The 144,179-nt window shown below is 37.5% G+C and overlaps 4 protein-coding genes and 1 long non-coding RNA gene across 6 annotated transcripts in view; 3 read left to right on the top strand and 2 right to left on the bottom strand.

Moving 5' to 3' along the window:
* Positions 1-3,942, bottom strand: part of LOC145778629 (RING finger protein 11-like) — a 9,328-nt gene extending 5,386 nt beyond the window's left edge. Inside the window, exon 1 of one of the 2 annotated variants that reach the window (XM_082590159.1) lies at positions 3,673-3,942. In XM_082590159.1, the coding sequence (XP_082446285.1) occupies positions 3,673-3,795 (123 nt within the window). In that variant the 5' untranslated portion in view covers positions 3,796-3,942. Of the gene's footprint in view, positions 1-2,788; positions 2,898-3,672 lie in introns of those variants that run through there. The other variant, XM_082590160.1, reaches the window with a different exon arrangement.
* A 6,270-nt stretch (positions 3,943-10,212) lies between these two features.
* Positions 10,213-14,018, top strand: LOC145778964 (uncharacterized). Its single transcript, XM_082590550.1, has 5 exons — positions 10,213-10,392; positions 11,595-11,777; positions 12,604-12,764; positions 13,237-13,361; positions 13,831-14,018. Exons 1-5 carry the CDS (start codon positions 10,213-10,215, stop codon positions 14,016-14,018), a joined length of 837 nt encoding a protein of 278 aa, XP_082446676.1.
* Positions 14,019-30,796: 16,778 nt separating this feature from the next.
* On the top strand, positions 30,797-33,699 carry LOC145778963 (zinc finger BED domain-containing protein 5-like). Its single transcript, XM_082590549.1, has 3 exons — positions 30,797-31,003; positions 31,764-32,657; positions 32,833-33,699. Exons 1-3 carry the CDS (start codon positions 30,797-30,799, stop codon positions 33,697-33,699), a joined length of 1,968 nt encoding a protein of 655 aa, XP_082446675.1.
* Positions 33,700-41,759: 8,060 nt separating this feature from the next.
* On the bottom strand, positions 41,760-77,383 carry LOC145777979 (cystathionine gamma-lyase-like). The gene is made up of 11 exons (XM_082589355.1): positions 77,281-77,383; positions 74,304-74,421; positions 71,840-71,921; positions 71,650-71,755; positions 70,739-70,838; positions 58,715-58,846; positions 51,503-51,638; positions 51,193-51,386; positions 50,141-50,274; positions 49,909-50,047; positions 41,760-41,833 (listed from the first exon to the last, which is right to left on the bottom strand). The coding sequence occupies exons 1-11, from the start codon at positions 77,340-77,342 to the stop codon at positions 41,819-41,821; spliced, it is 1,218 nt and encodes a 405-aa protein (XP_082445481.1). The 5' UTR covers positions 77,343-77,383; the 3' UTR covers positions 41,760-41,818.
* Positions 77,384-136,478: 59,095 nt separating this feature from the next.
* LOC145778792 (uncharacterized) lies at positions 136,479-141,862 on the top strand. Its single transcript, XR_014290466.1, has 3 exons — positions 136,479-136,510; positions 139,103-139,226; positions 139,713-141,862. It is a non-coding gene; the product is annotated as an uncharacterized LOC145778792 (long non-coding RNA).
* The last annotated feature ends 2,317 nt before the right edge of the window (positions 141,863-144,179 follow it).

The following is a 144,179-nucleotide window of genomic DNA, read 5'->3' as shown; positions in this document are numbered from 1 at the left end:
CACTTTTAAGAATCTGTGTTCTGCTTGGAATGATATTAATACAGATACACAAAATCTCGAACTCTTGGATAAGAAGAAACTTTCACGCACTTTATTCCGCCACATTGAAGAAGCTAAACAATTTTTGAAAAGTTGGTTGGAAAATGATACAGTGTTAAGGCATGATTATTTAGAAATGGCCCAACTTTGCTGCGTGTATCTTGGTGGTATTCTTCCACAAAAATATATGCCATTTAAGCTGCGGGCACCGTCTGCCTACCATCATGCAAGATGGATGTCTAAAGTTCTGTACGTTATGAAGTTAGCAATGCTTAAACTATATTTTGGCCATGACATAGACTCCGGAGTTTGACAACATTCTACAGCGTTTACTATGCCAAAGCGTGGCTAACATGCATGTTTGCTTCCAAAGCTCCCTCAAATGACTTGGGTTTCATCAAAGCACTAGAGGAAATCTGCAGTGCTAAAGGAATATTGCCCTATGAGTTTTTAAAGATTGTCCAACCTGCTCTAGATAAGATTTGAGATCACACTTGGTACTTGAGTGAACGGCTGGTAGGTCTTGCTCTTTTCGATACATCAGTGGATAACTCAACCAAAGAAGCAATGCGCTCAGCTTTGTTGAAATACAAAGGAAAACCTCTTCAAAAAAGTCAGGAGATGCCACAATGCTCTTCATTTTCGAATAAGCAATTGAAAGATTTTTTTGGGGCCGACAGATATAGACTTTTTGATCTTCTACATTTCAATGAAGAGTTGGTAAAACTGTCAGCGTTTAAATGGCCTGAATCACCAGACTATCAATATACCATATCTGTTGTCAAGAATCTGTCAGTGGTAAATGATTGTGCCGAAAGAGCACTTGGCATGGCAACATCTCTTCATGGTCATACAAAGCCAAAAAATGAAAAGCAGCTACAAGCAACATATAAAGTGATTGATGCAGTTATAGAAAATTCCAACGATCTGCAGCTACTGCATCTGAACCAGTAACCAAAAAAACTTTGGCTGATTTCTTGAATTACAGTATAGTGTTGTGCATTAGTATCACTTACTGTCTGTATAAGTGTATAATTACACACCACGTAGTTCCGATTACCTGCATCCAAAAGAAAATGTTACTTTAAACTGGGAAGAAAATATCACTAATTAAAAGTTGTACTTTAAGAATTCGATATACTGTAAAAGGCAAATGAATCGTTCATATGAACTCAATTTCCAATATATTACGTCATAATGACGTCATCAAACATTATCATGACCAAGTTCAATACACAATCGTTTAGCCATGCTAATTACCTTTCCATTGATACCTTGTATATGTCGGTGGCGTCAGTGTGTCACCAGTTATTAAAGAAAATATAAAATTATAGCGCCACCATGTGGCTGAATATTTTAAAACTTTAAACATGAATATCTCACTAAGTATTTGAGCCATGTTAATCAATTTTTTTTTACATGTTGTGTATCAAGTTGCTCCATATATTTGTCAAGTATAAGAACGATTGGCGATAATTTAGATGGTATGTATAATTAGCGTTTTAAGTCGTTTTTTGCGAAATTTAACAAAATTGGAGCACTTTGGGGCGTTTGCGGGACCCTAAAAACTTTTTTATTCAAAAAGATTTTTTTTCCATCGTTAACCATATAGAAAATGGCAACTTTTACCAATTTATTGAAGCGATTGAAAGATAAATTTGAAAAACGCTCAATTTTGGCCCACCCTATTGCACATTTTTTTAAGTAGGTGTGATATGTTGCTTTATACTAAATCATAATGTGCATATCGAGATTGAGGTACGTCTCAGACTGTCATCTCACTACACTAAAATCTTTTCTTACGTTTGAGCACACATTACTTTGCTTTTTTGCTCAACTGATGCATAGCCTACAACCAGACTTTTTGCAAAGAAAGTTTAACTGTGTAATATAATTATGTTACCGACGTACCATACCAAAACAATAAAAGTTCAGATGACACAAAATTGCAGTTTATTTTGCATTGAGAAGTTTGTACATAAATACAAGCTCGCCAGCTTTTGCAGTGCCCAATCGATTTCGAACTTCTGATTGAAGCAGACCAAAAGTGGAAAAAACTTGCTCAAAAACTATGTTTAGTGAACAACACTGTTTGTGAACTGCCATGTAAACTAAGTTGCCTTTCAAAACATGCATAGCCTATAAAATAACCCTAAGTATTTAAATATAACTTTTGTATTACAGAGAAGCAGTGAAACGTTTGTTGATGTGTTTATTTTTATTTTAGCAAATAAAAAATCATTCGATTTTTTTTATTGATTTTTTTGATTTTTATTGTTTGATTTAAATCATGATTTAAATCAATGATTTAATTAATTTGATTTAAATCAGCCAACCCTGTTAGTTGTATATTTTAAAACACATCTTCTTTTGTATGAGCAGCTGTTATATTTAGACTACGTTGCATCGGGGTCAGATGTCTGGGCATATCCCGAGCAACTACTTGATAGTGTAGTCGCCCTAATTTGACAGACCAACTGCGTTTGGTGAAGTAAGGATGAAACACATGAAGAAAGAACTGAAGAATTTTTGAGACATTTACTAACATGAATTTAGTTTCTAATACAGCCCCTCTAATGTCTTCGTCTAGAGCAGTGGTTCTCAACCTTTTTTTTTTCGTAGCCCGTTTTTGTTGCACAAAGATTCTTATGGCCCACTAACTATGGCCAACTAATTGTTTATGCAAGAAAAAAACTGCAAAATGGATTTTAAAACAAAAAACAGCAGAAAATGTTCCAAAACAGATTACCGTATACCGTGCATCAATGAGATGCGTGCTCCTGAACGTTATTGACCAAGTTGTAGTTACAGTGGTTCTCAACATTAATGCCGTATTCTTTCTTTGGAAGACACAACTATTGCCAATTTCTCACCACAATAATTCACAAAAAAATACTATAAACAGATCTGCACAAATTTCAGTAAACTACTGCTCTCAGTTAGGCTATGACTTGATGGTAATCACAAAGTGGTCTGTTACATCATAAAGTGTTGTAAAAACTCGACGTTGATCTAAAACTATGTGCTCAGTCATAAATGAATTAACCATTTCAATACATTATTTAGATAAATTTACACTTGATTTACGCTTCTTCCCAATTCCTTTCAACACGATTATTTCTCCCTTTTCAAAAATTTCTCCTTACCGAGCCAAGTGGCTCCCTATAAGAACCACACTGTTGTAGTTGCTTAAAATCAACGTTCTTCTATGTCACTCTATTATGCAATAGACGGCATTGATTTTTCAATAATTAGAATGGAAATTCCCATTCTGCAGCAAATTACAGCAGCACCACTTATTGTTGCTACAATCAAAACAACTACCCGTAAACAAAACACACAAGTGTAAAATTAACTATAATAACACAAGTGAAACTAAATTTTTCACTAACTCTGGCAAATTTTTAAATAAGTCTGTGGCCCACCTCAAAATCTTTCCATGGCCCACCGGTTGAGAACCGCTGGTCTAGAGCTTTCGTATCCTCTTCTTTACATAACCCTAGCTTCAAGGCACACTCTAACACATCGCACAACATTGGGGACACACACATTGGCAAGAATAAGTTTTACAGGTAATTTATTAAAGTTCACATTGACAATGACAAATATGACAACTGGAGTCAATAGTCATACCTGGTTTGTAGGCAGGTAAGAAGGTACTACTATTCTAATCTCCTCTCTATCTTCATTGTCTTCACCATGAAGCAAGGATATATCATCAGATTCAGAAGAGTCATTTGAAAAGCAGTTTCCCATCTTTTAAGGAATAAAGATAAGGAATGTGGCAAATACCACAAATCTAATAAGCACAATGGTTCTTACAAAACAAGCCTTTTGCAAAATTATATAACTTGCCAATAGGCTGGCTTATTACAAATCTTAATCATTAAAAATCAGAATCCATGTAGCCTGCATATAAATAGAATAACACAATAAAAACATTTTTATCAACAGAATTCAACAGCAACCCATAACATGCGGTGAAAATGATGGTTGTAAAATGACATAGGCTACTCTGTAATGGCTTAATAACTGAATTAAGGGGACACCTCTAATGAAATCCCAATATTTGCTGATGGCTGAGAAGCTTGCCTCAGACAAGCTAACTATTGTGGGAACCCCCGGCCCACATACCATATATTTCTGAAAAGGGCATGAAAAGACGCATCTGAATATGCAAGTCTCATGGAAATAAAAGTTTAATTTGATGCAATGAGCTTCCTTCAAAGACAGACAATATTTCAATAATTATTTTTTCACATGCTAATACAAAATAATGTTTCTTACTACCAGCAACATATAGCAACAAGAAATGTTATGAAGTCCTTGATCTACCTTATGTGCAAATACCTATGAGAGCTTTTTTCTCTAAATGTCACTTTCCTGAAAAAAAAAAATTAGTTACTTGTGTGCGAAAATATTTATACACATTTTTTTAATAAAATGATAAAGAAATAAAATTTCAAAAAAAGCTCTCAAAGTTTGATGCAATACCATTGTACCAACAAGCATGTATTCCAATTTTTAGCCAATTTGGACAAGAAATAAACAAATGAGTTAACATTTACTGCAAAAAATGTCATTTTGAGTAAAACGCATTTAAAGTTATGGTTTGCAAATGGTTATGGTCGCGTGGTAGCTCCACTAGTTCTAAAATTTAACAGGGAAAGAATTGGAATTGTGGAGAAACCTCCATATATTCAGAATCCTGATGAAATTCTCTATTTTTTCATATAATTTTCTTCAAAAATTTATTTTCATTAGAGGTTCATAGGTGTAGCGGTGTCCCTTAAGTAAACCTAGATGAAATGAGAGTGAACCGTGTTTTTGTCTAAGCTGGTGTAGTCTTCCCCGGTGCAAAATAATTGTTTTTATAATGATGGTGACAACATTAAATAATAATAATGATCATGTTTTCTTTTGAGTCTTGTTTCTTTTGAATCATGTTTTCTTTTGAGTCTTATTTGAAGTACAGTACATTGGAATTTTAATTTTTTTTAAATGATATTTTTGAGAATCGATATGCCAAAATGTGATCACTGAATCTCAAATCACTGCAAAACTTCTAGTTTCACATCAAAAATTGACAATTATCTTTTTCTATATCCAGTGTTGTAAGATGCTTTTTTGATTACCAGTATATAATAGGTGCCAAAATATTATGCAGTTCTGGTAAAAAATCTTTACACTGACTGACTTTTTTAACCTTTTTAATTGATAAATTGCTTCTTTTAAGACACCAATATCTGGCTATGGCAAAACCACAGAATCTCCCTTCTCTAATAAAGTCAAGGCATGATATTTTCTTCCATTTGCGCCTTCTTTCGACCCATTTTAGTTTTTGAATAAATTTTGCAAGACCTCGAAACTTTGAGAAAATGAAAAATATTGTGCGATTTCACCGACCTTACTATTCACGAAGCTGTAAGCAACACTAGGCACGCAGAGGAATGGCTTTGCGGTGAAGTGTAGCCAGACAGTAGCTTATGACGTAACTATAAGTGTTTTTGTGATGCAATGCTTTTGGCAAGAACAGTAAACTAAAAACTTGTGCAGATTGTAGGCTACCGGTACATGAAAGGTTTTTTTGCCGGCACTGTGTATATAGACTATTACATCAAATATGATATAGTTAATACTTTTGAAAACCACTACAGCCTGTCTCGCCCTAAAAGGAGATTTATCAGAAGGTCCTTATTCAAATAGAATCTATATTGGAATATAGCTTACTAATTATTTGTATGGCAGAAATGGCACAAAGGTTCAAAATCACAAAAAAATTACACAAAGACTACACTTATCAACTACCGTAAACGGTACTCAAATGATCAACTTTCAGTCACATCAAAAGCTTGCATTTAACATAGCCTGTGTAAATAGGTCACCGTGATTTTTACCACTTGGCCTCACACTGAATGTGGCAGTTTAGCTTATCTTATATTGTTGAAATATTTATTATATATCTTCTTAGATCATTAACACAGGCAGATTCAATTACTATTACTCTCTCAGCTTCTCACATGGTGAAAATGCATCTTTTTTGGTGAGACTGTTTAATACACAAATGTGATCTCAAGAAAATATTCTACTTTGTGGTGAAATAATTTGTTGCAGACTCTAGTGTTCTTCTTCACCTTCACTAGATTTGAACTTCATACATTACAGTGGAAGTACCGTATGATATGAATATGAATAAGCTTTTTACAACTACTGTGGTTGATATTTCGGTGCTGGTTTAGGATCGGCCGTTTTGGTTAGTGACGTCACAAAAATATGTGACGTCATGCAAAAAAACGCAACTACTTTTAGGAAGGCTGCAGAGAGAGAGAGAGAAACCTTTTATTTTGTCTGTTGCGAGAAAAGTATACGGTACAAAATATAGACAATGCAAATAAAATAGCACCATAACTAGAATCTACAACAGACAGGAAGCAGCGAAAGACTATATTAGTCATCGAGTCAGCTGCTTCCCGTGTTTTTAATGTGACAAATGTCAAACATCGGCATTACGTTGAAACCAAGATATGCGTTAAAATAGGATAAGCTTAAGTTCCGTAAAAAATGAAAACAAAAAGTTGTTTACTGCTGCGACAGTCAAGTGAATTGCTGTGATTTTATTCAAATATAAAAAAATATCATGCCCTACAAAAGTAGTAAGTTATGAGAAAAAAAACAAACAAAAAACTATGCATAAACAACAACTTCTAACTGCTAGCATAAAAGACGAAGAATAGAAGAAACGAAAACGCGGAATAGAAGTAAAAGCGGAATGCCTATTGATTTTTAAATATTTGTAGGCATTATTATTGATCTAGCGCTAACTTAAACTGTTACTATTTTGTACCAATTCTCAGCAATTCATTTTTACAATAAAAATACTTGCTTTATTAACGTAACAACTTTCACGTTTATATATTTCACGTTTATATGTTATCTACAAAACGAGCAATCGTGGTTCAGTATAGGCCGCCCACAGTTTAGAATACTGCCTCCACCAAATATGCTGTAGCTTTCTCATTTCTGCTCGGATTCTAACAATTTTACTATCGTTGGATGGCATTATGCTTCATCTACCCGAATGGATTAATTGCCAGTCTAAAGTATGCATTGCATTTATGTAGCGGGTAACTTAAACTTTACTATTTTGTACCAATTCTCAGCAATTCAATTTTTACAATAAAACACAAATTAAAAGAGTATGTCTTGGTTTATTCATATGTTAACTTTCACATTTATATCTAATCCACAAAACGAGCACTCGTTGTTCAAACGTAACCGCTCGACCAAGCTTTTTTCCAATGCATTTTTCAAGGTGATTCGATCGTGATCCAGTATAAGCCGCCCACAGTTTGATGTGATCGGTGAATAGTGCCTCCACCAAATATGCTGTAGCTTTCTCATTTCTGCTCGGATTCTAACAATTTTACTATCGTTAGATGGCATTATGCTTCATCTATACGAATCAGTTAACCCTAATTCACAAATAAACACTGGAGCCATTAACTGATGGTTGAAACTTTACTATTTTGTACCAATTCTCAGCAATTCATTTTTTACAATAAAAATACCAAACCAACACAAATTAAAAGAGTATGTCTTGGTTTATTCATATGTTAACTTTCACATTTATATCTAATCCACAAAACGAGCAATCGTTGTTCAAACGTAACCGCTCGACGAAGCTTTTTACCAAAACAATGCAAACACAAAGCGATCAGTTTCGAGTGTTCATTACAAGCCGCCCACAGTTTGATGCGATCGGTGAATACTGCCTCCACCAAATATGCTGTAGCTTTCTCATTTCTGCTCGGATTTTACCAATTTTACTATCGTTGGATGGCATTATGCTTCATCTACCCGAATGGATTAATTGCCAATCTAAAGTAGGCACTATATTTATGTAGCGCTAACTTAAACTTTACTATTTTGTAACAATTCTCAGCAATTCAATTTTTACAATAAAAATACCAAATTAACACAAATTAAAAGAGTATGTCTTGTTTTATTAACCTAACAACTTTCACGTTTATATGTTATCCACAAAATGAGAAATCGTTGTTCAAACGTAACCGCTCGACGAAGCTTTTTTCCAATGCATTTTTCAAGGCGATTCGATCGTGGTTCAGTGTAGGCCGCACACAGTTTGCTGTGATCGATGAATACTGCCTCCACCAAATATGCTGTAGCTTTCTCATTTCTGCTCGGATTTTAACAATTTTACTATCGTTGGATGGCATTATGCTTCATCTACTCGAATGGATTAATTGCCAATCTAAAGTAGGCACTATATTTATGTAGCGCTAACTTAAACTTTACTATTTTGTACCAATTCTCAGCAATTCATTTTTTACAATAAAAATACCAAACCAACACAAATTAAAAGAGTATGTCTTGGTTTATTTAAATGTTAACTTTCACATTTATATCTAATCCACAAAACGAGCAATCGTTGTTCAAACGTAACCGCTCGACGAAGCTTTTTACCAAAACAATGCAAACACAAAGCGATCAGTTTCGAGTGTTCATTACAAGCCGCCCACAGTTTGATGCGATCGGTGAATACTGCCTCCACCAAATATGCTGTAGCTTTCTCATTTCTGCTCGGTTTTTAACAATTTTACTATCGTTGGATGGCATTATGCTTCATCTACCCGAATGGATTAATTGCTAATCTAAAGTAGGCACTATATTTATGTAGCGCTAACGTAAACTTTACTATTTTGTACCAATTCTCAGCAATTCAATTTTTACAATAAAAATACCAAACCAACATAAATTAAAAGAGTATGTCTTGTTTTTTTAACCTAACAACTTTCACGTTTATATGTTATCCACAAAACGAACAATCGTTGTTCAAACGTAACCGCTCGACGAAGCTTTTTTCCAATGCATTTTTCAAGGCGATTCGATCGTGGTTCAGTATAAGCCGCCCACAGTTTCACGTGATCGATGAATACTGCCTCCACCAAATATGCTGTAGCTTTCTCATTTCTGCTCGGATTCTAACAATTTTACTATCGTTGGATGGCATTATGATTCATCTACTTGAATGGATTAATTGCCAATCTAAAGTAGGCATTGCATTTATGTAGCGCTAACTTAAACTTTACTATTTTGTACCAATTCTCAGCAATTCATTTATTACAATAAAAATACCAAACCAACACAAATTAAAAGAGTATGTCTTGGTTTATTCAAATGTTAACTTTCACATTTATATCTAATCCACAAAACGAGAAATCGTTGTTCAAACGTAACCGCTCGACGAAGCTTTTTACCAAAACAATGCAAACACAAAGCGATCAGTTTCCAGTGTTCATTACAAGCCGCCCACAGTTTGCTGTGATCAGTGAATACTGCCTCCACCAAATGTGCTGTAGCTTTCTCATTTCTGCTCGGATTTGAGAAATTTTACCATCGTTGGAAAGCACGATACTGCGTCTATCCGAATTCATTAGTTGCAAGTTTAAAGTATGCATTATATTGATCTAGCGCTAACCTAAACTTTACTATTTTGTACCAATTCTCAGCAATTCATTTTTTACAATAAAAGTACCAAACCAACACAAATTAAAAGAGTATGTCTTGGTTTATTCATATGTTAACTTTCACATTTATATCTAATTCACAAAACGAGCAATCGTTGTTCAAACGTAACCGCTCGACAAAGCTTTTTTCCAATGCATTTTTCAAGGCGATTCGATCGTGGTCCAGTATAAGCCGCCCACAGTTTGATGTGATCGGTGAATAGTGCCTCCACCAAATATGCTGTAGCTTTCTCATTTCTGCTCGGATTCTAACAATTTTACTATCGTTGGATGGCATTATGCTTCATCTATACGAATGGATTAATTGCCAAATTTACGAATCAGTTAACCCTAATTCACAAATAAACGCTGGAGCCATTAACTGATGGTTTAAACTTTACTATTTTGTACCAATTCTCAGCAATTCAATTTTTACAATATAAACATCTAGCCTAATCGACAATATAATTATGTGATTTAACAAGTCACGGATTTGCTGATTGGGTGACTAGACTAAGTTGTCAGATGTCCCGCTCTCTTGTGACATCACAAACCGGCCTACTTTTTTTGATTGTATGAATCTTTGAGACTGCACATAAAGGTTTCTGTTACATTTTACTATACATGCTTCGGACATTCAAAAATAATGGCTTCCAGAAATTTGCATGAACTAAATTACAGTGATATGCACTCAATGGGAGTGTTTTCTTTCAGGGAGTACAGATTGCTTGCTACAAGATGCATTTGCCCTAAATGTGGAAGCAACATGTTTGATGGAGTGAAAAGTAGTGTCGCGGATGGAAAAGTGTGGCGTTGCAGACAAAAGGTAAGAGTTAAATCAGTTTCCAAAGAGTCTGATAAATGTATTTTACAATGTACAATGCCCAGTCGGGGGCCGCAGATAGTGTTCTCGCGTGTTGCATGCGGCCCGCGGGCTGCACTTTAAACACTACCGGTTTATGGTTACTTTGATTCTGCTTAATGACCTTTGTTATGTTGTATTGTTGCTCATGCCAACGCAGACGTTTCACTGAATTCTACTTCTCTCCATAGGTGCTCACTGCCCATGAAGAGAAATAGGGGGAAGGCGGGGCAAGTTGTGCAACGGGGCAAGTTGTGCAAGTCCCTGTTTGAAAGGAAATAAAGAGCGTAATGAATCTGTAACGCCGTTATTATATTTTACCTATAATGCCTTTGAAGCCTTGAATCGCAGTTATCAGATTTTTGGGCAGGTCAGGCTTGATCAACGATATAAGGTGTTTAGGTCTTAGGATCTGAATTCGGATGCAAACAAAATTTTGATTTTTGGGATGCACAGTAGAACTAGTCAAACGTTAGCAGTAGGGGTCAGTAGACATGATGTAGTTGTATTTTCGCAGGTAAAATTTCTTCGTGCATTTGTTAGTTTACTTGAAATTTTTTGTTCTTTAAAAAAAAGTGTGAATGGGGCAAGTTGTGCAATTGATGACGGGGCAAGTTGTGCAAATGTTCGTGTAAACCGCCTTTGTTAATTTACAAATGTTGTAGCCTATTAACCATTTTAACATAGTTTCAAAGTCTGGAGATAGTGAATGAATGTAAAAATAGCTGATTTGTTAAATTGTCTGTACTTTTGCTGGCCGTAATATGTTGCTCAACTTTCCCCTAGACCCTACTGTTGCTCAACTTACCCCATACCCCATGGTGCTACACAGCTTGCCCCATGGTGCTGCACAACTTGCCCCGGAAAAATAATCCGGGGCAAGTTGTGCAATCGTTACTTAAACTTGAATACAGTGCAAAATAATAAATAAAACCAACCAGTTTCTGTCTTAAAACTTGGTTTATTAGCATGCTTTTGAAATGCAATACTTGAGTCTTCGAAAAAGTTAGTGAAATAAAAAAGATTAGATTTGAAAAAAAACCTGCTCAACTTGCCCCGCCTTCCCCTACCGGAGACAAAGTTATATTTAACCTTAAAAGTTTAATTATATCTTTGAAATTTTTTTTCAATTTTTAACCATTTTTATTTATTACATTTCTGTGTAGACTTGCAGAACCACGAGTTCTATTCGCAAGGGTTCGTTTTTTGAAAAATCTAATTTGAACCTCACAACTGGCATTGAATTAATTTTTCTTTGGGCCGAAGACGAGTTACTACAAAGAGGAATTCGTCGCTATGCGAGAGTTAGCAAAGCAACAGTGGTGCAGTGGATGGCTTTTCTACGTGAGGTTTGTTAATTTAATGCAGCTATAGGTTATATGTTGTACCAGTGGCGTAGCCAGGAATTTTTAAAAGGGGGTTTAAGCCCGACGGCGTCTTCGCCAAAGGTGACACTCAGTGGCGGGGGATCTGGGGGCCTCCCCCAGAAATTTGTTAAAAATTACTTTGAATTTGGTGCATTCTGAGAGCATTTTCAACAAAAATGTGGGTATAAATATTCCTGTAAAATGGTGCTGTACGGTGGCATAGCAAAAGGATAACATCATGTTTTCTTGGGCATTTTTCGGTAATAATGCTAAGTCTCTATGTTTTCTTGTTGCTAATTCCTGGCTGAGATATTTGAATGCTTGGTATTGGCAAAACTCGCTCTTTCAATGCAGTTTCGTTTAAAAAAAGGCAAACTTTGTTTTAGGGACATAGAAACTGAAAGCATTATTCTCAATGTCGTGACGTCACACGCGTGCCAAAGGGGGAGTTGTAATCCTCCAATTTAAAGTAGAGAATAATAAATCGTTTTAGAGATTTTAGATTGACTGTTTAATTATTTTGGATTTGATTCACTGATTTTTGATTAAACTGTTAGTGAATTTGCTCAATGTACACTTGCAAAACTAAGATTGGCCTTGTTATTGCTATTTTTTTTTTGAAATGTGTGAAGGTACGCCGAATGACAATAAGACCTCTGCCGGTACGCTGTATAAAAAAGTTTGAGTAGCACTGATCTACGCCACTGCCCAATCGTTACGTTGCTAAGATTTCAAGGGGATTCTAGCCTAGCTCTCGATTACGCCTTTGAGGTAGTTTCAATAGTGATATATTTTGGTAACGTTGCAGGTCTGTTCTGAAGATCTGTTGCGAAATATCCATCAGATCGGTGGACCGGGGCACGTCGTGGCCATTGACGAATCTCTCGTCGCACGACGGAAACCTGGGAACGCACAAGGGCGTCCAGTGCCCCAACAGTGGATGTTCGGTGGAATTGATACCACAACAAAGTAGGTGACAATACTAACATGTCACGTACTTTCTTGATATGTTTGATTTATCTAAGTCCAAAATATCACTAACATTCTGGTATGGGGTAAGAATTATATTCTAACTAAACAATTTCGAAATAAAAAGCAAAGCAATTGAGCTTTTACGGTCAACGACCTGTTATTTTGGCGCCTTCAACCTCTGAAACATGCTTAGCCCAACAAGATTTTACATTGCCTGTTTCGATCGGAAAGAAGAAGGTTACTCAGCCTTGTTAAACGTTAAGTTATGATAACAGTTTTCAGTCAACATCTTTGTGGTGAAAATTCTGCATGGTAATAATTGCTTAGTGGTTAAGTCCAGCGAACACAGTTGATGCAACAATTGGCCAATATCTTGTAATCGATAGGCTACTTGTTATTTGTAGACAATAAACTATGATACGTCAATAAACACCATGTTTAAAGTGGTTGTAATTCCAATTTTTGTTAGGGAATGTTTCATCAAACTGGTGCCATGCCGAGACCGAGCCACTCTCGAGGCGGAAATTGTACGCTACATTGCTCCTGGCACTGAAATCCATTCCGACGAATGGGGCGCATACTCCAATTTATCTAGTGAGTGTTTGTTTCTCTTTCACTTTCATTGCAAAGATGCAATAAAGTCAATAGGCCTGTGTTAGTCTAGTGTCCCCGTTAAATAAATAACAAGGGGCTGCGTCTAATCATCTGCAGTTCTCGACACGTAGACTAACCACAAGTTTCTTAGTGTATTTGATAGAAAGAATTTCAAGAAGTTTTAATGACCGTAGCCTAGTGATACGGGATTGTGGGTAATAATCGTCTAAACGAATTTATGTCAAAACAATCATTTAGCATGCTACTTGCCAGATGAATGGAACGTTTTGTAGCAAATCTTTTAATTTAAAAAAGGATTATAGATCATTTTGAATACATCATTTTTAATAGATCATTCATAAAACAAAACATTATAGCCTAATTATACAGCACTTCATATTGCATTTTTTAGATCTTGGATATGTACACCAAACAGTTAATCACAGTTATCGATACGTGTCTGCCACAGGAGCTCATACCAATCACGTAGAAAACATGTGGCTCAACAGCAAAAGGAAGCTAAAAAGAATGGGGGGTACCAGCAGAGATATGATTCCTGGCTATTTGGATGAATTTATGTGGAGGCACCAATTCGCACGGGAACAGTACTTTTCAGAAGCTGTTCGAGCCATTGCCGAATCATATCCGCTGCTGTAGTATCCCCAACGCCCATTCAAAAGCTCTTTTTAGGGCTACCAAAACAGCCCTTTTTAGGGCTACTCAACAATACAAAGAGTAGTCCATGTTGTGCAAATTTTACACTTAAAAACGACAAAGCTTTCACAGCCATAACAGAGAAATTGTTTCGTTTGTTTGGGTAGGTATGCTATAGGCTACTCTCTAAACAATTCTGAGGAGAGAGAGTTTAAACTTGAATTGTGTTGCGTGTACTTTGAAGTGAAGAAGTTACCAAAACGGCTAGCGTCTTGCTCTTGCTCTAGCTGTGAGAAACATCAGTTTGTCCCATTATGACATTTATACTGTAACACTTTTGTCTTGAACGCGTGCGACAACATAGCCCACTGTACAGACAATGACACATCACAGATGCAATACAACAAAAGCCGAGACATATAATCAGTACATTGACAAGGAGGTATATTTTTTGGACTCGGGCCCGAGATGATTTGAGGGTCCCGCAACCCTTCCGAGAGGTCCTGGAAATTTAAGAAACTAAGTCGTATATTTATACAAAGCGCGTTTTTGTTAGAAGTGCCTTGATTAGGGGCCCGCGAATCTCATGGGCACCGAGCAGGTGCTCCGAGAGGGGGAGGGAAGTCGGGCAACTTTCTCCCCTAGCAAAGCACTGTAAAGGAAAAAGAAGTAGTTTTTCGTTTATTTAAGTTTGAGGGGGTCCCATTTTGCCACAAAAACAATAGTGTACCAACTTAAAAAATTAACAAATTTTTGGATGAAATAGGCAGTTCCAAACATTTTTCGATCATGGATAGATGCTACTTCAGATGTTTCTCATCAATAACAAATCATTCCGTAAAATGGGTTGGCATTGGCCATCAAGGGTGACTTTATACCAAACAAAAAAAAGGTTCCTGGGGAACTTGAGCAACTTAAAATATTTCTGCAATATTTTGGTCATTTGCATAGGTTTGTAAATATCCTCTTTTGTGTGTTTTCAGAATTTTTTAAGAAAAATGTGAATTCAGTTGTTCACTCTGGAGGATCCAATATGGCCGCCAAATAACACCAAAAAATAACTTTGCAAACTTTTACCTGGCACGCCAGTGTTTGACCATACTGGGTATGCCAAGCATTGACAGAAAGTAGGTCTTAGCTCTAGGTTCAGTATTAATTATGTAATTTGGCTGCTGAGCATTTGCTTCTTTCACCTAGGTGGCTATAGTCACCCCTTGACATGTAGAAAATATGGTGTGACTTTGGCCACTTTTGTATGATGTTAATCCACTTTTTGTCGTTTATTACAGGATTTTAGTTGTGTTAGTGATCCATTTTCATCAATTTTGGCTTGATGGAGTGCAGATTAATATTTCAAAAATTGACATGCCTATAGGAAATACAAACGGAAACCAGGTGCCAGGCCATATATTAGTGGTACATTTTCGTTCGATTAACTTGATATTTGATACGTTATCACGAGTGCTGATTGTTGAAAGTATTTTAAAAACTCTGAAAGGGGCCAGTGACACCCCTTTTTGGGGTTGGCAATGAGCATGTCTTGAAAAAAGATTACTGCTTATAGTTTTTTTAAAACACTGGAGTGAAAACCACTTATAGTTTGTTTTTTTTCTAACTCTACGCATGGACCAAATGACTTCAAACTTGGTAACATGTAAGGGCTCTTGATAGCCCTCAATATGGGATAATTAAAGTTTTCTCCCAGAACCATTGTAAAATTAAAGTAAGCGGTGTCTCATAACTGGACCAAAGTCACCCCATTCTACTTCTCGTATTAAGAGAGGCGATGTTAAACTGCTTCAAGACGTAAAATTTGATGCTGTTAAGACTACTGATTTCTGCATCATTAACGGGTTTCTATTGTTTAATCTTGAAAAGTGGTGCTGCTGCGTTTGGCTAAATGTGTAGCCTACTATTTTTGCTTGACCAACTGAATCTTGACTTCAAAAACTGCGTAGGCCAAGCACATTGATCCAACATGTCTGCAATAATTAAAAATGTTCAAGCAAGATTCAATTAAAAGGAATTAGTAAACACTTTTTGCCTATTGTCTGCATATGGATATCATTGCTTAAGTCTGTTTGGAGTTCATGGTGTTGTCCAAATGTCATATCACTTTTGGAGTAATTGATGTTATAATAGTAAAGTTTAAATTAGCGTTAGATAAATGTATTGTATACCTTGGACCAGTGGCGTATTTAGAAATTTTGTTAGGGGGAGGCCAAGACATTGTGTCAGTCAGCCGCGCAGCGGCTGAATCGGCGGCTGGAGTCCAATGGGGGTCTGGGGGTAGTACACACGGGGTAGTCAACGGTAGTACACAGAAAGCTCAAACTTGATGAAAATGGCAGTTAATTGGTTTAAATTTATTCTACTTGGGTTGAAATTAGACTTGTTTGAGCCTTTAAATAGGGGTGGGGTATATCAAAATGTCATATGATGCGTCAGAACGGGGGGAGGGGGTTAGCTGAAACTGTCAGATAAGGGGAGAGAGGGTCCAAAATCAAGAGCGAATCCGCAGAAGTAAGTTACTGTTCCGATCAATGAACCAACAACAGATATGAAACACTTCAGAACATAAACAATAAGTTAGTCCTCCCGACCTCGAATACCTTTTGAACATTCTCTGCGATTCGCAATGACAATTTACAGTTTAATGCGATGGCTGTGCTTGGCAAATATATCAATGACTGCATCATGCTCGAGTACAATATCCTTAGTTAAATACATCTGAGCTAGACCATCCAAACGTGGCTCGGTCATGGTTTTGCGGTAATAATTTTTCAGGTACTTTAGTGAACTGAAACATCGCTCATTGGAGGCAGTTGTAACTGGAAGCGTAGCAAAGATTCGAAGTAATAATTTATGGATAATCGGATAAGTGCCGAGTTGTTCAGCCGCTTGATACGCATCCACAAGAGTCGCAGGTCGTTTATCCACAGAAACTGCAAGCCAATTCGCTCTCCATCTTCGCAATAGTAGCTGCAAAGCAATTGCTTGGTTCAACATCCAGCATTCCATGGTAGAAGTCGAAAATCTCGTCGATCGTGCAGTCCTCATCTTCATGAATCAATGAAGGCAGAAATGTGCTGACTTTAAAAGCTGAGCAATGCTCATTGAATCTATCGTGAATTTGTGCCATGCAATTGTCAAGAAAAGGAAGAAAAACTGTTGATAAATTACATTGCAAAAAGTATACCCCGCCCCCCGCGCTAGGATGAATCATCCAAGCAATTATTGCGCTACAACTTTTTTTTTTTGCAAAATTTGTATTTTATTTTTTTACCTGATCATTAGGGGGAGGCCATCGCCCTTTATCCTCCCCCCTAAATACGCTACTGCTTTGGACAATGGACATGCAACCAATTGATTCGGGTAGATGCAGTATCGTGCTTTCCAACGTCAGTAAAATTGTCAAGAAAGCTTCATCGAGCGGCTACGTTTGAACAACGATTTCTCGTTTTGTGGATTAGATATAAATGTGAAAGTTAACATTTGAATAAAGCAAGACATAGGCTACTCTTTTAATTTGTGTTGGTTTGGTATTTTTATTGTAAAAAATGAATTGCTGAGAATTGGTACAAAATAGTAAAGTTTAAGTTAGCGCTACATAAATATAGTGCCTATTTTAGATTGGCAATTAATCCATTCGGGTAGATGAAGCATAATGCCATCCAACGATAGTAAAATTGTTAAAATCCGAGCAGAAATGAGAAAGCTACAGCATATTTGGTGGAGGCACTATCACCGATCGCATCAAACTGTGGGCGGCTTGTAATGAACACTCGAAACTGATCGCTTTGTATTTGCATTGTTTTGGTAAAAAGCTTCGTCGAGCGGTTACGTTTGAACAACGATTTCTCGTTTTTTAGATAAAATATAAACGTGAAAGTTGTTAGGTGAATAAAGCAAGACATACTCTTTTAATTTGTGTTAATTTGGTATTTTTATTGTAAAAAATAAATTGCTGAGATATGTTACAAAATAGTAAAGTTTAAGTTAGCGCTACATAAATGTAATGCCTACTTTAGATTGGCAATTAATCCATTCGGGTAGATGAAACATAATGCCATCCAACGATAGGAAAATTGTTAAAATCCAAGCAGAAATGAGAAAGCTACAGCATATTTGGTGGAGGCAGTATTCATCGATCACGTGAAACTGTGGGCGGCTTATACTGAACCACGATCGAATCGCCTTGAAAAATGCATTGGAAAAAAGCTTCGTCGAGCGGTTACGTTTAAACAACGATTGTTCGTTTTGTGGATTAGATATAAATGTGAAAGTTAACATATGAATAAACCAAGACATACTCTTTTAATTTGTGTTGGTTTGGTATTTTTATTGTAAAAAATGAATTGCTGAGAATTGGTACAAAATAGTAAAGTTTAAGTTAGCGCTACATAAATGTAATGCCTATTTTAGATTGGCAATTAATCCATTCGAGTAGATGAAGCATAATGCCATCCAACGATAGTAAAATTGTTAGAATCCGAGCAGAAATGAGAAAGCGACAGCATATTTGGTGGAGGCAGTATTCATCGATCACAGCAAACTGTGGGCGGCTTATACTGAACCACGATCGAATCGCCTTGAAAAATGCATTGGAAAAAAGCTTGGTCGAGCGGTTACGTTTGAACAACGATTTCTCGTTTTGTAGATAACATATAAACGTGAAAGTTGTTAGGTTAATAAAACAAGACATACTCTTTTAATTTGTGTTGGTTTGGTATTTTTATTGTAAAAAATGAATTGCTGAGAATTGGTACAAAATAGTAAAGTTTAAGTTACCCGCTACATAAATATAGTGCCTACTTTAGATTGGCAATTAATCCATTCGGGTAGATGAAGCATAATGCCATCCAACGATAGTAAAATTGTTAGAATCCGAGCAGAAATGAGAAAGCTACAGCATATTTGGTGGAGGCAGTATTGACCGATCGCGTCAAACTGTGGGCGGCTTGTAATGAACACTCGAAACTGATTGCTTTGTGTTTGCATTGTTTTGGTAAAAAGCTTCGTCGAGCGGTTACGTTTGAACAACGATTGCTCGTTTTGTGGATTAGATATAAATGTGAAAGTTAACATATGAATAAACCAAGACATACTCTTTTAATTTGTGTTGGTTTGGTATTTCTATTGTAAAAATTGAATTGCTGAGAATTGGTACAAAATAGTAAAGTTTAATTTAGCGCTACATAAATGTAATGCCTACTTTAGACTGGCAATTAATGCACTGGGGTAGATGAGGCATCATGCTTTCCAACGATAGAAATATTGTTAAAATCCGAGCAGAAATGAGAAAGCTACAGCATACTTGGTGGAGGCAGTATTCACCGATCACATGAAACTGTGGGCGGCTTACAATGAACACTCGAAATTGATCGCTTTTTAGTGTTTGCATTGTTTTGGTAAAAAGCTTCGTCGAGCGGTTACGTTTGAACAACGATTTCTCGTTTTTTAGATAACATATAAACGTGAAAGTTGTTAGGTGAATAAACCAAGACATACTCTTTTAATTTGTGTTGATTTGGTATTTTTATTGTAAAAAATGAATTGCTGAAAATTGGTACAAAATAGTAAAGTTTAAGTTAGCGCTACATAAATGTAATGCATACTTTAGACTGGCAATTAATCCATTCGGGTAGGTGAGGCATCATGCTTTCCAACGATAGGAATATTGTCAAAATCCGAGCAGAAATGAGAAAGCTACAGCATATTTGGTGGAGGCAGTATTCATCGATCACGTGAAACTGTGGGCGGCTTATACTGAACCACGATCGAATCGCCTTGAAAAATGCATTGGAAAAAAGCTTCGTCGAGCGGTTACGTTTAAACAACGATTGTTCGTTTTGTGGATTAGATATAAGTGTGAAAGTTAACATTTGAATAAAGCAAGATTTGCATTGGAAAAAAGCTTCGTCGAGCGGTTACGTTTGAACAACGATTTCTCGTTTTGTAGATAACATATAAACGTGAAAGTTGTTAGGTTAATAAAACAAGACATACTCTTTTAATTTGTGTTGGTTTGGTATTTTTATTGTAAAAATTGAATTGCTGAGAATTGGTACAAAATAGTAAAGTTTAAGTTACCCGCTACATAAATATAGTGCCTACTTTAGATTGGCAATTAATCCATTCGGGTAGATGAAGCATAATGCCATCCAACGATAGTAAAATTGTTAAAATCCGAGCAGAAATGAGAAAGCTACAGCATATTTGGTGGAGGCACTGTTCACCGATCGCTTTAAACTGTGGGCGGCTTGTAATGAACACTCGAAACTGATCGCTTTGTGTTTGCATTGTTTTGGTAAAAAGCTTCGTCGAGCGGTTACGTTTGAACAACGATTGCTCGTTTTGTGGATTAGATATAAATGTGAAAGTTAACATATGAATAAACCAAGACATACTCTTTTAATTTGTGTTGGTTTGGTATTTCTATTGTAAAAATTGAATTGCTGAGAATTGGTACAAAATAGTAAAGTTTAAGTTAGCGCTACATAAATGTAATGCCTATTTTAGACTGGCAATTAATGCACTCGGGTAGATGAGGCATCATGCTTTCCAACGATAGGAATATTGTTAAAATCCGAGCAGAAATGAGAAAGCTACAGCATACTTGGTGGAGGCAGTATTCACCGATCACATGAAACTGTGGGCGGCTTACAATGAACACTCGAAATTGATCGCTTAGTGTTTGCATTGTTTTGGTAAAAAGCTTCGTCGAGCGGTTACGTTTGAACAACGATTTCTCGTTTTTTAGATAACATATAAACGTGAAATTTGTTAGGTGAATAAACCAAGACATACTCTTTTAATTTGTGTTGATTTGGTATTTTTATTGTAAAAAATGAATTGCTGAGAATTGGTACAAAATAGTAAAGTTTAAGTTAGCGCTACATAAATGTAATGCCTACTTTAGACTGGCAATTAATCCATTCGGGTAGATGAGGCATCATGCTTTCCAACGATAGGAATATTGTCAAAATCCGAGCAGAAATGAGAAAGCTACAGCATATTTGGTGGAGGCAGTATTCATCGATCACAGCAAACTGTGGGCGGCTTATACTGAACCACGATCGAATCGCCTTGAAAAATGCATTGGAAAAAAGCTTCGTCGAGCGGTTACGTTTAAACAACGATTGTTCGTTTTGTGGATTAGATTTAAGTGTGAAAGTTAACATTTGAATAAAGCAAGACATAGGCTACTCTTTTAATTTGTGTTGGTTTGGTATTTTTATTGTAAAAATTGAATTGCTGAGAATTGGTACAAAATAGTAAAGTTTACGTTAGCGCTACATAAATATAATGCATACTTTAGACTAGCAATTAATCCATTCGGGTAGATGAAACATAATGCTTTCCAACGATAGGAAAATTGTTAAAATCCGAGCAGAAATGAGAAAGCTACAGCATATTTGGTGGAGGCAGTATTCATCGATCACGTGAAACTGTGGGCGGCTTATACTGAACCACGATCGAATCGCCTTGAAAAATGCATTGGAAAAAAGCTTGGTCGAGCGGTTACGTTTGAACAACGATTGCTCGTTTTGTGAATTAGATATAAATGTGAAAGTTAACATTTGAATAAACCAAGACATACTCTTTTAATTTGTGTTGGTTTGGTATTTTTATTGTAAAAAATAAATTGCTGAAAATTGGTACAAAGTAGTAAAGTTTAAGTTAGCGCTACATAAATGTAATGCCTACTTTAGACTAGCAATTAATCCATTCGAGTAGGTGAGGCATCATGCTTTCCAACGATAAGAATATTGTTAAAATCCGAGCAGAAATGAGAAAGCTACAGCATATTTGGTGGAGGCAGTATTCATCGATCACATGAAACTGTGGGCGGCTTATACTGAACCACGATCGAATCGCCTTGAAAAATGCATTGGAAAAAAGCTTTGTCGAGCGGTTACGTTTGAACAACGATTGCTCGTTTTGTGGATTAGATATAAATGTGAAAGTTAACATATGAATAAACCAAGACATACTCTTTTAATTTGTGTTGGTTTGGTATTTTTATTGTAATAAATGAATTGCTGAGAATTGGTACAAAATAGTAAAGTTTAAGTTAGTGCTACATAAATGTAATGCCTACATTAGATTGGCAAATAATCCATTCGAGTAGATGAATCATAATGCCATCCAACGATAGTAAAATTGTTAGAATCCGAGCAGAAATGAGAAAGCTACAACATATTTGGTGGAGGCAGTATTCATCGATCACAGCAAACTGTGTGCGGCTTATACTGAACCACGATCGAATCGCCTTGAAAAATGCATTGAAAAAAAGCTTCGTCGAGCGGTTACGTTTGAACAACGATTTCTCGTTTTGTAGATAACATATAAACGTGAAAGTTGTTAGGTTAATAAAACAAGACATACTCTTTTAATTTGTGTTGGTTTGGTACTTTTATTGTAAAAATTGAATTGCTGAGAATTGGTACAAAATAGTAAAGTTTAAGTTACCCGCTACATAAATATAGTGCCTACTTTAGATTGGCAATTAATCCATTCGGGTAGATGAAGCATAATGCCATCCAACGATAGTAAAATTGTTAATATCCGAGCAGAAATGAGAAAGCTACAGCATATTTGGTGGAGGCACTATTCACCGATCGCGTCAAACTGTGGGCGGCTTGTAATGAACACTCGAAACTGATCGCTTTGTGTTTGCATTGTTTTGGTAAAAAGCTTCGTCGAGTGGTTACGTTTGAACAACGATTGCTCGTTTTGTGGATTAGATATAAATGTGAAAGCTAACATATGAATAAACCAAGACATACTCTTTTAATTTGTGTTGGTTTGGTATTTTTATTGTAAAAAATGAATTGCTGAGAATTGGTACAAAATAGTAAAGTTTAAGTTAGCGCCACATAAATGTAATGCATACTTTAGACTGGCAATTAATGCACTCGGGTAGATGAATCATAATGCCATCCAACGATAGTAAAATTGTTAGAATCCGAGCAGAAATGAGAAAGCTACAGCATATTTGGTGGAGGCAGTATTCATCGATCACAGCAAACTGTGGGCGGCTTATACTGAACCACGATTGCTCGTTTTGTAGATAACATATAAACGTGAAAGTTGTTACGTTAATAAAGCAAGTATTTTTATTGTAAAAATTCAAATTGGTACATAATAGTAACAGTTTAAGTTAGCGCTAGATCAATAATAATGCCTACAAATATTTAAGAATCAATAGGCTTTCCGCTTTTACTTCTATTCCGCGTTTTTGCACCCTTTCTACAAGTAGTTGCGTTTTTTTTGCATGACGTCACAGATTTTTGTGACGTCACTAACCAAGGCGGCTGATCCTAAACCAGCACCGAAACTTCTACATCAATAACGGCGCTGGTTCGACTCTCGGAGTGTGCGCTTGAGCAATGCATGTTAAGGACTGCTCTCCATTCAGCGGCATCTAATGGATGGAATAATTCCCCGGCAACAAGACTTCAACAATCGGAAACTTCACTCTGTCAATCTCGGTGACCGGGCCTGCGTCAGTGATTCAAAGCCTCTACATTCTACAAGTATGCGAAACTGCCAGGATTAAGCTCTGCAAGAAGCTTTCCCAGTCCGAGGATAAGGATTCAATCAATGTACAGTACTGGACTACTGGTATAGCTATGGTACTATTTTATTCGTATTGTTTATAATTGTACCGTACTATTGTCGCAACAGACGAAATAAAAGGTTTCTCTCTCTCTCTCTCTGGTAGCTGATGCAATAAACATTACGGTACCTTATCATTTTTTGTATTGCAGGGTGGACTATTTACCGAGGATACCAGTGCCCTAATACCAGGCAAGCTCTGTACAGTGTACAAACCGAAAAACCTAGATTTACCCAAATTTGAAAAAAAAAACTCAAAACCCAGATCTAAGTAAGTGGAAAAACCTAGCGCTGGCATCCTTGGCGGTGAGTCGATAGGGTTTTCTTGTTTTTGTTGGACATAATTTCCGGTTGAATGATTTACAAGGTAAAAACTTGACGTGATCGTAGATTTAACAAAGAAAAAAGTATCTAAGCGAAAAAACAATGTGGTTCAGGAAAACGAGAGAATAAAAAGATCACATTTTTTAAAAATTAATTTGTCTTTTTATTCTCTCGTTTTTGTGAACCACATTAGTTTTTTTCTTACCCCTCGTGTCTTTTTTTTGTTAAAGCTATTGGCCTATTGCTCGTTTTCTACTTCTTTCTTTATGTTAGCAGTTAACAATAGTTGTTTTTGATAGGCCTAAGTGTTATTTTTTTTCTTTTCTTATACTCTTTTGTAGAGTATGCAGTGACGTTCGGTGGCTTAAACCATTGGGAAAGCAACTTGGAAATATGTTGCAGCAAGGTAGTAGGCACGAGGGGCGTAACCGTCGGGCAAAGCCCGAAGGCAACACTTCCAGCGGGGGGTCTGGGGGGCCTCCCCCAAAAATTTTTGAAAAACACTTCCAATTTGGTGCGCTCTGAGAGCATTTCCAAAACAAAATCTTCGGACTTTCCCAGTCCGAGGATAGTCAGTCTATTGACCCAAAGAATTTAAAAAACACTTGTGCTGTTTCAGTACTGGTTGGTTAATGTACCCTTTGGAATTGCATGTCTTATTGTAGAATCTATGTTTTTTTTGGTAAGAGAACCAGCTTTATTTTCAGCGTACTCAGTAGCCTATAGTTACAAGCCCGAAAATCACTCATGCGTAGAGGCTGTATTCCTTTTGCCTGAAACCAAAAGCAGCCACTATGAGATACGCATGACGTCACTGGGAAAGCAACTTTAACCACAACACCAGATAACACATCTGATTGGCTAAGCAGCTGGTGTCGTTTTGCAAAACGATTGAGGATTGCATAAAACGAAGGCGTTTTTCAATGTAGGGTAAGCAACTTTGAAAGTTGATTTCCCTGGAGCTTCAGTGATGGTTTCTGACAAAAGCGTTTGCGTTAATTGGCATTTATAGGCAAGAAATGCGGTTTGATGAGGACTTAGACTATTCACAAGCGTTACGAGTAATTCTAGTCACGAACACAGTAATTTTCAAGTTAAAATAGACTTGATAAAAATAATAAGAAGTTAAACCTAGAATTCAGTCATTATATTTTGCATAGTTTTCGCTCAGGTAAGCACTGCTTTCCTTGCTTTCCCTCACCGATCGTCACTGAGAGTATGACATATTTTGTTATTTAAATCAAACCACAAGATTTCACTTAACTATCGCAGCAGTAAACAACTTTTTGTTTTCATTTTTACTGAACACAGAAGCCTAATTTGTTTCAACGTAATGCCGATGCTTGACATTTGTCACATTAAACACACGGGAAGCAGCTGACTCGAAGACTGGTCCTTTGTTGCTAATTCCTGTCTGTTGTGGAATCTAGATTTATGGTGCTGTTTTATTCGCATTGTTTATAACTGTACCGTATACTATTCCCACAAAACAGCCTACGAAATAAAAAGTTTCTCTCTCTACCTCATGTTAAAGTTTTCATCGATTTACAAAATCTCCTAAAAAGATGGCTATGCTTATGTTTATTCACCACTTTGGTTGATTGGTTTTGAATCACTTTGGTTTCAAATCCTGGTAGGCCTATTTCTTTGTTAAACTTTCAGGTCAAAACTTGGTCATTAGGCTACTATGTAGCCTAAGCTAATCTGTTTTCTGCTTTAGTAAATTACCCCCGAGGATACATTGCCCACGGTTGATAACCCTAGCTTTGCTTTAAATTGTTCTCGTGAATAGCCCATGCAAAAAATTCATCATGCAAGCTTTTGTATTTTTTAACAGCAACAGTAAATGAAAACACTTTTGACAAAACAATGCAAGTGTAATAAACAGGCTACATAACTTTTTTAATTACTTTCCTTGAAGTGGTAAATACAAGTTTGAAAATAGTTGCAAACCAGTGGGGTTTTGTTTTTAGATTTCTCTGGAGTTGCAGCGCTAGAAAGCCCTCTGCACCACAACTAACATCATACAAGCGATCCTTCTAAAAATGTTAAATTACTTTGTAATTACGCAGTTAAGAAACAAAATTGATCAATTGTGCAATTTTTCACACCACAGCACTTTTGCTTGTAGCTAATCCACCAAACAGCTCTTAAAGTTGCTTCTTTATCATATCGCATTAGTAAAGAAACAAACTAAATGAATTGGTTTGACTGAAACACACCTGTTGTGAACAACAATTAACTACTGGCTGCAATAGAAGTTGAAAATTGGTTTGGTTATATAAGCAGCAAAATCTATTTATATTCTACAATGTAGCAATGACAACCGATATAAATACAATTTAAATCCACATATGGCGAGCTATTTGGAATGAATGTGTCTATGTGAACGGTTAGATGTGCAAGTGTGGAGTGCAAAGCATCGAGAATATCGTGCCACACAACTAGGGACGACAAAGCGCACATACCTATGACATTGAAGTTTGCACCAGCGTGAAGGCAGTGATCGATTATATTAATCTCACACAGTTATTCTAATACGCCTACCTTGACAGTAGATCAACCGTTTTTACGTTGATTCAACGTCTACAAACGGTTGATTTGCTGTCTGGGTATATACGTTCTCTACTAAAGATAAAGTTAATTTTTGTTAACATGCTAAAAAAACGTGTGTTAATAGGTAATTTTTCTACAGAAATGATAACGACGTTACGCTTGAGCTATCATTGAAGTTGCACATAAACATAAGCTGTGACGAAACAAGTTGGGTCTTAACAAAAAGGTGCAATAACGTAACATGTGCGATATGGCAATCCTGTAATGTCATGGTCGACTGAACTGCATTGTCTCGTTTCAAGTTCTACCCAGGGTTGCCAGATTGGCCTTTTTACGGCCAAATTTCAGAAATTTGGCCTTTTTGAAAAGTGTTTGGCCGGACAATTTTTGTTTGGCCGCTTGGCCTTTTTTAGTTTCCCGATTGGCATTTGTTTGGCCTTTTTTATTTTTGGTTTTTATAGTTCTTTTGGTTATTCCTAGCAACAGTGAAAAGTTTTGGTGTAGCGTTTTACATCATGCCCATTTCAAAGACCTTGCTAGCTATGCTTTAACATGTCTCTGCATCCCTGTCAGTAATGCAGTAGTGGAGAGGATTTTTTCATTACTTACTGCAGTGAAAACAAAACCACGAAACAAAATGCAGACTGAGCTTTTGGAAGCGATTTTGCGAATACGAACGGACATGCTGCTGAATGGAACATGTTGCACAAACTTTGATGCCAGTGCCATAATGATAAGGCGTTTCACATCTGATATCGTTTATGGTGAAACTAGCAGTAACGAAATGGCAGAGGCGTTAGCATTCTTGGAATAAGGAGTGTTCATTGTGGAAGGATGTTGGACATAAATGCAACAGGATGATGCTTAGCTTAATGTTATATACAGTGATGTACGCGTATACAAAAAATATTGACGCCGTCAGCGTAAACGTTTGAAAAACCATACGCCGTATGCGTCAACGTAACTTGTAAAAAAAGTTGGCGGCGTTCGGTTGAACGCATACACTAGCGTAAACTCATTTTGTTTGCTAGGTGCCAAACATTCACACGGTATAAACCACTCGAAACAAACAAGTTTTATTTTGAATTTCCACACAGAAACACAAGCATCTGAAAGTGTTCATCTGACATTTTGCTGTGTTTTGGTTCCAATACGTCTTTGCCCATTGAAAACATTCTTTCAACTGCAGCGCTGGAAGGTATTGGCGTGTTGTAGCGAAAAAAAGACATTAAAAAGTATGCGTTGACGCTATGTGCTCAAAAACCGCGAAAACTTTACGGCGTAGCCTCAAGCGCAAACTATCCAAAAAAATGTGGCCGTAAGCGCTAGCGCAAACAAAAAGTATACGCCGCAAGTATGCAGCGTAGAATTCGCGGCGTATAATATACGTACATCTCTGGTTATATACATATTTCAGTTGTATTGTAATTGTTTCCACACCTATCTGTTTGTATTTTATGGATTGCATTTTTTCAGGAATTTTACTAAGCAATATTCTTTAACAGATAACATGTAGAACAATAGAAACTGGGTAAATATTTTCTAATTTGTTGTTGAAAATAAGTGCAAAAACACCACTGATTTCAACAAAGAGAACAAAACCTCAGGTTTGGCCTTTTTTTCCATAATTTGGCCTTTTTTGGTGATGCATTTGGCCTTTTTTGTTTTATCAATCTGGCAACCCTGGTTCTACCTAGTAACCCGATGTGTAAGCTGTTTATCTGTTCGTGAATAAAAATGTTGCATAGAAACATAACATGGCGCTGCGAGTAATTCAAATCTGTTATTTGAAGTGAGCAGAAGTATGCCTTTCACTTTTAGAAGAAGTGACATTCCGAAGTTGGATCTTGATATAGATCGAGGGAGTGCATTTACAGCTTGGGTAGAAGAATGGAATGCCCATTCTTTAGTTTCAGAATTAACGAAAGAAAATGGCACTACCCAGTACAATGTCTTGAGACTGGCTTTCTCAAGAGAAACAGCGTTAGTCGTCAGTAACCTAGGCTTACCAGACGATAAGAATAAAGACGTCAAAAGCATTATTCAAGCTTTGACTGAACATGTTGAAGGAACTGTCAACGAAACGGTTGAGCGTAAGGCGTTTCGCAAAAGAAGACTACAACCAGGTGAATCTTTTGATGACTACCTAGTTGCCCTACGCGACTTAGTAAGAACGTGTAACTACTGTTCTGATGAATGTTCAAATAAAGCTATTCGTGACCAGATTATTGAAGGAATTTTTGATGGCGATACCATAGAAGAGCTTTTACGTGACCGAAAGTTGACTTTAGATAAAGCAACAGCCATATGCCGCGCTCACGAATCTGCGAAGCAACAGAGAGCCGACTTTAAAAGTCACGTGATGAACCGTACTTCTGCGCGCGCACGTTTTCGAGACAGAGAAAAGGCGACGTCATTCTCATCACGTGCGCAGACTGAAAACAAGAACCGAATGAAAACATGTGGTAAATGTGGCCGACCATGGCACAAGGACATAAAAAACTGCCCCGCCAAAGGTAAAACATGTCATAAATGTGGACAACTGGATCATTTTGCGCCACATTGTAGAAGCAGTGGCTCTGAACGCCGCCCACCTCGTACCACTCCACCTGCTCACAGGCTTGGGCAGATCTCTACAGATGCCGGTTCCCTGTTGAAAATAGGATGCGAGCAGTCTTCCATTTGTAAGATAAATAACAAAGCTCCTACCGTTACGGTTCATATCACTAGTCTTAACGGGTCTAGCACCATTAACGCCAGGGGCGCCGGAAGCGGGGGGGGGGGGGCAGGGGGGCGGATGCCCCCCCTGCCCTCAATTTTTCTGCAGCTGGAGGGGCAGGAGGGGCAATGGTGCCCTTTTAAAGTAATGTAAGCTACTGCACATTTTGCAATATAACAATTTCTGCTATTATAATCTTTCACTTATTTTAGCCTAATTATAATCTTTCATTTTTGCCTCAAAATAATATTTACGTCACAAAATTTTGCAACACAGTAGGCTACAGGCCTTAAAACTCTTTTCTTTTTCGGCAGCCATCGTGGCCTACCGGAAGCTCCTTTTCGGCGGCCAAATCTGCATACTTGGAGGCCAAAATACAAAATAAAAATAACGATAGCACAAGTAAATAGAATTAAACTTGCAACAATGCTAAAATGATCACTTAGCGTTGTTGAAGTCTGGGCCTGGGCGACGTCCTGCAATAGAATCGTTGCACCACGCAATAACTGTTTTATCGGGATTGTAATCCAGTACTGCGGGACCATCTAACGACACTCGCACGAGTGTCTCCAATGTGGCTGATTTTAAAGAAGTTCGTCACTCCCCTAGAATTCTTTTTAGCAACGAAAAACAACGTTCTACAATCGACATGTGTTGACGATGACGGCAAGGTAATAAAATAAGTATTTCAATGATGTAAAGGACATTACTAACAACGATTCAATGTCCGACAACATCGAATCGACACAAAAACGACAATTATGACGCGCTGACCTACTTTTGCGTCATTCTTTGATACTACATATTTTCTACAGTTAATCCACGATCATTCTATTGCGAAATTAAATAATTGGCTAGAAGAGACCGGCGGCCAAACTTGGCCGATTGAGGAGGTAGCACCGGCGGTCATTCAAGCACTACTTAGCGGCCATGGCCGCAGGCTGCTTTAAGGCTTGACAGTAGGTTACATCATTGTAACATAGCATGATGCCCTTCTTTGTATACCGGACTCTTGTAGGCTATCATTACTCAATACATAGTGAGCTGATAGATTAGCATTATCGCTATATTTTATCTTAAAACTTGAAAAAAATTGGCCTTTTAGTAAACAAAAGTGCCCTTTTTTCGCAATCTTGCCCCCCCCCAGTCAAAAATTGTTCCGGCGCCCCTGATTAACGCACTACCTGATTCTGGTGCAGACGTGACGGCGGCAGATGTTTCCATTCTACAATTGTTCGGAGAAGATGTCGAGAACCTCCTCCAGCCATCCCTCAAAGCAGCTTCGTCAGCAGATGGAACACCCTTGTGTGCGATTGGAGAATTACCAGTCACCATAACGCTTGGCAAAATGACAATGGAAGAAACGATCTACGTATTTCCATCCATTCCAGGAGGACTCCTCCTCTCGTGGAAGTTGGCGAAGGATCTACGAATATTGCCAAAGGACTACCCAACACAGATCTAAAGTATCTGTCAAACTGACACCGGTCTCACAAGAGTGACTGAAAATGACCTCATCAAAGAGTTTCCAAAAGTTTTCGATGGACAAATTCGAACAATGGATGGCGAGCAATTTTGCATCAAACTGAAAGACGATGCAAAACCGTTTTGTGTTACCACACCGCGTTTTCTGCCGTACGCTTATCGTGATAAATTACGGGAAGAACTATCCCTACTTGAAACGCAAGGCATAATTGAGCCTGTCACAGAACCCACCGAATGGTGCGCGCCAATTGTGGTCACACCGAAAAAAGATTCGGACGATGTCAGACTTTGTGTAGATTTTTCGAAATTGAACAAGCATGTGTCGCGCGAGTTTTATAGCTCATGTTCACCGGCGGAAGCCGTTGCTGATATTAACAATGAACATTGTCACTATTTTACCATGTTTGACGCCCTTAAAGGCTATCATCAGTGTCCTTTAGACCAGGGGTCCGCAAATACTGGGTTGCGACCCAAATTTGGGTCGCGAGACCTTCCAGTCTGGGTCGCGAAATATTTTAAATTTACCATATTACAGGCTAAGCATCGCATCTGTGTAATAACAAACTTCAGCTTTTTTAAACCTCTAAATGATTGCATTGTTACAATATAATATTGCATTGTTACGTTGTGACTACCGGCATGTAACAGTTACTTAGTGACTATGTAACAATGCAATAAGTCGAGCAATAGCAATAAGTCGATGCAGTCATGTTTTTGAGTTTTTTGTTACAATTTTTCAATGCGAGGTTGGCAGCAGCTGTGTGAAATTGCTTAACAGGACAAATAGTGAGATTTGTTCATTCTAATTTAAGAATGTACAGTAGGACCAGACATCTTCTTCTGTTACAGTTTTGCATTGCGAGGATGGCAGCAGCTGTGTGGAATTACTTAACAGGACTAATAGTGAGATTTGAGAATGTAGGCTGCTGTTGCATAACCTTAACAAATGCAACAGTAGCCTACATTCTTAAATTTAGCAGGGTTAAGGTTTTTTAAGCTAAATTTATTCACCAATAATGTTAAAAAACTGGTTGCTGAAGAATACCACCAGTACCGAAAAGCACTCCGTGGAAAATGCAGAATTAAGGGAGGACAGATCACAGGATGTACCTATAAAAATCTTTGCACCTTCCAGTAGTGGGGATCAGCGTCCGACAAAAGACTCATGTCCTTGCCCTCATCGGAAACAAATGCATTGGTCAAACCAGCCCAAGCGAAAGTACAGCAAAACATTTATAAAGATTGGTTTCACGTGTATTCTTATAAATGATGAGCCACGTCCTCAATGTGTTGTTTGCTCGGAGGTTCTTGCCAACGAGAGCCTGAAAGCAGGAAAATTGAAACGCCATATTACAGCGAAGCATCCGAAATTAATCGACAAACCAACAGCTTTCTTCCGACGGTTAGAAAAAGAATTGTTAAGTCAAAAGAAAACCGTGATAAACTACCTCACGATTTCAGAAAAACCTCAAAGGACATCGTATGAAGTGGCATATTTAATCGCAAAAGATAAAAAACCACACACCATTGCAGAAACACTCATAAAACCGGCTGCTATTGCAATCAGTGAAATTATGAATGGAGATAAGGTAACTGAGGAAATAAAAGGAATACCACTGTCTGTTGATAGCATTTGCCGACGTATCAGAGAAATGAGTGAAGATATTAAGGACCAGCTGATCGATAGAATGAAACGAGGAAAATACGCTTTGCAGTTGGATGAATCCACAGATGTGTCTGGTTTAGCGCAGTTGATTGTGTTCGTTAGGTATATAGCCAATGGGAAGCTTGAAGAAGAATTACTCCTGTGCGTTGCGATGTCTGGAACATGCACAGGCGAAGATATATTTTCAGCAGTGGACACAAGACTACAAAACTATGGATTATCATGGGAGCGGTGTATTAGTATTTGTACAGATGGGGCTGGGGCTATGGTAGGAAAACATAGGCTTTTTAGCAAAAGTGTTACAAATTGCACCCCATACCAATTTTACACATTGCATTATTCATAGAGAAAATCTTGCTAGCAAAACACTGGAACAAAACTTAAAATGTGTTCTCGATGTAGCAGTAAAAATTGTTAATTATGTTAAATCGAGACCTCTTCAGACAAAATTATTTACCATTTTCTGCGATGAAATGGGCTCGGAGCATAAAAGTCTTCTTCTTCATACAGAAGTGAGATGGTTATCTCGAGGTAAAGTTCTCGCCCGTCTGTATGAGCTACGAAACGAAGTATACTTGTTTCTTACCGAAAGAAAACACGAACTTGCGGCAAATCTTACCGACCCTGACTGGTTGACAAAACTGCTGTACTTATCCTGTATTTTTGAGAAGATCAACAGTTTGAATTTGTCATTGCAAGGCGAATCACTTGATATTCTTACAGCTTATAACAAGATCAAAGCCTTCAAAAAGAAAATTCAACATTGGGCTATCCGAGTTGAAAATGGAAGAATGGATATGTTTTCTGACCTGAACGATTTTCTCGAAGAAAATGAGTTTAGTCAAAACATTGTGAAGCAATCCATAATTATTCATCTTCATAATCTTTCTCAATGGTTTGATAAATATTTTCCCGAAGACACCACACCTCAACAATACGACTGGATATTATCACCCTTTACACTTACAGTACCAAATACTCACCATCTATCATCAGATATGATTGAAGCATTGGATGACCTGTCTAGTGACCGCGGTTTTAAGATTGCCTTTGATACTAAAAGAACTTCGGCTGAATTTTGGATTTCGGTTGCAAAAGAATATTTGCAGTTATCAGCGGCTGCAATGAATGTTCTTTTGCCATTTGGAACTACATACTTATGTGAAAGGACCTTTTCTGCATTATCTTACATTAAAAGCAAATACAGATCAAGACTACAAGTAGAGGACGATCTTCGGATTGCCGTCTCCCAAATTAAGCCTCGAATTGATTTGTTGTGTTCTCAACACAGAGCCCATAGTTCTCATTAGCTAGAATGAATACATTTATTTACTTACTGTCTTACTGCTTTATGTGCTAACTTTGCACTATTTCGCGCAAGAAAATAGCAACTGACAAAAGCAGTCTTAATATTGATATTTAATTGCATAGCATTTTCCACAAAATGACATGCTCACAAAATGCTTGGGTCGCGAGAATTTAGAGCAAGTTTTTTAGGGTCGCGCCAAAAAGTATTTGCGGACCCCTGCTTTAGACAACGATAGTCAGTTATTGACCGTTTTTATTACCCCATTTGGGAGGTACAAATTTTTGAGAGCCCCTTTCGGCATATGCTCTATTTCAGAACACTACAATCGGCGTATGGACGAGGCTTTTTCAGGCCTCCATAATTATCGTAAAGTTGTCGATGATGTGTTGATTTTTGATCGTGATTTTGATTCGCATGTCACTCGAGTTCGACAGTTCCTAAAACGCTGTGAGGAATTGAACATTTCCCTTAAGAGGGACAAGTTTAAATTTGGGCGAACGTCTGTAACATTTGCTGGTTATGAAATATCTGAGAATGGGTACAAAATAGACATGTCTTTAATTAAAGGCATTAGCAAGTTCCCTACCCCTCAGAATGTGACTGATTTGCGATCATTTTTTGGTCTTGTTAACCAATTGTCTGGTAGCTCCGACAAAATTGCCACTTGTTTGGAACCACTCCGACCTCTCCTTAGCACTAAAAACGCGTTTTTGTGGGGACCTGAGCATGAGGAGGCCTTTCAACAATGTAAATTGGTCTTGTCACAATCCCCTACATTAGCCTTTTTTGATCTCCACAGGGAAACTAGGCTAATGACTGATGCTAGTGGGAAAGGCCTTGGTTTCATCTTACAGCAATTGAACGGAGATACATGGTCAGTTATCCAGGCTGGCTCACGATTTTTGACCAGTGCGGAATCGAGGTACGCCACTATTGAAAAAGAAATGCTTGGCGTTGCCTGGGCAGTTAAGAAATGCCACCGATTTTTGGCGGGACTGTCCCATTTTGAGATTATCACTGACCACAATCCCTTGCTTTCGATATTGAATTCGAAACGCTTAGATGAAATAGAAAACCCGAGGCTACAGCGTCTCAGGATGAAAATTGTGTCTTACAATTTTACCGCCAAGTGGGTTAAGGGTACCTTAAATGCTGGCCCAGACGCCCTGTCACGTTACCCCACTTCGGAAGCGGAGATCGCCGATGAAATGGCCGAGGAATCTCCTATGTCTATTTTTGCCATTGCTGCTCAAGCGGAGCAGACGGAATTAAATATGAGACTCGCTGAAGTCTTAGAGGCCGCTTCTAATGATACTGTTTATCAGAAGTTAAAAAAAGTGATCATAGAAGGTTTCCCTGAGTCGAAAAATCAACTTCCTAACTGCTTATGTGAATTTTGGCGTGTTAGAGATGATCTCACCATTGTTAATGATTTGATTTTGTATGGATGTAGATTGTTCATACCATGGCGCCCTCTAGTAGAGGCCAGGTCATCGCGCGTACTTCAAACGTGACTGACGGCCTATTCTTAACTTAATCAGTTGGGAGGAAGATGTTTCATCTATAGTCTATTCTTTATGCTAAGGTTCTAGTTTTACTGAGCTTATTTTTTATATTTTCCTTGACTTGTTCACTGACTATGCATCTTTGCCAGAAAGTAGAAGTTTAGTTACAAACTTTATGAAAAGCTGAAGCAGTTACAGTTATGCAGCTTAGTTTAACAAAATTAGCTATAAGCTACAATGTTTTCGTTTCAAGGAGCTTTTATCTGTTCATGAAGTCATTGGTTACACAGAAAATTCACAACAAACTGCCATGACCAATCTATGTTTTCTTTGATAAGTTTCTGCCCAGTTTCCTTGAAGCATGTTGTGGGTAAAGTAGGCAGAAAATTGTATTCCAGGTTTATTAAAGTTAGCAAATAGAGTAGGCCTATTTAATAAATCTCCATTTATATGTTCAGTTGTATGCAATGTTACTCACTACTGGTAAGTTAGTTTAACAGCTTCAGTCAATTTTGAATGTTGATACTAAATGTTTACCTGTACTTTATATTACAAATCTTCATGTACCGTATTTTTTTGCTTGCCAGCAACATGTCTTCTGTCCACTCACCATTTTCTTATAGATAACATATCAATATTCACAAAAAATTACTTCACTGATGTTACATTTATTTTCTTAAATACCAGTACCAAAGCTAATCTTTGTAGAATGTAATGTTATTAATTTGTGTGGATTACCGTACTTAATGTATAGATAACTAACAAATCTTAACTAACTTAACTAGTAACTTTCAATAGGCTATACCGGTAGTACAACAATTTTTAATAGATTGACTGCCCAGTTTCAACAACTGTTTAGTTTTGTAGCATCTTCATTTAATACATGCATGATGGGAGATCTTTATTTGTTATGCTTTCATTTATTTCTCGAGATGTTTTGATTTTTGCAATACATACATCTTGAAAATTCATGATCTGCATGTCAGTAGAAAGTAGTTAACATGCATGGTTTGATATTATTTAGATTTACTAATCTGATTAATTTGCATGAAAGATAATTCCTCTGTTTTAAAAAATGCCTTTAAAGTGTTGCGTACCAAACTGCAATTCAAATTATAAGTCTACTGGAATTGTTGTGTCCATATATAAGTTACCACAGGATGAGGAAGACAGAAAGAAATGGATAGCCATGATACCGCGTTCAAATTTAGTAGTAATGAAACACACAGCAATTTGTCGCAAACATTGGCCAGATGATTGCAAGATGGTTGCTTGTCGTGGAAAACTACGCCCCAGTGAACCCCCAAGTGTCTTTCCCAATATTCCAAGAAGCTGTTTGTCCTCACCTCCTCCCAAATGCAGAAAAACAATACAATCTTCTGTCAGTGTTCGAAGTGTTTTGCCAGATGAGATCGCAGAGTTTGAAAAGGCTGATATGCTTACACTGAATGAGGTTGAGAAGAAGTTACATGATTCAGAATTATTTGTATACACTCAGTGATGATGAAAGTAAAATTATTCAGTCAAAAAAAATGACGCAAGGTGTACCACATTTCATAATCAAAATAAAAAGTGATTTAACCTATGAATCATTTCACTGTGGATCCTCATGTACAGTTAACACACTTTCAGCAAACAGAGTCAGTTCTTGCAATCGTTGGTCTACTCTTCATGAAATTATTCGATTTTTAAAACATAAAGAGCAAAACCACAAAACCCAAATCATTTTTGAGCAACTGCGTGCCATGGGAAAAGAGAAAGTTGGGAAAGCTATTTATTCACCAGATTTAGTCACTAGAGCATTTGAATCTTTCGCATTGTCAAGATCATTATACAACCGATTTCGTGAAGATTACAAGCTCCCGAGTGTTAGTACACTGAAACGTATTACTTCGAAAGTGGATAACATAACTGATTTGGCTTTCTTAAAAAATGTTTTAGATGGTTTACCTGCGCGTCAACGTAACTGTGTTTTGTTGTGGGATGAAGTATATATTAAATCTATGATCACATACCATGGTGGCACACTATTCGGCAAAGCTGCAGATCATCCAGAATGCTTAGCAAAAACTGTTTTGGGGATGATGGTAAAGTGCTTGTTTGGTGGTCCGGAGTTCCTGGCAAAAGTTCTACCAGTGAGTAATTTGACATCAGATTTTTTAATCAGTCAAAGTGAACCTATTTTGCAATGTATCAATCAGTCTGGTGGAAACATTTTAGCAATTATTGCAGATGAGCATCAAACCAACCAAAAATGTTTTAGGAAACTTAACACGGTTAAGGGGAAACCATGGCTCATAGATGAAGGAACATTTTTGCTGTATGATTATGTTCATGTTATGAAATGTATTCGAAATAACTGGCTCACTGAAAAGTGTGGCGAGCTGGAATTTGAATTTGATGGTAAGCGTCAGGTTGCAAAGTGGAGTGATCTAAAGCGGTTACATGAAATGGAAACAAATCATCTACTGAAGCTTTCGAAGTTAAAAGATGTGGCTGTTTCTCCAAAACCAATTGAGAGGCAAAAGGTGTCAACCTGTCTGAAGGTGTTTTGTGATGAAACTGTCGCCGCTTTACAAACCCATCCGAAACTGAAACATCTTCCTGTTGCAGGTACAGCAAATTTTATCAAAATTTTCATTAAATTATGGAAGATTCTTAATATCAGAAGACATGGTGCTGATGTGAGATTTAACGATCCAACTAGGGCAGTGATTCGGTCACCGATGACCCAAGGCTACAGTTTTTACTAGATGTTGCAAGCATGGCAGAAAAAATGAAGAAAACTGGCTCAGTCAGAATTCGTCAGTTAACGGCCGATACTGCCAACTTCTTGTATCATATATGCCATGGTTTTGTAGCTCTAGCAAAGTATTTACTTTCATGTGGAAATGATTTTGTAATCTTTGGCTGGTTTACAACAGACCCATTAGAAAAGTGCTTCAGTAAACTTCGACAAGGGTCTGGAGGTACCTATTTCATTACTGCTCAGTCAGTTTTGGAAAAGGTAAGAATTCAACATGTGAAGCTCTCACTGCAATTAGATTTAAAGTTTGATGTTGCCGAAGGTCATGCTTGTGCCGCTTGTAATCGTGATCTTGTAGAAAGTGAGCTTGAAGTTTTGGATAGCTTATGTGCTTTGGAAGGAAAAGTTTCAGAAGAGGTTTTAATTGCAATGGTTTATATTGCTGGGTATGTTGAGTTGAACAATGGATGTGCTATTGCAGAAGACACATACTTCTATTATGAAAGATTTGGTTCATATGTTGATAAATTAAATCGAGGAGGTCTGACACGTCCGAAGGATAGTGTTGTACAGTGGTGTGTATTTTGTTACATCTTTTTTACAAGTGTTGTTGGTGAAATGTGTCGAAAATTTATTTCCTGTAACTTTCTATCCATATCTGAACGACATTGCTTTTTCATGGCATTGTCTCATTGTCGCACATTGGCTAATGTATTTTTAAAGAACTATGCCCTGTTGCAGTCTCCCAGATGCTCAAAAGAAAGTGCATTGAAAGTGCTAAAACTTTCATAGAATATAGTCTATACATGCTGATAGCTAAAGGCATAATCTTTTTTTTAATCTTTATTTAGCTGATCTGATGTTATAAAAATGCCTTGTAGTTTATTTGTATATTTTTCCAGGTAAGCTTTTACTTTCCAATTTCCATGCAACTTTTAATGTTTTTAAACAACATTTCTACTGTATATATTTAATAAGTATTTTCTACTTCGTTATATGGCTGCATTTATCAGTAGTAATCATTCACCATCTACAATTAACCACTTCTATAATTCTATTGTAGTAAATCACAATATAATTGTGACTCATTTGACTTTCTCTTCTACTCGTTCATTTTGTAAAATTACTGCTTTATATTCTGTTTAACCTTATTGTTTTTGCATTTTAGGCAGTCACTCTAGGGCTAGGCAGACTGGCTTCATTGATTAATTTAGTGACTGTTGATATTTGAAGAGTTGAGCTTAAAGTTTTGAAGTATAGCTCTGTCTGTCAGATGAATATGAAAACATAATTTCACCATTTATAAGTGAGTATATGGCAGAAGAACATCGCACTATCAATGGTATGAACTACAGAGACCAACGCTGATCCTGATCAACCAACACCAGGTGCCTCTCCCTCCATCAACTGATGACTCAGAGATAACCATGTATCCGATTCAGAGGGTGAACACTGACTCATTTTGATGTGACCAGAACTGCTTACATGCTTATTGTTTTGTGTATATGTCTATTGTCTAAACTCAAAACTATTCTTGGATAAAATTACCAGCAGGCATATGTTTGTTTACTAGTTTCTACTGCTCTAATCTCACTGTATTTTCTGATTGTATAGGAGAGTTGGATGTAATATCTGTCTAGAAGGCCAACACATAAGATCTTTTGCAGCGTGATCTAACGAACGGTATAGTTTGAGCAACGTCCGGCTCACCTGCATTATACTGCGAAGGCATGATTCAATTGAAAACTATTGATCAGCACGATTTTGTTTAAATTGCTATTAATGTTGCATGGAAATTAGTTGCAGATATGTATGATGCTCATTGCTCAGTACTATATTTCTACCATGTTTAAGTTTTTCTGTGCTTTTAAACTGTTAATGGTTTTATATTTTATGCATCCAGTACTTGAATTTTTTGAATTACAGTACGTACTGTTTAAAGTCAATAGGGGAAATGCAGAAAACTGATTCGTAGAAATTGTGGTCTATCAACATTATGCAGCGATTCCACTGTCATTTGCTTACCTAAACTACTAAAACTGCTGTTATTACTAAATGCTATTTTTAATACAGTAAAACATATGATGATCAAGTTATATCCATGTGATATTGTTTGTATATTAATTACAATAACTAATAAATTTTGACGAAACATCACCTAACTATCAATAACGTTCCAGGAAAATGACAAAATCGTGTTTTTTTACATAAAGCATATCGGCCGTCAGTCAGATCTCGTGCGTGCACGATGCGCTGGCCTCTATTATAGCTCGCCGTGGTTCATACCACGTAAAATGCAGAATACTGTTCTGCGCAAATTGCACGACTCACACCAGGGTATTGTGAGAACCCGTGAACGAGCTCGTTTAGCTGTGTACTGGCCTGGTATTGATCAAGACATTGAAAAAGTAATCACTGCATGTAAAGTATGTCAAGATGAATTGCCTTCGTTGGGTAAAGAACCCATGATTGTACGACATGATTGTACACCAGCTGATCGCCCATTTCAACAGCTAGCTATTGATTTTGCGTATTTGAATGGCCAAAATTTTTTAATTATGGTCGACTGCTATACTGACTGGCCATCAATTCAATTGATGCGTCGTGATACTACCGCTAGTGCTGTAATTTCTGTTTTGCGTAGCTATTTTGCTCGTACTGCTGTACCTGATGTATTGTGGTCTGATGGGGGGCCCCAGTTCGTATCCCACAAAGTAGAAGCTTTTTTGCGGGAATGGGGGGTGGAGCACAGAGTATCCTCACCGTCATAACCCCAATCTAATGGTAAAGCTGAGGCCACTGTGAAGTCAATGAAGAAGTTGATCAGACGATCGACTGAACGATTTGCCCTTAACGACGACAAACTGGCAAGAGCGCTCCTACAGTATCGAAACACTCCATGTAGGAAAGATGGTTTGTCCCCTGCCCAAAAGCTACATGGCCACCCCGTTCAGGACACCTTGCCGGTTCATTATAAGGCATTTGTCCCCAAATGGCAAATGAAAATGAAAGCCTCCGACATACGGCGCTCTATGTCCTTGGGAGAGACCCAGAGGAGGTATGATCAGCACGCTGTTCCGCTACCCGAAATACAAGTGGGCAGCCACGTTGCAGTTTACAACAATGAGTCCAAAAAGTTCGATGTTTATGGTGTTATAGTTGAGATTAACCAATTTCGTAAATACGTTGTAAAAACTGTAAGTGGTCGACTGTTGTTACGTAATCGCAGGTTTATACGTAAGCCCATACCCGCTTCAATGCCTGAACATCAATGTACTAGTTCAAACGATCCTGTGGCATCCGCCCTCGACAATGATAGAAATGTACGACCACGTAGAAATGTTTTCAAGCCACGTAGGTTGATTGCAGACCCTGACTGGCATTGATGATTGTACAAATTGTATTGCTATTGGTGATTTGTTTATGGAAGTCCATTTCATTGCAATGTACTTAAAAGGGAGATGTGCGATATGGCAATCCTGTAATGTCATGGTCGACTGAACTGCATTGTCTCGTTTCAAGTTCTACCTAGTAACCCGATGTGTAAGCTGTTTATCTGTTCGTGAATAAAAATGTTGCATAGAAACATAACATAACAGGCAACAAAATTTTCAAAAAATGCGACATTGATTAGCCTACTCTCTTGATGAAATCAAAAAAACAAAAACAAGGCACAGCCTGGTTGGTCCAGATTAAATACACAAAGTTATATGGTTGGCATTATCTGTTATAAGCTACTACATTTAAAGCAAACTAAATATGCACCCAAATCTACTCAACCGCATATTTTCCAACAGCGTAGCAAACTTAGGCAAAATCACGATGACTACGTCTCTGCCAACTGGCACAGCGTTGCCTTCCACTCCGTTTTATTGCTTGCCAATCTGAAAAAAAAACACAAAAAAAACGTATGACTCCCGGTTTCATGAACTCGTGCTCGCTCAAGAAGCACAGCTTGGAAGTGATCAAGTTTAAATGGTTGCTTTATCTAGCTCAATGGTACTTAACTTGGACGCTACCGCCTCCTAAGGGGAGCTGTTGAATTTTTACAGGTGCGAATATACTCAAGGGGCGGTATATTCAGAAGGTGTAACGATATTTTCTCACTGCAAATTTACTTTAGTAGTTTTGCTAAATCAAACTCAATGTATATTCGACTATCCGTGCTCTGTATAGGCGAGTGATTCTCAACCGCGGCTCTCATCGATACACAGAGGGAAAGTATCCTGACTTGATAGCCAATGCACTGAAAAATGCCTCTGTGTATGGTTCAACATATGTGGGTGAAGCATTTTTCAGCTAAGTGGCTGCAAATAAATCAAAATATTACAGCCAATCGACGAATAATCATCTTAACCAGCTTTTCAATAGTGTAGTATTACCTCCCTGTGTGTTCATCCGCAGAGCACGTGACCTACAGTTCGCGTATATATACGGCTGTCGCCATCAGCAGCCACTTTAGTTACTAGTACCTGAGTTATTAAAAGAGCTAAACACTACATGGTGTCAGAACGGCTGGGAATCTTCGACCTCCAGACCAGTTTAATTTTGAAAAGCCAGAAGAATGGCGAAGTTGGAGCCGCAGATTTGAACGATACAAAATTGCTTCAGCACTTAGTGACAAGCCTGAGAAAGAACAAGTTAACTTTCTGATATATTTGATCGGAGATAAAGCGGACGATATTTTGGCAACATTCGCGTTAAGTGGAGAGGACAGGAACAAGTATGACACGGTGATAGCAAAGTTTAACAATTACTTCGACACTCACCACAAGGTCATATCTGAACGAGCAAAGTTTAACCTCAGAAAACAAGAAATTCATGAAACAGCCGATGAATTTATTACGTCGCTTTACTCTTTGGCGGAAAACTGTAATTACGGCAATTTGCGCGATGAACTAATCCGTGATAGAATTGTAGTTGGTATTTCAAACAAAGGCTTGTCTGAAAGATTGCAACTAGATTCGGAATTGACCCTTGATAAAGCAATTCGGATGGTTCGCAACACCGAATCGGTGAAAAAGCAGCAAAAGCTCTTGCAGCAAACAAGCGTTTTAGAAGTGGACAGCGCACGTTTTGATGATTGCACGCCTGCAGTGAGCGCAGTGCGACAACGATTTGAACACAAACCAAATCAAATTAATCGACAATCTTGTTCATGGTGTGGAAATGCGGCTCATTCTAAAATGATTTGCCCTGCTCGCAATGTTACCTGTCACAGTTGTGGTAAATTAGGCCACTTTCAAAAAGTGTGCAGAAGTAAGCGCAACAAAGTGTTGTCAACTCACCTAGTTGTCAACTCACAATCTGATCTAATGCTTGGAAATTTGAACAATAGTGCAATATACGACAGACCCGAAGAAAACTTTCAAGTGAATGACGTAATGATGTGGTTTCGAATTGATTCAGGAGCTGACGTTACGGCGATGTCCCTAGAGGACAGTAAAAAACTTAAAGTTTCGCTACGCTCGTCATATGTTGACTTAGTCGGCCCTCAATCCACACGACTGCAATTACAAGGCAAATTCACTGCGGCTTTGAGCGTAAGGAACCTTTCCTGCACACAGGACGTTTATGTCATAAAAAGATTGACGCAACCACTGCTAGGTTGGCCTGCAATAAAAGAACTGGGTATCTTTGCTTGCTTTAATAATGTCAGGGAACTCTCGGTTTCACAGCAATCAATTTTTAGCGAACAATATCCAGACTTATTCACAGGTTTAGGCAAACTGGGGCGCGAATATAACATCAGCTTAAAAGCTGAGGTGAAACCTTACTGTCTTTCAGCTCCGAGACGAGTTCCATTGCCATTGGAGGACCAGGTGAAGGGTGAGCTGAAGCGCATGGAGAAACTTGGAGTCATTTCAAAAGTTACGGAGCCTACAGAGTGGTGTTTTGGAATGGTTGTGGCTCCAAAGAAAAACGGTAGGGTACGAATTTGTGTAGACTTTACACCGCTAAATAAAAGTGTTCAAAGAGAGCGTCATATGCTCCCCACCGTCGAAGAAACCCTGGCCAAACTTTCGGGTGCCCAGTATTTTTCAAAACTCGATGCCAATTCAGGATTTTGGCAAATTCCCCTATTCGAAAACAATCACGATTGCTGACTACATTTATCAGTCCATCCGGGAGGTATTGTTTCAACCGATTACCATTCGGAATCTCATCAGCCCCAAAACATTTTCAACGCGAAATGTCATCTATTCTGGAAGGATTACCTGGCGTGTTATGTCTTAAAAAGTGAACACGATAAAAGACTGAATGATGTTTTGGCTAGGCTGTCCGCTGCGGGAGTGACTCTTAATGACAATAAATGTGAATTTTCCAAGCAATCGATAAAATTCCAGGGCCACATAGTTGATAACAAGGGTATTCATTAGGGTGGATCGTTTTTCAACTTTTTTTCCTAATCGCTTATTAATAGTGCGGAAAAGTTGTGCACTGACATTATAAGCACAACACAAAAAAAAAATTTCAAAAATTTTAATATCTTGGGTTGCCCCAAAGTTGAAATATTGGAAAAAGTGGAAAATTTCCAAAAAAATTATTTTTTGGATTTAGTTTTTAACCGCTTCAGAAAATTTCTGAAAATCAATATTTACTTCGCATTGCTGATGTCATGGTTGTCTGTATCCTGTTTAATAACATAAACATTCACCACTATTTGCTTTCTTCCCCTTAGTGCAGGCCTTTTGTGTGTTATGTGTAGGCAACACAGCACACACTTGACTTACTGCAGGTTTCAAGCTGTATCTCTCTCACGCAGCTACACGGATCGTAAATCGATCTCATGACGACCATGACTCTAATTTCGTCCCACCATACTAGACCACCAGACCTGTGGCGATGCGTTCGATGGCATTTATGTGGGATCGCTATGCCATCTCTGATCGAGCAGCGGCCGCTGTAGCCTCTGCTGCATTGCACGACGTAGGTATGGTAATGGTTAGTGCTGATAAAACTGGTATTATTGATAGAAACAAAGTTCGGAGATCAAGAAGTAGAAATCAAGAAGAATTGCAAGAGTCCATGTCGGACGTTTTACACGGTTTGTATTTTGATGGAAGAAAAGACAAGACACTAAAGATTGAATCAGACGATCATGGGGTGTCTCATAGAAGATCTGTTGTTGAAGAGCATGTGTGTATATTACTATCGCCGAACCTGGATCTCAGTATTTTGGCCAGGTAAGTCCAACCGCGGGAACAGCCAGAAGCATTGCCGACTCCATAATATCAGCAGTTCATGATAGAGGAACAGACACCGGCTTAGTAACAGCCGTGGGGGTGTGATGGTAGCCTACTGTGGTAAATACGGGTCATGCAGGCGGTGTTATCCGACTGTTGGAATTAGAGTTTCAAAAACTGCTGCAATGGTTGGTATGTCAACTCCACGCAAAAGATATACCTCTGCGGTATCTTTTTGAGTTTTTGGATGGCAGTGCAACTGGTCCTCGTGGGTATTCCGGACAGATTGGAAAGGCTTTACTTACATGTGATAAAATGCCTATCCGACGATTTGAATCAATACCAAGTAATTTTCCTCATATGGGTGTGACCGATTTAAGCACAGACCAAAGATACCTCCGGACATTTGTCATTGCGTTTGTACAGGAGAAATTCCCAGTTCACTCGCCACAAGAAGTCCAGGTAAGTTTAATCACTCACGCTGGCTAACTGTGGGGAATCACATTCTGCGTTTTATATAGGGACCACAGAACCCTCTGATAATTTAAAAACGCTGGCTACCGTTGTCATTATGAAGGTATATGCTCCTATGTGGTTCGAAATAAAGTGCAATCTGCTCTGTATCAGCAGTGCTTTTCATCTATGGCAAACCATCAGCAAATCTCGCTACCTGTCGGAAAAACTAAAGGCCATTGTCGACCCTGTTATTCAAAGAAATGGATTTTTGGCCACAGCGAAAACATACTTTTATCAATGCTGTTTGACAAAAATCACATGTGCGTGAGCTGGGAATGCGCCGTATACTGCTTGCACGAGAAACTCCCGTTTACGCTGAAATCCGGCGCTTCAAACTGCCAAAATTCAATTTTAACGCTGTCAGTTATGTTGATATGATATGCTGGCAAACCGATAACGACAAAACCGAACCTCCAATAACTATGCAAATGACAACAGAGAACTGTGGTCGTGCAAAAACATCAACACAAGCCAACATTCTCTCAATTTCCTCTGCCACACGCAAGCATTCAAGCGAGGTATCAAGGTTGTCACGGAGGCCTCTGTTGCAGTATGTGGTGCCGCTAACCGCGTTGGATTCATCAGAAGTCGAATACTGTCCAGCAAAGCATGCCCCGTCTCAATACAAAACTAGATTTTTGATTATGTTCTTAAAAGGTTTGGGTATCTTACATGTACTTGTACCATAATTCTACTTGTAAATATTGATTTTCTGCGTAATTTACAATGATTCGCGGGAGGCAGTGCAGTTACAAATGTGTAAAAATGGAATTTTTAAAAATTTGCAATTCTTTTTTGAATTTTAAACTTTTTTAGGGCACCCCAAGATATTAATTTTTTTGGAAATTTATTTTTGGGTTGTGCTTACAATGTCAGTGCACAACTTTTCCGCGCTCTAAATACGCGATTAAAAATTAAAGCAAAAAATAATATTTTTTGGAAATTTTCCACTTTTTACAATATTTCAACTTCTTTGGGGCAACCCAAGATATTAAAATTTTTTTTTCGTGTTGTGCTTACAATGTCAGTGCACAACTTTTCCGCACTCTTAAAAAGCGATTAAAAACTAAAACAGAAAATAAATTTTTTGGAAATTTTCCCCTTTTTCCAATATTTCAACTTCTTTGGGGCAACCCAAGATATTAAAATTTTTGAATTTTTTTTTTTGTGTTGTGCTTATAATGTCAGTGCACAACTTTTCCGCACTATTAATAAGCGATTAAGAAAAAAAGTTGAAAAACGATCCACCCTAGTATTTATGCTGACCCTGAAAAGATATCGGCTGTTAAAGACATGGAAGCTCCCTCAGACACAAGTGGAGTACGCCGGTTTTTGGGCATGGCTAATCAGCTTGCAAAATTTTTGCCTAACCTAGCAGAATTGTCACAACCATTACGAGAGTTGTTACGCAAAGAGACCTCTTGGGTTTGGGGCCTTAGCGAACAAAAATCTTTCAATGATATCAAGTCTGCGTTAACAGATACCCCTGTGTTAATTCACTATGACCCTAAAGCTAAAACTGTTCTTTCGGCAGACTCGTCCTCTTATGGGTTAGGGGCGGTATTGTGGCAAATGCAATTTGGGCAATTGCATCCTGTTGCCTTTGCATCAAGATCACTCACTCCGGCTGAAACTCGATATGCCCAGATCGAAAAAGAGGCATTGGCTGTAACTTGGGGATGTGAAAAATTCCGAAACTTTTTAATTGGCACTTTATTTGAAATAAACACTGATCATCAACCGTTAATATCGCTGATGGGCAACAAAAGTCTTGACGAGTTGCCTCTTCGCATTCAACGCTTCAGAATGAGATTGATGTGGTATTCTTACGAGATTAAATATGTTCCAGGAAAATTACTTTGTTCAGCAGACATGCTTTCCAGAAGCCCTGCCTCAACAGGCAACAAAGATGATTGGCATGAGGAGGCAGAACTTCATGTGGATGCCGTTATTGTTTCACTGCCTGCCTCGTCCGAACGCTTAGATTAGATTCGCGCCGAAAATCGAGATGATCCGGTATGTGCTAAATTAATTGATTACTGTCAAACGCAGTGGCCGAGCAAATCCGTGCTAGATCTGCACTTGATGCCATATTTCAAAGTCCGAAATGAACTGTCGTTTGAAAGGAACTTATTGCTTTTTTGCAACCGCCTGTTAATCCCTCTCAAGCTACGTAATGATATGCTTCACCGCATCCACACGGGTCATCAAGGAATAGTCAAGTGTAGATCCCTGGCTAGATCTTGTATATGGTGGCCTGGTATGAATGATGACCTTGCCAGTTTTGTAACCAAATGTTCTGCTTACACCGTGTTTACAGCCCAGAACCTCTCATGCCTTCGAGTTTGCCGGACTATCCTTGGCAGAAAGTTGGCTGTGATTTGTTTCAATGGCAGAACAAACAGTATTTGATTGTGGTTGACTATTTTTCGCGTTTTATTGAAGTGTCGTGTCTTGACCACTCCACTACATCCTTTGATGTTATCGAACATTTGAAAAAGATTTTTTCGACTTACGGAATTCCCGAAATACTTGTCAGCGATAATGGCCTACAATACTCTTCTCACATCTTTTGCAGATTCTCCGAGGAGTACGGGTTTTTACACAAAGCGAGCAGTTCACGATATCCAAAGAGCAATGGCGAAGCAGAAAGAGCTGTTCAAACAGTGAAATCGCTATTCGACAAATCAACGGATCCACAACTTGCACTCATTATTTACGCAAGCACTCCACTGCAGTCTGGATTCAGTCCGTGTGAACTATTAATGGGACGCAAGTTGCGATCGATTGTTCCCGCTGATCCTATAATATATGATCCAAAGTGGCCTTACTTAAAACAATTTCGCCTTCGTGATAAAGAACTAAAACAACAGCAAAAGTTAGACCACGATAAGAGACATAGAGCAACGGTACTGCCTCCCCTATCTCCAAACTCAAGTGTTTGGATCGAGCCAGATTTGAATGAAGGACACATAATTGAACAAGCTCCTTCCCCTCGCTCTTACCTGGTCGAAACTCCTCGTGGCATTATCAGACGAAACCGCCACAGTTTAATATCAAGACCGGCAAACCAAAAGACCGAAATCCCGGTTACAGAGTCAGAAACTGATCAGGTTGACTATGATCAGACCAATTCTGATCAAGATCAGCCCAATTCTGATTTGTATAGAACCCGCAGTGGTCGTACTATAAAGCCACCAGATCGTTATACTGATAATCGGCAATAGTATCGTGTAATTGTTTCGGTGTTGTTGTTGTTTTTTTTTGTTTTTTTTATGAGGTTTCTTTCTATCGAGAGGAGATGTAGCCCTTCCTCCTCGGTCTTCTTCTTGAATATATGTGGAGTTGTATTTTTTTTTTCGAAGGGAGATGTAGCCCTTCCTCTCTCTGCGTTGGTGTTGTTTCTTTTAAACGTTTTAGTTTCTTGAAGGGGAGATGTAGTATTACCTCCCTGTGTGTTCATCCGCAGAGCACGTGACCTACAGTTCGCGTATATATACGGCTGTCGCCATCAGCAGCCACTTTAGTTACTAGTACCTGAGTTATTAAAAAAGCTAAACACTACAAATAGTGCACCTTTTAAACTTAATCTTCGCTTTGGGAAACTTAATAAGTCAAAATCAAGTTTCACAATAAATTGCATTGTTTGTATTTGTTAATTTATAGTATGTTATGCACAAAATTTAAGTTTTGAAATTGGCCCGCTCTTAAAAAGGTTGAGAACCACTGGTATAGGCCTACTAGCACCATGGTAACTGCATAGACCTAGCTAGTAGATCTAGAATCTATAAAAAGCGTTCTTTTATGGAATATTCGTAATGTAATGTTTAACACGCCTTATCTCATGTGATGTTTTATGGTGAAGTTAAGTTATAATGCGCATTGTCTGGTCTGATGCTTAATTCATTCGCTTTCAAAACGTGGTCAGTTAGTTTAGCTGGTTTAGTAGGGTTAGGTATATTTTGTAGATTTGTAGCACAACGTAGTAATTGTAGCACAACGCTACATGCACAATCCGATACAACTTCACTGTATCACTCACCATCTGTAGTACAGCCCATATACAGTATTATGGTGGGCGCCAGACTACGAAAGTATTTGAAAGGGGGCGCTGGGGAAAAAAGGTTAAGAACCACTGACCAGCTGTTTGACATACTGTAGCTTAATTGCACGAATACAGCGACGTGATGAAAATCACTAACCAAAAAACTGGCAATGAAATAACTAACAGGTTAACATTTTTGAAAATATCCTACCGCTTTTTGCAATGCCTGCTCTAAATCGGCAACCAAATCGTCACCGTCTTCGATACCGACAGACAAGCGAACGAAATTATCGTTGATCCCAAGCATTTCGCGTTGACTGGCAGGCACGGAGGCATGTGTCATAATTGCACTGAAAGAAAAATCGAACATCAGCACGTTTGCTATATATTTATGTATAAAAAGTACATGTCGTTCTTTAAACTATCTCGTGAAAAAAACTCACGGGTGCTCCGCCAAACTTTCAAATCCGCCAAGACTTTCAGCCAAAGTGAATACTTTCAATTTACTAAAAAATGTTTTGGTTTGCTCCAAATCTCCCTTGACCCAAAACGCGATCATACCAGAGCAGCCTGTAGCCTGCAATATTCAAAACGAAATGTATCAGAAAACAGTTATAAAGGCCAAACATTAAAAACCAACGGCATACTTAAACTAGCAAAATTTTCTTGATAGCAAAAGACGTACGCTAAACGACTGCGAACAAGCAATGCTAGAGATTAAAAGAGGTGACCTGAGACAGGATGCAGCAGCGGTGCCACAACCTGCACACTCCACAGTAGCAGTGCTGGCAGAAAAGTAAAGCAAGAAAAAAACCCCACTAAGAACGTAAATATGTAACTGGCGCATACTTTCGCGTTTAGTTGCACAACACCAATCAACGTGGGCTCATGAAAATGTTAACCGAGAACATTTACAACATAATTAAAGATCTTTGACGTTTTTCCCTTCCGGTACTGTTATGTATTTTAGTTTATTTGCATTGAAACGATGTACTTTGTTTTCGTTTCCCTCAGGTCTTTTCTTTTGCTTAATATTCATCCGCCTGCTTTTGTTGTCGCGCCTGTTCTTCTTGCTGTTGCATCTGTTGTCGCATATGTTCCAGCTGCGACTGCATTAATTCCACGACTTTGTCCATATTGTAAATAATCGTAGAAACTAAAACTTGTAGAAATTAAAACTTGTATAGGAACTAAACTGAACGCTCTGCGTACCACCGTAAGTTTCTCGTTCAGACGTTCAGCATCCCATCCTCGTCGCCAAATAACTCTGTTGTGTTTTTAGCTCATTCAATCAGAGTCATACTGAAATTCTGTTTTATTATAAAATTGCACAACCAAGATATAGTGTGAAACCTGCAAAGTAAGCCCAAAACGAGAAGTGCCAATTAACAAAAGCAGGCGGATGAATATTAAGCAAAAGAGAAGACCTGAGGGAAACGAAAACAAAGTACATCGTTTCAATGCAAATAAACTAAAATACATAACAGGTACACACCTGTTTCTTTACGATCTCGTACTGTGGGTGGGACGGCAGTCCGGGGTATTTTACTTTCGTCACAAACTCGCTGCTTTCTAAAAACTTAGCTACTTTAATGGCGTTTTCTTGATGTTTTTCCATGCGAACTGCCAAGGTTTTTAAGCCTCTATTCACCAAAAAGCAATCGAATGGGGAAGGCACTGGACCCATGGCTGTAAATGAAAAAAAAGGGTGAATCGAAACACTTTACAGAATGTTAGTTTGAAGGGGTCAGAGTTATAGCACAAAAAGAGAAGTTAAAGCATTTTAATTCAATCCAGAAGCTTACCATATTGCAAAAAGTAGAGTTTCTCACGAAGCTCGTCAGATTTGGTGGCAACCAGTCCCATGACTACGTCACTGTGCCCGTTCATATATTTAGTGGCCGAGTGCATGACCAGGTCAGCACCAAGCAAAAGTGGACGCTGAAACACAATCAAGCAAAAATTGTAAGACGACAATAACTTACTATTTAAAGTACTTCTATGTTAATCGGAATGTTCGAAAAATATGCCACATCTGAATATGCCCAAATACGCCACAACTACAGTATAGTGCTCATGTAGAATGGGGGACTTGAAAATTTGACCATCTTGTTTTGTTTCTCAGACCCCGGATTAATAACCAGTGCAGTACACCTAGTGAGACTTGTCAGTGCATTAATCGGCTACAGAAGGGAGTGTCAATCTGTCCATACAACGTAGACAACTATGAACAAAAATTTTGATTTTTCACATGCTTCATTATAAAAAAGTTTTATGAGTGGTATAAATTCAAAGAACCCCATTGTTATGTATTTTAGTTTATTTGCATTGAAACGATGTACTTTGTTTTCGTTTCCCTCAGGTCTTCTCTTTTGCTTAATATTCATCCGCCTGCTTTTGTTAATTGGCACTTCTCGTTTTGGGCTTACTTTGCAGGTTTCACACTATATCTTGGTTGTGCAATTTTATAATAAAACAGAATTCCAGTATGACTCTGATTGAATGAGCTAAAAACACAACAGAGTTATTTGGCGACGAGGATGGGATGCTGAACGTCTGAACGAGAAACTTACAGTGGTACGCAGAAGTGTTCAGTTTTAGTCCCTACGAGTTTTACTTTCTACAAGTTTTAGTTTTTTTTAAATTATTTACAATATGGAAAAAGTCGTGGAATTAATGCAGTCGCAGCTGGAACATATGCGACAACAGATGCAACAGCAAGAAGAACAGGCGCGACAACAAATGCAACAGCAAGAACGTCATCATGAAGAACAACTGAAGGAGTTAATTTCAGTGCTCAAAATTCCATGCGAATCAGAAAACCAACATCGAGTATCTCAAGGTATTCCTAAATTTTGTGAGTTTGATTCAACTTTAGAACTTTGGACTGATCATTGGTCACGTTTTTGCACATTTGCAAAAGCACAGTCCGTTCCTGATGATAAGAAGGCTCAAGTTTTCCTCACTAACCAGTCAGCCAGCATCTACAAGATGATCCTCAATCTGGCCGCACAAGAGTCTACAGCAAAGCCAATCAATGAACTTACAATGGAGGAAATTTCTAATTACATGAAGGCACAGTTTGACCCTAAGCGCTTCGCTATTCGTGAACGATTTCGCTTGTGGAGCAACTTGAAGCGGAAACCAGGTGAGACTGTTCCAGAATTGGGTGCACGAATAAGGCAAGCCGCTGCCACGTGCGACTTTTCTTCTATTACTAATCCTTTAGATGAAGCTTTGCATACTTGTTTTATGTGCTCGGTAGGAAACGAAGCAGTTCTTAAAGCTCTCTTTAAAATTAAACCTGATGAGCTTACTTTTTCACGTGCTCTTGAAATAGCCATAGAAACTGAAGACGCTGCCAAAGTGGCTAAGGAGACGGTGTTTGGCGCTGAACCGTCGGTGGTACATAAAGTTAAAGGCACCGATAGACGATATTCTTTCAAGAAAGCTACAGTGGTCAGTGCTAATGCGAACAAGCAAAGTAAGTGCTATCGATGTGGTAATTCTAATCACCTTGCTAACAACTGCAGATTTAAAAATGCGATCTGTCATTTCTGTAAACTTACAGGGCATGTACAATCCGCATGTCGTAAAAAAGCCGCTCAAGTTCATTCTTCTAAGGTCAACTGCATACAGGAGGTAAATACTGTTCATAATTCGTCGAGTTTGTCGAGTTCATAATTCGTCATAAAGTTCCTAAACTCGAGGTTCAAATTTTTATTAAGTCTTTTCCCGTCTTAATGGAACTTGATACAGCTACAGGGGGAAATTTTATCTCTTCTGAAGTTTGGTCGCAGCTAGGCAACCCTATCTTGCAGACTCTGCAGCTACGTTTTCAGTCGGCAAGTAAGCACTCGATGCCTATTATTGGATCTTTCACTGCCGAAGCGAGCTGCAACAAATCGGGAAAGACGACCACAGTTCAATTTATGGTATGTGAAATCCCTAACCTTAACTTATTAGGGCGTGATGCTATTCAAGCACTAGATATTTCGGTAGATAAGTTCTTTTCTTCATCTTTACATGCTATTCATCGTCACAACGACATAGATTTTAACTTGCAAAAATCATGTTCCGAGTTATGTGACCAATACGAAGACTTATTTAAACCTGAGTTAGGTTGTCTTCAGGATTACGAATTAAAGATTGAGTTTAACTCTGATTGTAAACCAGTGTTTTCAAAGCCCAGACCAGTGCCTTTCGCCATTCAAGAAGACTTAGCTCTTGCCTATGACGCCAGCATAGAAAAAGGTATCTGGACACCTGTACAATTTTGCGACTGGGGAACTCTTGTAGTACCAGTTCGCAAGGCTTCTACCGAAGGTAAGAAATCCAAATTAAGGGTTTGTGGTGACTATTCTTCGACAGTTAATCCACAACTTAAAACTCACAGGCACCCTTTGCCTCTTCCAGAGGATTTAATGCGGAAACTAGGGGGTGGCCACGGATTCACTAAGATTGACCTGGCAGATGCTTATAACCAGATTAGGTTAGGTCCAAAGAGTCGAAAAATATTGGCATTAAGTACCCATAGAGGGGTTTTACAGCAAAATGTTATGCCGTTTGGCATCTCTTCTGCCCCAGGCCATTTCCAAAAGATAATGGATGATTTAACTAGTGACCTTCCAGGTGTAGCAGTCTACCTGGATGACATTTTGATAAGTGGAGCTACAGCGGAAGAGCATTTCCAGAACCTTAAACGACTACTCGATCGTTTATCTTCGAAAGGTCTTAGATGTAGGAAGGAAAAATGTAGATTTGCCCAGGCAAATGTCGAGTACTTAGGTCATGTTCTTTCTAAACAGGGGATTTCAAAGGGTCCTAAAGTCGATGCTGTGCTGAACATGCCTGCTCCTTCCAATGCTGGTACCTTACGTTCTTTTCTGGTGTCGGTTCAATTTTATTCTAAGTTTATGCCCCCAGAATTTTCTATGGTAGCGCAACCGTTATATCATTTAACCAAGAGTGGCGTTCCTTGGAGCTGGGAACACAAAGAAAAATGCGCTTTTGCAAAATTAAAAACGTTTCTTTCCGCAGACGATGTTCTCGTACACTTTAACCCGTTGCTTCCTTTAGGAATTGCGTGCGACGCATCAAGCGTGGGCATTGGCGCCACACTGTTTCACCGCTCCCCGGACGGAAGCGAGAGGCCAATAGCAAATGTGTCGAAAATCTTGACGAAGGCTCAAAGAAACTACAGCCAAATCCAAAAGGAGGCTTTGTCTATCATCTTCGCTTTGAAGAAATTTTATCAGTACCTCTACGGTAGGAATTTTATTTTGGTAACAGACCATAAGCCTTTACTTTCACTTTTTGGTCCAGATAAACCTACCCCTTCGCTGGCGGCTAACCGGTTAGCACGCTGGGCGTTGTTTTTGAGTCAATTTAGTTATACTATAGAGCAGGGTTGTCCAAACTTTATGGGACGCGGGACGCATTCGGCAAGGAAATTAGATCGCGGGCCGCAGTTGACATTTTTCCTCTTATACACTGTCTCACCGTACCAGATGTAAAGTAAAACACGTACATGTGTAAATGAATCTTTATATTTATCATAAAAACATATTGGGGAATAGATTAAAGAAGCTAAGATGTGAATACTACGAATAAGAGAGTTTTGGAAATTTTAAGCAACGTCAGTAGACCAGGAAACCTTATAAATAACTGACAAGTATGAATAAGAATAAACCATAAATTTATTCGTAAAAAATATTTAAGGAAGTACGTAAAACGGTACAGTTTACTTAAAATTCAGTGAGATGGGTGTGCCTGCATTTTGGAAGCCAGCTCCTTTGTGTCAATGTCAACTGAGGTTAAGGCTAAACGAAGGCAGGCTTCGAGAGATGTTTGTTTAAGTAGATTCCTCTCTTTGGATTTAATCGACTTCATTGCGGAAAATGCTGCTTCACAAAGGTAGGTACTGCCAAACATTGACAGCAAGTGCAATCCAAAACGGCGTAAATTAGGATAATGCTCTTCAGAAAGAAGAGGCCAAAATTGAGTGATTGGCAGTGTAGCTTTGCTTAATAAAAACTGGTCACTTTGCAAGTCACACAATTCAAGCTGCAAATCGTCATCGGCTTCTGATATAGTTATAGTCAGCGGAGCATTGAATACATTGAAGTTTTTTGGATTTAGCCATCAAACGTGATACATCATAAGAAGCAATGGTTGTAGAAGACGAAGGCTTCACTAATTGAAACATGTTTTCTTGACGCTTACGCAGGTTTGATTTGAGATCATTGAGTAGGGCTCGCCGCGCCTCACCAGTGTATTTATCATAGCCAGTGACATGAAGAGTGCTGTAGTGTCGTTGTACATTGTACTCTTTCATAACAGATATCATTTCATTACAAATTAAACATAAAACTTATATGCGGATTTTTATAAATTTACCATTTTAAGGTTGTTTTTCTAGGGTCGGCTTATATGCGAGGATATACGGTAATTTTTAAAAGTTTTCTAAAAGAGGCGGCGGGCCGCATTGAAGGAGGTCGCGGGCCGCATGCGGCCCGCGGGCCAGGCTTTGGACAACCCTGCTATAGAGTATCGCAAAACAACGCATCACCAAAATGCTGACGCCTTGAGCCGTCTTCCGTCCAACGATGACACAATTTTTGATGGGGAGGAAAGTGCAGATGATGTTGATATTGTTTGCGCAATTGATACGTTGGATTCGCAGGTTAGTCATTCCGATTCTTCTACTTTGCGCAAGGAAACTTCCAAGGATCCAGTCTTGTCTAAAATCATTCGCTTTACACAAGAAGGATGGCCTGCGAAATCAAATTCTAACGATCCAATCGAACAATTTAGAAGAGTTGCTGATTCTCTAACAACATGTTATGGTTGTTTATTATATGGTTCTAGAGTAGTTATTCCTTTTAAACTTTGCAATGATATTCTTTCTCTTTTACACGAAGGTCATTTCGGCATGCAGCGAATGAAACAGCTGGCCAGAACAGCAGTCTACTGGCCCAATATCGATGCGGACATTGTCGACCTCTGCCGAACATGTACTACATGTGGTGAGCATCAAGCTGCACCAAGCAAGGCTCCTATCCACCCATGGATAGCTCCAGAGAAGCCTTGGAGTCGAATTCATGTCGATCACGCTATTAATTTTTTAGGTTCCAATTGGCTTATTGTTACCGATGCTTATAGTAAGTATCCTTCTATTCACCCAACTTCTTCCGTATCGACGTCTGCAACTATTGATCTTTTAGAGCAGGATTTTGCCCATTTTGGATACCCCCACTCCATTGTCTCAGACAATGCGACTACGTTTTCCTCAGAAGACTTCAAGAATTATTGTAAAGCTAGGGGTATAGTCCACATCACTGGAGCACCATACCATCCAGCTACGAATGGTGCTGCAGAGCGTTTGGTGCGCACTTTCAAGCAAGCGTTGAGAAAATCGTCGTTACCGCCTAAAAGTGCCACCACTCAATTCTTGATGCAGTTTCGCCGTACGCCCAATGCCAGTGGTTACTCTCCCAGTGAGTTATCAAACCACCGACAACTACGTACTAAATTATATATTTTACTTCCTTCCTCAGCTCAGATCACGAAACCATCGACGAGTCCTTCGCCTCGGAAACAAAACCGGAAAACAATTAACTTCAATGTTGGTGATCCTTGTTATGCTTTATACTTTGGTTCCAGGCAAAGCCGAAGCCCTCGGTGGGTTCCTGCCGTCGTGGTGAAGCGACACGGGAGTCGTAGTTTGCAGGTTCGAGTGGACCCTCGAGGTCCAATATGGAGACGCCATATCAACCAGCTACGTCCGCGTTACATCTCGCCGGAAGACGGGGACCCAGGGGAGACTACTTTCACGTCGTCATCGACAGCTGACGAGTTTCCAGTTCCATCGATGCCGATTGCGACCGAGGACTCATCGACGCCGACAGCGACCGAGGATTCATCGACGCCGACAGCGACCGAGGATTCATCGACGCCGATTGCGACCGAGGATTCATCGACGCCGATAGCGACCGACGATCCATCATCGTCAGCGCATCAAGAACAAACATTAAGGCGATCAAAGAGAAGACGCCAACCACCTCTTCGTTATGGGTGGTCATAAATTTTATTGGGGAGGTGTTATGTATTTTAGTTTATTTGCATTGAAACGATGTACTTTGTTTTCGTTTCCCTCAGGTCTTCTCTTTTGCTTAATATTCATCCGCCTGCTTTTGTTAATTGGCACTTCTCGTTTTGGGCTTACTTTGCAGGTTTCACACTATATCTTGGTTGTGCAATTTTATAATAAAACAGAATTCCAGTATGACTCTGATTGAATGAGCCAAAAACACAACACCCATAATACCGACATTAGAGTGAAAAAATATATTGTTTTCTGTTCAGTAGCAAAATTGTGCATATGCTAGTGGGCAGTAGTAGACGGTGAAAAGAACGTTAAAGCGACAGTTAGTTGGTATAGCAAACACTTCAACATTTGAATGCTTTGTGATAACAGCTACAAGGACCGGTAACCTACAAAAATTTTGAACTGCGTAAACCGCATGTAACAAAATACTAGGCTGCGGAGAAAGATTTTTTTAAGGTTGTTACTGACACGCGATCTGATAACGCAACTGTCAATAAAACTTTATCCAACAGCTGCAACTATAGGTCACACATCTTGCTGTGACATAGGAAGAACTAAAGTTGTGTAACATCCTGGCTCGATTTAGTCTTCCAAATGCGACGTAGATAGTCCATATATGTGCGCACAAATTACCGTATCAAACTTATTTTAAGACAGCTGTAGCCCATTTCAGGCGGATACACGACATTCTGATGCGGCCAACCTGTTGCACAGATATCTCAACGCGATTATTTCACGGGACTTGTACTTTATCCATTGAGCATATCTTGCCTTGTACAGCCAGCAAATCAGTATTTCGTCATTCTAAAAAACACTAAACGTACTTTTTTCTTACAACAAATTAACGATTTGAAGACTATTTTTATTGTAAAAACATTAGCTGACTAGGTAAGATCAAAAACCTTACCTGGAAGTAGGAAGACATGAAAGTATTGTCCACAACTAGAATGCAATCGTCACATGGCTTGATTATATCAGCAACTGCACGAATGTCTGTGACCTTCATCGTCGGGTTTGTAGGGGTTTCAACCCATACCATCTAAAAATCAACAATTAGCTCAATAAATTAACTGAAACATGACTCAAAGAACAAACTGATTAAATAAGATTGTTGAGTGCAGTGGAGTTTTTTTTTAAATTCCTTGTACACATTACGATGTCTAATTTTTAGAACAACAATATTTTGGAGCATATTCAAGCAAAATGAAGGCTTGTGGGTTGCTGTGGTGAAAAGCACAGTCAAAAATGACGGTGTACAACGTGTATGTCGTTACAAACATGTTAATGAAGACATAGAAAAAGCCCTACGAACCAGTTTACGCGGATATATCAGCTTTTCACATGTATCGAAGTTGGTTGCCAGACAGCCGGTCATATGTGGGCGAAACAGTCTGGCTTAGTAACGTTGCAAGAAAACAGCTTGCGCAAAATGCATTTACTGTGAAAGAATGTTCTTTATTTAACCGTAACATATTGGAAAGAGTGTTGCGTGATATGTAACGCCAGATATAATTGCATGAAATGTCAATCCTTGCTCCAGACCACGAATCAGTCGTTTTATTAGATCGATTCAAGATCTGTAGACGTTAAATCATCCAAAAACGACTGATTTTACTGACTGGGGTACCAGTTCGAATTATGAACAGCGGCAAATCGCTATGGATAAAGCTTTCTCATTGAGGTTTCTTCTAATCACGTAGCCCCCGTTTTTTCAACAAAAAGTTTCATTTAAACAAATAGACAGGATAAGTTTAATTTATGAGAAACCCAACAATGCAAACCAACAGCGCAGTAAGTTTTTATAACACACGCTCTGCCCAAAATATGAGAAAAGATTGCCAAATGCTAGAACAAGGTTGTTTTAATTGTGGACAATGTTTTATTATGCAATTTGGGTAGAGAGGTGACTTTTTTAAACCGTAAACAGACATAACTCAGCAACAACACTACATTTAACGTTATAAAAACAACAAAAAAAACAATGAGCTAACGTTTTCGGCTGTCATACAGCCCTTTTGAAGCCTATAAGAAAAATGTTTTTAAAAGAAATACTAAACTACAATACACTATCACAGCAAAAATATGGTCAAACCTAAAAATAAATAATCTGCTTGAGTCCTTTTCTGATGTTCAATTAATTAATTAATCTTACCTCTCAAATACTTGACCCGTTGTGCTGCGTAATTTGTCGGTTATCATTTTGTGTGAGCTAGTTAAGCAAGTTTCTCAAATGTTCAGATTTGACCATATTTATTAGGGTGGGTCGCAAAATGGACTTTTTCACCGATTCGAAAACCTCAAATGGTTATTTGAAAATAGGCCGGAAAAAATACTCCATGCCAAATCTGAGCTGATTTGGACCAGAAATAGCTTGCAAAAATGCATTTGAAATTTCCCAAAAATTCTGATTTTTTTGGAAAAATGCCAATTACCATTTTTTCACCAGAACTTAAAAAAAAATATTCTGTCACACCATATTGATGAAATGCATGCTCTTATAAAATTTACAGTCGCGCTCAAAAGTTTAAGACCACCTGTCAAAATTTTGAGTTTTTACAATAACCTATGGAAATCATTTTAAATGTTATATAATATTGCGTTTTATGCTGTCACTGCAGTGTTATGTAACAGAGCCTTCTGTTTAAGCCATTATGAATGAGCTATTTCTTTCAGAAATAAAAACTTTAAACTCTTTTTCAAGATTTTTTGCTAAAAAAAATGGGCAAAAAAGGAACTTTTCAGCTGTGGAGAGGTCAAAAATTCTTATATTAAATGAAGAAGGGTACTCAGAAAGAAAAATATCCGAAAGACTAAAGTTCAGCAAGACAGCAGTCCATCAGACAATAGTTAAATTTAAAAAAAATTGGAAGTTTAGTGGACTTGAAAAAGGGTGGTGGACCCAGGGTGACCAGTCCAAGAGATGACCATGTGATGAGGAGGATGGTAGTGCGCTCACCCACGTGTTCCCGTAAAAAAATTAGATCGGCTTTGTTGTGTAAAGGTACAAGTGTAAGTACATCTACCATAAAACTCTGTCTTAGCAATGAATTTGGCCTCAAAGCACGTGGGTGAGCGCACTACCATCCTCCTCATCACATGGTCATCTCTTGGACTGGTAACCCTGGGTCTACCACCCTTTTTAAGTCCACTAAACTTCCAATTTTTTAAAATTTAACTATTGCCTGATGGACTGCTGTCTTGCTGAACTTTAGTCTTTCGGATATTTTTCTTTCCGAGTACCCTTCTTCTTTAATACATAAATTATTGACCTCTCCACAGCTGAAAAGCTCCTTTTTTGCCCATTTTTTTTAGCAAAAAATCTTGAAAAAAAGTTCAAATTTTTTATTTCTAAAAGAAATAGCTCATTGATAATGGCTTAAACAGAAGGCTCTGTTGCATAACACTCAGTGACGTTCGGTGGCTTAAACCATTGGGAAAGCAACTTGGAAATATGCTGCAGCAAGGTAGTAGGCATGAAGGGCGTAACCGTCGGGCGAAGCCCGAAGGCGTGTTGCCGAAGGCAACACTTCTAACGGGGGGTCTGGGGGGCCTCCCCCAGAAAATTTTGAAAAACCCTTCCAATTTGGTGCGCTCTGAGAGCATTTCCAAAACAAAATCTTCGGACTTTCCGAGTCCGAGGATAAAGATTTAATCAATCAATCAAACTGGGACTAGTCTAGAATGTTGGCTGCGTTTTTAGACTGAGCACAAAAACTTATTGTCAATGTCATCTGTAAGCATTTAAGATATGCATTGGACTGGTGCACTAGTAAAGAGCAAATAATTAGCCTATAAATTAAGCTAGTCCATTCTTGAAGAACACAAGTAAATTTGCTCTGAACTTGTGATGTCAGTCTATTGACCCAAAAGAATTTAAAAAACACTTGTGCTGTTTCAGTAGCCTACTGGTTGGTTAATGTACCCTTTGGAATTGCATGTTTTATTGTAGAATCTATGTTTTTTTTGGTAAGAGAACCAGCTTTATTTTCAGCGTACTCAGTAGCCTATAGTTACAAGCGCGCAAATCACTCATGCGTAGAGGTTGTATTCCTTTCGTCTGAAACCAAAAGCAGCCGCTATGAGATACGCATGACGTCACTGGGAAAGCACAACTAACCATACCATAACACATCTGATTGGCTAAGCAGCTGGTGACGTTTTGCAAAACGATTGAGGATTGGATAAAACGAAGGCGTTTTTTGACATTTTTGAACCTGGGAAAGCAACTTTGAAAGTTGATTTCCCTGGAGCTTCAGTGATGGTTTCTGACAAAAGCGTTTGGGTTAATTGGCATTTATAGGCAAGACATGCGGTTTGGTGAGGACTTAGACTACTCACAAGCGTTACGAGTAATTCTAGTCACGAACACAGTAGGCTAATTTTCAAGTTAAAATAGACTTGATAAAAATAATAAGAAGTTAAACCTAGAATTCAGTCATTATATTTTGCATAGTTTTCGCTCAGGTAAGCACTGCTTTCCTTGCTTTCCCTCACCGATCGTCACTGATAACACTGCAGTAACGGCATAAAACCCAATATGACATAACATTTAAAATGATTTCCAAAGATTATTGTAAGAATCCAAAATTTTGACAGGTGGTCTTAAACTTTTGAGCGCGACTGTAGATGTCATTGTATTCCTTTAAAAGTCAATTCAACTAGGATTATGTCTCAAAACTACTTATTTAAAAATGTGAAAAAAACGTCAAATATGCATGATGTCGAATACAATTGAAATAATGTGTATTGTATACTGCAGTGTATTATACTGTATACTAGTGTGTATGGGTCTGCTACTATTCGGCGAGTCCGATTCGGCGAGTCCGATTCGGCTAATCCGATTCGGCGAGTTCCCTATTCGGCGAGAGCCTTTTTCGGCGAGTGCCCTATTCGGCGAGTTTTTGAAATTTTATTTTTGAAAGGGAATTATCGAGTAGCCTACCGTAGCCTAATTATAATTGCCGTTTTTACATGATTAAACGTTGAAATCCTGCAGAAAGGAATAAAAATAAAATGTTTGAACTATTAAATTAAAATTCGTTATGTCAGTTCAGTTGAGTTGTTTTTATTTCTGACCATCATATGAAAAACAATACACGTCAACATAGCAAAGGTAGAAGCGACAAAACGCGAACGTTAAAACGTGCTTGAATTCGTCATGTCAGTTTAGTTGTTTTTATTTTTGATCATGATATCAAAAACAATTCACGTCAACATAGCAAAGGTGTAGAAAAAGGTAGAAGCGACAAAACCCGAACGTTAAAACGTGCTTGTGACCGAAGTAAGTTATTGAGTTGAGAGAAATTTGGCACGGTCGCAACACCTTCAGAAAAATTTAAGAAATGAAGGGAAAATAAAAAAAAGATAATGTTACAAAAAAAAATCATGTTTAAAGTCTATTATATAAGTTAGTACTTTTGAATAGTTAAAATGATTAGTTTGGATCAACAAATGTGTGGCCTACAGCTTGGATTGAAAGTAAATTATCGGGTAACAGCCTAGTTATCCCGACCAGCAGAAATTACCGTATTCATAGGCGCCGACTTTTATTTTTGCACGGGGTGGCGGATAGCACAATATGGCAACCTAAACACTTTCAAACTGCATGTTTTTGTTTGATTTTTACTAAGCGTGTTTCGTAGATGCAATTGTCTTTTCACACCTGATTTGTAGCTCGATAATTTACAAAGCAACTTTAAAACAAAGCACAAGAGGTATGTCGTGAATTTTATTGTTGCGTTGCTGCTCTGACAATTAACATTTGGCAAAAGTATTTTTGCGAACAGCAGCTCTGTCAATCCAACTGTTAATCAACTGGTCAAGTTGTCATGGTAGATCGCAAGTAGGTTTTTATGCGCCTGAGTGCACTAAACGATCGCCTCGCAGGTGGTGGAAGGCAACGATAAGTATATTTTCACAATGCAGACCACGTTTGGAAGCATTAATGAAATTGTTTCATTGCTTTCAAATAGATCAAGCAGTTGCAAATCAGACAGAATGCTCTACCTTTGCATCTATCGTAATGTAGCCACGGGAATTCGCTCCCCACGATTTTTGATAGCTTCTCCCTTCAACAGCGATTACCCTGATCGTGCTAACGCCTTTTGGCAGAGGCACACTTTCGTTTCGTTCAGGCGTTTGATCACTTTCATGCTGGCTGAAATCCTGACTAGACGCAACAAAAAATGACTCAATGGAGGGCTGCAACTTTGAACGCTTTTTCGGTGGCATCTTTAAGCAGAATAAAACTGGAATGTCGGCGAAAACTTTTACTGGACGACTTTTCGTAATTTTTTTTATGATGTAACAAGCAACTCCTATGTCAGACCAATAAATTCCCGCCTCAGACTTTTACAGGACGACTTTTCGTAATTTTTTCTATGATGTAACAAGCAACTCCTATGTCAGACCAATAAATTCCCGCCTCACAGTTTGTCACGCATTGACACGTAATATTACTGCATGAAGTAGATAACAAAGTAGAAATTAAAGCATGAAGTAGATGACAGTACACTCCAATAATAATTGAAATCGGAAAATAATTCAAAATGCAAAATCTTGAGCAATTGAAAAAGGTTGCTTTTATTATTGGGAATTGGCAGGGGGTGTAGCTTTCCTCCAATAGAATCATGTAAACGTGTAAATTTGCAGAACGTTAAAACTGCTACTTTACTAGGTGCACTTTTTAAATAAAACTTAAAAAGTTTCGAAAATTGCACTTTTTTAATGAAATTTGAAATAGATATTCATTTAGGGGGTGAAGCTATCAATCATCGAGATAATTTTATTTCCAAGTATTTTATAGCTGGCATAATTTATAGCGATATTATGAGCAGTTTAAAAATTTTCAAAAAATATTTTTGAAGGACGCAATGGAAAGATCGTATTTTATTGATTAATAAATCCCATTGTAAACCTAACAAATTTAACAATGACTTATGACAAGTAACAAATAAAACGATCGCAACAACAAGGAAAAAACTCGTAGCCACGTGTTGCGTAATCTTCACGTAGCTTGCTTGATGTTACGCGAGTATCATGCTTGTGACAAAAACAATCATTTTCTTCGCAATACTATACTGCAGTAGTTCTCAAACTGTGCGTCGCGACGCCCTGGTGCGTCGTTTCAATTTTCCAAGGGCGTCGCAGAAGAGTTTCGTTTCGCAGCTGAATTCAATTTATCTTATAAAGATGAGGATAATCCTTTGATTAGCAGTTTCAGTTGTCATCAAAGTTGTTAACTTCATTGAAACACGCCCACTGAAGTCAAGAGTTTTCAAAAAACTTTGTGGAGAAATGAATGCAGCGCATCGGAGTTTGCTCTTTTAATTTTCATCCAAGTAGCTTTTGCTTAAAAAATTCTTTGAACGCTTCTACGAATTGGTGGATGAACTTCAGGCTTTTTTGCAGCAAGAAAATAATCCACTTGCAGATTGTTTAGCTCAGAACAATTTCTTATTGAAACTGGTTTACTTTACTTGTGTGATATCTTCGCCAAACTGAACATTTCTATGCAGGGCCGAATAAAAATGACATTTCAGATAAAATTGCAGCATTCGTTAAAAAGCTGCTATTGTGGAAGATATAGCAAACCTGTCTGGAAGCTCTCGATACTTCACTTTCTCGTCCAATTTGCTTGAAAAGAAAAGTATGACGTTGCCTTCAAATTTGTGAAGCATAGGCCTATTTGGGCAACATTTGTTCAAGTTCGAGTCGAAATTTGCAAAATACTTCCCGAAAAATTTATTAAACTACGAATGGATTCGTGATTTTTTCGTCCAACCTACTCCACTGTCTTTTACTGCACAAGAAAAAGAAGCCTACATTGACCTTTCTTGTGACAATGCCCTGAGAAGGATGTTTAATTTAGGAAATCCAGCAAATTTCTGGATTTCGATGAATGGCGATTATCCAGCTTTGGTGAAGAAAGCACTACGAATTATTATCCCATATGTCACGTCATATTTATGTGAAGCAAGATTTTCTGCCTTGGCGGTGATAAAAAGCAAATTTCGATCACCAATAAACACTGAAAGAAAAATGCGGGTGGCAATTTCAAAAATTCTCCCAAGATTTAATGAACTTTGTAAAAACAAACAAGCCCACACGTCACATTAAATAATATGCATTGCTTTTTGTTGTTGTATCAACAAACAAAACTTAAATAATAAGTTTCCTCATTAACTTTTATTTGCGGGTGCGTCGCAAGTCCAGAAAACTTTTCCAGAGGCGTCGCAACAAAAAAAAGTTTGAGAACCTCTGCTATACTGTATTGGTTCACCTCTTGCTTTACGTTGACTTGAAGCGAAAACCAATGATCAAAAAAAGATTTAAACGTCCGTTTAAATTACATTTATTTGCAGCAAGTAATGTAACCTAAACGGGGTGGCTGCCACCCCGTAAGTCGGCGCCAGTGACCGTATTTACATTGTTTTAACGTCGCTAAACGTTGAAATCGTGTAGAAAAGAGAACTTTGCTGACTAGGATACGTTGAAACTGGGAAACATTCACAGAAGCCCTTCGATTTGTTCCAAGAACCCATTTAGCCTAACAGTTCATTTGTACATTGATTCAACGTCTGAATACATTATCTTAAAAATGCAACGTATCGAAGGGCTTCTGTGAATGTTTCTCAGTTTCAACGCAGGCCTTAAAACTCGTGTTTTTTTCCGGCAGCCATCGTGGCCTACCGAGAGCTCCTTCTCGGCGGCCAAATCTGCGTGCTTGGAGGCCAAAATACAATAACGATAGCACAAGTAAATAGCATTAAACTTGCAACAATGTTAAAATGATCACCTAGCGTTGTTGAAGTCTGGGCGACGTCCTGCAATAGAATCGTTGTACCACGCATTAGATGCTTTAATATCGGGATTGTAATCCGGTATTGCGGGACCATCTAACGACGCTAAATTGTTTTAACTGCTCGCAACTCAGTAAATTGTTTCAACTGCATACCGCCCTTCATAAAACCTGACCATTTATTCCGTTGTGATGTCACCATTGAGGGTGTGAAGTCACCAACCCACAGCGTTCTCAACTATGAAGACACGTGTTTTACCCACGGAGTCAACTAACCTAGTTCTCCTTTTTTACAACAATTCAATGTCCGACAACATTGAATCGATATAAAAACGACAATATTGCCAGCCGATGTAAATTAGCACTTCGGATTAACACTTCGTTAAAATAAACATCGGGAATTGCAAACAAGACTTACAGCGCTGGTGATCGCAGCTGGATATATTCAATACAACAGTAGTGACTATGACGCGCTGACCTAATTCTGCGTCACTCTTTGATACTACATATTTTCGACATTTAATCCACGATCATTCTATTGCGAAATTAAATAATTGGCTAGAAGAAACCGGCGGCCAAACTTGGCCGACGGAGGAGGTAGCACAGGCGGTCATTCAAGCACTACTTAGCGGCCATGGCCGCGATGGCCGCCGGCTGCTTTAAGGCTTGCAACGTATCCTAGTCATCAAACTTCTCTTTTCTACACGATTTCAACGTTCAGCGACGTTAAAACGATAGGCCACACATTTGGTTAGCCTTTTCATTCTGTTACTACAATGTAAAAATGAACTGTTAGGCTAACTGGGTTCTTGGAACAAATTTTTGCTGGTAGGGATAACTAGGCTACAGTACCCGATAGTTTACTTTCAATCCAAGCTGTAGGTCACACATTTGTTGATCCAAACTAATCATTTTAACTATTCAAAAGTACTAATTTATAGATATAATATATAAACATGATTTTTTTTGTAACATTTTATTTTTTTTATTTTCCCTTCACATCTTAAATTTTTCTGAAGGTGTTGCGACCGTGCCAAATTTCTTTCAAATCAATAACTTACTTCGGTCACAAGCACGTTTTAACGTTCGCGTTTTGTCGCTTCTACCTTAAAAACAACTGAACGGGCATGACGAATTCAAGCACGTTTTAGCGTTCGCGTTTTGTCGCTTCTACCTTTGCTATGTTGACGTGTATTGTTTTTGATATGATGGTCAGAAATAAAAACAACTGAACTGACATGACGAATTTTAATAGTTCAAACATTTTATTTTTATTCCTTTCTGCACGTTCAGCGACGTTAAAACGATGTGAAAACAGTTAGGCTCCGGTACTCGATAATTCCCTTTCAAAAATAAAATTTCAAAAACTCGCCGAATAGGGCACTCGCCGAAAAAGGCTCTCGCCGAATAGGGAACTCGCCGAATCGGACTAGCCGAATCGGATTAGCCGAATCGGACTCGCCGAAACGGGCCATTCCGAGTGTGTATAGGCTAAAAGTAATTGATTAAATGCTTTATTGCAGCACACATTTAAAGCATTTTCTCAATTGTTCGACGCTTTGTAGCACTCAAGTTGAATTATACAGAAACATATTATGCAAAAATATCCATGAAAGCAGTTCGGCTGCAGTCAGCCAATTCATTCATCAATGATTGCTCCATCATAACTGTCTCTTTGGTGCACAAACGAAATGAAATCCTTCTTCGAATCAGATGTTGCATGAATGGCTCTTGAATTAATCTTCGACAGAATTTGGCCCTCCTTACGATGATGTCCCAATACAAATTTGCTGGATTCGGTCACCAGTTTGACGGCTCGCTCGATGGACTGAGTATGATTGTCAAATTTCCCAAAAAACAATCTTTGTTTGCGTATTTTTTTAACAGAAAAGTAACCCGTATCTGCTGTCACCAGTGGTTCGTATGGTGCGGTTGAGACCAGTCAATTAAGTGCGAGTAATCTTTGGCATCAAAGTTGAGTTTCGGTACACAGAATTGCCTCACTCGATCATCTCCAAACGTAGAATCTCCACGGATGTTCCTGATGATTTCTACCGCCTTTTCTCTCATGATTGGGTCTGGATCTGCAACCATGGCCAAGATCAAATTCTCACTATGAGCAAAGTAGGCATTTCTTTCCAGGTATGGCCTAACTATGTCTTGTGAAGCCTTGGGAAGCAACTTAAACAGTTGGATTGCTCGAAAGATGTGGGCTGGAGCATCTTTATACAAGGGTTCGCATTTAATGTCAAACCATAATGGTGCATAGTTTGTAACAATGAAATATGTGAGTGCCTCAAGGTTGGCCTTCACATTACCAACAAGACCATGTTCACTAACGCACAACCCGGCAAACTTTGGTGGCCAAAGTCAACCATCGAGCATGGTTGAAGGGGCCGATCTTGATGCTCTCGAGTCGGGCTGGTACAGATCCATTTCGAATAGCTGCACAAACATCATACAGATACCGTTGATCATCCGATAAATCATCGACAATCTATTGAAGTAATTCTCAGATAGGTGGGGCATTTGCAATCGGTTGGAAATTGATATCGACAGGTAGGTATTCAGCAGACTTACAAAGCTGCCCAATAGGTCCCTTGAATGACCTATCACCAGTAGTATCTCCATCAAGTTTGATAAAAAGATGCCGGAATGGCAACTCATTGGTGTGCAGCATACATATCAGCCAGACAAGCCGATGGTTCAAATGCTTTTCTAATAATGCGATAACCTCGCCATGCATTCCAACATTAACATTTGTTGAGTCACATCCGATGAACTTCAAACTGGTCAGCAATTTTTTTTCTTTTAGGGCAGCCGATAATGATTGCTGAATGTCCTTACTCTGTCCGCTTTGAGGGGTGAAGTGAGTTATATACCTGCCACCAGGCTGTTTCACTACAGAGTAATGCTCCTCTTTGGCCATGTGCATGCCGCTACTTCCTGGTCGTGGAACAAGTGTTTGATCTTTACGGCCATCGAAAAACACACCCTGGATCAAAGTCGGACACACTGCGATGGACTTGCAATTCACATTTTCATTTCTAAGATATTCCTTATCTCTCTCTCTTACAGTCTAATTTTGTGGATGATGCAACATTGCTTAATTTAGCAATTTTTTCACTTCTTAAAGTAATTGTTAACATAATCATGAGGTGAATTGTGACCTTTAAAAGGGTATAGTGTTATCTAAAATGTATAAGGAGATGTATTTCAACAATATTGGATCACAGAATAATTGTTTTTAAGTTCTGGATAAAAAATGATAAATGCCATTTTCGCCCAAAAAATCAGGATTTTTGGAAATTTCAAATGCATTTTCGCAAGCTATTTCTGGTCTAAATCAGCTCAGATTTGGCATGGAACATTTTTTCGAGCCTATTTTCACATATCCATTTGAGGTTTTCGAATCGGTGAAAAAGTCCATTTTGCGACCCACCCTAATATTTATGCTGTGATGGTGTATTATACTTTAGTTTTCTTTTTAAAATATTTTTCTTATAAGCTTGAAAAGGGCTATTTGACTAGCCGAAAGCGTTAGCTCATTGTTTTTTGTTTTTATATTTTATAATGTTAAATGTAGTGTTGTTGCTGGGTTCTGTGTGTTTAATGTTTTATTACTTACATAAGGAAAATGTAAAAGCTGAAAACGTTTCCGAGTACTTGTATTTCATGCAGGGTAGCACCAGCACAGCAGTCATCACGTCTTTCTGCGACTGTTAATATTATGTTTCCTTTTATACGCAAACTTAAATACCGCACTATGTGATCAGTCTCTGAATATCATATAATGGTTGAACGCTTCGTGACTCCTTGTTGCTTGTGACTGGATGTGTGTAACTTAAAAAAGTTTGTTTTCTAAAATGATGTGAATCAGGATATACGTAAAATTACGAGAGGATTGCATTGCTTGAACCCTTCCCATTTGTTTTTTAAGTTGAAGATACGGTACATAGTTTTGATTTTGCAATGTACAGCAAGCACTTAAGCGAGATTGTATCTCAAATAAAGCACACGCAAATTTTCATTTCATATCACGTTTGTGGTACTTTAAAGTTAACCAGGTGTGTTCGGCGGCAATTAACTAACATTCTACCCAGTGTCTGGCACTGCAAAGACATCACTTACCTTTGTATTTGGTTTCAGGGCATTTTCAAAGTTTTTCAGATCAGTGAAGTCGATAAATGAAAATTCTAATCCAAACTTGGACGCAATGGTTCGAAAGTATCTAACACAAAAAAATTGCAGAGTTTAATTTCAGAGTATGGTATGTTTCTTCATTACCGATGGCATAAACGTTATCAATGTGTCGTAATACAACTCAAAGACGAATGAACTTAACAATCAAATGCTTTGTACTTCTGCATTGTGGTTTTTAGGTGTAGCTTATGATTTGTTCCATTATTAGTATTATAAAAACGAAACCTCAAACACTGAAAATTGTGAAGAAACGTGCAAGCAACTATCTGTTAAACCATGACTACCCAGAAATCCGATTAAATTGTTACATTTTGCAGACAGTTGCCAACTCTCACAAATTGTGCTGAACAACCGAACAACAACTTCATGAAGCCGTTCGAATGCCTCCAACTCAGTTAACGATAAAAGTGGGTTTTTGCATAACGAAGGGATGTATGACTGTGTGGTCAATTGGTCATGCCTCATTCGGATGACATTAATCGACTCGGAGTGATTCCAACTTTGTCATGAAGACTTGTTCTAGTTGCAATTATCTTAAAAATGCCAGTTTTCAAATATCAAATCATACTCAGTCTACTGGTTTATAAAATGTGATAAATCATGCAGTAAATGTAGTGGTCATGGTCCACCTGCATAGGCAGCCAAATGCAAAAGCATTTTTATTAAGCCTTTAGTTTAGATAGTAGATTCATTGTGAAGCATCAACTAATTGTAAAAACTATCGTTTTCAAGATATTTTTGTTGAACCTTTGGAACGCAGCAATTCTTCAGCCAGATATTTATCAACAAACGTTCACAATTGTTTTGGTGACACAATCTATAATTCTATAAACACTAACCTATTTGTTCCACTAAAAACGTCATCAGTGGCTATGACGTGATCGCCAGATTTAAGAGTATGAATAATGGTGTAAGTTGCACTTAAACCGCTTGCGAACGCCAATCCTGGAAAATCAAGTAAAATGCATCTGTTTAAACATACACAATCTTTGCAACAACAAAAAAAAAAATTTACAAGTTGAAACTTACCATGCTTTCCACCTTCTAATGCAGCAACACACGCTTCTAAACAGTCTCTAGTCGGATTTCCACTTCGACCATATCTATAGCCCTGCAAGTTTGTAGATCATGTTTCTAGTAAAGGCTTTCAGCATGACAGTGTTACAATCATTTTAAACAACATTCGATTTTAATTTATGTCATTAAATTTTCACAACTAACTCAGATAAATTCTATATTGAACAAATTGAAAAGATATACTGCAGCAAAACACTAAATCAAAAGTAAATATGGCTTGAAACACAGCCTGAAAAATAATCATTTCAATACATACAAGAAATCAGAAGCAAGGAATAAAGTCACTTTTTATTGGTCAGAAAAACAAAACGTATGAAAAACATGACCTAATGTTGAAAAATAATACAAATTGTAGTAATTACATTTCACTAAAACTTTTACATGTGAAGTCACATTGCAATACAGCACTTTAAAATATCATTTTATTAATATTTGTTTGGTACTGAAGGTAAACAACCATAGGAGCCAACTTTTCAAAAAACTTTGGGGGGCGAGAAAGGTGATGACGTCATAACCGTAACGCTATTTTACTCTTACTGCTTACTGTCTTGTTTATACTGACACCTAGGTCGCAAACCAAATATATTAAAACCGCTGCTTGAAACGATTAGTTTTACACATGCAGGACGCCTAGACGTAAAAAATTGATATTGTTAGGTCATAATTGGAACAGTTGGAAAACAAGCCGATTAATTTCCTTTCCTGCGAGGGCATAACAACGATCAAGACAGTGCAGTTATCGAAATAAAACGCAAAAAATCATGATCAGCTATCAGTTTTATTAACCTCGTTTAATTACTTACCCTCAAAGCGTTAACAACGGCGAAGTGTTTTCTCTTGTTTTTTATCGAAAGTCTTTATAGTCGAATACTGTCGAGTATAGGTCGAGATGTTCGCAAGTGATGTTCACCTCAAAAAGACAGGTTGAACTTATAATCGGAATAAGCTGTTTTTTCCAGGCAGTTTACAAAATGAACGCATTTTTGCTGCAGAAAATTGCCGACGTAGATTACGGAAGGTGAAATGGCGTCCGCGGAAGCAAAGTTTTGAATACGTTTATTTGCAGTGATTCAACCTTAATTTTCAATTTTAATGATTTCTTGTCAATTCTAAACTTTATGCACTTGTTGAGCAATATGCAAAGCTCACGAGACAAAACAGCGGAAAGAGCTGTTTTAAGAGATCGATTTTTTTATTTTTGCGTGTAAGATATAATCGTTCTTATTACGTAACATTCCATTTCCATGATTGTTGAAGTCGATGTCAAACCTTAGCGGCTGCATAAAACGATGATGTCAGGTTAGCTGGGTGATAATAGCGGTAAGAGACGTCGTTAATGCAGGCAATACCTGCAACCAAGCTCATTAAACACCTTTTCTTTTATCGGTTTTCGATTTAATTCTCACACATTGCGAACAAAACAATGCGTTCTGTTCTATCACAATTGATCTCACAGCTGGAAGACCTCGTTGAAAATAGCGCGTCTAATTTAGTTGGTTTACTTAATATTGCCGTGAATAGTTACGTGACTATTCCAACAGCGTAAGTTACACTACGATCTACTTTGAAATTTCCATACCTCATGTCAATCCCAATTCTTAGATGAACCATCAAATGGTAGTGTCGGAATAAGCTATTCGACTTATACACCGGTGAAGGAAATAATACCAATTTTCGGCTCAAAAGTAGGGGTTCGACGTATACGAGATTGACCTATGCTCGAGTATAGGCTACACGGTAGTGCAGGAGTGTCATATTTCATATAGATGAGTGTATATTGATGAGTGTATACTGTATGTGATGTATATATTTTCACAATATTTACATCAATATAGTGCTTATTGAAGCAAAACACGGATGACAGTTTTGAAAAATGCATTTTTTCTTTAAGCTGTATTCACGTAATTGTTTGTTGTGTCGTAGTTTCAACTCGATAAAGTTTGCTAAAATCGATTTCATGTTTGAAGTCACAAAAAAATCTAATGGACGCTTGGATAACTCGTGAAATGAGAATAAACATTCAACCTCGCATTCGCTTTTTTGCTACCACGCGTTTTGACTTTGAAGTTGCTCCTCACGCACGGGAAGATAAGCAGTGTGTGACTGTGAACGTGCGCATCTCAGTAATTCACGTTCCAGAGAAAGCCATGCGATCAGCTGCTGTTTTGCAGTCAAGAGCAACGTTAGGCTGTTTTTCGCTTTCGGCATTCTTTAAATCCGTTTAAATAATCTAAATCTTTTTCGCGAAGTATTTTATCTTTGAAACACCACTTGTAATAGACATTTTTGTTGCCCCTCAACCATAAATTTAAGGGGGGCGCCGCCCCCGGCCCCCCCAGAAGTCGGCGCATATGTAAACAACACATCTACAATATATCAAATTCTACAGCAAGATTAAGCACATTATTCAACATACAGTATGATCACCAGGAGCATATTGCTTGAAAGTTGTTGACAATGTAATAGGAGGAACAACCATCATTGACTTCCATTTTTCTGGCTCTTGTCCGACATGAATTGCATCAGTAGAAAACCTGAAAAGACACATTTGTTCAACAATATAGGCAATGATTGGTGATAAATTTGTTTCTTTTTTAAACATATAAACAGGCATCAACACACCGAATTGGACAAAGTTTGGAATAAGAAAAAAGGTTAATTTAAATCAGAAATCTAAAAGGCTCCGATACATAGGCTGTATTCATCATCATCATAATCCATCGTCGGTTTGTTCCCCACTAGTGGGGGTGGCCGATTGTTTCCGCGCAGCAATTGTTTTAATCCCTTTTCTCCATTTCACCCTGTCCCTTGCATCTTCCTCCTTCAGTCCGACTTTTTTAAATTCATCCTTCACTTGTTGTTTCCACGTTCTTCTTGGACGACCGCGTTTCCTCTTCCCATCCACCTTTAGATCTAGTGCTTTTCTAAGAAAACTTCCTTCCTCCCTCCTTATCACATGTCCATACCATCTTACTCCATTTGCCCTTGCCAGTTGGTCTATGGTCTCTCTCATCTCTAGCATATCCAACAATTCTTCAGTCCTTTTTTCCCTTCTCGTTTTCACCCCACACATTGCTCTCACCATTCACCTTTCCGTTCTTCTCAGGATTGCCAGTTCACTCTCTCTCAATATCCATGTCTCGCTACCATATAGCATTGCAGGCCGCACACAGCTCCGATATACTTTCCCTTTCATCCTTAGTGAGAATTTTCTGCCATACAACATTTCCCCACATTCCCTGAACTTTGCCCAGCCCAATCTTGCCCTTGTTGTCACCGCTGCTTCACATCCACTACTTCCATTTATCCGATCACCCAGATAACAGAAGTCTGTCACTGTTTCTATGCCATGGCAGAACTCATCATCATGGTCTTCCACTTCATTCCTTCCTTTACTGCATTTCCCACAAACAAAACACTTCGCCAATCTTGTTGCGGCTCTCTTGACATTAGCACATCTTGCATGTACCCACTTTCCACATTCCTTGCATTGCATTGAATTTCTCATCACTCTCTTGCCACATATTCCACAGGGATCTACTTTGCTCTCAGCAACTGTTCCTTCTGCTCCACTCACCATCACTTTTGTTTTTTCAAGATTCACCTTCATACCCTTGGTTTCAAATGCTTCTTTCCATTTCTCAAACTTTCTCTCCAGTCCCTCCATACTATTACTTGTCAAGACCAGGTCGTCTGCATACAAAATTTCACTCAATAAGCCCTCCCTCACTCCTTCAGTTACAACGTCAACCACAATAGCAAATATCAGAGGTGACAAAACTGATCCTTGGTGTACACCAACCTTCACAAAAAACTCGTTTGAATAATTTGATCCAACTCTCACTTTTGTTCTTGCATCCTCATACATAGACATCACAGCTCTCACTAATCCCTCCGGTATACCTCTTTTCCTCATTGCCCACTCCATCACTTTCCTTGGTACTCTGTCAAATGCCTTTTCTAAGTCGACAAAACACATATATAGTTTTCTCTGCTTCTCTCGGTATTCCTCCTGCATTCTTCTCAATATAAACAGAGCATCCACTGTACCTTTTCCTGGCATAAATCCAAACTGCATATCATTTAATTTCACCAATGTTCTCAACCTCTTTTCTAGTATTCGCTCCACAATTTTCATTCCATGCTCTAGTAGTTTTACACCTCTATATGCACTGCAACTTCTCACATCCCCTTTTCTCTTGAACAATGGAACAAGAGTACTATGCTTCCACTCCTCCGGCATTCCCTCTCCATCTAATACCCTTTGGCTAAGTTGTAGCATTACTTCAATTCCCAACTCTCCACTTGCTTTTATCATCTCTACGCTCACTTCTGATGGACCGGCTGCTTTATGCAGTTTCATTTGCCCCATTGCCTCCACCACTTCATCACGAGTAACCTTTCCCACTGGACCCTCCACCAGATCAACCTCTGTCATATGATCCCATACATTCTCCTTATTCATAACATTTTCCATATGTTCCTTCCACACTTCTCCTCTGCTTTCCGAGCTGAAATGCAACTTCCCATCTCCACTCCTTATACATCTTCCCCCTACAATATCATTCCCATCCTTTTTCATTTGCTTTATGAGTCTGAATACTTTGTTTTGGCTTTCCCCCATTTTATTAAGTTCCTCCTCAGCACCATTCTTCATAGCTCTTGCAACAACCTTTTCATACTCTTATACTTCTTTTTATTTTCTTCTGACCCATTTTTGCGCCACTGCTTGTATGCATCTCTTTTCTGTGAAATCGCATGCTTCACCTCTTCATTCCACCACCATGTGTCTCCACGATCCCTCCTTACTTTCTTTTTCCCACATACTTCATCACATGCTGCTAGGACACCTTTCTAGGCTGTATTGTAATTGTATATAATGTTTCGCGTTTCCAATATTGCAGTAATGATCTTACAGTAATCATTTCAATAACAAACTTTGCTGAGTAAAACTGCCCCATTTACAAAAAGATTGTAATAAAATGCTTATTTATTTATATATACATATATATAGCTGTTTCTTGCCTTCTTTCATTATGTGGGTGTCAAAATTAAAATCAAATAGAACCTAGAAAGTATCAATTTAAAACAACGTATGTGGGTGTCAAAATTAAAATCAAATAGAACCTAGAAAGTATCAATTTAAAACAACGTAAAAGAACCTAGAACCTAAAAGAAATAAAAACATGTTAAAATAGAAATGAGTGAGCACACATTTTATTCATCATTTAATTTGATCTTCAAATTTTCTGCTTTTCTAGTGACCACCCTGTATATCATACAGTCTTCGTTAGAGTTGTTAAAACAAGGTACAGTTACATAAACAAGTTCAGTTACACAAACAGTATCAAATAAAAGTTTTTTTTATCTATGTCCACTGTCATGCCACAAACCTTGGAAATGGTTTTCCCCATTCAAAGTCTGATGAGTTTGAATTTTCATTATTTTGAGTCATGATGAACTATTAACCTTACAGTCAATGTCACAAAAACAAACTGAAATAAAAAGTTATATAATATTATACACCAAGCAGTAAACTGTTAAAAAATTGTATGGTAGAATCACTTGCTTTCTACAGTTCATAGCTTCACACTTCAGTCAACCCCGACTTTATTGGACCGAAACATGAATATGACCTGATAAAAGTGGGCATTCCATTGAAAGGAAAAAAAATAAAAAAAGTGATTTTTGGGCCAAGAAAAATTGGACCATTCAATTGTTATTTCTATAAACATTGGCAAAGGAAGAGCTGAAGTTGGCTGGGATACCAAAAACAAAGGCTATTCAACAGCTTGATATTATCAAACAATTTCAATGTTTTAACAATTTTTATTTGAAGCATAGAACTAACTCACTATTTTCATCATAGTTAAGTTCAAATAAATATGATACTGCCATGAGGTATTAAGTGCACTGTACAACACTATGTTTGTATGAATATTTTCATGCAATATGTATTTCTTGCTCGCTGCCATACTTGTCTAAACTACAAAGTGAAGTCTTCTTAAGCAGATTATTCCAAGTCAGTTGACTAGATCACTCATCTGTGCTACTGAAACTGTAGTACACAGTGCTGATACACAATTAGTTTGAAAATACTTTATTGAGTATATACATATTGTTTTGTGTTCATCAAAATGCGTTTTTCACCATGCACAGGCTCGTTTTCTTTTGCAGCATGATTTTCATACTTTATTGTGCTGTTAAAGAGATACATCTTAACAAAAGTAGTGTCAACTTAATTTTTCAAATCACAAAGCATAGTCGTATGGACATTCACACAAATAAGAAACAATCACTTTCAGATCCAATTGATTTTGACAAAAGTAACATTAGAAGTGCAAAAGTGTTGAGGGTCAAAAAATTGTTCTAATTTGTTCAGCAATACGATACAGTACATCATACTTAGAATTCGGCTTGATAGCAACAGATGATGCTGGCGTGCCAAAACATGTCGTTTGTGGAGTTGTGCTCAGCAATGATACAACAAAATCTTCAGATCTAAAGAAACATTTGTCTTCAAAACATAAACAAAGTAGAATACAAACAAAATTTTGAAAGAAAATGAAACGAACTAAAGTCTGCACAAAGATATACAAGACAGCGGAATGGTCCGATTCGGTGAGTTCCCTATTCGGTGAGAGCCTTTTTCGGTAAGAGCCCTATTTGGTGATTTTTTTTTTAAATTATCGGGTACCGTAGCCTAATTATCATTGTTGTTTTTAGGGGTTAGAGGGTAGGGGTTTAGGGTTAGGGGTTAAGGATTACGGATTAGAGTCTTATTTCAACGTTTGGCGACGTTAAAATGATGTAAAAGCGACAATGATAATTAGGCTACAGTACCCAATAATTTTCAAAAAATTACCGAATAGGAAACTCTCCGAAAAAGGCTCTCATCGAATCGGACTCACTGAATAGTAGCAGACCCACAAGACAGACACTCTCATATAAATACACAAGCTTTACATGCATTTCATAAAGTAGCGCTAAGAATAGAAAATGCTCAAAAGCCACACACCATTGATGAAATGTAAGTGAAAGACTGTTTGTAAATTTGCTATAAATTGGACTTGCTATTTTCTTTTTTTGAAATGTGTGACCGGTACGCCGAATGACAAGACATCTGCTGGTACACAGTTATCAAAAAGTTTGAGTAGCAATTATTTAGAAAGTAGCAAGTTGTTGGCATAACATAGTTGTAATAATGTAAACCTGTTGCTAGTTCAACAACAATGATACAACATAGTGATAAAAGGCATTTATTTTGTTGTACAACAGAACATTGATCACACAACACACTGTAACCCAAGCTTGAAAAAATTTATTTAAGGATGTAGCAATATCTATGACTTTAGTGTAGCCAGATAAAAAATTCTGCCCTAGCTTCAGAAAAGTTTAAAGCTGTTGAGGTAAATCTTGTGATTTGAGAAATTTTGAAGTCCCAAACGAAGAACAAAACCCTAAAACTTACCTTAACCCTACCAATGCCTACCATGAAGCAATGAATTTTGATCACAGCTAGTGCCATAAATACAGCTACTCTGTATGTAATGATACGAGCATAAAATATTTTAAATCAATTATGGCATTACATTGATAAAAACGGGCTTGAATAAATTAAATAAAAAGAATTTGATATAGTTGGAAACACCTGGACTTGTTCCATATGCAGCTCTTTTGCATTGTGTGTGATATATGGCCGAGTGCGATAAGATTTTAGCAGCATACATTCTGTAAAAGTGTTTTTTGCAGATCACCTACAAACTTTCAATGTTGTTTGTGAGCAATGAGCATCCCTGACAGCAAAATCCATCATTTCTACAATGATTCAATGTCTGCAGAGGTTGAATCAATGTAAGAATGACGGATTTTGCTGTCTGGGATGTTACACTGTTAGCAGATGCAATATACAGCTGGCATAGGAAGTAATGTGACAAAAGTAATTCAATGTGCAAAAAATATATGCCTATCAGCAATAGAATGTCTCTGCACAGAAAAGCTATTGCATACACAGGATGCTAGTATGTCACATTTATAATTATACTGATTACACACAACAGAACCCATTTAGCAACTTTATACAATTGAGCTGACTCCTTTACTCTACCAGTAATATAATGTCACAGCAACATTTTCTCAAAAAAAAGGAAAGCTTAGGCGTAGGCAGCAGACCTCTTTAAACCTACAAAACCAGATTACCCTACAAAACATGACGCAAACATAGTAGGCTATGAAATTGCATAAGTGTAAAAGTCAGTTACAAGATGCTGTGCACTGAGACTACGAAATTTTATTTGCAACACTCTTTGGTTGTATTACTTCACGCTTTCACTAAGTTACCAAACTGCAAACAAAGCAGGTCGTGTAAAGCCTACCGTACCACATGCTTTTTTGATTGAAATCTACATGTCCCAAACCTGGTGTTTGATCAATAAACTACAACACAAGTGATCGTATGACTTTGCCAAAACTTTTTTGATTCTCCTTTTTTATGTATTTCACAGCACTGGCAAATCAAACTTCTTTCAGACATGATTGTGGATGTCATCATTCCTTCGACAAAAATCATCATCAAAAATCATCATGATTGTGTGATGTCATCATTCCCTTTGAAAAAAGTTCCCGCGCTTTTCAAAGCAAGCAGCAAAAATTTCTCTCTCCAGGCCCAAATCAAAAAATGGATTCATAAAAATAATCAAGGCCTGGAGAAAAGCTAATTCTAGAAGAACCAAGCAGAAAATTTGATTGTAGTCATATCAACACCAAAACTATCAAAATCAACCAGGAAGTTGCAGAGATAATTAAACTTGAAAAGACCTTCAGTTAGGCTAGCTGACAAGTCAGCAGTCATTGTTTGTTTGTTGTTTTGCATTTACGAAGATAATCACAGCAATAGAATGCAATAGATAATCACTTCCTTTTCCCGCGCTTTTACAAAGTAAGCAGTAAAGATTTTGCTCTCCAGGTCTAAATATATAAATTGGATTAAAGAAAAACTTAGGCCTGGAGAATAGCAAATTTTAGTCAAATTTAGAAAGGAATTTAATTGTGGTCATTTCAGTCCAAAAATTTTCGAAATCAATAAAGAATTCGCAAAGACAGAACAATTCAAAGAAACCCATATCAAGAATCCAAGTCTGCGGTTGCCGCATGTAACAAACAAGCAATTGACTCGCCAGCCTCAGCTTTGAAAGAATAGGGATGAGGAAAGTAAATTATTATCCAGTGAAGCAATTGAAGTACAGTACGGTAGAAAATTTATCAAACAACCATTAGTAAGCCATGTGGATTAATTGTTTTACATTCTATTGTGTAACATCTTGTTTGCTGCCCATTATCAAATCGATTCAAAGTTTGTCCTAAAATTTTTTGTTTTAAATTCAGTTGTTTTTTAAACTTTTCTGGATTAGTGTGTTTTGTATCGGTATAAATCAATTTAATTAAACCAGCGCAAGAGTTTTTAATGATAATTTACTTAGTTTTTGACATAAAAATCGAACGTTGGCCAGCAATCAAGCCTAGTCAGTTTTTAAGCAGGGCTGCCAGACAAGTTTGGATCAATCGCACTTAGCCTAAATCGACAAAAATGCTTTTTTTTTCTTGCTTTTATTTCAATGCGAAGTGTTTGATTTTTTTAATTGAATTTAAATTTTGTTGCTTTATGTCAGTGGAAAAGTGACAAAAATTGTCATAAATTGTTATTTTGGGCTCAAACTTTGTAATAATACGTCGTCTGGATTTGATTTTTGTTAAATTTCGTCTGAAGAAAACATTATTGACCTATTGTGTTATTCGGTTACACTCAATTATTTCTCATTTACATTTTATTCAATTTGTTTGTCAAATTATATGGTCACATTGCGCTAGTTTCATGCAGCCTAACAGGTACCACTGAGAGTCACTCAGCCATTTCTTTTATGACAGAACAATAGGCCTAGGCTATACCTTTTTTTTTTAAATTGTGATTATTTTTGTATTGTAATACTGTTACTGAAAATGTTTTTACTCGTAGCCTTGAACTATTTATTGGCTTGAACTTTTCTTGGTTGCACTGAAGTTTAAACGCCCTTGCTACAAGAGTTTATTGATTTCAAAAGTTTTTCCTATTTTTAATCACCCGGAATAAAGTTTATATTTGAATAAAACCACAGGACTTCACTTAAGGATCGCAGCAGCACATGATTTTTTTTCTTCTTTCATTAATATTACTGAACATCAGCCTATCTTGTTTCAACGTAATTTGCCGATGCTTGACATTTGTCACATTAAGAACTGGGAAGCAGCTGACTCGATGACTGATATAGTCTTTCGCTGCTTCCTGTCTGTTGTGGTATTTAGATAGCTATGGTACTATTTTATTCGTATTGTTTATAATTGTACCGTACTATTGTCGCAACAGACGAAATAAAAGGTTTCTCTCTCTCTCTCTCACAGCTGCCAGTAAAATCCTCAAGTTTAGAAGACAAAGTAAGTTAAAAGAACTCATTTTTGACTTTCTTACATTTTTTAAACCCAGCCATTATTTTTCACCCAACCGTTACTAATAAATACTAATAAACTGCAATATATACTAATAAATAAATACTATACTAATAATAATAATAAATACTAATAAACTGCAATATATAGGCTACTTAATATCGTTGCTGCGAACACTTTATTTTTGTATGAAATTTGTAAATAGTCCTTGTTTTGATAGTCTGTCACGTAGTTTCAATATGTGTGTGTAACCGTAACTGTGTATATTAGTTTGTTTTTGTGATGTTGGGTTCAGTCGTGTTCTTATTGCTTAAGAATTGGCGCTCCAGTTGTTCCAGGAACGAGGAGGCGACTGATTCTTAACTAATTCATCAACTTATTTTAAAGTATCAGGTTTGGTAGCCGTACTTAACTATATTTATTGATGCATATACCGCAATATTAGATCCTTTCATGCACGTCTTAAACCATTAAGGTTTTGCCACCTTTTCCTTTTGTTAGTTTTGTTACTGTATTTCTTTTTCACAATATCATTTCTTTTGCATTCTGACAAAGAAAAATAAATTGAATTGAATAACCTTCAACCCAACCAAGACCAATTTCAGCACAAGCTCAACCATCAACACCAAAGAGGTTAATTTATTGGAAACAAATCAAATTTCAGAAGAAAAAAAGATCAAATCTGGACAGTTTATTGTACGCTACCACTCCATTTTTTGTTTAATTTTAGTTTGTTATTCTATTAATTTGTAGTTCTACACAATTTTGAAGTACAGTAATCAGATTCAGCTAGGTCAAGACTGACTAATATTTTTCCCCAAAGTTTCATCCTTTGTGACGTAATAATAATATTTTTGAAATCTTCACCTTCCGAACTCGTGTTTTTTTTTTCTCGTACTGTATTTTACAATTCGTATTCCGACATTGATCGATATCATAAACCGACTAACTTAGGCTACGTCTACTAGGGTGTGTCGTGTGCCCCCAAAAATTTAAAAAATGGTTGAAAACAAAATTATTTTTTTTTGTGGGTGAGGCTTGACTAAAAAAGAAAAATTACAAAATTTCAAAAAATTTGGTCAAGGTTTAGGTGCTCCACATCCCAATTGCCTGTATCCCCTTGTTGGCTTGACAATAGGGTGGATTGAAAAAATTTTTTTTTTAAATTTAAAAAAAGGGGGGTCTAGACCACTGACAAATTGGCTAAAAACAATAACAAAACTGGTTTCAGGGAGTTGTACCACATATTGGCCGTTCTACCCCCCATTTTATGGGGGAATACCCCCAAAATTCTCAAATCGGATGTAACTTTGGAACTGCTGGTGCTAGGAACATGAGTTTGGTATCAAATGATGCAGAATCATAATGTTTCTATCTGCTCTATGAGGACTTTTTGCCTTAATTTCACTAGAAAAAAAGTTATGACAAAAAGCGTATATTTGACAATGTTTTGGACAAAACGGTAGCGCAGGCACAAGGTAATGGGTAAATGCACATGCTGTACTGCATATGTTGATGCAGGTCATACTTTTGCTTATTGCATTTGCAATAAATATACAGCATGGTATGCATAATATACGGTACACACTTCTTCTTCTATCGAGTCTTCTAAAGTTTGTTGATACACCACAGATTGACACATTCTTCCGCAACGGAGTTGTACACTGACAGGTCCCACCTACTGCACCGGGTGGCAAGCCGAGGGCAAACAAGAAGGTGGTCCGCTGTTTGGGGCTCGGTGCCACAGATACATACAGCAGGGCCCGTGTCGTAGCCCCACTCCACCATTGCAGACTTAGTACGTCCAACACCGGTTCGGAGTCGATTTAATGTTTTCCACTTTGCCCAAGGAGCGTTTGCTCCTGGGGGGAGGGACTCTGATGGTGGGATCTTCATTTCAGTGTATGATGGGTCGTTTTCGAATTGTTGTTTCCATTGCTTAAGTCTTGTTTCTTCTTTTGTTGAGGTTAGTGGCTGAACGTCTGTTAGGAAGCTTTTTCTTGATTTCAACCGGGTTTGTGCAGCAGTTTTTCCATATAGAGGATGTTTTTCATCACATATTTGTTTTAGCCTTTCAGCTTGACACACTACACATGATGTAGAGAATACAAGGGTTAATCGAGAGCATGTAGGCAGTGGTCCAACGGTACAGTAGTGTGACTGGAAATACAATATAGTGCTCGTGTCATGTACACACACAGTAGCAAGTAACAACTTTACTGCACGACCTGGGGGTTACTAACTGGACTGTTCAAAGTGTAGGTGCATAAAACAAATGCTGTAATTAGTAGACATAATTGGTGATGGGAAGACTGTGATCTGCCATGAAATCATTGTCAAGGAAATACCAGCACACAGATTGATATACTCCATACTGCTGCATGTGCTAGACTACCTGTACTACATTGAGACTTTAGCAACCAGCACAAAAAGGTGAACATGTCAATCTAGTGGGAATTCCTTCTTGCTGTTGAATTCTTTCATAAGTTGACGAGATCGCACCTTCTGACGAATCAGTCCATCCCTTCTTTCAAAACCTACAGCATATAAGCTTGCTTTAACAGTCACTAGCTTAACGTGACACTCCACTGCTTGGTTGTGGCAAGGATAATCCAGCCGCAGAGGTTCGTCGATGACATTGTCAAGCTGTTGATCTGCTAGCGATCTCATGATAGGTGGCTCAGACTTATGAACTGTGCCAAGCTTCACAAGTTGGTGGTATGATTTTGCTTTACTATTAAGCTGTGGCACAAGAAATCTGCATATTGCAGGTGGCACGGCTGGTGAAATTTCCTTTCTCAGCTTTCGATTTTCATCTTCTGCTTTTTGTGAGGAGCCAACATGATTCTTGCTTTGCTTTTCCTGTGCTTGTGCACCTAAGGAATAGATTTGTTGGCCTGCTGCTTTTCTAACTTGGCAGTCTTCATCACCTAGCATTCCAACAATGACATTTTCAGAGTGAGCGAATAATGCATTGCATTCCAAAACCTTCTTGGAAATCTTTTACTTCTTGGTTTGGGAAGATTTCTTTGCAACATGTTGAAGAAGTTTTTTGACCCATCAGATAATGAATTGTGGTGTTTTATTTCAAACCAAGGTGGGAAGCAAACCTTGATGCAGTACTCAGACAAGTTCATGAAACTTTTGGAAGGGTTGATTGCATGAGCGTATTTACGAAGTAGCCTACAAGCAAGTGTTAGCCACCTTGAATGACATACTTTCCCGACTGACAAAAACTGCAAGTCTTCATCAACATTCAACATGCCCAAGCACAATGCAGGCATAATCCATATATTACACTGGTAAACAAAAAAAGAATTATTTTTTGCTCCATGAACTTTGAAGACTGATTTAGAGTAATTTTGCGGTGCTGAATCCGATCTAACCTCAGATCACGTCAGGTTTGTGAGATATGATAACAACAAATTGTTACTTTTGTCAAAAGTGGAAGATTTGGCATTGCGTTCACCACCAACATAATGCAGTGCTATAACGAATGGTTAGTGTTAGACAGGCCAAAACAGCCTAAGTAAGGTTACTGTACAAGCATTGCCACAGGCCTACTTAATCCTTTGTGGTTTCATGCAAACCTTTGACGGGGGGGGGGGGGGGGGTCAGTTATACTTTTAGCCCCCCTTTTAGATTGTTATTACTGCATGGTTAATAATGTTGCTTAGAAAACAAATTGGTATCAAAATTATATTTGGTGTATTTCAGCTACGTATGCACGACATGGCCTGGATTTCTGCATATAGCAAAATATGTATGTGCAATAAACGCAACGTCAAATCTTCTACTTTTGACAAAAGTAACAATTTGCTGTCATCATATCTCACATACCTGACGTGATAGGATAAATCTGAGGGCAGATTTGGATTCAGCACCCCAAAATTACTCTAAATCAGTTTTCAAAGTTCATAGAGCAAAAATCGTGTAGATCAGTGTTATGTTAAAACAAGGTATTTATGGAGTATGGGGGTCGAAATTCCTGTATTTTTAACTGCAATGTGGAGCACCTAAACATTAATATTTTTTGCTGAAACTTCATATTATTGTTGTTTCAGTGAAACCTCACCATTGAAAAAAAATAATACAAAAAATATGAACATTGGGGCACACGACGCACCCTAACGTCTACGTAAGTATATTCATTATCCTCGCCAGTCTTAACTCTCTTTTTAAGCTGCATATTTTAATCAGGTCATTTTAACACAATTCATTTGATTCTATATCACTGTTTGACGGAATTTTGCCCTGAGTTACCTCTCATCAACTAAAGTACCGTAATTTAATTTAGTTCTTAGTTTCAAATTAAAATTATTACCTTGTCAATTTCCAAAATCCTTGCTAAATTAAGTATTTCATAACGCAATAATAGTGTTATGTTTATTTTTTAAAGTGTTTCTCACACCACTTAAACCAGACTTGTTATTTGTTCTTTTTCGGTGCTTGTTGGTCACCGTCCTATTTCGTCACACATAAGTGAATTCTTTGATTATCCTGACTACAAGTTATAAATGCAGGTGTTGGTGATTTTGCTTTTAATCTGTTTTGTTGTAAAGTCATTTTGTAATCTTTCGTGTCCTGCGTTATTGGTTTTGTATTCATCTGTTGGTCATACTTTGTTTGTGGCAATGTCTGCGGATTGTAAAATTTTTTATTCAAAAAACTCCTTCTCTTTAACTAACAATATTAATAGGAACCAGCTATCGATTTTACATGTAAACATGAGAAGCCTAGTTGGCAACTTTGAAATATTAGAATCACTGCTTGTCGAAATGCAAGAAGCACTGGACCTTATTGCTGTGTCAGAAACCTGGCTGAATGAAAATCGATTGCATTTTGTTAGCTTGCAAGGCTATAATTTTGTCCACTTTAATAACAAACAAACTGATGCTAAAATACAAGCAGGTGGTGTCGGGCTATACGTAAGCAGTTCAATAAAGTATAATCAAATTAATAATTTAAGTCTAAACTTACAGGAATGTGAAGATCTCTGGGTGGATATTACTTTATCAAACAATAGACAGTGCACAGTTGGTGTAGTATACAGGCATCCCAAAAATAAGTTAATTGAGTTTCAAACCAAATTCTGTGAGTGCATTGATTCGTTAAATAATTTCAAAAAACAATATTACATTTGTGGTGATTTTAATATTGATATGTTAGCAAAGACAAAAAATTCTGCTGTAAAAAATTACTGTGATGCGTTTCTCTCTTTAGGCTGCAATCAATTAGTACAATCCCCAACCCGTGTAACTTCCACAAGTTCAACTTTAATCGATCATGTATACAGCAACAACCAATCAAATAAAATTCAATGCCATGTTCTTATTCACGATGTTTCTGACCACTTTCCTATTGTAGTTGTGATAAACTCTGTAAAACCAAAACAAGAAAAATATACACAAAAAGTAAGGAACATGAAAAACTTTGTTGCTGATGAATTCGTTTGTGATCTGGAAAATAGCTTGACCAACCAATACACAGAAAGGAATGATTCAGTTCATAGCAAATTTAATCATTTCATTGACACTTTTAATGACACTTTAAACAAGCATGCACCTTTACGATTGTTGTCTCGAAGAGAAAGAAAACTCAAGACCAAACCATGGCTAACAAAAGGAATTTTGAACTCCATCAAAACTAAAAACAGACTATATCACTTAAAAATAAAAGACCCAACAAACACTTCTGCACAAGCAACATACAAAAAGTACAGAAATGTACTTACTCATACCAAAGAGCAAGCAAAAAAAATGCATTACAGTTTTCTTATTACGCAAAGCAAGCACAACACTGGAAAAATATGGAAAACCATAAATGACATCATCAAGTACAAACATAAGCACACAGCTCACATACCAGAAGAAATAATTAGCACTGACAATGAAAAAATATCTGACCCTGCACAAATAAGCAGTGTTGTACGCGTCATTGAAATATATTGACGGCGTCAGCGCGAATTGCCTAAAAACTTGACGGCGTAAAGTACTGCGTAAGCTCTTAAAGAAATTGACGGCGTCAGCGCTAATTTCTAGCGCTATTTTTTGCCAGCGTCTTATAAAACGGAAATATCTCAACCAAGTTTAGGCTAACAATAGCTATAAATAAAGAGCAGGTAGGCCTATTATGTTTTGAGACTGTATTGTAATTAGCTACTTAACTTATTAGTAGGGCCATTTTAATTTGACCCAGCCTAAAAAAAAAATTTCTGACTTTATTTTTATCAAATTTTGACTTTATTTTGAACTGACGAAGTTGCTTATTTATAGAGGGTACAGTTCTTTCTTGAATTGATACCACTTACCAAAACATAATGATGTGTCGATTTCAGACCCAAACGTAATACTTTGTCGAAAAGTCAAGGTGTTTTATGGATTATAAAAAGTTTGTTGTGTTTTATAGCGATAGGAAAATCTCCACAAATCTAACTTTTGCTGAAGACAGAAGACGATTTAGCTTGCTTAGGCATTTTTGTACTACGGAATGTCATTAGGCTAGGCTATTCCTAAAATCAAAACTGTTGATCTTCAAAAAGACCATATTTGTGAAGAGGGAGTGTTTCATAAAAATTATATAACGACGTAACAATGAATAAACAAAGGACAATTTGCGATAAAAGTTACTGCTGATCCGTGGTCATTGTGACATAGGGGAAAGTGGTGTAAATTGGACCCTCGTGTAAAATGGACCCCGGCTGATTTGAGACTAATAGCGGTAGGTGACGTCATGAAGATCACGTGACATGGAAGAGGTTAGCAAGACCACGTGGTAGCAGTTGCGTTTGATCTCATTTCTTTTGTGGCGTAGTTATGAAAACGCTGCAAGTAAATTATTAGGGGTGCTTGATCTTATTTTGCTTCATGTGTTATTTCGATATAATCGGAGGCCAGAGGCAGATAGGAAAATAATTTTAACGTTTCGAGACAACTACAACATTCACAGGTCAGATACTGTACCATAACAGTATTAGACTCTCAGTTTGGGATGTTAGTGACGAGCCTGAAAGAAATTTTAGCTTAGGGTTGTGTAAAATGGACCCCGATAAAATGTGTAATTTGGACCCAAGGGTCCAAATTACACGTGGAGGCAGATAACATGAACTATTTTTTTGGGGTATTAAACTTTAGGTAGCCTATGTTAGCAGATATATATCTGTAGCAGATGTATCTGTAACATATATATGTATCTGTAACAGATATCAGCCCTCTACCAAAGCGATTCCGATGTGTAAATCCTGATACTAAACGGCGAAAATCATCAAAAGCCACAATTTTGACAAGTTCTCCTCATAAAAACCAGGGACCTCAGAATACTTCAGAGATCCCTGATAAAAACACTCTGAAAACAAGAGATAGTGATACAGTAGAATTCGCCTATAGTGACGTTGGCTATAGTGACACTTCGCCTATAGTGACACCTGTTGCAAAGTCCCGTTTACATACGCAACAGTTGAGTAGAATTCGTCTATAGTGACACTTCGGTTATGGTGACACTTTTTCCGCGGTCCCTTCAGGTGTCCCTATAGGCGAATTCTACTGTATGACAATTGCAACACCTAAAAGGAAAAGAGGCGGTGCGCAAAAAACTGAACAGAAGAGGGGAAGAAAAACAGACAACAAACAAAATTCCATCTGCCTGGTGTGTGGAGATTCCACAGATGAAGACTGGATTCAGTGTAAAAAATGCAAGGAATGGGCCCATGATGCGTGTGCTGATATTCGAGATTCCAAGTAGGCTAGCCTATTAATTACTGCGACAACTGTTCATAAATGTGTGTTTCTGTTTTTGTAACAAAAACTTGTGCATGGGATGTTCTATTTTTGTGAGTTATCGATGGGTCCAGTTTGCACAATCACACTGTGTAAATTGGACCCCTTATTTGAAAAAGATGAAATTGACTATTTACCTGCAAGTCAAGTCAAGTCAATTTATTTTGTTTTAACAGCGCCATATATTAACATATAATCAGAGTAAAATGTAATTGTCAAAACAATGCATTGTACAACTGTTGGTTAGATTATGGCGCAATCAGGATGGTAGCGAAAGACCATAAGCAGTCATCTAGTCAGCCACCACCCCATCACAGTAAATCTAACTACACATTCATACACACTAGTGTGCAGAGGCAGGCACACTACTTCATTGAATAAAAAGGGTTCGCCACTGAGATTGAAAAACAACTACTGTTGGTTTGAATCTGCATTCTCAGACTGAGTAAGCCGAGGATGAAGATTCAAACCAACGACCAAGAATTGACCAACCACCAATAATTAGTGATTGTGTGCTATAATACGCTACAGCACTTGCGAAAGTTTTCCTGAAATAACGAGGAAAAACGTGGATACCACCACCGAATTGCAACAATTTTTATGTGAAGCATACAAAAACAGGGCAAGTGCCATTGAATTAGAAACTTATAGAGTGATGTTAGGTGCTATCCGAATAAAATTGTATATTAAGTTGTATGTTTTGGTCAGGTATGGAAGGGGTTCATTTTACCTAACCGTTGTGTAAATTGGACCCTCACATGAAAAAATTAAATTTGGCAGTGCTACCTGCAGTTTAAATGATTTAAGCCCGATACTTCGTTATGTTGTACCTTTCATGAATGTAAATAAACAAGTGAAGTTTGGAAGAAATCGATCAAGGACTTTCGTTATTATCACAGATTTTGCTTAAGGGGTCCAAATTACACGAGTTTCCCCTATTCCTGCTTTTATGGGTTAATATGGTTTAATTGTGTCGCAGTTCCTGATTTGCAATGCTTCTACGAGGATTTTGACAAAAATTACTCTCTAGAAACACAGAATTAAGTTTGTTAAAAGCCATAATTTGACAAATTTCGACTTTATTATCAATTTTGACTTTATTTTGACCTATAAACTTCTTAGAAACAGTCCCTTAGGTGCTGAAAACAACTTTATTCTTTGATTTGTGGATAAACGAAGTCCTTAAAAAATTTTGACTTTATTGACTTTTGCGGGCCCTGCTTATTAGTTATTTCCTTGCAGAAAAACAAGCATTTCAAAACGTTTGTCTGACAATCTGCTGCGTTTGGGACGCGTATTGTCTTTTCCAAGTGAAAACATGCGTTCCATAGCAGCGCTGGTTGGTATTGGTGTGTTGTATTTCAAAAACAAGTTGAAAACGTTTAGGCTACTCGAAAAGGTATCACTGTTCCAAGCGTGCTGTGATAGTTTAGCATGTATAAATATTAGACCTCCCCAATCCCTGGACTTTTTTTTGTTTTCATCTATATTGTGACTTTTCTGCATGGGTTTTCAATGCTGATTTTAAAAATATGCATAAAATTTTTTTTCGATCAACGTCTGGGAAGTTATTTGCTGTTGCTTAGCAACAACTTTTCATAAAAATTACAAAAATCTCCTTTAAAACCCCTTTACTTTTAACCTGGTATCCTGATATCTAGATTATCTGAAAGCATTTCTTCTGCTAAAGAATTAAAAAAAAAAATTATTAAAATTGGACAATCGGTACCAGAGTTATGACCGTTTAAGTACCCAGATTATGCAGTCACGCATGACTGATTTTTGTTAATTTATTGCCAAATGATACTAGAAAAATGGTGAAAGTTGCTGTCAAGGGGTTTTTGGGGGTAAGGAGTTCAAAAAATATATTAAAAAGTGTCTCAGAGCAACAGAAAAAAAGTTATTAAAAAATTGATACCAACAGTCATGCATGAATGATTTTGTCGCAGTCGCTTCATTCCTACAATGAGATGTATTCCTTAGGCACCACAAACGTTAAATGCCTGGAGTCATATACAGTATAACGTGGAACCGATCATCTCAATGTAACTAACATCTGGGTACCCATTGCACTTGATGTTAGAATACACGCTTCATTGCTCGGAAAGAGCTCAGATCAAGTGCAAGATGGTCACAGTCTGCCACAATTTCAATAGCATCTCTCACCCAGCATAATGTAGTCTATGTATCTAAATCATGTGGCAAAAAATGGATTAAGTCAGCTGAATTTAACGATAACCTTCTGTAATGCATTTCAGGTTTCACTATTGATCAGTTAGCATTTTCTACTTGTATCTTGTGTGATTAATATAACGTATTGTATACACTTCTACTGTCTGATATTCCGTGTGTATTCATGTATCCATCATGGAGCTGAGGAAGAGTAAAATAAACAATGGTGGTTTGCTTGGTAATTTGCAGCCTTTAAAACATTTTAAGGAAGGACAATTTAGACCAACTACTGGAGATGTTCTTCAGAAATACATGTATCATCTTCAATTAAATCCTTGTAACCACCAGAGTGGGAAGCTCACAGCTTGGGATACAGCAGTATGTCCAGCAAAAGTATGGCAGCCTGCTTGCATTCCACTGATGACAAAACAAAATATCCAAAACAAAATTATTCGTTTGGTTGATGAATACAAGAAATACAAACATGACAAAAAGGAATCTGCTGCCTTAATTAAATTTCGAGAAACTCTGACAACAAGATTTATGATATCTGCTAAGAATGTCGAAAATCTTATTAACAAAAACAAAACATTGCTACCAGAAGATAAGGCAGAAGATATTCAGTTTCTTAAATTACTTGAAACAAACCAACCAGCATCTCTTGGACCCCTTGATAGAAAGAGGTTGAAACGCTTCAAGAATTATGCATTGAAGAATCGAATAAAGGCAATAAAGTACGGTATGATGTATGTTTATTCCCAGTATGCTTAACAACCCAATGATTTTTAAAGTAACATGTCCTATTAATTTTTGATACGAATGTATAAACAAGACGCTTTTTACAGATAAATGCAGATTCTCAGCCATCTACCTCAAGACGTAATTTCCTCTCCTCGTCATTTTCCCAATAAATTAAGTCGAATCTGCACTGAGAATCTGCAAATTTGCACTTGATCAGAGCTTCGACGGAAGTGGTATCCCCGGGTATCACCACAGGTAGGGTATCACCATCTGATTTCGGTGCGTGACATCATTCTATGATAGTATTGGTTTATTAAATTTGATAAATAATAATTGTTTTTGAAATGTGTACCTTTCTTATTTTTCGAATCTGTTAAGAGTGATATTAATGAAACCGTTTTGTTCTTCACAGCTGTTGGTGGTTAGGCGTAAAACTCTCATAAGCCGTTGTTGCTTTGGATGCACGAACTCAACCTGCTTCCTGTATAATAATATCTTCAGAATAGCCTAGCAAGCAGCTGGTACAATGCACTCTTAGCCAGTTAACATTATCCAATTTTTCTAAAGTATTGAGAGTGAGAGCTTGTAAATGATGTGATTTTAACTATTTTTCATCTTCGCTTCAAAGTACTGCCATAATTATTATTCCAATACAAGTCCTAAACACACCTAAAGCATATACTTGAAGATCATAAAGGTTTATTAACGTTATTTATATTTCTTGCTCAACAAACATAAAATATCAACCTCACAAAATATTAGCTAATGTAGTGTTGCTGATTTAAACTGCAGATCTTTTGGTTCTAGACATATAGAGCATCACGATTTAAATACCATAAACAAATGTTTGTTTTTCTTCTCGTACAATACGTAGCGGGAGCTGATCGCGTTTAAGTTAGCAAACTGTCTGTATGTATTTGTTTTGTATATGTTCTGTATGTGTCTGTATGTTTTGTTAATTTTTTATCGGTTTGGTTGCAGCCATGTTTTTTCGCTAAGCTGTTTGCTTGCAGGAGTGGAGTTTTCACTATTGAATCTGATGGATAGGTCTATTGGTTCGATTCCAGGTCTTTCCGAATACTGTGTTGCATTCTTATGGGGAGTGGATCTTTCTAGTTTCATAACTTGTCATTGATTGGTGGGATCTTTTGGTTCTAGGCATATAGAGCATCATGATTTAAATGCCATAAACAAATGTTTGTTTTTATTCTCGTACCATACGTAGTGGGAGCTGATCGCGTTTAAGTTAGCAAACTGTCTGTATGTATATGTTTTGTATATGTTCTGTATGTGTCTGTATGTTTTGTTAATTTTTTATAGGTTTGGTTGCAGCCATGTTTTTTCGTGAAGCTGTTTGCTTGCAGGAGTGGAGTTTTCACTATTGATTCTGGTAAGTAGGTCTACTGGTTCGATTCCAGGTCTTTCCAAATACTGTGTTTTATTCTTATGGGCAGTAGATCTTTCGAGTTTTATAACTTGTCATTGATTGGTGGGATCTTTTGATAATTTTATTGGTATATGAGGTTTCACTGTTGTTTGGAATGCTTAGGTTGAATGAAGATTTCGTTGTACTTTGATGAGTTTTTTGATCAGTGGAATGGTTTTAGTTCATTGTAAGGCAAAACCCATAACTTGATCGAAAAAACTTAATAAATACTACATTTAATCATCTTGAACACTAATGAATACTGTATTTAATCATCTTGAACAGTAATAAATACTGCATTTAATCATCTTGAACACTAATAAATATTGCAATTTATCATCTTTTCGGTTTATGTTGGTTTCAGTAAACCTTTATTTCACCAGGTCTTCGTTTCGCTGTAACAGCGGCTTCAGCTAAAACTTTATGGTAAGGTTTGATAAATGTAACTAGCCTGGAAAATTATTTTTGTTGATGTATAATATCGCTTAAAGATTGTAAGAACAATGCCTTGGTCAAAACAACATAACTTTAGGCTTATTATGCAGGAATAAATTTTACACTTTTATTTTAGATGATGCTAATACCAGCTAAACAATCAACATTTCTTTTAAACAACGAGAACACCCAAATGAACAGCTATAGAACAAATTGTTGCAACATATACTTCTACAATCTGAGGACTGGAAAAAAATCAACAAACCTAGCGCAATCTACATCACCAATTGTTACCTTAAGACAAGCATAAAAAAATACAAACTCCAGCAGAATGAGAGCACAAATTTTGCAACACGTAATGACACCTGCTGATAAAAACACAGAAACAAATATCCAAACACAGATTTTAACGTTACAAATTTTGCAACACGTAGTGACACCTGCTGATAAAAACATACAAACAAACCTCCAAACACAGATTTTAACGTTACAAATTATGCAACAGAAACTTGTGATATTTTGTTATAGTTTTTTAAGCTTGTAAAAATAAAATTGCAATTTTTGAAAATATTTTTTAAGTTTGTAAAAGAAAACTTAAGTTTGTCACTTAACATAATTTTTCATGTGTATGTTTTCATGTGTTAAACTTTCAGATTATAATTTGTTAAAACTATTTTTTTATGTTCATTTTGTAAGTTATGGAACTTATAAGTTTGTAGTTTGTTAAAACTATTTTTTAAGTTGTAAATTATGGAACTTAAACGTTTGTTAAAACTAATTTTCGGTTGTAAATTATGGAACATAAAGTTTGCACCTCGTTAGTTAATGTTTTTTTTTAATTTATCAATCATACAAACTGAAAGTTTGTAGCTTGTTAAAAATATTTTTGGTTGTTGGTTTGTGCAATTAAAAGTTTGTGATTTGTTAAAACTATTTTTCAGTTTAATAAAAGTTGAGTTTGTGATTAATTTTCGTGTTTATGTTATTAGAATAAAACTTTTAGTTTACGATTTGTCAAAACTACTTTTTAGTTTGTAAAACAAAACTTAACTATTTTTTTTTATTTAAAATAATTTTTCATGTTTATGTTATTAGAATAAAACTTTTAGTTTACGATTTGTAAAAACTACTTTCTAGTTTGTAAAACAAAACTTAACTATTTTTTTATTTAAAATAATTTTTCGTGTGTATCTTATTAGAATAAAACTTTATGATTTATTAAAATTATTTTTTTTTAGTTTTGTAAGTTGCAGAACTAACATTTTTAATTTCTTATTTTTTTTCGTGCTAATGTTTTAAAAAAGTTTTAGTTTACAGTTTGTTGAAATAATTTTGTTTTCAGTTTTAAATTATGGAACTTAAAAGTTTGTAGTTTGTTAAAAGTATTTTTAGTTGTTGGTTTTTGCAATGAAAAGGTTATGATTTATTAAAATTATTTTTTTTCAGTTTTGTAAGTTACAGAACTAACATTTTTAGTTAATGTTTTAAAAAGTTTTAGTGTACAGTTTGTTGAAATAATTTTTTTTTTATTTCTCTCAAGAATAATACATCCGCTTATTTATTCTTTTCTTTTTAAGATGAAGTATTTCCAGCAACCATAAGCTTACTCCCAGCAACCTTAAGCGTATTTCCAGCAACTTAAAGCACACTTATGATTTGCAAACTCTTAAATTGTTTTTATAATCTTAATCTAAAAATCATAAAACACTTTGGATGGGTCTCATGAGACTTTTAAATGACAACACTGTTTACTTAGGGTTTCACCTCCATTCGGTTCTGAAGGTTTTGTTGTTGAGCTGTTGGATCCGTGATCGATCCCACGCTTACATTTGTAAAACGGATTAGTGTCTTGTTTATACTATGGTCACAAGTATTTTTTTTTTCCCATTTTCAACCCCTGTTATTTTTGTTAAACACATGCATGGTTTACTTTGTAGATGATAAAATTTTATACTAGTAGCCTAGTTTTATGAAGCATATTACTTTAAGTGATTTATATTTTCTACCTGCTACAACTACAATTTAATTTCACATTCATTCTTAGCGATTTAGAGATTACTTATGTATATTCTTCCTATTCCATAAGTACAATTCATCTGTAAAGATAATAATTACCTATAACTAACTGTTTTGAAATAACAACACATTATTTTTGAATCGTGGTAAGTTGTATTGCATAAATCAGTCTTAATGCTGTTTTATTAAAAACGTCTTTGGTAGGCTTCATATGCGTTGCATTTTACAAACTCCAGAACCACTCCACAAGATTGTTTAAGAAACAGAAGAAGTCACAGAGTTGCATTGTTTTGATGAAATGCTTTGACGGGTAAAAATTTTGTAGTATTGACGTAAATTTACCATTCAAGGGTTGGTAGTTTATAACACAAGATTCACTTTAGTTATAACTTAAGATTCACTTTAGTTTCCTTGTTGACTTGCATAAGTAACTAATCTATGTTGTTTTATGAACTTTCATGACAGGTTGCTGTTTCGTTAGGGTTCTTCAGTTTTATAACGCTCAGTGCTTAAACTGTTTTGTAATTATATCTTACCTAATATGTAACCTCTAACAAATATACCAAACTATTTTATCACATTGAAAGATGTTTTTCTAGTAACCCATTGTTTTATACGTTCTATATGCCTCTAACTTTATGTAATGATTTTTCCACATCTACTTATAACCTAATTTCAGTGAGGTAGGTACATTTAAGCCAACAACTTTCTATGAGTATCAATCCACAACTAAACTTTTTCACTTCAATTCATTGCTGGGTGAAAGCACACAAGCAGATCTCGAAAACAAAAGATTATTTTATACCAGTCCTAATACATTGTCTTGTATTACATCCAAACTTCAAAATTTATCTGTTACACTGATTGATTTGTATAAAAACGAACGCATAGTTCCTTAATTCCTATCAAATTCGTCTAACGAAGTGGATGTTACAACTTAATCGCTTCCCTTAATTGGATGACACCCTTTAATAAACTGCATTTGTCAAGAAAAACTAGAATATACTATAATAGAAAACTACTTTAACATATTCTATATAATATTTAATAAGTATAATATGATATATATATATATATATATATAATAAAAAATATAATAGAGAGGTATAATTTTATAGGATAATCTAGTTATAATATGTTTTTCTGCAAATACTCTTTGGTATATATTTTACAGTGTCTTAGATTTTGTTTGATAGCTTACAGTTAGCATATCACAATCATATTAAATACAAGTACGTCACCACAAACATTTCGAACAAGTGTTGTGGAAGGAGCACCACTTTGGTAGACAATCACTGAGGAAAGGTGTGTACAGATATTGTGACTTATCTAAAAGAAAAGAAAAAAGCGTTTACTCAAGCAAAAGATAGATTGTTGTTGTGTAACAGACAGTGATCATCAAAACTGAGTGATTTAACAATTTTGCATCTGTGTTTAGTGAAAAGTATTACGTAGATATACATCTTTTTTCTATTTGTTTCTAGGTTTAAACACAATTTTATGATATTTTGTACATGTCTTAAAAAATCGTTTGACGTTATTTTGAAAATGTTACACAAAATTAAAGCTTTAGCCTACCTTTGGATTTATATCTGAAAAACACACGAGTGGCGGTAAAATACCATGAATATGTAAAAACAGAAAGACTAGTTGGTAAACTTATTACGTTTTGAGCCAATAAGATCAGAGAAAGACTAAAGAAGAGGAGTTTGGAAGAGATTAAAGCCGTTGTACTGTAAGATTAATTGAAGATAAAGAGGATGAATCTACTGTCTGGAAGTAATAATTAGTACCAAGTGTATATGTCGGTATTACATAGACTAACCACAAACCAGTGTATTCTAAGTGAGATAAGGTAATAAAGATGAAGCACCAGGAACATGTGACCAAAAGACAGTTCAAGAGGAACTAAACAATAAGTTTAGATGTAGGGGTAAGATAAAAGAGTTAAATGAAACATGGAAATCTTTACTAAAATATGGAAACTATTAAAATATACGGTCTTCACAAGCAATCTGTTTGAGATGAGGATAAGTATAAAAGCGGAAAATTGTTCAAATAACATATTTTAAAGAAATAAACATTACACAACATACGACAAAAGAAAGTCTGAGGAGCTGATTCAATGGTGAAAAGACAATAGAAATAGTTGCGGATAATGATAAACAAATCTTTGCTTAATGGGTCTGTTGAATAAATTGGCGTCATTGGTTTGCAGTTGTTAAAAGTAATCATCACGCGTAAATGCTATGGTACTATGTATCCAAGTAGAACGTTCAAGTATTTTTTTTATGTTTAAACGTAAGTTGATGGTAAACAAACCGGTAAAGTCGATTACAGACCAAACAATTGTTAAAATCTACGAACACAAAGTTTTTTGATGTGTGAAACAAAATTATTGCAACTGGTTTGGCTCGTGGTGATAAACGTGGATCATTTAATAAAGCATCATCATTTGTTTTCAAGCATATTTTCATCAAAACCGGTTTAGACCTGTTCAAAAGTTACCATGAAATGCATCAGACCGCTTGATTTTTGTTTAGATCTTGTAAAACACTTAAAGTTACACAAGAGGCGAGGATATTAACAAAAATTTACCAAACAATATCACAATGAAAAAAAAAAATCGTACTTTTACGTGATGTAAATAAATAAACATATTTGCCACAAAATCAATTTGAAACGATATTGTAATCGATTTAAAATAAACCGCTAATTTCATATAAATCGTGTTCAGACTTGTTTTAAAAAAATGGGTTATGTCGATTCTAAACGAATGGATGGCGTTATATGGTTGGAAATAATTAATACTTTTAGTATTTCTGTATACAAACAAGTAAAATGTTATTCGTTATATGTGTTTAACTTTGATTCAGTTTCAAAATTGACATTTTGTAGGCACAAAATTATCGCAAATCACGAAGGTTACATCATTCTAACTTGAGTTTCTTTATTTTTATCCATCGTTTTTATTATAAGTAAACTCGTGATAAGTAGATTGTAGCTAGAAAACACGTAAAAACCTAATAAGTTGTTGCAAAAGTGTTGCTAAAACCTGATTGTTTGTCAGAAAATAGTAAAATAGATCAAAGGTAAAGCGATTTTTCATCTATTTATGTCGGAATCTGAGCAAACAAAAGGGACTTATTGGCAAATTTTTAGATGTCTATGTTTTTTATGTGAAAAAGTGAATCTTGTTGTGATTAAGAAAAACCACAACCGTGTGTACAAGCAACTGACGTGAGGTTAAGAAACAAAACAAACAGAATTAAGTGCTAAACATTAACCCAAAAATCGAAATACTAGATGTGGGATTTCGATGCCACGCGGACTTTAGTTCATTGGTTCTTAAGATCAACACCTTAACTTGGTGTTCAGTACGCATGACCAAACTAAAAATTGTTATATTACGTCTGTTTTAAACAACATAAAACAGTTTATTGCAATTTCATTTAAAAAATGTTTTGACTATAATAAAACAAAGACGTTTAAAGTCATAACTCAACTGTGAAAACTCGTGATCATGAAATTATGTGCTATAGCACGTGCCTGAGCTTTTCAAACAGGAGATGCTAGCAGTTTATTAAAGGGTGTCATCCAATTAAGGGAAGCGATTAAGTTGTAAGATCCACTTCGTTAGACGAATTTGATAGGAATTAAGGAACTATGGGTTCGTTTTTATACAAATCAATCAGTGTAACAGATAAATTTTGAAGTTTGGATGTAATACAAGACAATGTATTAGGACTGGTATAAAATAATCTTTTGTTTTCGAGATCTGCTTGTGTGCTTTCACCCAGCAATGAATTGAAGTGAAAAAGTTTAGTTGTGGATTGATACTCATAGAAAGTTGTTGGCTTAAATGTACCTACCTCACTGAAATTAGGTTATAAGTAGATGTGGAAAAATCATTACATAAAGTTAGAGGCATATAGAACGTATAAAACAATGGGTTACTAGAAAAACATCTTTCAATGTGATAAAATAGTTTGGTATATTTGTTAGAGGTTACATATTAGGTAAGATATAATTACAAAACAGTTTAAGCACTGAGCGTTATAAAACTGAAGAACCCTAACGAAACAGCAACCTGTCATGAAAGTTCATAAAACAACATTGATTAGTTACTTATGCAAGTCAACAAGGAAACTAAAGTGAATCTTAAGTTATAACTAAAGTGAATCTTGTGTTATAAACTACCAACCCTTGAATGGTAAATTTACGTCAATACTACAAAATTTTTACCCGTCAAAGCATTTCATCAAAACAATGCAACTCTGTGACTTCTTCTGTTTCTTAAACAATCTTGTGGAGTGGTTCTGGAGTTTGTAAAATGCAACGCATATGAAGCCTACCAAAGACGTTTTTAATAAAACAGCATTAAGACTGATTTATGCAATACAACTTACCACGATTCAAAAATAATGTGTTGTTATTTCAAAACAGTTAGTTATAGGTAATTATTATCTTTACAGATGAATTGTACTTATGGAATAGGAAGAATATACATAAGTAATCTCTAAATCGCTAAGAATGAATGTGAAATTAAATTGTAGTTGTAGCAGGTAGAAAATATAAATCACTTAAAGTAATATGCTTCATAAAACTAGGCTACTAGTATAAAATTTTATCATCTACAAAGATTGAATCGTTGAATCGTGAATCTGGGGTGGTAAAAGGATAGACCCTCGGCCCCAGAAGCTCAGACGACGACGACGATCTACAAAGTAAACCATGCATGTGTTTAACAAAAATAACAGGGGTTGAAAATGTGAAAAAAAAATACTTGTGACCATAGTATAAACAAGACACTAATCCGTTTTACAAATGTAAGCGTGGGATCGATCACGGATCCAACAGCTCAACAACAAAACCTTCAGAACCGAATGGAGGTGAAACCCTAAGTAAACAGTGTTGTCATTTAAAAGTCTCATGAGACCCATCCAAAGTGTTTTATGATTTTTAGATTAAGATTATAAAAACAATTTAAGAGTTTGCAAATCATAAGTGTGCTTTAAGTTGCTGGAAATACGCTTAAGGTTGCTGGGAGTAAGCTTATGGTTGCTGGAAATACTTCATCTTAAAAAGAAAAGAATAAATAAGCGGATGTATTATTCTTGAGAGAAATAAAAAAAAAATTATTTCAACAAACTGTACACTAAAACTTTTTAAAACATTAACTAAAAATGTTAGTTCTGTAACTTACAAAACTGAAAAAAAATAATTTTAATAAATCATAAACTTTTCATTGCAAAAACCAACAACTAAAAAATACTTTTAACAAACTACAAACTTTTAAGTTCCATAATTTAAAACTGAAAACAAAATTATTTCAACAAACTGTAAACTAAAACTTTTTTAAAACATTAGCACGAAAAAAAATAAGAAATTAAAAATGTTAGTTCTGCAACTTACAAAACTAAAAAAAAATAATTTTAATAAATCATAAAGTTTTATTCTAATAAGATACACACGAAAAATTATTTTAAATAAAAAAATAGTTAAGTTTTGTTTTACAAACTAGAAAGTAGTTTTTACAAATCGTAAACTAAAAGTTTTATTCTAATAACATAAACATGAAAAATTATTTTAAATAAAAAAAAATAGTTAAGTTTTGTTTTACAAACTAAAAAGTAGTTTTGACAAATCGTAAACTAAAAGTTTTATTCTAATAACATAAACACGAAAATTAATCACAAACTCAACTTTTATTAAACTGAAAAATAGTTTTAACAAATCACAAACTTTTAATTGCACAAACCAACAACCAAAAATATTTTTAACAAGCTACAAACTTTCAGTTTGTATGATTGATAAATTAAAAAAAAACATTAACTAACGAGGTGCAAACTTTATGTTCCATAATTTACAACCGAAAATTAGTTTTAACAAACGTTTAAGTTCCATAATTTACAACTTAAAAAATAGTTTTAACAAACTACAAACTTATAAGTTCCATAACTTACAAAATGAACATAAAAAAATAGTTTTAACAAATTATAATCTGAAAGTTTAACACATGAAAACATACACATGAAAAATTATGTTAAGTGACAAACTTAAGTTTTCTTTTACAAACTTAAAAAATATTTTCAAAAATTGCAATTTTATTTTTACAAGCTTAAAAAACTATAACAAAATATCACAAGTTTCTGTTGCATAATTTGTAACGTTAAAATCTGTGTTTGGAGGTTTGTTTGTATGTTTTTATCAGCAGGTGTCACTACGTGTTGCAAAATTTGTAACGTTAAAATCTGTGTTTGGATATTTGTTTCTGTGTTTTTATCAGCAGGTGTCATTACGTGTTGCAAAATTTGTGCTCTCATTCTGCTGGAGTTTGTATTTTTTTATGCTTGTCTTAAGGTAACAATTTGTGATGTAGATTGCGCTAGGTTTGTTGATTTTTTTCCAGTCCTCAGATTGTAGAAGTATATGTTGCAACAATTTGTTCTATAGCTGTTCATTTGGGTGTTCTCGTTGTTTAAAAGAAATGTTGATTGTTTAGCTGGTATTAGCATCATCTAAAATAAAAGTGTAAAATTTATTCCTGCATGATAAGCCTAAAGTTATGTTGTTTTGACCAAGGCATTATTCTTACAATCTTTAAGCGATATTATATATCAACAAAAATAATTTTCCAGGCTAGTTACATTTATCAAACCTTACCATAAAGTTTTAGCTGAAGCCGCTGTTACAGCGAAACGAAGACCTGGTGAAATAAAGGTTTACTGAAACCAACATAAACCGAAAAGATGATAAATTGCAATATTTATTAGTGTTCAAGATGATTGAATGCAGTATTTATTACTGTTCAAGATGATTAAATACAGTATTCATTAGTGTTCAAGATGATTAAATGTAGTATTTATTAAGTTTTTTCGGTCAAGTTATGGGTTTTGCTTTACAATGAACTAAAATCATTCCACTGATCAAAAAACTCATCAAAGTACAACGAAATCTTCATTCAACCTAAACATTCCAAACAACAGTGAAACCTCATATACCAATAAAATTACCAAAAGATCCCACCAATCAATGACAACTTATGAAACTCGAAAGATCTACTGCCCATAAGAATAAAACACAGTATTCGGAAAGACCTGGAATCGAACCAGTAGACCTACTTACCAGAATCAATAGTGAAAACTCCACTCCTGCAAGCAAACAGCTTCACGAAAAAACATGGCTGCAACCAAACCTATAAAAAATTAACAAAACATACAGACACATACAGAACATATACAAAACATATACATACAGACAGTTTGCTAACTTAAACGCGATCAGCTCCCACTACGTATGGTACGAGAATAAAAACAAACATTTGTTTATGGCATTTAAGTCGTGATGCTCTATATGCCTAGAACCAAAAGATCCCACCAATCAATGACAAGTTATGAAACTAGAAAGATCCACTCCCAATAAGAATGCAACACAGTATTCGGAAAGACCTGGAATCGAACCAATAGACCTATCCATCAGATTCAATAGTGAAAACTCCACTCCTGCAAGCAAACAGCTTAGCGAAAAAACATGGCTGCAACCAAACCGATAAAAAATTAACAAAACATACAGACACATACAGAACATATACAAAACAAATACATACAGACAGTTTGCTAACTTAAACGCGATCAGCTCCCGCTACGTATTGTACGAGAAGAAAAACAAACATTTGTTTATGGTATTTAAATTGTGATGCTCTATATGCCTAGAACCAAAAGATCTGCAGTTTAAATCAGCAACACTACATTAGCTAATATTTTGTGAGGTTGATATTTTATGTTTGTTGAGCAAGAAATATAAATAACGTTAATAAACCTTTATGATCTTCAAGTATATGCTTTAGGTGTGTTTAGGACTTGTATTGGAATAATAATTATGGCAGTACTTCGAAGCGAAGATAAAAAATAGTTAAAATCACATCATTTACAAGCTCTCACTCTCAATACTTTAGAAAAATTGGATAATGTTAACTGGCTAAGAGTGCATTGTACCAGCTGCTTGCTAGGCTATTCTGAAGATATTATTATACAGGAAGCAGGTTGAGTTCGTGCATCCAAAGCAACAACGGCTTATGAGAGTTTTACGCCTAACCACCAACAGCTGTGAAGAACAAAACGGTTTCATTAATATCACTCTTAACAGATTCGAAAAATAAGAAAGGTACACATTTCAAAAACAATTATTACACTGGCCGACACAATTTTTGGTGCCGGCGGTTTTTGAACTGATTTAGACTAACTTTGGGGCGCTGAATCCGAAAATGCAATCAGTTTTTCTCCATCAGGTCAACTTTTTAAGTTACAGTGATTCCACTGCATGAGTGAACTGGTGCATAAGGACCATTCCGTGTCGATTCACACAGTCAAGAGATTCAACCTTTCGATTTTCTTTAAATTTTACAAACCTTATTTGAGTGAAATATATTGAGAAAAACGAGAGTTATGAACCATTTAGTTTGGGGGGGGTCTGCTGAGAGGGCACAATTTTTTTATTTTTGGCCATGTTTGAGGCCCTATTACTGCTAAACTAAATTAGGTAACAACCCAATTTTTTTACAGGTGATAGTACTTCTGCCAAATATTGAAAAAACAACATCGTTCACTTTGTCACTCTAAAAGGTCAAAGGTCATAGACTCCCAAAGTTGGTCGTTTCCAGCTCTCGGCTAAAATTTTCCAAAGTTTGAAAAGCTCACCAAGACCCCATTTCTGATTGATTTTGGCTGAAATTTGGTGGAAATGTTGTTTACAGGATTCTCTATGAACTGAAAAATTTTTAGTACAAAATATTAAAAGGTTTAGGAGATATTTTATATGAAACATTGGTCAAAATGAAAAAAAGCTAAAAGTGGGGTCCTTTTAATATCCCGGTTACCCATGACCCCAGAGAAAATTTGCACTGAAATTTTATCCACATATTCACTAAGATATGACAAGTCCACCATGCAAAATAGATCCATGGTTCTCAATGTTTTATAGAAAGTATGCGTCAAATTAAATCCAATTGTGGTAACCCTTCAAAAACAGGAACAGGAAGTTCTTCACTGTGTACAAGTGTGTAGCACTGGCCTGATTGCTGAAGCTAGGTTTGGATATTGCAAGAAAGTCCTATTTTTCCTGTTTATGCCTTTTGTGTTTACTGCACAAAAAGAGCAGTTGCTATTATGATATTTTGGCTCATGCCACACCATTAGACTTCTTTTGTTTCGTCCATTGACGTAAATGTTCTTTCAAAGTTTTGCAAACAATGTGGGGAGCCCAAGACTTATCTTGATCCCCAACTTCACTTTACAGTAAAGTAAGCAAGAAAACTTTAAAGTAAACTTTAAAGTAAACAGTAGTAAAGGTGTGGACACACAACACCTTCAGACTCCACACCTTTACTTTGCATTTTCGGATTCAGCGCCCCAAAGTTAGTCTAAATCAGTTCAAAAACCGCCGGCACCATAAAAAAACTTTTTTTTTGTCGGCTAGTGTTATTTATCAAATTTAATAAACCAATACTATCATAGAATGATGTCACGCACCGAAATCAGATGGTGATACCCTACCTGTGGTGATGGAATGGCCCGATTCGGTGAGTCCGATTCGGTGAGAGCCTTTTTCGGTGAGAGCCTTTTTCGGTTAGAGCTCTATTCGGTGAGTTTTTTTTTTTAAATTATTGCGCGTCGTAGCCTAATTATCATTGCCGTTATAGGGTTAGGGGATAGAGGTTAGGGGTTTTTGGGGTTGGGGTGGGTTTTTGGGGTTGGGGGTTAGGGGTTTGCGGGTTGGGGGTTTTGGGGGACTTGGGGGTTTTTGGGGTTGGGGGACTTGGGGGTTTTGGGGGGTTTGGGTTAGGGGTTAGGGGTTTTAATTAGGCTACGGTACCCGATAATTTTCAAACAAAAAATCAAAAAAAAAACACAAAAACCCCCAACCCCAAAAACCCTCTAACCCCTATCCCCCAACCCCTAACCCTATAACGGCAATGATAATTAGGCTACGGCGCGCAATAATTAAAATAATAAAACTCACCGAATAGGGCTCTCACCGAAAAAGGCTCTCACCGAATCGGACTCACCAAATCGGACTCACCGAATAGTAGCAGACCCCTGTGGTGATACCCGGGGATACCACTTCCGTCAATACCCTTGTGGCTACCTTTGGTGATACCACTTCCGGTGATACCGATGAGGTTACCTTTGGTGCTACTTCTGGTGATACCGACGAGGGGATGGACATGCATCTCCAACTACTCCCCCTTCACCAAAATATTCGAAAAATGCCTGTTTGAACAAATGTACAATTATCTAACAAAAAAAGACCTGATCACACCACATCAGTATGGATTTAGACCACAATATTCCACTTCGTTAGCTGTGTCAAACGTTTGTGATAACATCTTAACTAACCTAGATAATAAAGATACAACTTGCTCTGTATTTCTTGATTTAGCTAAAGCCTTCGACACAGTTGATCACACTATTCTCATACAGAAACTGCAAACATACGGTTTTCGGGGCCTTCCATTACCATTGTTAAAAAGCTATATCAGCAATCGTCTACAGCACACGGTCGTCAATGGAATCTCTTCAAACTCAAGACAGGTTACCTGCGGTGTGCCCCAAGGATCGACATTGGGACCCCTTCTTTTCTTACTGTATATAAATGACTTACCAAATTCAACAAACATGAATGTTAAACTATTTGCTGACGACACCAATCTTACGATGAGCGACAAATGTGAAATAAATTTGCAGAACAATGTGAATGCCGAAATGCAAAAAGTTTACAACTGGTTGAAGCTTAATAGATTATCATTAAATTTCTCAAAAACTGAATACATGCTAATAACAAACAAAAAACACATAAAACATTTTAACATTAACATTGGTAACACAAGCATTCAACAAAAAGATCAAATAAAATACCTTGGCGTTTACATAGATAACAAATTAACATGGAAATATCACATAGATAAAATTTGCGGAAAAGTAGCAAAAGGTTCATGGGCGTTGCTTAAACTCAGAAATTATGTCAACACAGACACTTTAAAAGATGTGTATCACGCTTTGATTTACTGTCATTTGCAATATTGTATTTCAAGCTGGGGAAAGGCCTGTGACAGTGCACTGGATACATTAATAAAATTACAAAAAAAGGTTATAAGAATAATTACGAAACAAAATTACCATGCTCACACTAATTTTTTATTTTTCAAAATGAACATCTTGAAACTAAAAGACATACATAATATTGAAATAAAAAAACATATGTACAAAAATCATATGAATGAGTATCCGTCTACGTATTGTGATTTATATACAAATGCTTCATCTATTCATCAGCATAACACAAGATATCAAACAGGCAACAATTATTTTATAAACAGATCAAACACAGAATTTGGCAAGAAGTCCATGCAGGTATTGGGACCAATGCTCTGGTCAGAGGTTCCAAGCAGGCTAAAAAACTTATCATTTCATTGTTTCAAAAAAGAGATCAAAACGTTAATTTTACAAAGCTACAGTGAATCGTAAGTGATATGTTATGGAAACCAACTTGTCAGTTGCTTCGGAAACTTTATTATTCTCTGCTTGCTTCATGAAATTTTGTGTTTTGGCCTACGTTATCATCAATATGTTTTTTTTGTGCGTATGCTGTTGTTGAAGCGCAGGAACGTTTCAATTATTATTTTTCTCTTGTAAGCTTATTTTAAATGGCAAAATCGTAATTTCCGTAGGGTGGCAATTGACTAGTAGACCGTATGGTCGTCTCGTTGTCTACTTGTCGGTATGGGAACTTGTGTAACTTTTGTACTGTGTATCTTGCATATTTCAAACATGTACCTATGTTCCTGTTACTGACAAATAAAACATTGATTGATTGAAATCAAACAGAGTCTAGCGCAGAAGCTGCATGACGCCTGAAGGAGTGAGCGAAGGCGGATCCAAAGAACACACCAATCACAGCAAAGTTTAATTTCACACGCTCGTAACCACTTCCGTTCAAAAGTTGAATGCTGTCAGCTGAGTGGCAGTGGTGCCAGACTCTCACCACTTCTCAGTGAATGTCTCACCAAGTCAAATATTTCTCAAAGTCTGCAGAAATTTTTTCAACTTTCACCTCAATAAAAGTCACCTCCAATGAAAAATATTAACCTATATTCTCCTTCTTTTATTGTCGCACTTGAGAGAGATCTTCTAACTTTCCTTTTTGCAGCACGTGTTCTAAAAATTGAAGTTGATTTTCTTTGATACTTTTTAGTCAATTCTTTGTTTGTTTTATTTAATTTAAAACAGTTTGGTTGCTATATATTAGAGAAGGGGTGGGAAACCTGCGGCCCGTGGGCCAAATGTGGCTCGCGTGGCTGTTCCATGTGGCCCGCGTCAAAGTTTCTTTACCCAAAATATATTGAAACAACTGCTCAAAAAAGAGTTGGCTCTGCATTCTCGGTATATTGCGAATAGCTTCTATGACTACAGTTAATCCATCATAGAAGGCCATTTGTAACAATGTGACCAGTTATTGGTAATCGGTCAGTTATTTTATTCGTGAAATGTGTTTTGTAGAGTCATCACGTGTTGTTTCATGCATAGAACTCCAAAGTGACGGTACGTTGAAAGCGATGTATCAAAACACTCCACTGCTCAACTTTTACCAACGCTACATAGCCTAAATGCTGATGATTTCCCAGTCATGCAGAAACATGCTTTGAAATATGTGTCTCTGTTTGGAAGCACTTACCGTTGCGAGCAGTTTGTTTCCAAACTGAATCTAACAAAATGTCGGCTTCGCTCCAGACTGACTGATAAAATCGTGGAGATGCAGTTAAGAGTTGCAACATCCTCCGTGTCAGCAGACATCACACGACTCACCAAAAACAAAAACTTTCAGCCATCCTACTAGCTTTGAAAGTGAAATAAATCACTGTGTACTTTGCTGCATTTTTATCTGTAAATAAAATTTCGAAATTTTTATTCGAAAAGCCTGTGATTTCTCATTTTATGAGGCCCTCAATACAAAAAAGGTTCCCCAGCCCTGTATTAGAGAATATAAACAAACCAAAAAGAAACCTATATTAGGAAATGTTTTTGCTGAAAATATTGGCTCTGATACTACTACTACTACTACTACTATATTATTCGAGACGATTCGAGGATTATTCAACTCAGACTCGCTATTATTCTATTTGCAATCAAGTTGGTTGTTTGATTTCTGCGGCTTCTAGAACGTAAAATGGTGAAATGTAATTGCAGAATTCTGTTCTCTGGAAGGTGTAGTCGTAGACGCCGTTTCCTTTACCCAAAGTTGAAGTTCTTTTTGTTATGATGGAGTTTGTAATCAAGTACGCCAGCATGCTAGTATTTCGGTAGTGGGATTGTTAATAGTTCGGTGTTCTCGTTCTGTTATGTTTGGATTTCTGTTCTTCTGAAACTAGCAACCAAGTTAATAAACAATGCAGTCTTAAAGAATTCTATCTCGTGGTCAAATTCTGTTCCGTCAAGCCAGTCGATAGATAAGACAGTGAAGAAGACTATCGTGTCCTGGTCATTCCTCGCCAGTTCTGATTTCGGTTCTGCCCAGGAGTGTCGCCGTCAGCACGGACGGCTGTATATGAGCGCGCGAGCTAAACTACCGCGTCCGCTACAGTCGACGTTGCTTTACATGCGAGAGTGGGAGCTTTTTTTCGCGAGTGAGAGCTTCCGAGTCCCGATGTTGGAGATTGGAGTTGCTCAGCGAAAGCGACCCCTGTGTTCTGCCAGAAGCAACTTAGGTTTGTGGTGCGTAAATAGAGCAAAATCCCGAAAGCGGATGAAGCTGTTTCGTGCCACATAACACCCCACCAGTGTCTGAGGGCTGGGTTGGGGGTTTGGGGGTTTTGGGTTTTAATTAGGCTACGGTACCCGATAATTTTCAAACAAAAATTCAAAAAAAAAACACAAAAACCCCCAACCCCAAAAACCCCCTAACCCCTATCCCCCAACCCCTATCCCCTAACCCTATAACGGCAATGATAATTAGGCTACGGCGCGCAATAATTAAAAAAAAAAAACTCACCGAATAGGGCTCTCACCGAAAAAGGCTCTCACCGAATCGGACTCACCGAATAGTAGCAGACCCATGCTTTACACGTTAAACCAAAATAAAAGTTAAAAAAAAAATCCAATTCGGCATATTACGTAGAAAAAAATTGCAGACAAACAGATAATAGCATGACGATCCAGTCCAAGACATTAATATAAAGGAAAACAACTGGTTGGAGCACATGGCCACCGCTTCACCGAAAGATGGCGATTGGTCGGAGAGGATGGAAAAACTTCTGCAGACTCTGTAGAACTTCTGTGGACAATAAACACAAGAACAAGAAAGCCAGTAGGAGTACCTACAACCTTACTATTTTGCTAATAAATCTACACACATTGGCCTATCATTGCCGGGCAAAGAAATATTAGTATGTTTGTTGTATGTAATACTTAGATAGGATTATTTCAAGGAAGATTTAGCTTGTTCATTTTTGATTTAAAGATTTACATTCATTTCTTATGGTAGTTGGAAGCTTGTTCCAAACTGTTGGCCCCATGTACCGTATTGATTGTTTGCAGGTGTCAATTCTGCAATATATAGGAATATATGGAGAGTTACTTCTTGTTGTTAGGCTACTTGATTGTTTACACATAATTGTATCATTGAATGTTGTGGGAAGTAGCTTTTTTGAATACTTAAACATGAAAGTTGCAATCTCTGTATTTTTCATGTGGTAAATTGATTTTAAATTATTGAGTTCCATTATACCTTTTATGCTTTCTCTGCGGTCAATGTCAAATACAGTATGAAGAAAGTTATTGCATGTACGTTGCAGCTTTTGCAATGTAGTTTTGTTTCCATGACACCATGTTGAGATACAATATAATATCTGACTTTCAACTAGAGAATGGTAAATGGAGAGAAGTGCTTGTTTGTTTAGGAAAGGTTTAATTTTTTTTGTTGCGCAGAGTGTTGATCTTATTTTTTGAAGCAAGACTTCCATATGAGATTTCCATGACAAATGCTCGTTTACAATTATTCCCAGAAACTTTATTGAGGCAACTTGTTCTATGTAGTTTTTTCGAATATTCAAGGGTGGGTTGCATGATAGTCGCTTGCTACTTTGACTTGAAAATAATATATGTATGGTTTTGGTGACATTTAGAGACAATCGATTTGTTGATAGCCATTGATCTATGCATACAAGCTCTTGGTTTGCCAGATCATATACAGTAGAAATGGTTTTATTTTTATATATAATGGTGGTGTCATCTGCAAACATAATTGCAGTTCCGTGTTGAAGGCATTTACGAAAGTCATTTACATAAATCAGAAATAAAAGAGGGCCTAAGATAGACCCTTGTGGGACACCCAAAAATATGTTGTTAACATTAGAAGATAGTGTGCCATTGAAAACAACTCTTTGTTTTCAATTACTCAGGTAACTCATGAACCAATCATAGGCCACGCCTCTTATTCCGAAATGATATAATTTAGCTAGCAATATTTTATGGTCAATGGTGTCAAATGCTTTAGATAAATCAAGAAAGATTCCTAATGCAAGATGGTTGTCATTGAGTATACTGGTGATACTTTCTATTAGCACTGAAGCAGCATGGCTTGTGGACTGATTTTTTCTGAAACCAAATTGATTGTTACAGAAAAAATTGTGTCTAATTAAAAATGAGTATAACCTCTGTTTTTACTACCATGAGTATAATCTGTTGTACATGATTCTTTCTAATATCTTTGAAAAAACAGGTAGTAGGCTGACTGGTCTGTAGTTGTTTGAATCTTTGCAGCTACCCTTTTTAAAGATAGGTATCACCTTCCCAAACTTAAATAAATTTATGAATTTTCCACTTGTTAAAGATAAGTTAAATATATGAGTTAACCCTTTCATTCCCACATTTAGACAACTGTACATGAAAATTTTGAAACTTTGTTTCTGTTTTAGTTTTCCATGAAATAGCACACTGAACTAAAATTTTTTTTATTACAGTCAACCCCGCTTAATCGGACCACATCGGGACCAAGCCAAATTGGTCCGATTAAGCGGGTGGTCCCATTAAACGGGGAGAACGAATTTCGTTATTTTTTTCATCGTTTTTGAAAATGGTTTAAGCATTTTATAATTGCGGCTATAAACACAACCAAAACACCATCAACAATCAAAACAAAATGGCAGTGGCTATTTGACCGGCTCCGGTCTTTGAATCTGAAACACTATTTGACCGGTCATGACGTCACTACATAAGCACTTTTTTCTTTCAAAGCAAAAGACGATAAGCGCGTTAAGTTTTAAATTCAACACGTTTTTTTCAACTGAATCCGTGGCGCATACGCAACGTCTCGGGCTGCCATTCTAGAGGGAATGAGTTCGATTCTATCCGGAAGCGTTCTTTTTTTTTTTTTTAACTAAATTTTTGAAAGTGGAAAGTTGTCTTGAAGGGTTGGTTGAGATGATGATTTGAAACTTGACTGATTGTTGTGCGACAATGAGACTGGATTTAATTTTTAGCTTCGGACTTCAGCGAAACGTAATCTTGCAGCCTATTAGAAGGTGTGATTTTTTCAGAGAATTTGTGCTAAGAAATGAAAGGAATTTGTTAAAAATAAAGACTAGAAAAAACTTTTTTAATTTGTTTTGAAACTTTTTTATTCACTTGTTGATTCATTCATATCAGTTTGTATCCTTTTGTAGTTAAAAAAAACAAAAAAAAAACAGAACGCTTCCGGATAGTATCGAACTCATTCCCTCTAAAGTGGCAGCACGAAACGTTACGTATGCGCCACGGACTCCGTTGAAGAAAACGTGTTGAATTTAAAACTTAACGCGCTTATCGTCTTTTGCTTTGAAAGAAAAAAGTGCTTATGTAGTGACGTCATGACCGGTCAAATAGTGTTTCAGATTCAAAGACCGGAGCCGGTCAAATAGCCACTGCCAAACAAAATACAGTACTGTACAGTAGTAAGTTATTGCTGCCATTTTTATTCAAGCACTAAAAGCATTCATTCATTCTTCTGTACAGTATCATACAGTATTCGGTGCCGCATCACAATTACTGCAATTCTGATTAGATGACAATTGACCTGATGACGTGACAACAAGCGTTTGTTTATCTGTAGCCTACTTCACTTTAAAATGGCTTAGCGAGAACGTAGCACGTTGCCCATCAACAACTCTTGACGCGTCACCTCGCAGAAAAATGTGCAAAAAGTAAAAAACGTTAACCATAAAGGCCTATTTTAGGGCAAAGGGTGGTCTGTTAAAGCGGGGTGGTGGTCCGTTTAAGCGGGGAAAAGTGTACAGAAAAATGGATTTGGATTCGGGACCAGTGCAAAATGGTCCGAATAAGCGGGTGGTCCTATTAAACGTGGTTCGATTAAGCGGGGTTGACTGTATTTTGTTTATTTATGAAATTGCGAGACGTTGCCATTTGGCAACATTGGGAATTCGGGATGCCATACAAACAGCTGAAGGTCCAATTAGCTTTTCATTGTAGCATTGTAGCAGTAGCTTTACTTGCTATATCACTTGTTAACAAAATTGAGTGTCATTTTTTCACATAAACAAGAAGTCAGTTGATAAACGTTTTCAAGTACATATCTTGTATTTGCGATATGAAAACTTGCATCCGAATCATCAGAAAAAGTGGATATTATAATCCAGTATCCACATTATTTTACGTGAAATTTAACAAATTTGAAAATTTTGACAATTCCCATCTGGCAGTAATATTACATTCACGGCAGCATCAATATCGTACTGTGGATAGGAAGCCATTTATACCATTTTAATTTATTGTAGGCTATATTAGTCCCTACCGAACAAAAAGAAAAAATTAGCTGATAGCAAGTACTTTTGAGTTATTTTTTACACCTGATCCCTGCTACAATAGCAATTTCAAAGCACACATTTAGTTTGACTTCCATTAGAAATTCTAACTCAATTTCCCATAGTTGCCAAATGGCAACATGGATTTTCAAGAAATTTTAAACAGTTCAATTGTTTACGGACAAACTTGAGTATCTGACTACAGCTGTATTAGAGTTCTATTTTTCACTTACAATTCAAAAAACAGCTTTATTTACTGTTGCAATGATTTTACTACCACTAGCCTACAAAGCACTTTCAACCATCGTGCAGTTGCTTCAAAGCGGTAACATATAAACCGCCAATACGCCACGATCCTGATCAGTCAAGCGAAACAAAACCGCAACATGCTGTGGGAGTTGATACGTTTTATCACATATCTTCCCAGTGAAGCCATCTGGCAACAGATTACCTTTTAAAATAGCGGTTAAATTTCAATGTTGCCAAATGGCATCCGTGGGAATGAAAGGGTTAAAGCATGCAGTATATTGTCTGGGGTTGACTTTACAACTATGGATGGTATTTCATCGATGCCACTGCTAGTTTTTGCTGGCATAGCATGAATAATATTGTTTATTTCATTTAAAGTAGTTTGATAAATATAAATTGTCTCTGAGCATGGAGAATCAAGATATGTTGAAAATATTGTATTTGATTTGGGAATTTTTTTTGCAAGGGAATGGGCAACACAGGAAAAGTGATCATTGAAGTGATTTGCAATAGTTAATCTGTCAGTGACTGTACTATCATTTATTTTGATGCCATGGTTAGTCTTAGACTGGGATTTACCTAATAGATTGTTGATTGTTTGCCAAGTAGCTTTCATATTTAACTTTTGCTTTTCAAATTTAGATTTATAAAACTTGAAAAGCAAAAGTATTTTTTTGTTGAACTGTATGAAAGTATAAGTTTCTTGCAGAGGTGTAGTTCTGTTTGAAGTGAATAGTTTTATTGGATATGTACTTTTTAAACAAACGCTCTTTTCTTCGTAATAGATGTAGTAGTTTTTTATCAAACCAAGAATTATTCTTTTTTAAAGGTGTTTTTTGTAAAGGAAAATGCCTATTAAATTGACTAGTATATTCTCCTATGAATGACTCATAAGCTTCATCAGCATCAGTTTGATTTAAGCAACAAGTGATGTCTACATTTTCCAGAGCATTTGAGAAATTTTGTATGTTTGAGAGATTAAATGATCTGGTATATTGATGACATGTAACTGAGGGTTTTCCAATGTTTGTACAATGCATAACTGGGAAGTGGTCTGAGATTGCATTAATTAGAATTCCACAGCGAGTTTCATTACCTGTTTGCACATTGGACCATAATTGATCTAAGACTGTTGCACTGGTGTCAGTAATTCTGGTAGGTTTATTAATTAGTGGGTAAAAAGAATTTGAAAACATTAAGTCTGTAAAATTGCCTACATTGATGTTTTCATAATCCAATAAATTATAATTAAAATCTCCCATTATGTAGCATTGTTTTGATGTAGGCCTACCTATGTTGTTAATGCACTCACTAAGAAGATCAAGAAATTCCAAATTTGACTTAGCATCCAATGATAAGTCGACATGCTGCTTGCGACTAGCTTGCCGTCGCTTTCTTCCTTTTTGGCCTTGTCCTGCCACTGCTGTCGTTATCCAGTTATCATATATATAAGCCAACATGCTGTTTGCGACTAGCTTGCCCGTCGCTTTCTGCCCTACTGGCCTTGTTTCGTCACAGCTACTCGCATTCATCTGTCCACCGCTTCCTGCCCTGTTGGACCGGTTCCCCGTGCAGTCGCTTTGTGCTTTCAGTCTATCATGCTTTCAGTCTATCTATCATTCAGTCCCTGTAGTTGTAGCACTGTATATACACATTAAAAACAATGAAAACTATTAATACTACAAAAAGTGCTCAATGCCAACTGCCAAGCAAAAAGGCAAAGCAGAGCGAATTAAATCAAATATAGTTATTACTATCTGAAGCCTTTACAAATTGTTTCACCTAACGGATCATCAGAAGGTCTTATTCAAATAGAATCTACACATTATATACATATATAATACATATTTATTTGCAACTGCTGCAATCAATTTCTGGATTATATATATAGATTATATACACATTAAATGCTTCCGCAGTGTTCACCTGTAATAACCGTTGCGTTTAGCAGGCCTCGAAATTCGTTTTTGTTGACGGCGGACAAACGTGTCCGGTCTGAGCAGCTATCTCGGCGGACAAATTAAATCTCACGGCGGACACACGAGTTTTAGCGTCGATCGTCATGCGCTTAATCAGTTTATCTTGATAATTCTTCGCCATTTGAGAAGACCAACGACGTGCGTTTGAAGAGTCAAGGCGACGTGTAGCTGCTTAATATGCCGCATATCTGATTAACTTCCACGAGGTCGTGGTCGTGTAGGTCGAGGTCGTGTACGAGGTCGTGTAGCTTCTTGCGTCACAATGCTCTGGGCACGAGTCGAAAAAATTCTACACTAACGCTACTATTTTCTGCTGTGCAAAGTTTCACTAGGATTTTTTCTTAAGGTTTATTTTTGCGTGTCGTGTGAGCGAAAGTGAATTATTTTCCCTGCACCTTTTCTTTCTTACTGTAATACCAAAACTTTAACAAATTTTGCTGCATCTTGCTGTAATAGCCTACTCGTATAATCTAATTTTATAGCCAACCTTGCCTTATCAATATTATTGGGAGATTAAAGCCAGACATTGTGACGTAAGACTTGAACTAAGTTGCGCATGATTGCTGTAGAAAAACCGTACTCCCAATCTCCCATCGATTCTTAGCGAAGAATTCACCTTTGTTACGCTGATTCGATGTCATCAATCGTTGAAGCAACGTAAAAATTGAAAGTTTTTCTGCTTGAATGGAAGCTAAGGATATCATACAGTATTTTCATTTTGTAGACGCGCGCTAGAATGCGCGGAAAATTATATTTTCGCAACAATTGTTCGTGCTATGCAATGACGATTTGAATCGCTAGTCCGTGTGTTATTTCTCGGCGGACAAATATGACCGATCTAGATGGTACTTCCCGCGGACATCACATGCTGTGACGGCGGACATGACCGCCGTGTCCGCCGTGAATTTCGAGGCCTGTTTAGATTGTAACCTTGTAGTTGTAATTGTAACCTTGTAATTGTAACCTTGTAATTGTAACCTTGTAATTGTAACCTTGTAATTGTAACCTTGTAATTGTAACCTTGTTGTAATTGGTATTGGTAACTTAATTGTGAGCATTGTAATTGCAACCTTCTACATTTCTTGTGTATGATTGTTATCGCCCTCACTAACCGCATTTTTGTTGCACAGAATAGTCTTGTCACTGGCCGGATGTCCGCTGCACGAGACCTCTGCTTCAAGCAATCGAGAGCCGACCAGCCGCTCCTCAAGGACAGAGGGACTGTTAGCGCTTGCGCCGTGCGGAGGGGATCTGACCCCGTCCTTGTTTTCAGTGTACACCTTGTTATATATATAGGCTACATACCGTACTGTGGCTTGTACTTGCACGTTTCTTCTGCCTCACATGTTTTTGCTTCACGCACCTTCATCAGAAGCCAAACGGTTTGCCCCCGTTTGCCTTCTTGCGGGGGTGTCTGTGGCGCCCGAGAGCTAATTTTCTCTGACGTAACGCGCGTCACCGTGACGTCATGTTGTATTCCAGAATCTTCCTTTCCAATCAACAAATATACCACGTACTTTCGGAAAGCAGTCTTGTAATCAATCTTTGCATTGTGCCTGAATCGCAGTACCGGTAGCACTGTATTTCATCGACTAGTGAGTCCACCGTTGTATTACGTTAGATGATCGCATGTAGAAATGGCAGTTCCTGTGGATGCGCCTCTCCAAATTAAAGTAGAGTTCTTTTTAAGAAACTGCAACTATGATCCTTCACTATTGTTACGGCCAATCTCTGTACAAATCAAACGTCATATAAAACCGTTCAAGTCTACTGAATATTACGTCATGGAAGTTGCTAGAAAATGTGCCAAAATTGCACCATCGTTCATAGACTTGTGTCAAACTTGTTTGGGCCTGTTTAAACAGGAAATATTACATCAGCTTTAAACACCTGTTGGAATGACTTCATAATTGTCTTTCATTTATTGCGTCACAGTTACTTTCTACGTGAATTTGAGATATTGATATCTATTCTGGTGATTCGTAAAATGATTGTTTGAAAGTTGGCCGCACATTTAACTGTTGGCTTAGTGCTTGCTAGCTGGACAAAGGTTCCGTCTTTTATCCAAGTAATTTGTATTGTAGTGACAGTTTTTAGGTGTACGGCGTTGCACCAGTCATTTCGATAGCCTCGGGCTAATTTTACTGGAATACACCTTTGAATAGACGTTTCGAAAGTGTGTTTATTTTTGGGTCATTGCATGCAGACGAACGGATTTGGGAATCTTACGTTACAATTTTCCCACGAAGAGATTATGGTTTACCGCTGTGACCATAAAAAATAAAAGACGATTCTCTGTCTAGTGTTTGGCACAGAAGCACTTAGAAGCATAAAAAATAAAAGACGATTCTCTGTCTAGTGTTTGGCACAGAAGCACTTAGAAGCAAAAAATAAAAGACTAAGTTAGTTAGTTGGTAGGCCAAGAAGCACTTAGAAGCAAAGAAATAATAAAAGAAGATCTTATTGGTTGGTAGTCTAAAGAAGTAAAGAAAAGTAAAGACATTTCTTCTCAGTTTGGTACAGAAGAAAAATAACTTTGACATTTATTGGCAAGAAAGAAGATTAAAGGCAATCCATCTGTGCTTGAAGATTCAAGTGGAAGAATCCAAGCAAGTTTTGTGGACGTTTGGACTTCACATACTCGTACAGCTACGGTATCGTGCATTTAAATTCTTTTTTGTATTTTTACGGTCTTTGCAGTTAAATTTTTTATAACTACTGTAATTTTGTGTGTTTGTGTAACTTAATTTTTTAATTGTTAAATTTAGCCCTAACATTTAATATGTCTACACTCGGTGGTGACAGGGACTCGACCGCCGTCGACTCGACTGAGTTTAAGCCTGATGATGTTCTTTGCGGTTGGGCAGGCCATTCTGGGGAGGGACCCATTAACGATGAGGCTAAGTCAGTTCGAGAGGCCCGGCATCTTAGACGGGATATTTTGACTCAAATTGGGAAACTTTCTGTAGCCCTAGGTTCTTTGAGTGATAAGCAGGAACTGTTAATTTTTAGATCTAAGTTTTCTACTTTGGAAGAGGATTTACGGCATTTCCATGCTCCTTTGACTAAAATTTTTAACTCTGCAATCTTGGCAGAACTTCGTCATAGGGTAGATCCCGAATTTAACTCGTTGAAAAATAATTTCGAACAAAAAGTAAGTGAGTTCTCAGATAGGTTGGATGCTGACATACATCCTGAGGATAGCGCCTCAAATGTAAGCACTAGGATGTCTGAGAGTTCGTCTCGGATAGTTGCACAAATTAACCTACAGCTAAGACGAGAGGAGCTCCAGATCCAAGCTGAGGCCGAAGCAAGAGCTGCTGAGGCCAGGGCGAGAGCTGAGGCCATACGAGCTGAGGCGAGAGCTGAGGCCGAAGCGAGAGCTGCTGAGGCCGCCGCGAGAGCTGCTGAGTTCGCACTCAAAGACGCTCAGTTGAGGGCTGAACAACGTAAAGAGGTAGTTTTAGCCGAATATCGATCAGAGTTGGGCTCCCGGCGTAGCTCTAGGAAGGGCTCTTCTCGGCATTCCAGAAGTGAACATCAATCACAGTTTAATTTACCTAACCTTTTCCAGACGCCTGTTCAATCTGTAAGTGGACCTGTACAATCCACATGTTTTCCAGTTGTTTCAGGAGGTCTCGGGGCCGCGGCTAAGGGTCTTCCGAAGGCTGTAGAGCCAAGGTCTGCAAATTACAACCGAACTCCTCCCCCAGAGCGTACAGGTCACGGGGCCGCCATTAGCAGTAATGCTTTGCCCCCTTCAAAGTTTTCTGCGCCGCTACTTGCTGATCGCCCAGCTACACGTAATTTGGGTGGTTGTGAGAGGCGTATCGTGTCTCCTGATTTTAACGTGTTTGAGGATCGTGATCGGGCTGTGCACGTAACTGAACCCCCTCAGCCCCTTAAGGGATATAGCTTGTCTTCTCCCGCTAAATCGAGTTCTCAACAGCAGGATTGCTTTTTTGAATACCAAAATAGTAGGACGTTCTTCGATAAGGCGGCCTTGATTGGTTACGATGGTAATAATATGCCATTTGTCTTCTTTAAAAATCGTGTTATGGCCTTGATGGCAGCTTCGCCCTTTAAGGGAACTCGTTTGACTTTGTTGCAAGCAGCTTGTGTTAGAACAGCTGCACAAACGATTGCTAATTTGGTTTCCGACACTCCTGGCTTGTCAGAGGAAGACAGGATAGAAATGTCGTTATCTCGCTTGTCCCAACGTTTTGGAGTTCGTGGAGGTCTTTTCGCAGAACCAGAAATTAGAAAGTATCGCTATGGTAGCAAATTGACTTCTATCTCTTCCAGTGATTTGAAAGAGTTTAAAGATGAATTGTCGCAGTGTTTGCTTTACGCGAAAGCTTATGGTCAGCGTGATAAATTAGAAGGACGTTTTGTTTTGGATTTGGCTAAACGACTCCCGTTTGACGCTAAGCAGCGTTATCTTGACTTTTTAGGTGATCAGTATGGTAGCACTGAGGAACCTACTTTTCAGAGTTTGTTTGATTTTGTAGTACGGGAGGAAACGCGCAAGTCGACTGATTTTAGCATTATGCTAATGGGCGATTCTGGTGAGTCGCAGCATTTTAAAAAGTTTGGCAAAGGAAAATTGCCTTCATGTCCGGTTAGGCAGACGTCGGTAAAACCCCATGATAATGTGATTTCAGGGAGTTCGCAGTACTCGACTGCTGTTGGCGCACCGCGCGGCGGTGTGGCCAGACATAGTGACATACCGGCATGTTTTTGTTGTTCGTCACGTGGTCAAGTTGAATATCATTTTTTGTCTAACTGTAAAGAATTTTTGCGCTTGACACCTAAAGATCGGAGAGATGTCATTGTGAAAGCTGGCAAATGCTTGAATTGTTTGCGCCAGCATATGGTTAGAGACTGTAATCATGCAAATAACTGTCGTAAGTGTGGACCTACCAACGATAGGAAACACTATTTTCTTCTGCATGATTTTTATGTGACGTCACGTGATTCTCTGGATTTGGCCGGTAAAGATGAGGCTGGTGCCAGAGTTCCTGTGCGTAATGTTAAGATTGGAAATGTTAAAGCAGCCTTTAACCGCGTTACTGCTGCTCGCGTTTTGAATCCAATGACTGGCAAATCGAAGTTGGTGTATTGTCAGCATGATCCTGTTTCGCAGTTGACCTTTGTTTCGAGTGACTTGGTGTGCGAACTTGGTCTTAAACCGTATGATAAAGCGTCGTTTAAAATAGATACTCTGGCTGGTCAGAAACCTACTTGTGCTGACCTTGTTAAACTCAACATCCAGTCGTTAGAGACTGATGAACTGTTTTGTGATATAACCTCGGTGGTTAACCCAGCTTGGGCTGACGATGTTAAAACTTTACCCCATAAACAAGATTTAAGTGGTTTCCGTCATTTTCATGACGTGAATATGTTTCATTTGAATGATTGTAGTACTGTAGATGTACTGATTGGCAACGACAACGCTTATTTGATGTGTGCAAAAGAAGAGCGTGTTGGTGACAATCGTAGTGAACCGCATGCTTTGCTCACTCCTCTCGGTTGGTTGGCTTGTGGTGGTAAGTCACCCTTAGTTGAAAACGTTGCTAAAGTGTGCAGAGTGCAGACGTCTTCAGAGTCGGATGTCATCTCTGGCTTTCAGCGTAAAATTCAGTCTCGTGATATGGAAATAGCAGACCTGAATAAAGTCATTCAGGATTTGACTTTGCAAAATGAAACCTGTGAATTGTCTCGCAATGATATTTTGGCTAGAGAACTTGTCGAACCGAATATTGAGTTGAAAGATGGTCGATTTGAAATACCTGTACCATTGAAGGAAGATATTGATTTACCTAACAATTTTGTGTTGGCGTCAGATAGAGCTGCTGATTTAAAAAAGAAAGCTTTAAAACAGTCTGAATTCCGAGGAACTTGTGTAAATGATGTAATGTCTTCTTGTCCTGAATTGTCTGACTTGTTAAACCCTCTGGCAGATGTCTTGGCTAGATTTCGGCTTGAAAGATTTGGTTTCATGGCTGATGTGACCAAATACTCTTTTCACATTTTGGACTCTTCAATTCGTAAGCCCAATTTTATTGAACTGCTTACGTACACAGGCAGTGCCGTTCGGATCGTGAACGAACGCCCTTTGGTACCTTTGAGTGACGACCCTAGGGATTTTACTGTCATCACCCCTGCCTCACTTTTGACCCCATACTTAGACCCATACTGTGCTGTTGGGCAACCACATGATCGTGACCAATTAAGAAGGGATTATCGGTTCAATTTGTCACTTTCTCAGCAGTTTTGGAGTAAATGGATCGATTTTTACTTGCCAGGTCTTCAGGGCCGGAAAAAATGGCTAAAAATGGCCGAGAATTTGGAGCCTGGTCAACTTGTAGTGGTAGGTTCTCTCCAAGACATTGGTAAACGTGGGAAGTATCAACTTGGGAGGGTGCAGGAGGTAGTTCCACAAATTAGGAAAGGGAAGCCTGTGGTTCGTAGAGCCAAAGTTGCCGTCTGCAACTATGATGAGAGTACGGGGAAAGTGAAAGTGGACTACGTGTTGAGGGATATTTCGTGCCTCGCCCCCGTAAAGAACACCTAAGTGTTAGGGTTTGAGCCTGGTTTTGTCTGCGGTGGCCGATACTTGTCTGAGCCCGGAACAGTCGGTTATTATCGCAACTATTGTATATAGCGTCATTTAGCGTGTACCTATGGTACCAATTTCATGTATCGTCGTGTTTATTCTTATTGCTGTTCATTCTTTGCATGCCCTTTGTATTTGCGTATTAACTTAAACGTGAGTGATTCAAAAAATTTGTGTATCGTGTGTTTTATTCATTGGCTCACGATTGTCCTTCAATTCTTTTTTAGTTATGCCATGTTAGACTGTCATAACTAGGGTTCGCTATGTTACGGCCAATCTCTGTACAAATCAAACGTCATATAAAACCGTTCAAGTCTACTGAATATTACGTCATGGAAGTTGCTAGAAAATGTGCCAAAATTGCACCATCGTTCATAGACTTGTGTCAAACTTGTTTGGACTTGTTTGGGCCTGTTTAAACAGGAAATATTACATCAGCTTTAAACACCTGTTGGAATGACTTCATAATTGTCTTTCATTTATTGCGTCACAGTTACTTTCTACGTGAATTTGAGATATTGATATCTATTCTGGTGATTCGTAAAATGATTGTTTGAAAGTTGGCCGCACATTTAACTGTTGGCTTAGTGCTTGCTAGCTGGACAAAGGTTCCGTCTTTTATCCAAGTAATTTGTATTGTAGTGACAGTTTTTAGGTGTACGGCGTTGCACCAGTCATTTCGATAGCCTCGGGCTAATTTTACTGGAATACACCTTTGAATAGACGTTTCGAAAGTGTGTTTATTTTTGGGTCATTGCATGCAGACGAACGGATTTGGGAATCTTACGTTACAATTTTCCCACGAAGAGATTATGGTTTACCGCTGTGACCAACTATACTGTACTATTCGAGACGATTCGAGGATTATTCAACTCAGACTCGCTATTATTCTATCTGTGATCAAGTAGGCTACGCCAGCATGCTAGTATTTCGGTAGTGGGATTGTCAATAGTTCGGTGTTCTCTTTTTGCTATGTTTGGATTTCTGTTCTTCTAAAACTAGCAACCAAGTTAATAAACAACGCAGTCTTAAAGAATTCTATCTCGTGGTCAAAGACTGTTCTGTCAAACCAGTTGATAGATAAGACAGTGAAGAAGACTATCGTGTCCTGGTCATTCCTCGCCAGTTCTGATTTCGGTTCTGCCCAGGAATGTCGCCGTCAGCACAGGCGGCTGTACATGAGCGCGCGAGCTAAACTACCGCGTCCGCTACAGTACCGTACCAGTTCAGTTGTGGTGGTGGTTTAATTTTATGTTGCGAATCATGATGTGATTAAACTCTCTACGATCTGTTAGTTAGGCATTTTTTGGTTGTAACGTTTATGAGTTAATGCACCTTGATGATTTGAGGAGGAGCCATTCCGGTCCGGTATTGAGGAGGAGCCATTCCGGTAGCCATTTTAACAAGGAAAAATTCTGCCACTGCAATTGACTAGAATGCACCGCCAACCAATCATAAGCTACGTTTTCTATGACGAAAAAAAGAGCGAAAAGAAGATGATACAAAGCAAATCAAGTGATGGATTTTCATTCAGCTCGTTGGGTTAGGGGGCTAGAAAGTAGTTATTTCATTGACGCGGGTTCCATTCCCACCAATGCCATTTTTTCTTCTGTAATTACCAAATAAAGTTCAAAACAAGCATTAACTCTCTGGCTGAGTGCTAGAAAAGTCACAATTGGACGGTAGCCTCTTATAACATGTTCTGATTGGTTGGCGGTTGCATTGTAATCATTCGCAGTGGCAGAATTTCTACTTATTAAAGTGTCTACCGCAGATTTCTAATCAGCAAGTCCAAATCGAAAGCGGTTGTTAAAATAGTTTCCATCCTAATCCGGTGATTGAAGTCAAATCCGTCAGGATTTAAATCCGCGTCCATGTTCCTTAAATATTTTGTTTGTTGATGTAGCCTTGCTCAACGTGACTTTGTTTCATTTGAGATTTGTGCAATAGGGGTTGTGACAAATTTGTGGCAGTGGCACCTGCCGCGGCACCTGCCACCAGTTTGCGTGGCACCTGCCACAAGTTTGCGCGGCACATGCCACCAGTTTGCGTGGCACCTGCCACAATTTGCGCGGCACCTGCCACAGTTTTTGCGCGGCACCTGCCACCAGTTTGCGTGGCACCTGCCACAGTTTGCGCGGCACCTGCCACCAGTTTGCGTGGCATCTGCCACAATTTATGCGACACCTGCCACTAGTTCGTGCGACACCTACCACCCATTTGCCCAACTGCCACCACCACTTTGCACGACTGCCGGCCACCAGAGATGTACATGGATTCAAGGCCTATGAGAGGAGGTATGGCGTACTCTTGAGGGCCCAGGCCTGTGATTGTTGGGGGGCCCGAAATTGTGATTTTTCAGTCTACGCGCAGAAATGTTTGGTTAAGACCATCATAAATGACTAAATTCAAGCATAAAAGTTGCTTTTCTTTAGTCCCTGGCGGGGGGGGGGGGGGGGGTGGACGTAATGCAGCAAAAGGATCCGGAAAGGTAATTAAGTGCATTGTGCACAAATTAGGGGCCCAAAGTGGTGATTTAATGCTTTACGTGCAAAAATGTTCTGTTAAAAGCACCCTAAATTAAATCATAAAGGTTGGTTATGCTCCTGTCCGGGGGGGGGGGGGCATAGTGTAGCAAGGCTCAGCATAGAATCAAAGTTAGCTAGACAAGTTCACTTTGACAAAGTTATTAAAGTTTTTGCAGAAAAAAGGCAAGAAAAATCTGTTTTGCTCAATAGCTTAAATAGATTCAGTGATGTACAAAATACGGTGCTTTTGTAGAATCCGGAATCCGCCACCCTGGTCAAAATGACGTCACAAAACGGACGCAACTATTATTGGGAGGGTGAAAAAAGGAAAGTAAAAAGCGGCTGAATGGAGGTGATAAGGCGGAATGGATATGGCTTTTTTGACAATTTTACTATGTTTTTACAATAAAAACATTACACCAACGTCGAGAGTTCGATACAAGGCCCTAGGATGGCATAAAACTTATCAATTTGCATAAATTCAACTAAAAATTTATCTAATTAAAGTTTAACATCAAAAATATGAAACCTTTGCCACTATGTGTTGTAGCTTTCTCATACTCCTCGGATTTTAATAATTTTACCATCGTTGGAAAGCACGATCATACATCTACCTGAATCAATTGGCTACAAATCCAAAACAAGTACTATTTTTATCTTGTGATGACTTAAACTTCACCAACTTGTACTAATTCTCATAAGCCACCCCCTGTTTGCTGTGATCGATAAATAGTCCTTCCACTAAAAGTGCTGTGGCTTTCTCATTTGAGGTCGGATTTTAACAATTTTGCCATCGTTGGAAAGTACAATTATATATCTACCCGAATCAATTAAACACAAACACAAAGTAAGTACTAGCTTTATCTTGTGATAAGTTAAACTTCACCAACTTGTACCGATTCTCAGAAATTTAATTTTTACAATAAAATTGTAGGGACCCGCGATGTAATTTCCATTGTTTTAATTTCCAGTAGTCCAGTATGATTTTACCAAAACAGCATGATGACGTGATGTGTTTATTTTTTCTGAAGAGTACAGTATCGTACTCTCAAGAATGAAGATGCTAGGTTGTGCAATAGCAGCAAGTGTAGGCTGAGTTTTGTGGCAGTTTTATCCATTTTTTACCGAATCCATTACTTATTAAGGAAGAAACCTTCGATTTTGCAGCGTTTTGCCTATTTGGCATTTTTTTAGTTCATTTGGCATTTTTTGACCAGTTGTTTGGCATTTTCTCCATAAGTGGACCTGGCAACCCTGATCTGCAGCAGTTACTAGTGGTAGGCACTTTAACATTACCCATTGGTCGAAGAGGTACGCAATCATGCGTGACATGTTCAATCAATATTTGTGTTTTAGTCACAATTTCGACTTGTTAAAGTGGCTACCATTAAGATCCTTCTTGCACTCAGTTCAGTTGCAGAAGAAAAAATAGTATTAGCAGAGGGTGGGAATCGAACCCACGAAATTGAAATTATTATACTCCTCTGCCTTAACCATTAGGCAACGGTGGTTGTGGTGAAGCATTCAGTTAAATTTCTTTGTATCAAAATTTTTCGATCAGAATATCACGTCACGAGTCACATGACTGAAATCAGCTGAATCGCGAATGAACATGTCACGCATGATTGCGTACCTCTTCGACCAGTGGGTAATGTTAAAGTGCCTACCGTTACTGGTAAGTTGGTAACTCAATATTCGTGGCAGTCTCAATATCCGTGGCAGGTAACTCAATATCCGTGGCAGTTTACTCAATATATCAATCAGGCAACTTATATATGCGGTAGTTAACTAAGGCAACATACATCTATGTCAGGATTGATACCTTAATACATTGCTCCGTCAAGTTCACATCTGCAGCAGTCAACTAACTATCCGTGGCCCAGATTGGAAAGTTTGAACATTGCGCGGGGGAGAAGAGTTTCAGCTGCTGCATTTGCGCGGCTGTCAACATCAAAGGCTGGAAATTGCGCGGTTGTCAATATCAAACGCTGGAAATTGCGCGTTTGAAAATTATTCACAAAAACGTAAGGAAAACGCTTATTAAAACCTTAACTTTGCAATTGCAATGCTGTCCTGCCTCGCTGAGCTTCTTTTGGAAATAGCATAACAGCTCAATAACTGCGCTAATCTTGACCACAGTATCTATGATCCCACGGTAGGCACTTTAACCTTGCTTTAACATAATCCAGTGGTCGACGCAATCATGCGTGACATATGACATCACTGATGTTGGTAGCGCTATCATGCGTGACATCACTGATTTGTGCGGAGGCTACTGTGACAACTTGTTGTGTAGGTGCATTTTTTGGTTTTCTCATAGGTTACTACGACATTTTTTGATATCTGAATAAGGCTAAAAAAGCTAAAAGTTCGGAAAAGCATTCAATTCAAACCTTAAATCAATAAAAATAACCAGCCTTAATCAACTTCGCCTACCGTACTTCCTTTTAGTCAAATATATTTCGTAATTCTGTTCTTGATCTGGTAAACACGAGTGTTGTAGGAGCACGTCACTACTTTGCACTCCTTGATGTCACAAAGGCGATGGATAGAAACGAAACAAAGGCTATCACAAGCAAACAAAAGGCCAGGCTTAAAAAACTGTGTGAGGGATGCCAAGCCAGCTTAGGCTACTAAAATATATCTTTTAAGTTTGGTTTGGAAAAGAAGTTGCCTGAAAATTTTTACTTTCCACAAAAATTTTTTCTTCGGGATTGTGTTATTTTTTTGGAAGGTGCTTCGCGGTCCTAGACAATTGTCTCGCGGACCCCAAAAGGACCGCGGACCCCAGTTTGAGAACCACTGGTATAACATAATTAAGCTGCAGTGACGTTCGGTGTCTTAAACCGTTGGGAAAGCAACTTGGAAATATGCTGCAGCAAGGTAGTAGGCACGGAGGGCGTAACCGTCGGGCGAAGCCCGAAGGTGTGTTGCCGAAGGCAACACTTCCAGCGGGGGGTCTGGGGGCCTCCCCCCCAGAAATTTTTGAAAAGCACTTCCAATTTGGTGCGCTCTGAGAGCCTTTCCAAAACAAGTCAAAAATAAAAATCTGTCAAATTGTGCTTCGCCTATGTCGTGATCATAGGCTACATCCATTTAATGTTTAGAAGTCATGAACAATCTTAATTTTAACGTTGCAGCACCAAAATCCAGTGTTAGACATGGAATAATAGTTGTCTAAATATTTAATTCGTCATGAATGTTCATTCTCAGATATTCAGTTAGGCCTACACTACAAAAACAAACACTTAGGCCTTAACATTACAACCGCAAGCAATTTGTACAAAACGCTGGATAAGTTTACCTCCTGCGTATAGAAGCTTAACGAACTAAATATTGCATCCGCACCTGAACGTTCATTGGCGAAGTAACGTTATATCAACGCTGTAAAAACGGCAAAGGCATGACTATGAAAGCTAGTAGGCTAAAGTACATGGCGAGGAGACATCAAAAAACAGCAACAATCTTTTCGCCTTTATGAATGATGCTGTGCTGTGTACCGTGACGAGAGACTATTCTGTGCGTGTGACGAGATAGTGTAGCCATTGTAGCATTGACGTCACTGGGAAAGCAACTCTAACCACAACACATCTGATTGGCTAAGCAGCTGGTGACGTTTTGCAAAACGGTGAGGATTGGATAAAACGAAGGCGTTTTTTGACGTTTTTGAGCGTGGGGAAAGCAACTTTGATAGTTGATTTCCCTGGAGCCTCAGTGATCGTTTGCGTTAATTGGCATTTATAGGCAAGACATGCGGTTTGGTGAGGACTTAGACTACTCACAAGCGTTACGAGTAATTCTAGTCACGAACACAGTAATTTTCAAGTTAAAATAGACGTGATAAAAATAATAAGAAGTTAAACCTAGAATTCAGTCATTATATTTTGCATAGTTTTCGCTCAGGTAAGTACTGCTTTCCTTGTTTTCCCTCACCGATCGTCACTGATAAGCTGTGACTTGATTTAACGTGCCATAGGAGCAAGGCATGGGAGGCATATTTTGGGATGGAAGATCCAAGGATGGAATGGAAGATTTGGATGATGGGATGGAAGAAGGTCTTCCATCATCATTCCATCATTTATTTTTAATCTAGGCTACGTATCATGGCACAAAACAATTTTTAACTTAAATGCGTAAAATTTTGATATGATGGTCAGAAATAAAAACAACTGAACTGAACTTTCTATCCAAAACTAAATTTTGTTTCTTGAAAACAATGACATTTTTCCTGTTTTTTTTTAACAACGCAACCGACGACCGTTAGGCGTTGCAGTAGAAAACATTATTTCGCACGTAATTTCATTGCGGCTCGGTAATTTAAATGTGCTGCAGCGCTCTTGCATGATTCGACCAGTGCGCAAGACATGGGGCTACATAAAAATATTAAGAATGGCTTGCACAGTAACTTACAGTGTTTTTAAATATTGAGCAGTGTGTAAGGGCATAGCTAGGGGGCCCGCCCCCCAATCCAACAACTTTATGAGCGATATATTGCAACTTTTGTACATTTTGGACAAATTTTTCAATAAATTGCGGCTAATTGAATTCACTTTAACAATAATTTAGCTGATTACGAAGTAAAACCAATATTATTTAACATCATGCCCAGTGGCGTACGCAGGATTTTCTCAAGGGGGGGGGGGGGGCATTGAGAGTAGCGTAGCCAGGAATTTTGAAAGGGGGGGTTTCGACGACCGGCGGGCGAAGCCCGACGGCATTTTTTCTTAAGACGACACTCAGCGGCGGGGGGTCTGGGGGGCCTCCCCCAGAAAATTTTGAAAAATTACTTTGAATTTGGTGCATTCTGTGAGCATTTTCAACAAAAATGTGGGTATGAATATTTCTGTAAAATGGTGCTGTCAGGTGACATAGCAAAAGGATAAGATCATGTTTTCTTCGGCATTTTTCGGAAATAAAGCTAAGTCTCTATGTTTTCTTGCTGTTAATTCCTGGCTGAGATGTTTGATATTGGCAAAACTCGCTCTTTTAATGCAGTTTTGTTTAAAATTAGGCAAGTTTTTTTTAGACTGAAACCATCATTCCCAAGCATAAAGAGACTGAAAGCATCATTCTCAATATCGTGACGTCACACGCGTGCCAAAGTGGGGTTGTAACCCCCAAGGCCCAACCCCCCCCCCCTTGGCTATGCCACTGGCCATTGATATCCCTAGTTTAGACTTTATCCATTTCTCTCTCACTAATCACTATAATAGGCTTACAGAACACTATGCTACATTGGCATACTTGGGGTGGGGTAGGTGGATTGGGCTATGTATTTCGTATTGGCTTAGTCTATAAAACAACATTGTTACAGTAATTGCTTTGACAGAGCAATGCAAAACATATTAAATGCCTTAATCTACGTCGTTAACTACTAAAACATTTTTAACGGGGGGGGGGGGGCATGGCCCAATGCCCCCCCCCCCCCCCTTGCGTACGCCACTGATCATGCCAATTTTGAGGAAAAATTTTGACATTGTTGGTTCAAAAATGACTACCAAAAAGGGCTATTTTTGGTCAAAAATAGTCAAAGTGTTCGGGGGAGACAAATTTTGCTTGACATCTGTACTTCAAACTTTGGCATTATAACTTGCAAATTTATGTTTTACATAAATGCACTGTTAAATATCATCTTCATCATATTATAACTTACTGCGTCTGGTTACACTGTAATTGTAGGCTAACTGGTAGAGTATAGTACGGTAATGAAATTAGTAGCCTACAGTCTGTACACAGGGAGACCACAATAATAGCAAAAAAATTTATGTCTAATGTTATTTAAACACTCAAGAGCCAGATATGAAGGCGGCAGGGTAGGCTATTCATGTTTTGCATCGATAAATCCTGGTAGGCATCATCCACGTTGTTTGAATCAGGCGGTGGTAACTTCTTTAGTGGTTTCGTTGGTGATTTCGCTAAATCAATGAATGCCGGATTGGATTTGGATGTTGCTGTTTTCGGGTTTGTTACTTTCCTAAAAAGTGGAAGTAGACACGAAATCATTAACCGAATCAACGTGACATGTAATCAATTTCCTAAAAAGTTGTTATAATTATAGCCTACTATTATACAAGATACATTCTATAAATCTATAAGTTACAGTTATACGTTGGTCGTCGAGTTATTATATTACTGCAAAATTCGTGAATGTTACATAAATTGTCTTGTTTCTCTGAGTTTGTCTTGTTCAAAAAAACAGTTTGCGCTTCTGGGCAGAAAATGATGGTTCGGCACAGACTAAAAAATATTTGTTAGCAACAAGGCTAAGCTAAAACAAAGTTGAAATCAGAAACATAGTTTGACCACACTTCAGCAGAAAAACGTACGGCATTTTACCAGACTTAGGCTAGGCCTACTTGGAAGTGAGGGTACGTTGATAAGCCTTCAACGCCTCTTTTGCTAGCGGGCTGTGTTCTGAGACAATTTTGTCCGTTGAGACATTGCAATTCTTGTGAACAGAACCAATGTGTGCTTTTGATGTTGAAGTATTGAATCTTCCAAACCAAAATTTACTTTTGTTTTGCTCAAAGCAAACTAAGCAAAAGGACATCAACGTTTTTTCATGTCCGCTTTTCGTTCTTTTTTTACTTACTCCTCCACAAATATCCTGTTTTGATCGCCGTTTAAGAATAAGTATTAAGCACGTCTGAAAAATATGAAAATCATTAAATAACGACACCAGTTTGTCAATGGGTAGCCATCATAGGCGTAAATCCCGGAGAGAGGAGAATTATTCCCCCTAAAAGTTTGGCGGGGGGATGCAAATATTCCCCAAAATTTTCTCTTTGTCAGCAACGTCTTCACAATGATCTGAGATTGGTGAAAAACTTCAAGATACTAGGCCTATTCATGATACTGACTCAGTCTGTGTAGCCTACAGTATCTGTGCTGTAGGCCTAGGCTATAGGCCTACACATACACAGCCTAGCTAGCTCTATTATTATGACAGCATAATAGGTTAGCATAGGCTAGGCTATAACTAACTTTTCTAAACCGGAAGGATACCACTAGCCTAAGCTTATCATGCCTAACTGTAGCCTACGTCGAAGCTCAGTGAACTTTGTCATTGCTACTCAAGTTCAACTGTAAATCAACGGATTACCTGATTTTAACTAAAAGAATTGAGAACAACTCACTCACTGCACTCACGTCCAATTCCCAAAATGGCGAAAATAGAAATCAAGCGACAGAAAGGCGAGAATGGGAAAGGGAGTGAGAGGGGGTTCCTGGTGGCGAGTGACGACGGAAACCAGCTGATCATCGTTATTCCAATCATTTTTAGAACTTTTGAAAGGGAATGTTAATAATATTTTCTTTAAAAGTGCTAAAAACAAGAATTCCCTTTTTAAGACAAAATTTCCTTGTAAAATTGTTAAAAATCCTTAAAAAATCCTTCCGATCTTCATTTCCTTTTTTTATCCTTCGAAGCGTTGAAAAATCCCAATTTCGGGATAAAATCCTTCAAAGTGGAAGCACTGCGAGGGTGGGAAATTTTCGTTGTTACGTCACATAAGGTGAAACAATGGAACATAAATTGTTGATTTTCTCGATTTAACAAAAACTCACGAGTGGTTTTTGCATAAAACGATAGAATTGTTGCGATTATTTAGTTGCATTCTCGCGGCTGGCCGAAGCGATTTTGCGCGGCTGAGGTTGTGATTTTTAGTGAATTGCGCGGCTGCGCTTGTGATTTTTCGTAAATTGCGCGGCTGACACCGCGGCTGGAAATTGAAGTGCGCGGGGGATTTATCCCCCGCGCAGGCCAAACTTTCCAATGTGGTCCGTGGCAGTTAATTACTAGCTATCCGTGGCAGTTAGCTAACTATCCGTGGCAGTTTACTCAATATACCCATAACAGGCAACTTATGTATGCGGAAGTTAACTAAGGCAACATATATCCATATCAGGATTGGTACCTTGATACATTGCTCCGTCAAGTTCACGTCTGTAGCAATTAACTAACTATCCGTGGCAGTTAACTAACTATCCGTGGCAGTTTACTCAATAAATCAATAACAGGAAACTTATATATGCGGCAGTTAACTAAGGCAACATATATCTATGTCAGGATTGATACATTGCTCCGTCAAGTTCACATCTGCAGTAGTCAACTAACTATACGTGGCAGTTAATTAACTGTACCGGTATCCGTGGCAGTTTACTCAATACACCGTTTTTGGTATGTTGGATTTTTCTACGTTATAGATAAAATAAAGTCAAATGAACTATTCCATATTAATCGGTCACTTCTTTCTTTCAGTTTTTGACAGTAATTCTCTTCCCCATAGAATATTAGTAGTAACTGTATATAAAATATTAAATGATACTATTTCGACAAAACTCTGCACATTGAAAACTTCCGTGAAGCACGAAGATAAGAAATGTGAGTTTGTTATTGATTTTGCATATAATGTTAGTTTACCCTATTGTTAGCATAAATATAGCTTTTGGAGTAGGCTGGTAATATATTTCTGGCAAAAATATATAATATGTTTTACATTCATAAGTCATAATTAAATGTTTATGGGGTCACTTTGCACAGTATATTTTATTACACAGTTACTAACAAAAATATTATTTATCTTAGACTGACAATACCTAGAAAGCATAAAAGATCACTTGGATCAAGGAGCTACAAGGACTATGATGAAGAGAATTTACAGAAGGCAGTAGACTCTGGTCTGTCTCTAAGAAAAGCTGCAGAGGAGTGTGGAATCCCAATGCGACCTATCAAACATAAGCGACAAGCGTGATAAACGTCATTTACAGATGTTGGAAAACCAACAGCATTTTCAGATGCTGAAGAGCATGCCTTAGTCCACATCATTCAAACATGTGGTTATTGGGGCCAGCCCCTTGATATATTGGACGTCAGAATGATTGGTCACAGAATACTAACACAACCAGGAAAGACTGTTGCTGCCTTTTGTAACAATATTCCAGGTTCTGACTGGAGTTACTCTTTGCTCAAACGAAATGAAGCTGAAATTACCCAACGCCACTGCCAAAATATAAAGCGTGGTCAAGCAGAAGTAAGTGCTGAAACTGTGAGTGTGTACTTTAACAATCTAGAAGAAAGTCTTCTGAATGTGGATGTGGAACCACAGGCAATAATAAACTATGACGAAACAAACTCATCAGACGACCCAGGCAAGAAGCGATGCATATTCAAATGTGGAATCAAATACCCTGAGATAATTATGAATCATTCAAAAGGATCAACATCTATTATGTTTGCTGGCACTGCATCGGGAAAAATGTTGCTAATGTACACTGTGTACAAAGCAGAGCACCTTTGGGATACATGGATGGAAGGAGGCCTAACGCATGCACGATATAACAGATCAAAGTCAGGTTGGTTCGACCATGCTTGTTGTAACGATTGGCTTCACACTATAATTTTGCCATATATCAGAAACATCGATGGTCCAAAAGTATTGATTGGTGACAACCTGAGTTCCCATCTCATCTCATTTCGCAAACCGCAATTACCATTAATTGAAATGGCAATTAGGTCTAGGTACACTAAAAATTACAATTATTTAAATTAGGATTATTTAAAATGATCACTTAAATTCAAGCTATATAATTAAATAACATAAGCACGAAGTTCGCAAATCTGAATGGATTGCTCTGATTACATTTAGTGATGGAAAAGCAACTGGGCCGCTTGAAATGCTCAACATAGCGGACGGGCAGAAAGCTTTGTGGCATTTCAAAATATTGTATTTTACTGTAAATGGTTAGGTGTAAAGTTTCGTCTGATAATTTCATTTGTGGACTGTTATTTTATAAATAAACTTTCCAAGGAATCAGGTTTTTTCTGGAAGCTCCTACGTTCTTTTCTATGTCAATTCATGTTCATTTCATGTTTTTAAGTTTGAAGTAGATTAGCCTGTCTGATGCATTCACTTTGTTTCAGGTAAATTTTAGCAGGATAGAAGTATTCATGGGAGCTTACAACAAAAGTGGTACCCATTGGAATCTACTGGTATGTATACTTGTGTAGGCTACTCTGTTCTTACCGTATGACTTTGCTTTGCAGTGGCATATAATGTAACTTTGCCCATGCGCAATTGCGCATGCCCAATGTTTCAGATAGCCTATATATAAGTGTTATTTTGTACTGCAATAGAAAAACTTTGCTATGTTATCATCACATTTGCAGATTGCAACTTGACTAGGTAAACTTAACTTGTAGGCCTAAAAAGGCTGTTCCTCTCTCTTCATCGTGTGTGTCCAATGCAACTAATTTTGTTCACAGTATGTTCACATACCTTTTTCCACGGTTTATCTGGTTGAACCATATGGGACGACAAAAGAAGGAAGTTCTAAAGCATGTGACAGTTTAAAGTGAGAGTAGGCTATGATTTTTAAAAAGTTTAGCTTCGCATAACTCACATTGTTTTGCATTGCAATGTGTATATTATGTTCATGTGTAATGTTTTTGCGGATTATGGTACATGTAGGGCGTGAGACCAGAGGGGGGGGTACCCAAAAAATAGTATATCCAATTTTATTTTGATAGATATACTAAATCTAGGCTGTATACCAGATTTTAGGTCAAAATATTGAAAAACCATTTATTAGGGGCAAAAAGTGTGATTTTTGACCCCAGCGAGGGATTTTTTTCATAAAAATTAATTTTGGTTATAAAATCTGACACAGTTGAGAGAATCAGTTGATTTAAAAGTGTATTCCTACTCATTTTTCAGCAATGAATCTATTTATGGTGGTTAAAATCATCTATCTCATGTAGAAAGTGGCCAAAACTTGATTTTTCTTCCAAAAATACTGAAAAAATACCCCTCGAAAAATAAATTATTGTAAAAATCTTCTTGCTGTGCCCCCCACATCCCAATTCCAGTATTTTAAGCCCTCTTGTGAGATGGTCAGAATAAATCCAAACATTTTGGTGGAAGAAAAAGTGAAAAAGCTCTTGAAATGGCCAAATGGTACCATTTTTACTGCAGGCAAAAGTTTCGAGAAAATTACCAAAATTATTTACCATTCTCATTTATTTTGACAGATTGTTAATATTCTAAGTTTTTGAGTAGTATGGCTCCTACATCTACTGATTATGTGTTTTGTTTCAATGATAAGCTGCCACTGAAGTATGAAATTGTGTTTGGAGTTATTGACAAATCCAAGAATGGGCCTCCATCTGGGCCGCAAGAAACCAAACTACGGAAGGAAGTTATGATATGTATGACCAAGTCCTTATTGGATATTTGGAAGAAGGCATTTGGAGATGGTGACTTGCTTCTGCCCTATGCACTGGTTAGAAGAGAGCTCGTTAGCCTCTAGACAGACTTTCATAATTCAGTAACTTTCTTACAAGTTGCGCGTGATTGCTGTAGAAAAACCGTACTCCCATCGATTCTTAGCGAAGAATTCATCTTTGTTACGCTGATTCGATGTCATCGATCGTTCGTGCTATGCAATGACGATTTGTATTGCTAGTTCCTGTGTTATTTCTTGGCGGACATGACCGCCGTGTCCGCCGTGAATTTCGAGGCCTGCATTCACCATCAATATTGTTTCTTTGAGTAGTATCATACAACAGAGATGTTCAAGTGTTTGTTCAAATCTTTCAATCGTTTCAACTCTGTTTTATGATACTACTCAAAGAAACAATATTGATGGTGAATGCAGGCCTCGAAATTCAAGGCGGTCATGTCCGCCGTCACAGCATGTGATGTCAGCGGAAAGTACCATCTAGGTCAGTCATATTTGTCCGCCGAGAAATAACACAGGAACTAGCAATACAAATTGTCATTGCATAGCACGAACAATTGTTGCAAGAATATAATTTTCCGCGCATTCTAGCGCGCATCTGGAAAATGAAAATACTGTATGATATCATTAGCTTCCATTCAAGCAGGAAAACTTTTGATTTTTACGTTGCTTCAACGATCGATGACATCGAATCAGCGTAACAAAGATGAATTCTTCGCTAAGAATCGATGGGAGTACGGTTTTTCTACAGCAATCACGCGCAACTTGTAAGAAAGTTACTGAATTATGAAAGTCTGTCTAGAGGCTAACGAGCTCTCTTCTAACCAGTGCATAGGGCAGAAGCAAGTCACCATCTCCAAATGCCTTCTTCCAAATATCCAATAAGGACTTGGTCATACATATCATAACTTCCTTCCGTAGTTTGGTTTCTTGCGGCCCAGATGGAGGCCCATTCTTGGATTTGTCAATAACTCCAAACACAATTTCATACTTCAGTGGCAGCTTATCATTGAAACAAAATACATAATCAGTAGATGTAGGAGCCATACTACTCAAAAACTTAGAATATTAACAATCTGTCAAAATAAATGAGAATGGTAAATAATTTTGGTAATTTTCTCGAAACTTTTGCCTGCAGTAAAAATGGTACCATTTGGCCATTTCAAGAGCTTTTTCACTTTTTCTCGCACCAAAATGTTTGGATTTATTCTGACCATCTCACAAGAGGGCTTAAAATACTGGAATTGGGATGTGGGGGGCACAGCAAGAAGATTTTTACAATAATTTATTTTTCGAGGGGTATTTTTTCAGTATTTTTGGAAGAAAAATCAAGTTTTGGCCACTTTCTACATGAGATAGATGATTTTAACCACCATAAATAGATTCATTGCTGAAAAATGAGTAGGAATACACTTTTAAATCAACTGATTCTCTCAACTGTGTCAGATTTTATATCCAAAATTAATTTTTATAAAAAAAATTCCCTCACTGGGGTCAAAAATCACATTTTTTGCCCCTAATGAATGGTTTTTCAATATTTTGACCTAAAATTTGGTATACAGCCTAGATTTAGTATATCTATCAAAATAAAATTGGATATACTATTTTTTGGGTAACCCCCCCTCTCTGGTCTCACGCCCCTAGTACATGTTTAAGCAAAGCCTGGTTGCCATTTCTGTGTTTTAGGCTACACAGTGTTTGCTTTAGAATATTCTTTACCACACGAGTGAGCAAAACGGACATGGCGTTGAGAGAGGTGTGCTGGGTACCAGGGGAGTTGTTTCATCCGAAACAATACGACGCCAACAATTGTGGCATTTTTGTGATCAAGGTAAGAATCCAGCTTGCTTAAACAACACAATCATACTTCTAAATTCTTATATTTTCGACAGCCCATAAGATGATGCTACTAAACAAAAATATGTCAAAAATCCATTTCTTGAAACAACATTTTCTTTTGAGATGCAAGAGAAATTGGTTTGTTATAGTCTAGGAAACATCCGTGGCGACTGACGATGGTACACTATTGGCAACTATTTTGCGTGTTTATCACATACGTAGTCTTTGCTGTAGCCTACATTACTATGGTATATAAACTTATTGGTTAAATGTAGCCCATTCCATACAGATGGTATTGGGCTTGATATTGTTTTGCACTACAGATTGCCGGACTTTTATTGCAGACTTGCAGTGAAAATAGGCCTACTACCCTACATTAGAACAGTTAGTTTCTGGAAAGAGGCGCGCTTTATATCAGAACGCGCCTCAGCCCTGGCATGCAGCCTTCATTTTCATCGATGTTTATTGCCCATCACAGATTAACCAACATCTAAACAGACCCATGGCGAAGATGAAGCTACTTGTACAGCTTTTCTGCAAATCCGGTTCTTTTCAAAACTTTAGTGCCCTCATCATTGTTGATGTGTTGAAGCCTAATGGACTATCAAAGTGAAATTCATCAAACATGGAGTCAAAAACTGAATTGTTGTTCACTCTACTTCCAACGGTTCTAGGCCTTCGAAAGAATCTTCCTTTGTTTGTTTGTTATCTTTATCCTGCATTGCGGGAAAGCGGACTTGAGCGCTATGCATCGGTGTACGCCTTCCGACGCGGACGTACACCTGACCCACGCTGCAGCCGACGACAATGTCTGTTTCTGGTTGTCCACTTTACTTATGACTTAAATTTGGTACTACCCATTACTCGAAATTGATCCCTGGGTAGAGGCAATTATTTCCAATTCCTTATTTCCTCAGATAACGGCAACAGCGAAACGGCAATAAATTTCCTAGTAGCCGAATATATTGATTTTGTGTGTGTTTTCATGGATTGACATTTTTGTTTGAAATGTTTTGATTTAACGTTTTGTTTTAATTTTTATCTTAAATTCATGCTCTATGCGGAAATCTTGCATTACGGTATGCAAAGACAACTTTGGTCCTCAAAAGATTGCAAATAGGATTGTTCTATTCCCTACGATCGTTTGATGAAGGTCCCAAATTTTTATGTAATTTTTACAGGTCCCCGGTGTGAAAAGGTTGGGAATCGCTGCTTTATAATTTTGGAGTCGATGTCGTGTTTAATAAGATATTGTGTTTCTTTTAGCGTACCGTAGTAGCCTGATGTGAACCTTCTGGCTTAACATGAAATAAAATACAAATAAACCAATAGCCTACATACGGTACTACATAGGCTAAAGAAGTTAAGTATTTATTTTCGGACTAACACATTATCTTGGTAGTGACGAAATTTATAATTAGCAATATGATTTTCAATCCAGTACATCATGAGCTAAGCCTGAAGGTGAAGGCTAACAAAATTAAGGGCATAACAGTCTGATGTATGTAGGGCCGTTGAGAGGATAATTGTCCAGTTATTTGGTCAAGTTGTAAATTAGGCCTACTACGTTTTCATAAATATATTTGCATTGACAAAATTTTGTTTGCACCACCAAAATGGTTAATGCAAAACTGTTTGAACGTTTTATTTTGAATCATCTATTGCCTTTCTTGAATACCAGTGACAATCAATTTGGGTTTAAGTCTGGTCATAGTACTGACATGAGTGTTTTTTCATTAAAACAAGCAGTATCTTCTCATATCAGTCATGACACTCCTGTATATTCTGTCTTTTTGGATGCTTCAAATACCTTCGACAAAGTCAATCATCATTTATTGTTTGAAACGCTTATCACACGTAACGTGCTTATGTATTTTGTTTGCTAAAATGGGAATACTGTTATAGTAAACAAACCATGCAAGTGATGTGGGGAGGTCACTTGTCCCAATCATTTACTGTGTCCAACGGAGTCAGACAAGGTGGGGTGTTAAGCCCCTATCTTTTTGCCGTATATTATATTGATTAGCTTATGAGCTCAATAAAACAAAAGTTGGTTGCTATGTTGGCAACTCTTGTCTAGATCATAGCCTGTTATGTTTGCTGATGACATTCGCTGCATCTCGCCTAGTTTGTGTGGCTTAGAAAATTTGTTAGATGTTTGCCACAAGTATGCTGTTGAACATGAAATTACTTTCAATTCTAAAAAGTCATTTGGTATGTTATTCTCCCCAAAAAATTTTTATCTTTCACGTGCTCATTTGCTACATCTAGGTAAATCTGAAATTGTGTTCACAGACTCTGTAAAATACCTCGGTGTATTTATTGAGAGTTCTCTCTCAGATGAAAATGATATTTCAAGGCAAGTACGCTCTCGGTACTGTGCTGCAAATAATGCAAAATCTCATTTTTCGAAATGCTCACCCGCTGTAAAAAACATTGTAACTTATTTAAATCTTATTGTATGTCGTTTTACTCATCCCAGTTGTGGAACAAGTTTAGATCTTCTGTAATATAATATATTCTATATTCTTCTATAATAAGTATTAGGATGTTTCATTTTTTCACGATTTTTGAAATTGAAAATGCTTGGGGTCTAATCAGATCGGATTTTGGCCACAAACAGCCGATCCAAAATATTTTTTCGATCGGACGATTTTTAGAGGGTGCGCGGCCCCCCCAAAGTTTGAAAATTTGAAGCGTGGGAAAATTTACAGGAAATATGTGATATCTCGGTAACGGAAAGTGATAGGAAGACGTGTAAGGTGTCAACTTGTTCGGAATGGCCAACTTCCTATCTGCGTTTAATACATTTTACTACCCTATCTGCAACGAAAAAAAAGTTAATTGCGAAAAACTGTGTTTTTCATATTTTTGATGTTTTCTTCCCAGTTCTACAGAAGCAAAACCGTTCCAGTAACTGCAGTGATGACAAATGACATTTTTTACGAACAAAAGGTTTTGTTAAATGCACTTTGATCTAACAATGCAGGTGGACGACTTGTAGAATATTATACTGTGCTTTTTAAGTTTTCAGAACTACATTCTTGTTCAAGTTTGTAGTAAGAAGATCTGTTAGTTGTAATGTATAGGGTTGTTTTGAGAAGCTCCCGTTGCAGATTGAGTCGATGTCATTCGCCATCTGCTGTTTTAAGTTACCACGGATTGTCATTGCAGGTGTTAAGATTTAAGTATTGGCTATTTGTACCCAGAAGTAGTTAGTTCAATTGCTGTTATGCCAGAAACAAGACTTGACGCCAGTGAGACATTGCAGAAATTTGAAAAGCTGCCAGGGAATGTATTACCCACAAACATAAGCGTTCTTCACCACTACAATTTTTTATGCAAGCAATGCAGTGAAACGAATCCCAAGTTCTTTAAGAAGCCTCCATGTTTTGCTGATGTCAAGGGACTGTTGATAAATGATATAGTTCATGTTTGGGTTAGTGCCAGCCTTCCGGTGATAAGCATCATTCGAGTTGAGACCAGGTTAAAACTGCTCATAAACAAATTTAAGGCAATCAAGAAAAGAAACAGCCACAGACGGGAGCGACAGAAGGTATACTCCATGAGCTGTTTGATATCTGCAAGTGTAAATGTGCCATTCCATCACAGGTGAAGTTTTACAACGGCAGACTTTCTTGTAGCTGTCAATGGATGCACCGTATCCCAGAAGAGGAGGTTGAGTTTTTGCAAGATCAAAGGTCTGCCAGAAAGATGTTTATTACTGCATCTCGCGACAGATCTTTTACTTTAAGGGTAAAAAATAGATTGAGTCATCAGAGTTCTTACCAGCAAAAGTTACCAAGTGAAGATGAATTATCTTGCTCTTATTCAACCAGCTCAGAAACTTCCAGCCTGGTAGCACAGGAGAGGCTAATGCGAAGACCTGCAGATATGATTACACCTGATATAACCATTTCCAGCAGTGAGTCTTCGGAAGATGAGACACGAGGCTTAATTCTTGATTCGCTGAGAAAGCAGTAACAGGTGGCAAGATGTACACAAAAAAACGAAAAATTGCCGTAAGTTCTTTAAGCTGTATGTTAGCTGGCCGGCGAAACACTTCGATTCGCCAACAATCTGACCAGTTGCTTGCATGTGCTAGTGACGATATTGCTGCCTCACCGACTACCGTGTATAGATGTAGGGAGAAAAACAGAAAGCTGTGTTTAGAAAAATGTGATGATGACATCTCTGCTTCCGATTTTCTGCAGCTTCATTATGATGGTCGAAATGTGAATGGTATGGATCGTTATGTGTTTTTGGTTCAAACGCATGATCGAGCAAAGAACAAAACTATGGAAAGAGTTATCGGAGTAAAGTCTTTTCTCAAGGAAATTTCTGTTAATAGTGAAGCTGTCTTTAATGCGATTATTGGTGCATGTGGTGAAAATCTTTCCAAAGTATACTCGATCATGAGTGATACAGCAAGATTGAACACGGGCAAAAAAAGTGGTGTTAATATACGAGTGACTGATTACATCATCGAGAATATTGGACATAAAATACATTTTTCATGTAAATGAAATTTACTTGTCTCACGTAATTGCTGAGGTTGAAGGAAAAAGCAAGGGTCCAGGTGCAATGCAAGAAGGCGCACTACTCAACAAAATTAAGTGGATTACAAAATGTAACTTAGAAAATCTCATCGCCAGAAACAACGTTGATGTCCAAATCACACCCATAGCTGCTCTCCACCTCAGAAGCAAAATCGAATGGTTTTCAGATCAAAAACGCTGGTGTTCACCGTTCACATGGTGTATGACTCTTGATTTGCACAGCCACGTCAATGTCAACTGTTTTGTTTAATTACTCTGTGTTGGTAGCTTATGCTGAAACGTTTACATGTGATGATGTGAGAGACACTGTGCGATAGGAGATGACGGTATTCTAAGCCAATCGTGAAAGGAAGTCCATTGTAGTGTAAAATTCGATGCACACTTGT

The sequence above is a fragment of the Aplidium turbinatum genome, chromosome 10 (genome assembly GCF_918807975.1).
Source record: "Aplidium turbinatum chromosome 10, kaAplTurb1.1, whole genome shotgun sequence".
Lineage (NCBI taxonomy): Eukaryota > Metazoa > Chordata > Ascidiacea > Aplousobranchia > Polyclinidae > Aplidium > Aplidium turbinatum.
This window is presented reverse-complemented; position numbering and strand designations above follow the sequence as displayed.

Bases quoted from the DNA above. Each gene is read 5' to 3' on its own strand.
- LOC145778964 (XM_082590550.1), top strand. From the start codon at position 10,213: ATGGCTTCCAGAAATTTGCATGAACTAAATTACAGTGATATGCACTCA. The intron at 12,765-13,236 runs GTAGGTGACAAT...AATTTTTGTTAG, and splicing joins GGAATTGATACCACAACAAA to GGAATGTTTCATCAAACTGG. The intron at 13,362-13,830 runs GTGAGTGTTTGT...TGTCTGCCACAG, and splicing joins CGCATACTCCAATTTATCTA to GAGCTCATACCAATCACGTA.
- LOC145778963 (XM_082590549.1), top strand. From the start codon at position 30,797: ATGGATGGCGAGCAATTTTGCATCAAACTGAAAGACGATGCAAAACCG. The intron at 31,004-31,763 runs GTCAGACTTTGT...TGGTTGCTGAAG, and splicing joins CGAAAAAAGATTCGGACGAT to AATACCACCAGTACCGAAAA. The intron at 32,658-32,832 runs GTAGGAAAACAT...AGACCTCTTCAG, and splicing joins CAGATGGGGCTGGGGCTATG to ACAAAATTATTTACCATTTT.
- LOC145777979 (XM_082589355.1), bottom strand. From the start codon at position 77,342: ATGACTCAAAATAATGAAAATTCAAACTCATCAGACTTTGAATGGGGA. The intron at 51,639-58,714 runs GTAAGGTTTTTG...ATTGTGTTTCAG, and splicing joins TCATGTCTTCCTACTTCCAG to CGTCCACTTTTGCTTGGTGC. The intron at 50,048-50,140 runs GTGAGTTTTTTT...TTTTTCTTTCAG, and splicing joins GAAAGTTTGGCGGAGCACCC to TGCAATTATGACACATGCCT.